General features: G+C 37.1%; 1 protein-coding gene and 3 long non-coding RNA genes across 8 annotated transcripts in view; 2 read left to right on the top strand and 2 right to left on the bottom strand.

Moving 5' to 3' along the window:
- The window catches only part of Dpyd (dihydropyrimidine dehydrogenase), an 831,933-nt gene extending 823,519 nt beyond the window's left edge, over positions 1 to 8,414 (bottom strand). For 2 of the 4 annotated variants that reach the window (XM_076933187.1, XM_076933189.1), the window contains exon 1: positions 8,256 to 8,392. Coding sequence is in view for 2 of the 4 variants with exons in the window: in XM_034501414.2 (XP_034357305.1) it covers positions 8,256 to 8,294 (39 nt within the window). In the remaining 2 variants the exon portion in view is untranslated. Of the gene's footprint in view, positions 1 to 8,255 lie in introns of all 4 variants that reach the window. The other 2 variants (XM_034501414.2, XM_076933188.1) reach the window with 2 other exon arrangements.
- Positions 8,415 to 29,046: 20,632 nt separating this feature from the next.
- LOC143442114 (uncharacterized) lies at positions 29,047 to 135,768 on the bottom strand. Its single transcript, XR_013110046.1, has 4 exons — positions 135,389 to 135,768; positions 56,327 to 56,406; positions 56,046 to 56,172; positions 29,047 to 39,038 (listed from the first exon to the last, which is right to left on the bottom strand). It is a non-coding gene; the product is annotated as an uncharacterized LOC143442114 (long non-coding RNA).
- On the top strand, positions 52,148 to 83,234 carry LOC143442115 (uncharacterized). Of its 2 annotated transcripts, none has more exons than XR_013110048.1 (3): positions 52,148 to 52,243; positions 81,173 to 81,309; positions 82,449 to 83,234. It is a non-coding gene; the product is annotated as an uncharacterized LOC143442115 (long non-coding RNA). The 2 variants fall into 2 exon arrangements; XR_013110047.1 differs by lacking the exon at positions 52,148 to 52,243 and adding an exon at positions 80,841 to 80,930.
- On the top strand, positions 83,537 to 89,619 carry LOC143442116 (uncharacterized). The gene is made up of 3 exons (XR_013110049.1): positions 83,537 to 85,143; positions 88,398 to 88,689; positions 89,386 to 89,619. It is a non-coding gene; the product is annotated as an uncharacterized LOC143442116 (long non-coding RNA).
- Positions 135,769 to 144,179: the final 8,411 nt, after the last annotated feature.

Genomic DNA, 144,179 nt, shown 5'->3' with positions numbered 1-144,179 from the left:
GAAGCTATTGATAATTATTAGCTACTGGAAGTGGGAGAATCAGATTTCTCTAAGAGTGTAACCCCTGATAAGTCAGACAGGCTAGGGGAGAAGGCCAATATTCAAAAATATATTGGCAGCACAGATTGGTCTTGATGGAGGGAAAAGTCACAAAGTTTGGGTACATAGAAAAGAGAGTAAAAGGTGAGAGAAGGTGTAGATGACCAACACAAGTTATAGAAAATTCTCAAAGAACTAACGAAACCTTTTTAAAGGTATAACTCATACATCTGATAAGAAAAGGAGGCAGAAAATCAGAACAGAGTTTAGAAAATAGTATAACATCAAATTCATTTATCTCTAATTGAGATGGTAGGGTTTAGCCTATCATACATAGGTAGGGTTTAGCCTATGTATACAAACAAAACAGAACATGACCACTTTCTTCTATGATCACTTAGCAGGTCACACTTTCAAACAACTTCCCTTGTTGTTTACTATTATTTAAGCTATGTGTGATTGTGTGTGTGTGTGTGTGTGTATGTATGTATGTATGTGTGTATGGAAATACATGTATGTTCTTGCCACTATGTGCATGTGGAGGTCAGAGAATAACTTTTAGGAGTTCGTGCTCCCCTACCATTGAGTGGGCCTAGGGATTGAATTCAGGTCCTCCAGCTTGGCTGCAGACTACGTAACTCACTGAGTCTCTGGCCCCTTTGTACACTGACCAAAAAGAGATTCACTGAAAACACAGCAAAACATTTATAATGATGGAATGAGCTCTACCAGGTCAGAAACAACCTTTACAGGGTCAGAAACACCCCATAAAGGATCACACTTGGAGAGCAAAACGAAGTCATGTCCTTAATTTTAATTGGGGTTGAGAGGGAAGGGGAAGGGGAAGAGGGAGAAAGACAGAGAGAGAGAAAGGAGAAAGAGAGAGAGAATGAGAATCATTTCTATTGTTTTGCTGAATAAATTCATATTACTCTTACTACTCTTTCATTAAACTTCTAAACTATAAAACAATTTTTAAATACAAAATTTAAAGATTTGAAGATTCAAGTACAAAATTTTCAAAGAATTTCACAGTGAGTAAAATACTCAAATGAGTTAACCTGGGCCTGAAGAACAAAAGTCAAAACTGGAGGATAATTTTTCCCATCTAAGTGTAAGAAGTGATGGGAGCGGGCTTAGAGTGGAGGGGAAAACCCATGGATGCAGTAGTGCACCCGGGGCTTCATCCGCGGCGGCCACTATCCTTATAAATCAGGCCCAGACCTGACATGCAATTTTCTGTGTGTCCCCTGAGAAGTGGCCCTCAGGGCTTAATTATTGATGAAGAGATATTTCTTCAAAGTGGCCCAGTCAAGACTGCCTCAAGGGGACATTCATAAGCACTCATAATATCAATTTCCAAGCACCTGGGAGATAGGGACTCACACAGGCTCCTTAATTATTATGATACAAGCAGAGGGAAAGAAGAATGCATTACACAACCAGGCTGAAATTCCCCAAGAAAATTATCAGGATGTACACAAAAAGGGAGGGTACCCAAGTGAATGTTCAGAAAGCTCACTCATATGATTTCCTGGAACAAATGAGTTTGGCCCCTCTAATCTACTGCATCCAAGGACTTTGCTACTATCAAAAACAAGTATCCTGTGATCACAGATACATGAAAACCCCAAAACAAATAAATTCCTTGAACAGTGTGTGCTTGCTTAGGGGAAATATATATCTATATATCTATATATCTATATATAGACATTCCATTTAGTTAGTACAAAAGATATCGCCTTATGTTTCCTTATATTCCTTAGGGAATGAATAACATCAAAGCATTAAATTGCTTCAAACAATTAATAAATGTTTATCCCCAAATAATATTTACCCATTCATCAGCTTTGGTCTAGTATCAAAATTGCTAAAGAATTTATCAATGTATAAGATATAGTTTTGGGAGGAAAATACAAGTAAAGAGAGAGCCCTGCATTTTAATTTTGTTCCACCATTTAGATGTCCTGCATCCATGAGGCCTCCCCAGTATAACTCCTTTGTATTTCAGAGGCCTACACTAGAGACCTGGCAATAAGACAGGATAAGATGCATACCTTGAATAGCAATGAAGACAAACAAGAGTCGTTAATTTGACCAGAATTCCATTAACTGTCCCATCCCATCAAAAACTGTCACTCAGCAACTTTCATAGCACATGCCTGCAGCATGCATGAGTCTGAGAGCTTTCAGTCACTCTGTGACTCTCACTACTTTTTGCCTCGCTTCTACAATCTAGACTATACTTTCACACATCTGCCTTAAAGGAAGATATGTCCCAAATGTGTCTAGGAAATCCTATGCAAATAACTTTCTAAAGTCTGTTTATGCAATCAACATGTACTACCATTTCATTTTTTACTAATTAATTGTGTGTGTGGTTTGTGTGTGTGTGTGTGTGTGTGTGGTGTGTGTGTGTGTGTGTGTGTGTGTGTGCGTGTGTGTGTGTGTAAGAAGGCATCCATGTGTCCCAGCACACATGCCACAGACAGAGGACAATTGGCAGGAATCAGTTCTCTCCATCCACTCTGTTGGTTCCAGAATTAACTCAGACCATCAAGCTGGGCAGCAAGGGCTTTAACTGGCACAACCCTCACAGCAGCCCGCGAACTACCATTTCAAAAGCATTCATTTTATGTGATGATATTTTATGTATCAATCCTCACGTATTCTGTGTGGGGGGAAAAATAAGATCAGTTTCAATTGACTAATGTGAAAAGGACAGGCCACAATTATCCAAAGAAATAACAAAATTCGTGTTTGAACCCAGGTGTTTTCTATATTAAAAATCATTTATTTATTTTAGTTCATTTTAAAAGTTTTGAAAAGAAAAGTAAACACTGCCTGCCAAAATTAACCAGTTCCAAAGATTATGCAACTTGATAAACTTACATACGGTTAGTATTGTATATATAATTGTATAAGTTTACATAAGTAAAGCAAACATTTTTAAAGTTCTAATTATGTCATAGACTGATGTTTTGGTTTAGGTGGCAGTTAAGTGCACAAAATATATCCAGTGCTAAAGGTGTAGAAAGAATCCAAGGTGAAGCTGCACGACTTCCATTCTGAGGACAAGTTCTAACATAATATTTTAATACAATGTTATTTTTCAAATAGTAACCATGATATAAAAATTGACATTTTAAAAAATAAATTCATACAAAATGTCTTAGTTCCAAACTCTGGCAGAAAACTATACTAAAGTGTGTAAACGAGAAGCTTTTCATTGTTTTAAATACGCGCACTTATTACCTGTAAACGTAGTATTGTAAGACTAACAAAAGCAATAGTGATCACAAATTACAGGAAGTACATGAAGCTGTTCAAAGTTATCCCAGCAGCAGAACTATCTCCAGGATAACTGTGAACACACGCATTCCTGATGGGTGAGGCCAGAAACCACCTTCTGCCTTGAGAAAGAAGATTAAAAGCAAATGACAGTCAAAAGCAAAACATGTCATATTTGAAAAATAAAACTGTTGGTTATAAATAAATTTACAAGCAACAAATGTTTCATTACACATTTTAATTAGTAGAGTAGAAATTAAAGAAATATTCTGTACAGATTGTGTGTATGAGTGCTTGCGTGTGTGTATGTGTGTGTGTATGTGTGTGTGTGTGTGTGTGTGTGTGTGTGTGTGTGTGTGTATTCATGTGGCCAGAGGTCAGTATTGGGTACTATTTTTTTCATTATTGACTTCCATGCTATATCTTGAGACAGAATCTCTCACTGTTACCCACTGAGCCTGGAGAATCTGTCTCCATCTCCTTAGTGCAGGATTTTTTTAAACTACATTCTGTGAATCAACACTGGGTAATTACTCTTGCTTACTCAGCAAACATAGGGCTATCTCCCCTCTCCATCCCCTCAGTTTTAAGGACTGGAATTCTGTGGTACACAATTGTCACTGTGTCCATACCACTAATAGAAAAGCAATACATTGGCCATTCCTACTTTTCAATGCCCTCTTTGGCTACAGTTATGCTCGGACCATGTCAAAGGTCTCCTCCTATTTTGTCATTGCACTCTAGGACAGCCTTTGTTTTCAATCTTGTTTGTGTTCCAACTTCAGGGTCTCGACCTTCTGCTTTCGAAATCTCCCGGAGTGACGCCACATCTGTACTCTATGGGGAGGTCTAGTTTTCAGCCTTGTTGTTACTGTGTGTTTACATAGACCTTGGTAGAATGTGTGGTAGCTGCTGTGTGTTTATTTAAAGACCATGTTACCTCTGCACTAGACCTAGATCTTATCATTTAGCTTTCCAAATAATGATTTTCCTCCAGGATGCATGAAAGGAAGCTGGTGAATTCTAGTATATTTTAGTTAACTATTCAGTTATTCCTATAGGCTACTATTGAGAGTAAATAGACATAATCTAAAATCTCCCCATGGACAGATTTATTATTAATCATTAATATTATAGTTTTTAATTAAACGAACTAAACTAGTACTCTTAATATGTGGGCAAGAAATTTTTTTTTTAATTTTTTTGTTTTACTTATTCACTTTATATCCCACTCACTGTTCCCCTCCTGGTCACCCTCAATCACAACGCTACCCTCATCCCACTCTACTTCTCCTCTGAGCTGGTAGGGGTCTGGGTATCCCCTACACTGGAACTTGAAGTCTAGGTGCTTCCTCTCCCACTGAGGCCAAACAAGGTAGCCCAGCTAGAAGAGCATATCCCACAGACAGGTAACAGATTTGGGGTTAGCTCCAGCTCCAGTTGTTCAGGACCCATATGAAAACCAAGGTGTACATACATCTGCTACTATCAAAATACATGTGAACACAGAAACGTGCAGCATGCTACAAACTAACATGAGTGGAACTAGTTATGCTTTGAGGCAGATAAGCATATATATGTGTTGGTACTACTGAAGTAAACTCCACACAAAAAGTAAAATCTTTAAAATTAAAAGTAGTCCACAGGACACTTTAAAATCTGGAAAGTATTACATGTTCCATAACTAAAATCTAATAATTATTTTTAAGTAAAAGGCTTTTAAAACCTTAGTCAATTGTATTTCCACAAGCTCTGTCATGCCCAGTGGATAAGGGAAGGACTTATTTCAGCTATGCTTGCAGAGGCCTGAGAAGAGGAAGAAGCAACTCAATCTGGCTTAAAATCAAATGACTAGTGTAAAAACGGCTAAAAGTGTAACTACACACTTGTATGGTCTCTACTCAATTATCTTTCATGGGGGGTGGAAATCAGAATATTGAACAAAAGTGAACTCTTGAATTGAATAATCATTCCCCCTTACTTTTAGATGTGGCGATATTGACATCATGTTGGCTGGTGATTCAGTCTAAATGAAAAAGTACCATTGAATCACTGCTGAGGTCAGAAAAGTGACCAGTGGCCAATACTCACCTACCCTGAAGCTTTCCCAGGAGAGCCTGGATTCAAAAGTCATACTTTTCAAAATTTAGAGTATCAAAAAGAGTAAAACAAAACGGTATCTTAAATTATGTGGCTACCATTAATGCACTTTTAAGTAGTAGCTATCAATTGGAAGTAATTTCTCTGCTAATAACATCCTTTGTTTGGGCTTTATTTGTTAGTGATTTTTTTTTCTTCGTAAGCTCTTTCTCCTGACAGGAAACTCTGTATTTATAGCAGATGCTAACCACCTACTATTTTCAATACTGCTTTCAACTCTGAGAACTGGGTAACAAGAGCAATATCACACAGCCAGCAAGGAGCCTTGCTAGCCCCCAATCCCAGCAGTTAGCACCAGAAGCCATTCTCTGATCCAAGCTAGGAAACAACGGAAGATGACCTGGCATCCTGTACCATTTCTGCACTTTCCACAAAGGCAACAAAGTTCGGTTCTATAGGTTAGGTCCTCCCCCATCATCTAGGCCATCATTTCTATATCTATCCTCAGTCCGGGGGATATTCTATGTGTGGTTGAGTGTGCTGACTCTACTATACATTTCCATCCCTTCCCATCCACATGTGATACAGAATTGAAGCTAAAAATGAGAAAGAAATGGACATAAAACATCTTTGAAGATGTCAGTAACCTGACAAAATATTTTTGTCTGATTGTGAAACCAGATTCCACAGGTAGCTCACTGGGAAAATGAAATCTCTACTACAGTGAGTGGCTATTGATACCTTCTCATCTTTTTCTCAAATATCAAATACCCTATCAATGTGCTCTTAGTTCCATCTATTTCGCACCACTTTTAAATTACCTCTGCCATTTAGTTGAGACCAAGACAATGATCACAATCAGATCAACTTTCCCACACTAGTTTTTAATGAACGTGTTCAGGAAAGCTTTCGAGTGTGACAGAAAACCAAGCCTTCATAATTTATTCTGACTCTTCAACACAAAGAGAATTTCAGTAGGTTAATAGGATTAACAAAGGCATCTCTGTGTGAATATGTTCCTCCGGGCTTAATGTACTTTTCTTCACTGTGTTGTATTTTAATGATTAATTTCACGCGCCTTCATGGTATTTTTAGTTCATGAATCATGGTTATTACTTTGAGGGGAAAGTAAAGTGTTGTGGGTGAAAAAAAAAAGTGCTACTGATTAAAGTGTGGAACACACATGTACCACACAGATGCTGAAGACGGTGAATGCCACCACTCCAGGTTGTAAGGTGCGCCAGACTGAGGAGCCACACACAGCAACGCCACACTCACTCGAATGAACTGGGAAGGCTCATAGTTATCAAATGTTCTTGGTTAAAACTTACACAATTAAACTGGACGCTTAGACTCCCCCTAGCTTCATCTTCTCCATAAGAGTATGGATAAGAACTGTTTTTTTTCCAAGACAAGGACACGAGAAACATAAAGAATGAAATCGGCTAAGATTGAAACACCCTTCTATTTAAACAAAAAGCCATCCGATCTGTGACACTCTTGATTCCTGAAATCTGTACATCCTGGATGCTGCCCAAGAACTGCTAACTGATTTACTTCAACAAAAACAAAAATGTCCCAGGGGTGTTAAATCCAAGATAGTACGCAGAGACTGTGACTTCAATTAGACATGGTATCCTGTGCCCTGCACACACACACATATAGTTCATTAAATCAGTCATATTGTTCAATATCCAAAAAAGAAATTGTTAAGAAAAGTCTAAGTAAACTACATGGAGAAAGAAGTCAACATGATATCCTTCGCTCTTACTACTAAAATGAATTTATCAAAGGCAAACATGAAGTCCCTTAGGACATTATCAGCTTCCATTTAAGAGCACATAAAGGTCCTTTATCACTGACAGGCAAACTGGAGAAAACCAGGTATCCTGCTGCAAACAGGTGTTTTTAAACTTGTATTTAAAAGAACCGAACAAAACGGGGGTGGGGAGGCCAAGGGGGGACTGTTATTTCTAAGCAAACACACAGAGGGTGGGAGGGGCCCGGGCAGGATGGGGGAAGGAAAAGGGAAAGGAAGAGAGCACAAATATTCTACAAAAGTTTTGTTTTGTTTTTATCTCGAAGAAAATTCCCTAAACAAAACGGAACGGAAACCGGAGAAACACGGGCTTTGATTGAGCGTGATTAAAATCTCGATCATAATTCAAATCTTTCTCCCAGTACACACACTAAAGTAAACAGAACTCAAGGGAAAGATTTTTGCTATTTCAGGTAGAGACTTATTTTCAGAAAGACGAGATTTTTCGAAAGAACAGAGTGAAAGAGAATCAAACACTGCTGAGAGGAGAGAGCAGAGCAGTCTGTGTATCTCTTTCCGGGGAGGACGCTCTTTCCAATGTCCAATGTACTTCGTTCCATTTTTCCAAATGTGAAGAAATTAAGTCGTAAACAATACCAGGGCCAGCGCAGCTCGAAACAGCGGCCTGGATCTTGAATTTATACGCTCCACTTTTGCATACTGCGGGACTATGTTATTATACGTGGGTCACTGAGTGGGTGTCCCCAAAAACCGCGGAGGGGACAGAGCAGGAGTTAGAGGGTCCCCTGAGCGGGAAGTGGAGCTCCGGTCCCCTGGAGTCCACACCTCTGAACCCTGAGCCTCTGGGTCATGACTTAGGGCAGAGAGAGGCGGCCACTTTTAAGTCTCTTGTAAGTGACCAGGTTCTGGTCCCAGGGTACGATGTCCAGCCTGGCCCGCAAGTCTCCCCCGGGGGAAACTTCGAGGATCTCCAGCTTTGTCCCGGACGCGCTCCCGGGCCTCTCGCCCCTCCGTGACCCTCCCACCCCAGGGTCGCGGTCGGTACCTCGATGTCCGGCGCGTCCCTGCTCAGCACACCCGCCATGACAGCGCTTTCTGGCCTCAGTCTCCCGCACAGAAACCCTCCCTCCGTGGCAGCAGCCTCCAGCCCCGCACCGAAGCCTCAGCCTGCCCCAGCTCTGGTGCACTGACTGCCCGAGCCAAGGCAGTAAGGAAGGGGCGGGGCTATACTGAAGACACGCCTCTAGGGCGGGACAACGCTCTAGGCACGCCTCACAGCCGCACTGTCCAAATGGTCTCTAGTTCCCAGGCTCTATTCCAGTGCATTTCTGGTTGTGCTGGCCTTTGCTCCCTAAGGTTGAGTTTGGTAGGCAGGTTCAGGTGTCAGAAATCCCCAGAATTAAAAGCAAACAATTGCGTCTTTGATGTTCTTCTGCGCTCTGAGCCTGTAAAGTACAGAAACAAAGTGTAAAGGAGAACAGGATCTCCCAGAATTCTCCAAGGACCAGGGAGTATCTGTGTTCCTCTGGCCACCAGCAAATAGGCTGGAAGGCTTTTGAAGCTACCCTGGAGAAGTAGTAGTCTGGGGGAGCCTAGGGTGCAAGAAGACAGTCAGTATCCACAGTCCAGAGCTCTGGAGCAGCCTATAGTGAGATGGTTCTCAACCTTCTTAATGCTGTGACCCTTTAATCTCGTCCTCATATGCGGTAATCCCCATTCATAAAATTATTTTTATTGATACTCCAAAACCGCAATTTTGCTTGTCGTAATGTAGATATTTGTGTTTTTCAGCGATCTTAGGTGACCCCAGTGAAAGGGTCTTCCAACCCCAAAAAGAATCCCAAAGGGGTCTCCGTGCACACGTTGAGAACCTCTACTTCAGTGAAAGGTATATCTATAGGATCAAGGCTTTCTTTCTTCATGGCAGTCCATGCCTATTTTTTAAAATATGTACTAATTTTCTAAAATGTGAAATTCATAAATATAAACAAGAGTTGTTTATTTTGTGGGTTTGCTCACACAGTTGCTAGGAAGAAGCAATGATGTCATCAAACTAGTCTCAGAATCATATCCTCTCCTCAATGTGGTGGCAGCCGAGGCGCCAGACCATTTTCTAAGTTGGACGTCTTCTCTCATGTCACTTTCTGCTTCTTTTAAGGCACACAGGGCACTTTGTCCTGTTGGCTAGATCATGATAGTTTTGGAGTCAAATATGTCCTTACTTCAACCATTTTTTTTTTTATTCAACAAGTACTTAATGTTTTACTTTGTTTTCAGTGTATTGCTGCCATGTTGGGTTTTCTAGATGTGGTCTCCAAGAAGGCCTATCACTGCTCCCACAACAAGACTGGCAAGACACAAACTGTGTCACCTGCTTAGTTGGCAGATAATAGAGGAACAGATCAGGGAAGGGATGGGTTCCTTGAATAGCTGGAGAGAGCTTATAGTGCAAACCACCTGGTTACCTTTAAGAACTTGAAACTTTTCTAGGGGTTGGATACATATTGCCCCTTGAATCAAATATTAGCAAACACACACACACACACTCATACACAAACAACAACAACAACAAAACCTAGAGCGTTAAATAGAACCCCCAGAAACACCCTTGGCTTCTGTATTCTCACTCATTCACTTTATCTTTCTCCAGCTGTGAGGATTTTACATTCTAACCTGAACTTGAGTCACTTGGGCACTGCTGTCTCAGCTTCTGCTGTTAAGTCTCCCTGAACTCTAGAGTGGGATTCTAAACATGAATTAACCCCCTTGCTCCCTACCCACAAAGCGTGAACATTTTCTGTGACCTGTTGCAAACCACATACAATTGTGGTTTGTTTGGTTGTTGTTGCTGTTGTTGTGTTGTTGTTGTTGACTTTCTTGTCTTCTTTTGAGTGACAAGCTCCTGCCTTCTTCTACCTCACTGGGGTCTCGTTTCTCTAACACCTGTTATACCCACCAAGTATTGTTCTGATCCTTCATCTTGTCCCCGATTCTGCTCATTTTCCTCCCCAAAAAACTGTTTCACTTCTCATGAACCCTCAAGTCTCTGAGTCATTCCCACCACCGAGAGAAATTAGACTTGCCCTACATACCTCGGACACTCTAGGTTACTACAACTTACGTTTTTCTTAATAGTCATGTCAAGTTTTGTTTGCTTGTTCATTCGCATGTGACTTACTTGATATAACTCTTCTGTTTCAGATGCAGGTTCCAAAATAAACAGGATCAGTGTCTGACGTCAATGTCTACTGAACATGTTGCTCCTTGTCTGGGCTTGAAACACAAGATTTACTGACTGAAGAAACAGTAGATGCTGCACTAAGCAATTTTTTGGAGAAAATTTCCCTTCACATCATTGTGGAGAATGAGTGATAATCAGGCAACAAATTCCTGATTAAAGTAGCTCATATTAACTACTTCTCTATTCAAGGAGTACATCCTAAGGTCCAATCTTCCTGTAGCTCTCAGGATCCAAGGTTATCTCCAAGTTACCACCATCCCTCTAAAGTCATCCGTGTCCTTGTGGAGATACATAGTTGTCATACGTAAAAATAAGTATACCCGCAAAGGTATACACATGTTCGTGTACTGAGAAATAATGTACAGCTCTATCACACACAGGTGTCCATGTAAAAATGTATGTGTCTTTAGAATAATATTCACAGTTATGTATATGTATTAATGGACAATTGCATATGGTTTATTCTTCAATTTAGCCTCTAAAGTTCAATGATCAGTTTGCTAACCCAGAGGTTCATAGACATTTGTGTTTTCTCAGGTGACACTGCAATGAAAATATTTTAGATAGCAATCAATATTTTGTCTGGCTTTATCATGCATTATGCAAAGTATTGGATTTCACTATGACATTTTTACAAATGTATATTTTACACTTTGATCTTATGTAGCCTGCCATCTTTTTCTCTTAGCAAATTCCTTTTTCCTCTCCATCTTCTTATTTCTAAATAGTTTCTCTTCTATATTGATGCCTTAGCTTTTAAAATTTTAGATTTTTGCATTTGAGCACAAGCTTACAAGTTACTTATGTAAAATACACAGTGTGTACCCATAATTGCTTTCTGTGATTAGTAATATTTATATAACTCTGTATGAAAGGAAAAGTCTGAAGCATGACCATATTGGTCAAATTTAAGAGTTTTATAAGTGACCATTAGTAAGCAAATACAGATTTCTAAAATAACTTCAGCATGCCCCGGCTTTGCCAAGAAGATGCATCCAGTTCTAAAGTACCTAAGACATCTAATCACATTGTTCACAGGCCACAATACTTTCTGTGATCAGTGATTACATCTAATAATATTTTAAAACCACTGAAGCGCCACATTAAACACAGTTGTGTCTGTAAATAATTCAAGCTGTAGAAAGACCCTGCAAATACATCGACACAATGCTTTTTAAAAGTTCTAAATTATAATGGCATTTGTCAAGCTGCCCCTCCATCTGGAGGCAGAGTCAAATATCAGGTGTTCCACATTAATTTTCTGTAGACTTTGGTGAGACAGCTCATCCCTCAACTTAATAGTTTCCAGCCTATGAATGAATATTATATTATTATCACCACAGTCATAAGTAAGGCTTATCTTTAATTTCATATCTGAAAAGTTATTCCCTATCACAGATTTAAAAACACAATAAAAATTCAGATTTCCATATGCTTTTATTTTCTCCGTAGTAGTCTAGCATTAGATGATTTTTAGACATGTTTTGGAATACTATTTTTCCAAAGACACAATCAAAGACTTTAGCTGATCATGGTCTTATTTTCAGTCCATCTGATTTCCTAGGATCAACGTCTTAATATCCAAACTGTCCAGAAGAGTATTGTCTTAGGCCAGTTGGGTCCAAATATTTCTAATATTTCTTTCTCAAAAAGACCATAAGATGCATACCAGCTAATGATACGAGATGAGTGAAGGGAGACTCTCCACCTGCATATAAGCATGTATCACATAATTTCATAAAATGAATACATCACAGGATTATAAACACCTTATTAGAAACTTATTAGACAACTATTTATTAGATGCCATTATTGTAGGCATTATGGGTCTTAGTGAGATCTGTGAACAATGAATAAGTTGTCTCTGTCTTTAAAATCATGTACCCACTGGTTTAAAAATATTCGTCAACTCAGTGACTCTGAGCTCAAGATCTAACCCAAGAGGTTGGTTGTGAGAGTCAGTAAGCAGTGGTGTTTTGTACATTGCAAAGTTCTGTGAAAGTGATAGATACTAGGTTTTAGAATCTAGTTCTCCTGAGCACACATTCTATGAATAAACCATTGATGCATTTTCTAGTTGATCTTAGTTGTCACATTGACTGGTTACAGAGGAATCTAGAAAATTAGTAAAGAAGTGTCTTTCAGATATGTCTGTGAGAATGTTTTCAGAAACCATTGACATGTGAGCCTGGAAACTGAGTGTCAAGACTTGAACTGGATATGAGCAGTGCCATTCCAAAGGCTGAGGGTCTGAATGGGGCATAAAAGGAAAGAAAGTAGAAGCTCTGTTCTTCCATGAACAAGTTCCGTTCTTTCTGACAAAGATCACTGGTTCCTGCTGCTAACATCACAACTGAGTTTCAGACTCCAGATTGCCCCACACATGGCAGCAATCCTCTAGGAAGCCTTCAGAACATTAGCCTGGGCCTGGGGCTGCACTGCTCCTTTCTTTTGTTCTACTTCATGCATCTAAAAGCAGTTAGAGAGCCACTGTGGGCCTATACAGCTTCTATTTGTGTCAGCCAATATAACACACACACACACACACACACACACACACACACACACACACACACTCCTCAAAAGGAAACCTAATACTCAGACTGGGAATGATTTTGGCCAATAGGAAGTATATGTAGGATCTGTGTAGCTTTGCCTAACTTGTTGAAAGGGGAGGAGGGGGAGAAATACCCTGAAGTGAGAGTCACTTTAAAGTCACTGTCTCCCTCTGTTTCTCTGTTTCTCTGTTTCTCTGTTTCTCTGTTTCTCTGTTTCTCTGTTTCTCTGTTTCTCTTTTTCTCTGTGTCTCTCTCTCTCTCTCTCTCTCTCTCTCTCTCTCTCTCTCTCTCTCTCTCTCTCTCTCTCTCTCCCTTTCTCCCTCTCTCCCTTTTCCTTTGGATTTTTAAGTCTGCCATTTCCATCTCCAGAAGGTTCCATAATTCCAGCAACTGGCATTTGGAAGAGTTTCTTTATCATCTTGACAAACTCTATTATTTCATACTCTCAAGTTCATGTGTATGTGAAACTGAGATAAAATCATGCTGTAATGATTCCGTGTTCCCTTTGACCACGGGTCACGGCTGCTATGATTATTGCTCACACATCTACAGCCTTCTTTTCACCTTGTTCAAGACTGAAGAATTCATTTGGCCAGCTACTAGATATGTTGAAAGTGGACAGCTCTCTGAGTCTCTCTTTAGAAATAATCCTTTGCTAGTGAAAGCCATCCTTGCTGAGGTTCATGCCCTTACCTGTGTTATCAAATAATAAATGACTGGTTGATCAGGCAGTAGAAAAACAGGAATCTCAATCAATGTAAGAGATCTTTTAGTAGCAACTGAAACTCCAGAGGTCCTTCAAAGAATAACTCAAAATATTTGTTACACCTTCAATGAAAGGCTGGGTATGTGGTTCAGTGGAAGAATTTTAGCCTAGCATGCGCAAGGTCCTAGATCCAGGGGGTTAGACCTCAATGGAGCTGAGAACTTCTTTTCTCTCTTCTGCATCATTCCCTGACCCTGCACCATTCTTTCCCACAAGTAAACTGCCATGAATCTTTCTTTCATTAAGCCTTTTTCCCAGAGAACTTCACCTTCCTTGACATGACTACATGTTATTCAATTAATCTAATATTGTTGCTATGTAATGTCATCATTGATTTCTTTTATTGTCACAAAGACCTTTCCATTGAACTTCCATATCCACTTCTATGAGATATGCCTATGTCTCCCTGATACTACTATTTGTGATAGACATTTCTGAGTAATACTTGGAGAGTATTCAACCCACCAACATATTAGCAATTCATCAATTCTATGATTGACTTTTTCTCTAAAAATATGTTCATTTTTATGCCCTGGTGCTTTACCTGCACACAAGTGTGTAGAATGTTCAAGAAGAAAAGAAGATGGCATTGTACTTCTTGGACAGCTGTTATAAATGGTGGGAGCCATCATGTGGGTTCTGTGAACCCAACTCAAATCCTCTGCAAAGAGCAACAGGTGTGTTAAAGTACTTTGCCAACTCTGGAGCTCTATAGTTGAGTTTTAATTTGTCCCCCATGGTTTCTCTAGTGGTTTTTCACTGTGCCTAGCATGTATTAGGAACACGATAATTTGCAATAAGAATGTGGAAGTATCTTTTACAGTTTTTATTAGGTAGAGGTAATTTTTTTTTCAAAAGGAAGAGTTTGTCAACCACTAACTCTTTAGTCAACAGAAGGAATGAATGACTGAAACTTTAACTCTTGAGGGATAGCTATGGAACTGGAAGGCATGTCATACCATTCATATTTTCCTAGTGTTCACTCATTGGGAAGTGAATGGTGATAATTTACAACAAGGGCCTGTCTCCATCTCAGATATACATGACTTAGTAGAAAGCCATGGTAGGAGTCATTCAGGGGAATAGTAAGTACAGTCCTTATCAAGAAATAAACATATTATGTCCTGTTGCAATCTTTGCTAAGAGATTTAAAGTTTATCTAATAAGAACATGAAAAGCCATTCTTAAAGCAAATGAATGACAGGATAAAAACTGCCCTGGATTAGCACACTCATGGCAACTTGTATATACATAAACTCAAATGGATGAATGGGTGAAGTCCAATAAAATGAATGAATTCTTTGCATAAATTCAGTCATTCTCTGCTCATCCAATCATGAATCATATTTTAATTTTCTTTAGAAACCAAACTAGTAAGTTTATAATGGATGCTGTGGGTGGCTACCCCTGTGAAGTGGTTTAACACTTAAAAAGCAAACATGTTTTTAGTCAGAATGGAAAAGAAACTTCATTTTTTGGGAAGAATTTCTGTTTCTCTATTTCTCTAACAATAGACATGTTATTTTTCTAATATCCAGCTTCTATCATCTTTAGTGTTCTAAATAGGTTGAAAATACTTGCTGGATTTCAGGGGCAGTTAATATTTTGATGGCCAACACCTTTAAAGTCTTCAGTGGTTTTTAATAGAGTCTTTTTTTTTTTAATTTTTTTTAAATGTGTGCCAAAAGTTTGTTCCAAAGTGGCATCCTGATTGCAATGTGTTTCTCACTGAATTTGAAGTTCACTGACAAAGCAATAGGCTCTAGACAGCCACCTGCCTCCACTATCTCTCCCTGCCTCCAGCCCTAGAGGTATAGACATGCATCAGGTTTGTATTTCATCACTTCTGAGATATCAACACAGGTCCTCACACTTTAACAGCAGGTACTACACTACTGAGCCAGCTCCTCAGCTAAAGTTGAATGAGGTCTTATCTTTTAATTCTCCATGCCTAACATGATGATAGATACTTCATAGTAGGTACATAAGTGTTCATGAATAATTATATTCTCCTATCAAAACTTCATTGCAAATAAATATTCATTATTACTCTCTTCAAACACTGCATGATGTGTAGAAAGCCTAAAGGGAAAAGATTTCTAGTAACCCACAAATTGATAAAGCAGCATAATAGACAATTCTCCAACCCAAAAATAAGGGGGGGGGGGAAGGAAAACAAGCAGTTGATAAAGTGGGACAATTGAATCAAGCAGACTAATAATCCAAGCAACGCCAAAAAAAAATATACTAACATGCTTCTCACATATCTGACTGGAAAAGATGCTTTAGTGAATGTTGAGGGTGAAGAAAATTAAGATGCTCGTATAGCTCCATAACAAACATGAACATAACAGGGATCCTTTGGTTCAGCTCTGGTATTAAACCTGTATGAAGATACACTTGACTCTTATTAATGAGTATTCTGGGAAATCAGTGCCTGTCCTGGTATATACCTGTCTTACCAACTGAGCCATCTCTGTAGCTTGAATGAGTCTTCTAAAATTATTTTGCTGTATGTTCTGGAGCAGATCTGAAAAGATTGTAAATGCTCAACAAATTTGTTTGAATAAATGCATGAAGCATATCATAGTATACATTCCCTTAACTCTCCATGTTCTTATACATTCTGTATGTAGGCATATAGAGTTTGTCCCTTTCTCTCTAGCCAGATGGGCACAAGGACCAAGACAATGTTATATCTTTGAATCATCAGCTTACAAAAATTCTGGTATCATGTAGATGTGCTCTTAATATATGTCAATTGAATGAAGAAATTGCTTTAAAATCAGTATTTTCAGTACTTTCTCAATATTATTCACTCTGGAGGACATGTTGATGTTTAAAATAGAAATTTATTATGTATGTCAACCAGAACACTTTTCAAACATATTCCCAATTCTTATTCTGGTCATAATGACTCATAGATATTTAACAAATGCAATCATTCACGAATGCACCCTTTGTATTTTTAATGAACTCAAAAGTTTCTTCCATTTCTATATTTCTTATTGCCAATGCATTCTAAGAAGATAATTTGCTTTGTTTCTCCAAACATCAAAGCAGTTCCTTTACTGAAAATGTCAGCAGATTCTTTTTCTAAATATTTGAATCCAATTCATGGAATTCCAAGAAAAGAATATTGGCTAATCAGTAGTCATAGTGTATTTTAAGTCTCCCTCTCCCTCTCCCTCTTCCCCTACCTCCTCTCCCTCTTCCCCTACCTCCTCTCCCTCTCGCTCTCCCTCTCTCCCTCTCTCCCTCTCTCCCTCTCTCCCTCTCTCCCTCTCTCCCTCTCTCCCTCTACCTGTCCCTTTCCCCCCTCTCTTCCACTTTTTCTGAGTCAGAGTCTCTCTTTGTATCCTTGACTCTCCTGAAATTCACAGAGCTCTGCCTGCCTCTGCCTCAGGCCACTATACTTGCTTTTAGGATTCCTTAGAAGGACTGCTATATTACAAGTCTTTGACCATGTGTCTGGGAGGAAAGTGTGTTCACACAAGCATACTCTTGTATTCATAGAGCTAAGCTCTCAGTGTGTATTTTCATCTATCACTCAAAGTGACTCATCACTGCCCTCATAAAATCTCCTCTCTTGTTTCAGGCTTTAGCTGAAAGAGCCTTATGGTGTTCTTGTTGCTGATCCATTTCTTTATTCGTGAGATGGGAGGTAAGGAGACTGTTGGTCACTATGACTGTTACAAGTAGCACAAACAAGTTTCACAATATGGATTTTGAAACTAAGTCAACTGAACTGCTTTTTGAGTCCCTTAATTTATTCCGGCCATCTGTGTGATACATGACAACAACAACAGCGCACACACACACACACACACACACACACACACACACATTTCTTGAGAGCAGTATGGCTTACCATTGCCCATCTCAAACTCCCAGTGCCTCAGGAATAGAACATTACATATTTCAAGTTTGTCTTTGACCCCTGGAATCATGTAAAAGCATTTAATACATCGTTCCATGGAAGGAATATTTTTAACATAACTTACAACTTGGAATTTGGAGATTAAAAACTGTGGAACCCAAAGCCTTCTTTTGGCACCATACTTTCTATTTAAAGGCCACCAAATGTTTCTTTCTGAGAGATTGTATTGAGCAGTTAGTAATTTGGCACGCATTATTGTTCTCAGTAAAGCTTATCCTGGCCCACATTTGTTGTCTCTGGATAATGAACGACTAGGGTATATGACAGAGCCATCTCCCCATCTGCACTAGCATTAACTACCATTGATCACTGGGTTGTGGTCCACTGTTGAACTATACATGTTTAATTATTAATTTTACTTGGTGTTAATAAAAATGGCTAACTCTATCGATCATGTACCATATGTCCAGGATATTACATATATCTCTCATTTGACTATTGTAATAATCTGAACATAAGAATAGAAAAATTGACTTTTGTGTGCCTTATTGGAATTACAAACACTTAAATTTCTATTTTTATACGAGTTGTTAAAGGTAGACATCCATAGAGTTTGTTTGCTCTAAATTTACCATAGCTTATAAAGAAGATTGTTAATGTATATGTTCATTGTGTCTGTGTGCTGTGTGTTTTAGAGGGGTGTAGTATATGTATTTCTGTGCATGTGTTCTGCATGTTATGTTTTGTGTGTTGCGTGTTACAGATGTGCTGTGTATGTTGTGTTAGAAGTGTGTTGTCTGTGGAATGTGTATATATTTGGTATGTGTGTATGGTATGTTTGTGGTGTGTATGTGTGTGTGTTTGTATGTATGGTATTTGTACATATGTGTATTTATTGTGTTTGTGGTGTGTATGCATGTGGTGTGTTCAATATAGTGTGTGTTCCTGCATGGGGGTATAGGTGTCAGTCTTCAGGTCCCCACCTCGTTTTAGGTAGCATCTCTCATTCTCTTTCACATATGCCAAGCTTCCTGCCCTTGTTCTTCCCGTGGTTTCCTTGTCTCTGCTCCCACTCTTTCCATAGGGATCACCTGTACTACTACATCCAGTGTTATGTGCATTCTTAATATCTAAACTCGGGGCTTCATGTTTAAACAACAAACACTATGCCCAAACAGCCATTTCCCAAACCTCACAAAGTTTATTTTTAAAGAACACAAATGGCACTAACATTTAGAGTTGCTGTTTTGGCTAAACAATGCACTTGACTGTTTATATTGATTATCACACAGTCAAAAACACTGAGGTGGAACTTGATAGCTGCATCTTCCAGACTAACAGGTAGACTATGCTAGATTCTTTTTTTCTCTCCTTAATTTTTTATGTATTCACTTTACATTTCTATCACACACACACACCCGGCTCTCCACTAAGTCCCCCCTTACAAATCTCTCTCACCATTACCCCTCCCATTCTCCATACATAAGAGAAGCCCTACCCTTGTATACCACCCAAGTCACATTAAGTCACAGCAGGACTAAGTGCATCCTCTCCCTCTGAGGTCCAACCAGGCAGTCCAATTGGGTGGGGGTTGCTGGGACTCAATTCCTTAGTATTCTTCTTAACATATCTTTTTTTTTACTGCTGCTATGAATAGAATGGTATTCTCTTCTGGTCTAGTCCATTCCATTCTGGACTAGACCATTCTAGTCATCGATAGTCTGTAATCTACAACAGTCCTGATGCTTGAAGCCTGGCAGTATGTTTGATAGAAACACATGTACACGTGTGTTGAACACATATTTTATCACTAGTACATATGGTAACCTCTGACTCTATAAGCTTTATCACAGAACTGTTTTTCAAAGTTTTTGGTGTTTTTGAAATGAGATTTCACACTGTAACTAGTGATGGCCTAGAACTCACTATATAGAATAATCTTTAATGTTACAATAAAGTTTAAAGTCAATGTTGCTTTGAGCTTAAAGTTGAGGCAAGCCTCCTGACTCAGCCTCTAAAGTGCTAGTATTAGTCATGTACCATGTCATGGATTTTGAAACATCCTGACATCTTACTCCTATCATTTGAATTAAACTACATTTGTAAAGAACAAACACAAATTTATAAAGAATCCATACTATGAATTATTAAACTAATAAAAACAATTTGTACTTGAAAAAGTAGGTTGTACTTAGAATAATAAAAACCTTCACCTAAGTGATAAGAATTGACATAAAAATTTAAGATCATTTAGTCCAGAGATCATAATGCTAGCTGCATTTAAACAAATTTTTAGGTTTCAATACAAATTTCAATAAAGGAACAATATATAATTATTTCTAGTTTAACATTAAGCCAAGAAATGGTTTAATTAAAATACAACCTTCCATAATTTAATATAAGGAAAAACACATTTCTCTGTGTTACAGACAAAATCTAAAAGGCTGGCTAGCAAGATGAAGGAAAAGCTAAGGATGATCTGGTTTCAGACTTCAAAACTCACAAAATGGAAGGAGGGAACTGAGACTTGTCCACCATTCACACTCACACTGTTGCGTGTGCACTGTTACACACACACACATGCACCATTACACACATACACAATAAATCAACAAATACCATTTTTACTTTATCTTATTTTATTATTTTTGAAACTGGATGTCAAATGTGTAGCCTGGCTGGCTTGAAACTTGTTATGTAGACCAGAACTCACAGAGTACTTGTTATGTAGCCTCGAACTCACAGAGTTCACCTGCCTCTTGTCTTCAGAGTGCTGGGATTAAAGGCTTGTACCATCACTCCTATGGGGTGCTGCTGCATATGCAGTCTTTACTCCTGAAATTTGCATAAATAATGCAAGCAATCATGTATCCACTTATTGCAGTAGCCTTACCAAGCTGCTGGACATCATGATATCTTGCTGCTTCTTTTAAAAATGTGTAGCTCTCTCTTCCCTTTTCTTTGCCATTCAAATTACGATACCATAAAGCAGTAGTAATTTGTGCTTTTACTTTAAAATATGATTGTAAAATTATTAACCCTAACTCTTCTTACATTCACTATTATATTCAGTGATGTAATGTATCAATCAGGTAACTCTTCAGGGAAATAATCAAGATTCCTAGATTGGCCATAGTGATCCCAACCTTCTTATATGCTGGTTTTGAAAGCATTTAAATTATAGCATACACATTTTGTTTTCAATGTTAAAGGCAACACCTCATTTGCTAGAATAGTTTGCAGTTACTGAGGTTGATGTGTTTTAGAAAAGAGTGGCATGACCTAAGGGGAGTCCCTGGGCAGGCTGGTATTTCCCTCTGAGAAATCAAGCCATGAAACAGACCTAATACAAAGAAGGTTTATTGGTGAGAAAGTCAGGAGGGAGAAAGGAGGGAGAAAAAAGAGGGAGGGGGAGGGAGAGAGAGAAAAGGGAAGAGCTGGGCTGGGGGCTGGGGATTTGTATGAGACAGAGAGAGAGAGAGAGAGAGAGAGAGAGAGAGAGAGAGAGAGAGAGAGAGAGAGAGAGAGACTGAATTCTGCTAATCTCAGCCCAGTTCCTCTGCCACTCATACTGCATCAGTCCAGAGTACCTGCATCTCAGTTCTCACTAGTCTTTATCTTTGGTTCACAGTCAAAATGATAGAGCATAGACAACCACTCCTTCTGTGATGTTAAATCAGGAGATTGAAGCCACAAGAATGAGTCAGCAGAAGAAAGGGCCTTTGCCTTTTCTCCATCATCGACTCCTGCAAATGCATCAGCTCAGACAAGCACCCGAGTCCATTTCTTTCCCCTGATCATTTTCTTCGTATATGTCTTCATTATCCATTATATATGTGTGCTTGCTTGTTGTCAATGTCTTTGTTCATTAGAACAGCACACTTTTTGGTATGCTGCTTACAGCTAGAATAGAGTCTGGAAGTGGTAGGTATTTAATAAATCAAGCTTTTAACTTCCATAGTTGTGATATAAGTGATAACATCTGTATGTCGGTTTATGGCACTCCACTTTCCACTGGTGTGGTTTGTCATCATAGAAAGAGAGCTGGAGTCAAACAGTTACACTTGATGCTTTCTGAAACTGAATCAATATGGTCTTCACAAATACTATATAGTAGACATAAGTAGGGGCCATATTTACACACACACACACACACACACACACACACACATTTGAAATAGAAATTCAAACAAAAAATTCTCCTGCCTCAACTTCTGGAATGCTAGAATACTACACACAACTGAAAGATACATCATTCAAGGCACTTACAAGGAACTATTTTTATCCGTATTTAAAAATCTGTTTAAAAACTGTAATTCTCATCCCATGGTGGTACACGCTTTTATCAGCATTTGGGTGGAAGAGGCAGCTGTATCTCTTTGAGTTCTAGCCTAGCCTTGTCTTGTCTATACAAGGAATTCCAGGCTAGCTAAAGTCTAGTAGTAAAACCCTGCCCCCCCCAAAAAAAGTGATTTTTTTTTATGTGAAGTGAATTTATTCTGTTCCTTATCTGAGAATTTCACTGCCATTTGCATGTTGCCTGGAATACAAATTGTACTTAGTAATCAATCAGTGTTTAATTGCTGCTCAAGTAAACCCTTGTAATCAGGCTCGCTGTAAAAATGTTAAGGTGTTGGAAAAGCATAAGGTGGCATTTCCCCCTCCTCCTTATTATGCTGTGTAACTTCCATTAATACTAATAGGAGTCGCAGCTGGTCGTCAACAGGAGATTACAGGTTGCTGCTTAAATCATATTTTATTTTTATACCTTGGCAAGGCTTATGTGTTGAAATCAGGTGGCCAGATTTCTGCTGCTGTTCGGAAATCTTTTACTTGGAAACAATGAGAGGAGGTGGAGTGAAAAAAAATGTCTCCTATTTTTTATTTTGGGAATAGAAAGACTCCAAATCCAAGCGGCAGCTTGTCCTTCTACTGCGAGTCTGTCTCATTCTCTAGCACCAGCTGGAGTTCTGTTTCTAATTTGCTGTGAAGAATTAAGTGATTTGAGACCCATACCCTGGAGTATTTGACCTCCAATGTCAACCAGCCAGCTTGCAATTCCCTTGACTGGAAAGTTTCTCCAGAATTGATTTGAACTAACATCAGTTAAAATACTCGGCAATCGAGCAGCAAATAGCATTGAAAACTTCGGTGTGCTTTTATAGCCATGAAAGTAAACATACCATGGAATATTAAGAAGAGAAAAAAAGTCAAGGCCCGTAGAGAGCGTGGGTGACCAGCAAGGCTGTGATAATAGAACCTTTCACCCCAAGGTCAGTTATCTGACTGTCGCCCAGTGGGTGGCTTTCCTAGCTGAAGGTAGTTGGTTTTGTTGCCTGGGAGCCATGTGAACACTCACAACTCATTTCTTCCCACTCAGGTCCATGTGTCACAGAACAACATCACTTTATGATATTTTGCCACATAGATGACAATCCTAGGAGACCACGGAATAACCAAGAATGATGGAATTAGCAAAGCATCCTCTTTATTAAACACAAGCTGGCCTCCCTTCTTCTCAGTCTCCACTTTCTCAAGCTGTTGTCTCTGTTATATCCTCTATAGCTAACGAAGGCCTTCAGATTACTCTGCATTCCTCCTTCCTGACTACCAACCTTTCCCCCATAGTTCCTAGAATCCATTGATTTTCTTCATGGCTGAATTCTCAGTACCAAGTCGCTGCCCTTGGACTCAAGGCTAACCTAAGTAAGTGGTGCTGGAAGAAACCGTGGGAAGCCAAGCAGTGCCTCTAAAAGAATAACAAATGTCTCATCCTATGATCCTCCTTAAACTCCTGTGTTTTCATTCTCTTTTTGAGCCTCCCTCAGAGGAAATTCAACTGTAGGCACTGTGTGGATTCGTATGCTGTTCATCATTCCATCATCTCCTCTGACTCTTGATCTTGAGAACACCATCTATTGACAGCCCATATTTGTGGCACATCTCTGTTGTCAGGGATTTTTATAACTTGATAGACCACCATTCAAGCTTCTAGTGGTACAATAAATGCACAAGCAAGAGTGTTCTTTCTCAGGACTAACTGGATAGAAGAGAATAAGTATGAAGGTAACTGGGGTGAGGAAAAGTCAATGGGTACAGTTGCATTCTCAGAATTATTAGCTTGAAAAAAACTAATAATAATGACCTTTTAATGGCATCAGAAAGAGAATCCATTTTCCCCAGAAAGGCTTTGTGCTAGGTTACACAATTCCAACTGATCCTTAAGCATATGTACACACAGGCAACACTAATGGACTCATTAGGTTATGTGCATGTATCAATTATGATTTTTAAAAGTGACTGTGGTTACATGGAAGAGTAGGAGATACACTAGAGGCATTTGAGGGAGTTAAAGGGAGAAAGAGAAATGATGTAGATACAGTATTCATGTATGACATTCTCAGATAAATTAAAATTGGTTTATATAATCTGTTTATATATATATATTTTAATGTCTGTTGGAGTACAGGGTATATTCAATACGACCTTTAAAGCACTTTGTGAGAGCCTTATGACAGTAAGCAATTAGCAATCCTTTACTTTCATGTTTTCCCAGGAGTAAAACTGGATAGGGTATTGGCTAGTAAAAATAGACAGCATTTTGAAGAGTTTATATTATGCCACACACTGTTTTAATTGTATTGCATACATTATCTCTTCCAGTGCTTAAATCAGTTTCAGAAGATAGTAGTGCACCTGGATTTATGAAGAAAATAGAGGAAATTGGACCTTCAGGACTTCATGTACCTTTATCTAAATTTCACTGCTTCCAAACCTTTCATAGGAAGGTTTTAAGCTCAACTGTCCAACCCTACAGTTTCTTTTCTTATCCAAGGTTAAAAGCAATCCCTTCATATTCTAATACTCTGTGATCTCTTCATACCATTTAATCACCTGGTGAGCTACACAGGATGCCAGCATGATACAGCCCTCACATTAATGTATTTTATACATAGGGTGAAATGGGGAACTATGTTTAGATGCTACTATAGAAAATATATTTTTATTACTAGGTTAGATTTTTAGTGTAATCTCCCAGTAATTGTGTATATATATCCTGACTTTATATTTCACATTCTGCATATAAAATAACTACTCAAAAGTATCTGTAGCTGAATTAATAGTCTGCCATTCTCTAATACAGGTACCCAATTAAGATGATTATAACAATATGATATTTAGTACATGTTTGTTTTGCTTAGCATGAAATATGATTTTAGTAGCCTTATATTATTCTTAATTGTCTGTTTTCTGTACTATCATTACATGTATGAGCTAGATTCTTCTGTAGTAAATTACTACACATATTTTAAAGACTTAATACCCAGGCACATTTATGTCTGTCTCATGTGACATATTCCACTGGAATTGGTAAAGCTCTAAAGTACTCTGAGACTTTAGAGTCTCTAGACTGCCCAAGGTCAGATTCTCGGTTTTTGAATGGCAGCATGTCATCTTCTCAGGTATTGAAGCAGGTTATCAAGATGCAGAACTTAATTGGCTGGGACATCTCTGGGACCAGCTGGAGACCTGAGATGGTGGAGGCTATGGGGGGTTTACGAGGGTGACTGTAGTTGATATTCCTACCAGTGGAAGTACAGAGACTGAAGTGCCACCTCCTGTAGCCAGACAGGGCTTCCAATTGAAGGAGAGGGACATCAACCCACCCATAAAACCTTCAACCCCAAATTTGTCCTGCCTCCTACAAGATACACAGGGATAAAGATGGAGCAGAGATTGAGGGAAGGGCCCACCAAAGACTGGCTCACCAATGACTGGTCCAACTTCAGACCCATTTCGTGGGAGAGTTCCAACCCCTGACACTATTAACGAAACTCTGCTGTGCTTGCAGACAGGAACATATCTTAACTGTCTCCTGGGAGGTTACATCCAAAAGCTGATGGAAACAGATGCAGAGACCCAAAGACAAACATCAGGCAGAGAACTTGAGAGCCTTATGGAAGAGTGGGAGACAGAATTGAGCAAGCTACTCAAGGATACCAAGAAGAATTATAGAATCAACTAACCTGGACCCATGGGGGCTCATAGAGATTGAACCACCAACCAGCAGAGCATGCAGGGTCTGGATCCAGCTTCCCAATTGTAGCAAATGTGCAACTTGATTCTTGTGTGGGCCCCCTAACAACTGGAACAGGGTTGGGGGCTATCTCTGAGTCTGTTGCCTGCCATTTGATTTCTTTCTGCTAACTGAACTGTCTGGTTGGGATCCAGTGGGAGAAGAGGTGCTTAGTCTTGCTGGAACTAGATGTCCCAGGGTGGGGTGGTACCCAAGGAGTTATAATAGAGATGAAATAGTAAGGCATTGGCAATTTCACACAGCTCATTCTTAGTGTCCTCTTTTAATATAATGCATTCATCTGTATATTTAATAGTTCTTTCAGTACTTGGAAGCTCAATAACAGCCTTTTATAGAAGTGTATATACTAATTACACTTATATGTGCTCTCTCTGTCTTTCTCTGTCTCCCTCTGTGTGTGTTTGTCTCTCTGTCTCTCTCTGTCTCTTTTGTCTCTCTGTCTTTATCTCTGTCTCTGTCTTTCTCATCCTCTCTATCTCTCTATATTTCTCTCTGTCTCTCTGTGTCTTTATGTCTCTGTCTCTCTCTGTATCTCTGTCTCTCTCTCTCAATCTCTCTGTGGGTATGTGTCTGTGTGTGTACATGAATATCCACATGTGAATGTGGGCTCTGAGTATCAAATTAAGATCAGATTTAGCAGCCAGTATCTTTACCCTCTGAGTAAATCACCAATTCTTAGCTTTACATTTTAGAGATAAGTCCATCAAAATGTAACTCTGTTTTACAATGGAAAATGTATCCTCATCAATTGAAAGAGAAGAGTTCGTTGGCTCTCTTCCTACTTTCTTTTTTCATGTAGAGTTCTTCTTGTGCTGGGCTGTTGAGAAAGGCCTAGTGTCTCAGGAAGGAGGGTACGGCCAGCAGACACTGCCATTTCAGGGGATGGCGATGAGCAACGAGAGGATTTACTGGTTCACGTTTGCCATCACTGTGAGCTTCTATTTCCAAAACAAGACTATCTCTTCCATTCTATTTCTTCTATTTCCAAGTCCCCTGCAATCTCTAAGATCCTTGTGGGCTAGACCAAAGGCATTATCCTGCTTCAACCCCTAGCCACACAGAGAATATGTCAGAGGAGATTAAGGGGAGAACACAAAACAAACCAGGCTCTAGTTCTTGGAGGAAATGATAGGGCATGTAAAAACCACCAGCATATGTTTTTTTCCAAAATTTACAATGTCATATAATGTCAGCTTTTGAAATGAAGAAGCTAAAATTTGAGTGATTTCTCTAACTAGTTGCTCACATTTTGATAGAGACTGTTCTTCAGAAGCCAGTGTATCCCTTAGAGACTTTGATCTGAGGATGTTAGACATGGTAGAAACTTGACCAGATGGAACTGACTGGGACTTCCTCATGGCACTACCCTTGAAAAGAGTGTCAGAACTGATCTCGTCTGCATTCTCTTGCTTGATGACCATGAGGTGAGCAGTTATACACAGTCTCATGAGTTCACTCAAAGCAATGAGGCCATTGTATCTTGGACTTTAACTTTATTGTGAACCAAAATAAGCCTTTTCTTTTATGAGGGGATTCTTTTAAGTATTTGTGATGGAAAGCCAGCAAACCAGTGTTGTCTTTTAATAAGCTTCCATGGAAGATGTAGTTCTACCCGTGCAGAGAAAGCAAATTAGTGAGGAAAGAGGGCAAAATTGCAGAAGCATTTGATAAAATACTATTTGATTTCAGATTTCCTCTTTGTGTTATTGTTGTATATTTATGTGTGTTTGCCTGTACTTTGTGGCTCACTTTGGAAGAAATAGTGTAGCCCAGCATACCTTGCTACTGAAGTCACTGTGCTGGTCACTAGGTAACCATCCAGTAAGGAGACCCTATTCTATCTAACATATATCTCTCTAACATATATCTGTCTAACAAAACCTGACCATCCAGTGTTTGCTCGGGATGCCAAACCCCAAATTCTCTTAAAAAATATAAATAAATGATTATTTTCAACCTTAAACAGTAGGGACTTAGGTATTCCCAGGATTTTTTGACAGGGTGCTGTTGGGGTTTTGTCATTTATTTAATCACGGGCTTAAGTGCTGCTTTTAAAAGCATTTTGTCTGTTATGGAAGAAGTTTATTCTGATTGTCAGTGTGACTCTAGTGATTAAGGTAGGTTAAGGACTGTGAAGGGAAAGACCACCAGGGTCATCTCCTCTTCTCGTGGCTTCACATCAAGAGGAAATGCCACGAACAGGACTCATTGTGGACTGGAACCTCGATTGCTTTGCTCACAGCATCAGCCAGCTTTCTCTACTGTGGAGCTTCTCGTTTCTCTTTCTTTTTCCCTTACTGTGCTTTTAGAATGAACTCACTTCGGAAACCCACATGCAATGTTTAGAGAGAGACAGATCAACGGTGATCAAGAGAGAGGTGAATAGGTGATAGAAGCCTATACAGAGTGGGGTTTGCCCTGAACTACGATACAAGGGAGGCTTCCAGAAACAGAAATGCCAGAGGATGAGGAAATATGCTCCCTGCTGAGGGACTGAGTACCTGCAAAAGGACTTGTAATTTTTCCACATTAAATCTTTGTCAACCCTCCTCCATTTGTCTTCTTTGTTCATTATTTAAATCAGTATGGATTGAATATAAGTATGTATTTTGTGTTTATAAAAACATATCATTTGATAGTTTTTCTCAAATTGTTTTAGCATTGAACTTGGAGAGCCCTTCTAATATTCTCCTGTGCCATTTTGTCCTGTTCACATACTGAATCATCTCTTTCTTTCTTTCACTTTCTCTCTCTCTCTCTCTCTCTCTCTCTCTCTCTCTCTCTCTCTCTCTCTCTCTCTCTCCTCATTCTCTTTGTCTCTATCTTTGCTCTCTGTCTCTTTATGTTTATCTCTGTCTCTTTGTCTCTGTCTCTCTATCTCTATTCTCTCTGTGTCTCTCTGTCTTTCTCCATTTCTGTGTGTTTGTGTGTTGAAACTTTACTTATTCAAATACATTGAGCTTCAAGATACTCTTGCATGTTCCCTTGTTCCCTATCTAAACAATCTACAAGGAGTTTTAGATCTTTTAACCAACATTAGTATTAAAAACTTCTCTCTGTACACCTGAGTGTACTTATTAGTAAGTGAATTCCATTCTTTCAGGCCTTCCAGACTTACAAAGCAAGGAATGTGGGTGTATCTTGATTCATAAATGTATATATTATGCATGCTTGTACATATATATGTATGTAATATATACACATATTATATATATTGCTTTTATTTTTACTTGATTTTATTTATTTTATTGTATGCCTATTTCTATATTTAAACATATCTGCCAAGTACATTAAATTAACTAATCTGTATGTTGAAATAAACAATGATACATTTTGATGCCTCCAACTCCAATCACATGATTATCTTAATCTTCATCTTGCTTTTCTATAACCATCCATCTCAATACTGATCACTGTCTCTACTTAATCACTTGATTCTATGCATACTAGAATCAGAATTGTTAACCTATGTGCTATGCAAAGCAACTTTCACAGCTACACTATAATCCTTACAGGCAGTGCCTTTCGCATTAGCTTTACATTCTGTTTCCCAAAGTTGCTTCAGCTAGCATTTTCCCCTCACTCTCTTTAATGAGGTTAATATGTCCTTTTGTAATACAGTTAACTTCTCTTGTCACAGTTTGCATTCCACCCTGGGGTTTCTGAATCTCTGGGATTGTTTTGGTTTTATTTGCATATATAAAAGCTTATTCTTTGTGTGTTGAAGTTTTACAGGTTTTGACAAATGCATAACCTATTAAACTTTATCAGGTTACAATCTTATAGGATAGTTTTCTCACCCTAAAATGTCTCCTGTGAATTATCATTAAAAGGGACTGAAGTATCACTTAGTTAAAAGTGCTTGCTGTTCTTGCAGAGGACCTGAATTTGGTTCTTAGCACATAGGTCAGGTAGTTCACAACCATCTAGATCTTCAGCTGCAAGGGATCTGACCACTTTGTCTGGCCTCTGAGGACATCCACACACAGATACATGTAAATAAGCATAAGATAAAATTTAAAATTATTTATTCAAATCTGGTTTCCCTTGAAACTCTTATCAATTATGTCCTATTTAGTAATTCTGTTGGCTTATGTCTCACATAATGTCATATGAATAAAATCATATATAGTGTGTAGCCTATCAGTCTGACTTCTTTCATTTATTAATATATATACATTTTACATATCTTAACTTATTTTTATCACTGCATAGTATCCCATTGCAAAGATATATGACAGTTTAATTAACCTTTCATTTCCTAGAGATATTCTGGTTACTTTTTGTTTGAGATAATTATACATTACACTTAGATGAACACTCATGCATATAATTGATTATGACTTTGTAATTTTAAAAGATTTTGTTAAGATGTGATTTATATTTCTGAATTCGCCCTTGTACATGTATATTTCAGTGTTTGGGCCACATTTATAATATTGCACAAGCATTATTAATAATTTCAGAATAATTTTTGCATCCCCAAATGAAGCCTTGTTTCTACCAGAAATTATTTCACATTTGCTTGTGTCTTTTACGATGAGATCAACTAATCTATGTTTTGTCTGTATATCTAAATATTGCATATAAAATGAACTATATACCATATCACCCTTTCATATTTGTTTTTTTTTTTAATCTTAACACAGTGTTTTCAAAGTGTATCCACATTGAAACATGCATCAATCAATACAAACATACTAATTGTTTTAATATCTGAGCACTATTCCATAATCTAACCTCAGGACCATTCATTGGTACATTCATTCTCACTTAGTACAAATTCAGACTATTCTCACCCTTTAACTATTAAGGATAATAGTGCTCTCAAAATTCAAGTGCACATCTTACAGGAACTTCTATTATGCTGTCTCTTGAGTATATTGCTAGATGTGGAATTACCGTGTCATGTTGTGTCTCCGAGTTTAACTTTTGAGAAAGTTCCAAACTGTTTTCCATAACAACTGTATGTTTTGTATTCCTTACAGCACTGTGTGTGTGTGTGTGTGTGTGTGTGTACTTGTTGATTTTCAAACTGTCCTTATTCTCATCAAGACTTGTAATTGTCTATCTTTTTAGACACAACTGGAAAATTTGTTAAAATGAGGATCTCTTTAATTTCATTAAGTTAAATAAGTACATATAGTATGAATTGTCACCGATATGTGATCCTCATCGCTGGTTAGTGGATTTTGCCACACTTGCAAGTAGAAGTTTATATTCCTTTGTGTAGTTACTCAGTAGGAAAAGCCACACATTAGAAAGCTTTAAGTTTTCAAAATGACTTTATAGGATCTGAGCATTTATGGTCTGAGGATCAATCAATGTCATGCACTGTGTGGAAAACTTGCACACAGTTAAGAAATGTCTCATTTCAAATGCCCCTGACTGACATAAAATTATATTCAGAAGTTTCTATAAATGGAGATTAGGAAGTATAAAATGGCAAAAGAGAGCATAAAATTTATATATAACTGACGAAAGTCAATGATGTTCATATCAGTTAAATAGCTGTTTCAAAGAGAGGACTGGTCCTCAATTCTCTTCCCCAACATTGTCCTAAATCTTTGATCTCTATGACATCTCTGTGCTATAGTCTCTTTATAACCAACCTTACTCTGAGAGTCTTTCATTGATGTTTGTCTGCATTTACCCTGTGTCCAACACTATTCAGGCTTTCAGAGTCAATGCCGGCTCTTCACCTCCAAGACATTCTAAGCAATACATTTTTGCTAGTACATGGGTAATGGTGGAAGAAATCTCTGGATGGGGGCAATTTGAATTTCATTTTACTTGTTAATAATTATAACTAATCTATTAAGACTAATATTTAAAATGTGGATAAAATATGACAAGTAATTATACTATCATTGCATGTTAACCTTTTTAGTTCATAATTTGTTATGCTTCAAGTGTGTGTGTGTGTGTGTGTGCGCGCTTCTATTTAGGGTTCATTAACAGCTATCTCAAGCCACAAAAATAGCTGAAACCAGTACTTTGTGCATTTATTCAAAGTGTATGGGCTATTACTTTATAAGGCAATACACTATTACACATCTGCAGTTGACACCAGTAAGAAGTGAAACTTCTCAGCTTAGCTCTTCTTGATAAGAATTGTAGATTAAAACCAATTTGAGTTAGGCATGGCATGGTAGTTCAGACTTCTATCCCCAACACTTAGGAAGGTGAGTGAGAAAGAAGAATTTTCAATTTGGGGCAAGATTGGATGACACAGTGGATTCCTGGGGAGAGCCTGGGCAACAATGCAGGACACTGTCTTCAAACAAAACAATAAACCAAAATAAAGACAGATAAACAAGTAAATGATCAAGTCATACTCCATACATACTCAGAGATATCCAAGTCACACTTTCATGGATTTTGCCTACTACCAAACTTCCAGCTTCATTTCCTAGCTCAGCAATTAAGAGATTAGCACCTATTCATCTGTGTTTCGGGCAGACAGCCAACTCACCCTGGGACAGAGTGCTCCACTGGTGGCCCAGACTGAACAAGTTTCCTGGTAACCACCCTTCAGATCCTGACTGAAGAACTGAGGTGGGTGTTAAAAGGATATGTCAGAGCAACAGGGTACCAGCCCTCCAACTCTGGGGGCTTACACATCTGCTCTCACAGGAGCCTGTAATCTCCAGACCAGAAATCTGGCTGCACCTTGAAAGATGCCATGTGAGAAACAGCAAAGAGAAAGGAACTCAGAGACTACATGGACGAGAAGGTTGACTTGGTCTCTCAACCTCTCTGCTGCCAGCTGCTGACATAACTGAATTTACCCATAAAAAGACCCACAAACAAAACAAGCAGAATCTGAGACTGAGTCCAGTCCAAACCACAAAATTTCAGTCAAATTAAGTAGATGCTATTTTAAACCAGCACGTTTATTGAGTGATGGTTTAGCTTTGAAAAATAAATAATGAGATAAAGCACCTACTATGTTGCCAACCCTGTATTATTTGCAAGGAAATGCAAAGGTTACATGGGAAAGAGGTAATGTATGTTTGGCTCCCAGGTTTGGAGCTACATTTTGATATGCATATTTCGACTGAAAATTTTCAGAATTTATTTCTTATACATCATTTTTGAGTGATATATTTGGTTACCAAAGATGACATGGCAAGTTAAATATATTAATCATTTTGTAGGCAAATGAATTTTGAACTTCTAACAAACAATTTCCACATAAAGTAGGAAAGCTTGCTAATGAACTGAGTGTTACCTAGGGAGAAATTCAGACCTACTTATGCAATTCAAGAAAAATCAAAACACGTTCCTGTCTGGACATGATAACATAAATTCTTTATTACCTTCATACTAGAATAATTGTTAATACTAAAATAAGATCCATGTGTCTAATAAATACTTATGGAGAAAATGAGTGGCACTAAAGTAATCCATATGGCTATGCAATATCCCCAGGAAGGAGCTGAATTAGAATTTATTCTTGGATCACAGAGATATTCTGTGTATCCAAGTTTGCAGAAATTGGAAAGAGTCTTTACAAACTGGGTAAAGCTTTATGGGAGTTGGTGTCTACTTATAATTCCTGCATTTTTAAGTGCAGGATTCCATGTTTGTTTTTTTCTATTGCCAGAATGGAGGTATTAGTTGCTCCTATGATTTATCACAGTATAAATGTTACTGAGTTGCAAGTGATGCATTACTGACTGAAATATGTAGCCACAAATTCTTACTCAACAAGAAAACCAAAACAATAACTATGGCGTTCCTAAGACGCAGAATGTCTACATGTTTTAGGTTTGTCTTTTTTTAGCATCTACAGTACAAAATATGGAAGTTCTTTTACAATGCAAAAGTGCTTCATGTTTTTTCAAAAGCATTACTCCAAATGGATACAATTTAGGCTTTAAGTATTGTTTGCAGTAAAATATTAAAGGTAGCTTTTGATTTAAAATATTTAAATTAGATATGTCTGTAGATTAATTTCAAAATTAAAACTCATAATCAGATGTTAATTCTAATTATTTTTACTTTCATATAAGTGTAAAATGGTATTTTTATCTCTAAGGTAACATAATGAAGCATGAATCTAAGATGTGAAAAACTGTATACTAATGAAGTTATAATTCCCTTGTGCATTTGATGGGGGGATTTTTTTTCAAAGCATATCTGAAAGTATAAAGAATCCTTTTTAAGTGTTTGATTAGCAGCAAAATTAGTGAGCTAGAAACATTCTTTCTAATACAATGGAGACATAGGAAAGTTGGAAAATCTCCAAGTGAGTATTTGGAAACAGGAACGACTTAATTGTTCTGAGGATGAAAGACAAATTATTGATTACATTTTTCCCAGGAAGGCATTTTCTTTAAAATTAAAAATGATTTTGTTGGTATCTTTGGTGAAGAAAAAGCTGATCTTCTCCCACATAATGCTCATCACACAGCACTTAGGAAATGTTTCAAAATTAATTCAGAGTGCAAATATGTCCTTTAATTATGAATCTCTTAGGCTTGTTGCTCATCTAAACTTAATAAAAACTATGGTTCTTATTTTCTTATATATTAACCATAGTTAGAAAATATAGAGATAAATTCATAATTCATTGTTTTCTGAAGAAAAAATCAACATTTTAAATCAACATCACTAGTTTTGTATATATTTTAAAAATCTGATTTTTAGGAGGTAATGGTGGTGATTTATTGTATTTGAAATAATTAGATCTTTGTGTTGTGTGTGCTTTACCAAAGATGTGAAAATGAATATTTCCCTTGAGTAACTAGAAATTTCAGTGTTCCTAGTTATGACTATATCAGATGAAAGAATATTTTAAAGCGTTCAAATCAGTTTTCTGGTTTTACACAACTAAGAAGGTCTTCTACCTTCCAGGAGAAACATAGCAACAGCCAGGCTGGATGTGGGAGGGGAGATGATCAGAAATGAAGAGATATGGGTAAGGAGGTGTTTGGAGTAGTCACGCTTAGCAGCAGTGTGAAAGACCAGGATTCTTTGTCCAACACTCACTGGAGAAAGAAACTGTAGAATGAAACATGTGAAAAGGTCACATTTCATTGTAATATTCAAGCTTAATTTCAGTTTTGAAGATGCTAATAGAAACAAGGAAAGAAGTTCGGGGACTGCCAAGCAAAGCTCACACATGGATGAATAGCAGACACATTTGGCTTTATTCTAATATATCAGTAAATCTACTTAACCACACTGTGACAAAACACTCATATACATAATATTAATAAATCTAAAACAAACTTCAACAGAACCACAGAGCACAGAAACTGAAGGAGAGGGAATAAAAATTAGGGTAGAAGCATAATGTTTGAATTTCAAGCAAATATATATGCATAATTATGTTTCTGGTGTTAGAATAAGATTATGGAAAATTTTTGGGCACAGAATATGTATAATATAGCTCTCTCTCTGCCTTTCTCTCTCTCTCTCTCTCTCTCTCTCTCTCTCTCTCTCTCTCTCTCTCTCTGTGTGTGTGTGTGTGTGTGTGTGTGTGTGTTGGAAATTTTTTAATTGGGTTTAAGAATTCCTAATTGTATTATAAGAAACTCACAAGATTACCAAAAGCCTCTCTCTAGTCAAACCCATAATAAAAATGGTGCCTTTGAGGAAGTAGACTTTGATGGAGGTCCATGGGCAATATGCAAGGAAAGTCTGAGGACAAGTGGTACAGTTGCTGTGATAATCTAGACAATGAGGCCAGTGAGAGTCTCAGAAGGTGGAGGTGCATGCAGGGCGTGCTGAGCCTGGCAAACTGATTCTAATCACTGGAGCTGAGTCTGATCACTGGAACTGACAGAAAGTTAGAAGGAGAGATCTCGTTTCAGAAAATTGTCCTTTGCAATGTGCACATGTACTTGGCATGCACACCTCACATACAAATCATGCACGGTCACATACACACATATAGTAATATTATACATTCACAAACACACACAAAGCGAGAGAGAAGATGTTAAGAGTCAGTAAGAGCAGAATAAATAGGAAAAAAAAGAACTAAAAGATGTGGCCAGAAATGAAATAAAATATTGTATAAGCAAAAACATTTTCAGACAGATAAAATAAGTGAAATCATTGGATCTACTACCATTTGTTTAGATATTTTACTCCTTTATTTATGACTACTATTGTCTGAAGTTTTTTTCTTTCCCTCCTTCTTTTCTGCCTTCTGCAGAAGAGGCTTTGCTCTGGTTCTCAGACTGGCATTGAACATTTGGGCTGAGGAGATCCTCATATCTCCTGGGTCCCTGAGACTGAAGGCATGTACCAGTGTTCTAGGCTGACCTAACTTCTGAAATTTTCTTTCACTTCATTTCATTGTTTGATGCAAGTAAGTCTAATAAACTGGGCTAAAACATTGGATGGAAATTGTTTCTTGCTTCTTCCATGTTCTGGAAGAGTTTATATAGAATTGGTATTTCTGCCTTGACTATTTCGAAGGCTTTACAAGTGGCATAAATTGAAGCCTTATATAGATACACAATTATGTGAGTCTATTTTTTGAATACTCTCTCATTTTACATGTTTGAAAAATTTGCATGATTCATTGAATTTATCAACCATTAGTTGAAGTTAGTTAGAATGTTCTCACATTGTTCCCTAATGTCTACAGTATTCACACTGATGTACTCTTTCAATTTCTAATACCAGCCACCATCTGTGTTTTTATTTATTTTTTCTCAATAGGCTTGACAACTTGACAATAGGCTTTTCCCAATTCTATTGATCTTACTAAAATGTCAATGTTGGGTGATCTTTTTTTGTTTTGTTTTGTTTTCATCTACTCATCTACAGTTTTCCTGTGCTGTATATTTTCTATGGCCATTTTTCAAATTTTCATTTCCTCTTCTTTCTTTTTAGTTAAATTGTAATTTTTAATTAAAGTAGAAACTTAGAACTTTGATTGAACCCTTTTCTTTTTTCTTTCTTTTTTCCATTAATTAAGTTTTTTTTTATTAAGTTATTTATTTACTTTACATCCTGCTTGCAGATTTCCCTCTCTCCTCTCCTCTAAGTCCCTCCCTCTCATTTTCCATGCACTTTCATTTATGCCTCCTCCCTTTCTCTTCAGAAAAGGGGAGGCCCTCCCATGGATATCAACCCCCTTTGGTATATCAAGCTGCAGTTAGACCAGGCTCATCTTCTATTGATGCTACACAAGGCAACCCAGTTTGGGGCAAGAGATCCAAAGGCAGGCAATGTAGTCAGAGACAGCCCCTGCTTCTGCTTTAGGAGTCCCACATGACAAACCAGCTTCACAACTGTGACATGTGTAGAGGACCTAGATCTGTCCCATGCATGCTTTCTGGATGACAGTTCGGTCTCTATGAGCCCCTGTGGGCCCAGATTAGTAGATTCTGCAGGTTTTCTTGTTGTTGATCTAGTTCTTTCAATTCTTCTTCTCTCTCTTCCACAGGATTCTTCTTCAAGCTCAGCCTGTTTGGCTGTGGGTGTCTGCATCAGTTTCCATCAATTGCTGGGTGAAGTTTCTATGATGACATTTATGCTAGGCTCCTGTCTGAAAGTATAACAGAATATCATTAATAGGGGTGGGCTCCCTCTCATGCCATGGGTCTCAAGCTGGGCCAGTCACTATGTCCTTCCCTCAAAATCTGCTCCCTATTTTACCCCTGCACATCTTGTAGGCAGGACAAATGTTGAGTATTTCCAGTTCTCTCTCTGAATAGTTGGGATGAGCTCTGGAAAATTTAGTATGATACTTCCATTGTGTACAACGTCAGAAGGTTTTATGTTACTAATTCACTCTCATAAAATTATTTTGTGGGGAGGAGATGGCTTCAGCTTCAACTTTCATTTGGAAGTGAAGAAATGAAGACAGACAAACTGAGTGTTCTGATTGGGATTTAAAACTAGAGTTTGCTTTTGAATATCTTGCTCTTGCCACTACACCATATGGGTCCTTGGACTACTTCACCGATCCTCAGATGTAGAAGAGTTGAAGAAACTCATAATCAGACATCGTGTTGGATATAGGGGAAAAAAGCTTTTACGAGAGGAGTGTTTTGGATTTCTTTAAGCATGGTAAATGGGAGTTCTAAGGTTTTTTTTTTTTTTTTTCACCTTAAAAATTTTCCCTCAGGGCTGTTGCATCTAGAGGAAACTCACTTTTCTGTTTCCCGGCCACTGTGGTGGAAATGGCCTAACTATGGCTCTGTTTACTTACCGCAGAGGCTTCTCCATATCCAAGTAGACAGATCTGACCTAAGAAAACAATGAAAAACCAGTGGAATTGGGGAGGTCCTAGAATATAGGTCTCAGAGAAACCAGCTCTGCAACTGCATCCTGATGGACAGCTGCGGAATCTAGAACATGTTTGGAAACTGGTTTATAATTAATCGTTGAATGCAAACAGGCATTTGTATGACTTGAGCGTATCAGAATGTTGTAATGGATATACAAAAGTACCTCAGCATCAAGTGGCAAAACTTGATAGAAATTGTTAAATATATTAGGAAATACATTGATGGACCCCATCATCAGTGTTACCTTGAAAAATTCATTAAGATTACTATTGTAAGATGTGCTGGAAAAAGAGTGTGCTTACTCTCTAACCTGGCACTGGGGGGTGTGGTTAGATAGTGTTCTGGAAAATAATGTAAAAATAAATAAGATGAACCCTGTTCTACTGGCATGTAGATGCTATACCACCTATCATGAAACTGAGAATGGAAAATAATGAGATCTGGGCTATCCTGGGCTATACAGTGAAACTCCTGTCTCAAAAGAAATAACAATCAAATTAACCAAATAAATGGCAAACACAAAAATCTTCTCAAAAAACTCTAATCTAATATTCTTTTAAAATGTAAAATAAAGGCCAATATTGAGTATATAAAATAACAACCTAGGTGGATTTAGCAGCTGACTGAGACAGCCAGGAATTGTGCTTCACAAAACAAGAGATTGTAGAAACTAGAAATAAATGCTAGAAAGCAATTGATATTCACGAAATTGTTCAAGGAAACACTTTTTCCTGTAAAAGAGAAGATAGAAACTATGTGGGAGAACACTTTTCAGATGCAAGAAGGGGGAAATGTCAGGAAACAAGTTATCTAAGAATGGTAAAATGCATGGATGCTAGAAAATGTTTGATGGTGACTTGCAGGAAAAACTTGAACCAACCAGGATCAGAGGAAAGCAACACATTGAAGAAGTTTCGTCACAACTTTTCGACTTAGCAAAGAAATAGATCCGGAAGCTGCGGTGAATGGTTCAGTAGGTAAAGGTGCTTATCACCAAATTGATGATCCAGTTGGAATGCTGATACCTACAAGGGAGTAAGACAAAACCAGAACACTGTATCCTCCAACATCCATATCAGTGTTGCTATGGCACATGTGTTCCTACACACATTAATTAATTAACTAATTAATTAAAATCTTACATGTGGAGAAACGTTAAAATCAGCTCCATTCTATGTATCTCTCCTCAGAAATACGTACACATGTGCACATAGAATGTGTATCCATGTCAAGAAATTCAAATGTCTCCTAAATTCCATTTATACATTCTCTGTTGAGGGGTATATAGCAGAACACAGTGATATATGCATGCTCTTTCAAATCAATATTGTACAGAACATTTTTTTCTCTCATTTGGCTGTAGCCATAGCATCTCCAGTAAAATAAACTTGGGCAAGTTCAGGTCAGTCAGCCGTAAGCAGATGCCAATATTTTATTACTTCTCACTGCCTCTCAATGTGCAATGCAAAATCATGTCCCTGATCAGCTAAGCATGATTAAGATTTTACAAGGCTATTAATCCTGAGGGATACGTACTATCATTTCCTCCTTTGCACTGCCATGGGACCTGAAAAACAGCTGGATGAAACAATGTGGTTTATTCATGTGGTTTTAGCCTATGAAGGAGAGATTGGATTCATTTCTGGTCCGTCTTCCTTGTCAATAAAAACAGGGAGCACATAATAAAGCAACCATGAAACATTTTCATTTTGCTGGAAACTCATCAGTGTTCTACGCAATGCTGTTATATAGAGTATGCTGTGGAAAGTAGTAAAATAACTAATGATTTGGATTGAACAACATATCTATCTATGTATCTATCTAGCTAGCTAGCTAGCTATCATTTATCTATCTATATGTGTGAATATATATGTATACATATATATACATGTATATTTGTGTGGTTATACAAGCTAAAACATTATACAGTTATGTAATAGAAAACTCATAAAAATAGAAAATACAAAAAGAACGTTTCTTAGGCAACTAAAATACCTTAGCATATTCTATATAGAACTACAATATACATTTTATATATTTTATATTCTTTGATAGCAGCACAACAGATTAGTAATTATTAACTGCTTCAATTATGTCATCACTGTGGCTGCTGAAGTAGGGTCTTGAAATAATGGCTCCTACAGAGAAAGACGTAATTTGTCTCTTACAACAATAATTTTATACATCTTCCGAGCAGATAGAGCAACTCCTTAGAAATCAGGATGTCTACTTGCTCATTTCAGAAGCTGCCATTTTTTATCTGGGGTCCAGGATGTTGGGGGAGAGTCCAGCTCCGTTTTTTCTTTAGATCTGCATTTTAAGAATCAGGAAGAAAACACACACTTCTTTTCAGTCAGAGTGCACATCCCTTCCCATTTGTTCCAACCTTGTCATTCAGTTCTCCTCTTGTAACTTATTGAGACAGCCATAGTCAGTAAAAGAGCAGCTGAGATGTGGCACTCAGTTAAAATATATGCCATCAAAAAGGTTGGAGAGACGGCTCAGAGGTTAAGAGCACTATAGGAAGAAGAACAATATCAACTAATAGGACCCCTCTGAGTTCCCAGAAAGTAAACCACCAACAAAAGAGTATATATGAGTTGGTCTATGTCTCCCGCTACATATGCAGTAGAGGACAGTCTTATCTGGCATCAGTGGGAGAGAAAGTGCTTGGTCCTGTGGAGGCTTGATGCCTCAGCAAAGGCGGGTGTTAGATGAATGAGAAGGGAGTGGGTGGAGGGGTTTGTGGGAGAGCACCCTATTAGAGGCAAAGGGTAGGAGGGTGGTGGTTTGCAGAGGGGAGTTTGGGAGCGGCACAACATTTGAAATGAAAATGAAATAAATAAAATAATAAAAAAAGAAAAATATATGTTGTCTATCAGAAGATGGTCACAATATTGGGATTGTGGGGTAAAAGTAGGAGTTTGGGTAGGAAAAAAAATGGGAAAAATTCCCCTAACTCATGTCATAGTTAAAATCAGAATTATATCCATAGAAGAAATTAGCCCAGTAGGATTCTGCCAGACCTGTGCTCAGAAGACAATTTAACGCTTTAATATTTTTCATGTTAAATAAGAAAGAATCAAAACAGATTAATTAATCATTCCAGTAAAAATAATTCTTTTAAAGGAGTATGAAAGAGCAGGGATGAATTAATAAAGATACAATTGGAGATCAATAATTTATAAATGAGAGTAGAACAGTTGAGTGATAAATTTAAGTGCTAGCTCTCTAAAAGATCATTAAAAGAGATAAACTGCAGAAAAGGCAAGTCAATAAAAAAGGAAGATGCTAATCCTTGGTATTATGTATGAAAGGGTGATATAACCACGAGAAAGAAAATGTAATCCTATGCTTACACAAGAAGCCCGCCAGAGATGTCAGTCAGAGCATCTCCCTTGGACCAGGACTCTCCTTGTTTAGTACTTAGAGACACCTGCTAATAAAGTAATTCATTTGTTAATCGGTTACAGTAACAAAATCAAAATCAACCTAAAACAATCTTGGCAACAGAGTGGAAAAGAGCTGGGCATGCCGGTGTATCTCACCATTCTGAAGGCTGAGACAAAAACAATCATGGTTTCAAGGCCGTCCTGGGCTACATAATGACTTTCAGATAATTTAGGAAAATAAATTTTCTTAAATAAATAAGAAACAAATCAACAAAGAATCTACAAAAGAAAGAAAGATGTTAATGTTTTCTAGTAAATTATAAACACCATTTGCTCTGCTAATGTACTTTTGCCTTTTTACATTCACTTGTTTAGTGTGTTTGTTTATGTGTGAGTGTGTTTCTGCATGAATGAGTGCACACATGTGTGAACATAAGAAAATATGAAAGAAAATTCCATATAAACATCTTGAAAAAGAAGTTAGTTATTAGATTGTTATGAAAAAATGGGGCTCTATAACTAGAAAACTTCTGTATGTAACAATATTTAACATTAATAGTAGATCAAAGTATATTTCACATTAATAAAAGACCAAGCCAATGATAGCATAAACAGTTAAAATATTGTGTTTATATAATAATGTCATATCTATGCTATAAGGATAGATGGTAGAGGTATAAATTAATAGCAAGTAGAATATAGATACATAATAAATAGGTAACAGATAAATAGATGAAAGATTAGAAATAATATATAGATAAATGATACAAATAAGTGTTAAAAAAAAGGTAACACCAAAAGATAAATAATTCCAACAGAATTCAATTATTTTTAGGAGTGTTAGAATAAAACAAAAAGACAAAACTGTAATGATATACAAGATCTAAACAACACCACTAATGATCCACTGGTATATCTTGTCATCTAATCAGGATTAAATACATAGTATCATTAGATATACAATTAACTCACGCCAAAAATTAAGCATTTTACAAATAATAATAGAGGCTAGGATATTAACTACTACTATTTTAAATTAAAGAATAATAGGACAAAAAACTAGAAATCTCCAATTTCTGAAAACTAGACAATTTACTTTTCAATAACAGAAGAAAAAGCCAGTGGATTTCACATGGCCTATGTATAAAGTGCCAATGAACAGACAAATACTTTGGGAATAAAAATAAAGTCATGTTCTTTAAAGAGTTTTAAATTCTCATATTAAAGAAGAAAGAGGTTGGTAAGGTCTAAGCTTTTATATCAAGAATTCTGATAGCAGAAAGAACAGCATACTAAATAAATACACACACAAATATATTGACCTAAAAAATAAACACCATTAATAAGTGAAATACAAAGCCCACATTATATATTCATTCAAAAATGCACAAAATTCTGTTTTGTTTTTGAATAATAAACTAGCTCCCCACAACATGATTAAATAAATGAAATAAAACATGTTTATAATATAAGAAACACAAAGAACATCACTATCATTCTCAATTATAAGCAAAACTAAAAGTATATTGAATGACTTTATATAAATGTCTTTAATAATTAAGGTAAAATGAACTACTTAAGATAATGCAAAAAGGTTTCAAAATACATAGATGTTTGAATAATAGCATATCTGCTTTAAGAATTAACTAATTTATTTTTCATAAAGAAACACTATTTCAACTGAATCCATCAAAGAAATTTGTCTAAGTACTTAAGAACAAATAATAGCAATTCTACACAAATCCCATCATAAAATGATGAGAATAATTAGAGGAAACAATTCTATTCAATGGCTGAAGTTTATGTAAAATCTGGCAAAAATTACAAAAAATTAAAATCACAAATGAACCACTTTCATGAATACAGATGGAAGTGTACTGACCAAAATATTAGCAAACTAAATAGAGCACTGCATTAAAATGGATTAGTTTTTGTCTGTGAATTCTAACAGGGTTTTAGCAATAAAAGAACACAAATAGCCAGCATTAACATAAAAAAGAATATAAAACTTGTCACATGAACAAATGAAAGAAAAAAGCTCAAAAACCACAAAACCTTTTATGTATGCAGAGACCAGATGAGATCTTCATTTGGAAATTGACCAGTTCACTAACATATTGTATGTAACTACAGAGATTTAAGAATAGTCAAAAGCATATGGTCAGCAGGATAGCTCAGTAGGTAGAGGTACATATTTCCATGGTTGTGAACATTGATTTGATTCCCAAGACCCATGTGGTTAAAAAGAGAATATTGACTGCCACAAGTCATCCTATGATCTCCTCTCATGTATTGTAGTACAAATGCTCTCTACCCACAGTAAATACATAAAGGTAATTTAAATGTTGTTAAAGAATAGGCAAGAGTCTTACAGAAGAATAAGGAAGAATGATTTCTTTAGTGGTTATTGTCATGATATGACCATTAAAACAGCATTGTTTGACAATATAATGTATCAATGGAACCAGTGCAAATCCAGAATCTTTTTACATTCATGTGGCTGTATGAGAGAGGTGTCATAGGCTATGGGAATGCAAGGAAGTGGTTTCATTACATAAACACACACATCAAATTAAAATTCCAGTAATGGAGAACAAGGCTGTAAAACAGTACAGATCAAGAAGAAAATTAAGTATTTTGGAAAGAGCCAATGATTTATTAATCAGTACATATCATTAACACTACATTAAGGAGAAAATGATAGCTGATCAGAATTACAGTTCTGTTAGTAAGATTTATGAAGAGTGTTTAGGTATGAAGATGGCTCAGTGGAATATTAGCACTTGCTGCAAAAGTCCAACAGCATAAATTCAATCACTGGGATGCACAGTCAAAGTAAACAATCTTCTCCTGAGTATTGTCCTCTGACCTGCACACGTGTAACCTGACTTGCACACGTGCACACACCCGGCACAGAAATATGCAGCATTAATGAATAACTTAAAGAACGTTTAGTGACTAAAAGCATCATAGATAGAATTCAAATCAAAACATGGAAGTACATGACATATACATATGCATAGATCAATTGTATCCAAATTCATCTAGGCTAGATGAAGAGCATTTTCAAATAGATCTGAAAGCAATCGAGTTTGGTAGAAAACTTGGGAAATGGCTTTAATAGACTGTGGATAACTGTTCATGTCCAAATGTTTGTGATTATCCCTCCAACTTCATTGTTCATCAACTTGATGTAAGTCAGAGACAGACTGAGGCCTCTATTCTAACAGAGTAGAGACAGCAGAGACAGTTCCAGCATTAGTAGGGCTATAGTACAGTTGAACCCAGCACAGTGGCAACAGGATACAAACTGGTGAGAGGATTTAGAGAATGGATGGACAGACTGATTAAAGTAATATATACACAGTTGCATTCAGTACATCCTTGGCAGAAATTAGTTCATGTGTACATGCATGCATGTATTATCTCAAAGACAGTATTCATGTTAACCAAAAGGAGTGGAGGGGATTGAGAGTGGGGAGAACAAATTTGTATGGATAGTAGAAGGAGCCAATCAATTACAGGAATATTTCAATGTTCTAAAGTCCTGAAAATAATTGAGCTATTGTTATCTCCACCAAGATGGACTATTGGTTGATGATAACCATAGGTGCATCAGTAAAAAGAGAAACTCACCAATGTGCTAAACTTTTATTTTCCCAAGAAGCAGAGGGGTTCAGCCTTCTTGGAAAAAAAGACTAACCCAGACTAGCTTGCTTCAGTACTTTTATTCAATCATTACACAAAATTAACTCTGAAAAAATTAGCTCTGAAAGGTTGCAACTACCAAAGCTATCTTGTTCTTGCTGCCAGAGAGAACAGACAATCCACACATATCTCAGCACCTTATGACTGTCACTAGCTATAATCAAACCTAAAAACTCCAAGTTTGCCAGGAGGGTCTTAGGACCAAGGTCTGTGCAGCTGCAAGTTCTCACAGAACACCAAAGGCAGATTTCCAGGGAGACAACATTTCTTCAAGGTTTATGCAATCTCAAAAAAAATTTTTTCAGCCTCTATTGATTGACCCAAGCATAGCAGGGGATTTGCTGAAACATTTCACTTAAAGCCAGACATAAAGGCCTTACTTTACATATCACTATAATGGATAATAACCAAAGATATAATATCTTATAAAAGAAGCCATACAAAACAATGAAAACTATAAGGAGTTAAACTAAGCAAACTTTCTTTTACTTCTAGGTGGGACACTACTTGTCAGCTACTACTTCCCAGGGCAGAAAATGAAGAGTTCTTCTCAGCTGCTTATCTCAGGGAGAAATACAGTGTTGAACAGCTCATATCCACATGTAACTCCAGCTCCATAGGATCTGACACCCTCTTTTGTCCTCCAAAAGAACCAGCATCATATGGCATGTACACACACACACACACACACACACACACATTTATTATAGTATAATATATATTATACTTTTATCAATATGATTATACTTACTATCAATATAATTTTATACTTTTTATCAACAAAAATATAATTCAATGTAATATTTATGTATAACATTATTTATCACATGATATTACAATATAATTATATATAATAATAATAAATGTATATACACATAAATTGGAAAAAAATCATTGTAGATGGGCAATTTGAGCATCTACAGTGACATCAGTATGGAGTTGTCTCAAAAACTATATTAGAACTAGTTTACCTATTTTCCCCAACCAAATAAAGTAGTTTTATGCATACTAGGAATTTTATTTTTAATAAGTTCTAATAAAATAACAAAACAAAATAACATTTTCTAGTAAAATAATTAAGAACTAATTATTTTAAATTGAATAAATGTGGATGCTAATAGTTTCTGGAAATTGTGTTCAGCAGTGCAGAGGTAATTTTCGGCTTCTGGTGCATATAGGGGTAGATGTTCTCAGTGCCTAGGAATGCCAGCATCACTAGACATCATTTGAATAGTTTTTCTTTGAATTACCTGGTAGCACCTATAAATAAGGTTACTCCCACCCCTGCAAACACTTTTTCAGTCTCTGACCAGAGATCTAATATAATTGGCAAATTTGGAGAACTTGAGAGTTTGTAACTTATTTAAATGCTACATCCAGCAGGATTCCGGACGCCATCTGGATTAAGAATGTATACATGCAGTTAGACAGAACAGAATCAGTATTAGCAGCTTCTGAGCGGACACTGACTTTCATTCTTCATGAATTAGTTTGGGGACCCTGACAGATTTGCTTATTATCTGACTGCCACATTTTATGAATTTCAGAAACAGATTGTAAAGGCAGAATTTGGAAAAAAGCTTCCAAGGAGTTATCTTGAGTCTCAAGGCAGGAGGCCCGAGCAGGTTCATTTGCATAAGAAAGAAAGGGAGGGAATGAGTTAGGGTGAATGCTGGTGATCTAAGGGGTGGGCAAGCAAGGATCCCTGAGAGGGCTTGAGAACATGAAGGGAGTGTAGGAAGGAAGGCCTTATCCATGCATGATTCCTTGCTGCATAACACCTCGTACAGACACATATTCTAGGAAGATTTGAAGAAATTCCAAAATATGAAGGTTGCAACCCAGTAGGTAGATAAATAAATGACACTTTATTAAAAAAAAAAAGAAAGAGGAGTAGGAGGAACATAGATCTAAGTAAAAAGGAGAAGAATGTATAGAATCATAAAACGATCTTATGGCATTTATAAGTGTTATCCTATCCACATCTTCCTTTATCTTTAATTATGCTCCGTTCCGGAGAAAACACAAGTCTCAATTTTCACTCTTAGTATATCATATGACACAGAAAGCATCTCTTCCTGTATGAATTTGGTTGTTACTGGATATTAATATTTTTAAAACAAACAGAGGGACTTCCAGAAAAGATAAAATGATCTACAGAACACCATTCGATAACAAGATAAACTTATCGTACACATGTTATACCTTGCACTCCTCATTCATATGTAGTATCTTGCTTAGATTCTTAGTGACCTTAACAAATGACATGCTTAAAAACACCCCCACAAAGAAGGACTAAAAAAGAACTAAAATTCATATTTTAGTTAAAGGCCACAGCATCAGCTGCAAAAGTCCTTTCTGAGCTGTTTATAATTTGAAAATACCAATGATTTATACATACTGTGTAATGAATCAAAATGGTCATCAAGAGAGTGGCCAGTAAATATTTAATGGCTTTGTGAACATCAGACCTATTATTTTAACTTGCTTCCATTACATGTAAAGAGAATATTGAAAAACGGTGGCCTTTTCTGCTGAAGACATCATGTTTTAAAACCGCGCCACTCATAAAAATTTTACCGTTAATAGCAACCTTATAAATTATTTCATCCTAATTTTACTAATGAGTTCCAGCTAGAGAGGGGTTAAGTGGCTTTTCCAATCGAGGGCTGGCTTTTACCCCTTTTATTTTCATTGAGATCAGGTTTTGCTCTACTGTTACTTCATAAAACAAAGTTTGTTTTCAGGCTGTGCCTTGACCCAAGAGTCTCTAATTTACAAACAGCTTTTTGCTCCATTTTAGAGGTGGGCTGCTATGGCCCCTGGGTGTTACCATAACCCACATTATACATTGGGCACCACTCATCGTATTTTTAACCAGCTCTGGTTAAAACAATGACCTAATCCTGGTAGTAGAAAGGGTGTCAAATTTTAAGATGATGTGGGTGAATTGAGACTTTGAAGGTACATAGGCATCTTAAAATCAAAGCAAGAAAACTAGACACAAGAACTCATATGGCTCATTAGTCCAAGGAAAGGCTGTACTTCCCTCACATGAACCCCATAAAATTATGGACACTTATCAGTGTGATGGCAGGCCCTTCCTTGCACCAGTCTGCACCCTTTGTTATATTGGCCTGAATTCTTAGTTATCATATCAATACAGACTCCATTAATATTACCCATCAGCCTACTTCTAGAACCTTTTGAATGATGCCACTTTAACTTATATTCAGTCTGTAAGCCACATACATGCCTATAGAAATACTCTCATGATGCACTGCTGTGAGATACATTATATGAAATTTAATGTTAATAATTAACGTTGAAATAAAAGAACCTTCATTTATGTGCATTAGCCAGATTACCGAGGTAGGGAAATTATCTAGCAAATTTCTATAGCTGAAACTATTGAACCTTGTGAGTTTGTTGGTATTCAGAAAAGTCTGACATTGCAGAATGACACAGGTATGTCCCTCTGTGACATAGAGTACATGTGACAGATTTCTCTCATGGTTCCTCCATTTCCCTCTGGTGTGCTGTGATCTAGCCTCTAGTATATTGTGGTCTAGCCTCTAGTGTGTTGTAGTCTAGCCCTTGCTTTATCTTTCTCCACTTATAGATTATACCAATCCCTCGATAACACATTTTACTTAAATTTTCAACATAATCATGAAGAACTAGGTTCTATTTTAAGTTGGTTGTTTTTATTTGTTCCATTGTGGGCTCTAGTCCAGGAAGATTACTGCCCAGATAACAAGGGCATCAAAAGACCTGTCCTATTTTTCGGACATACATATCTTTGAAAGCCGTTCAAAAGACTATTTAATACATATAAGAATTGCCATAGTGATTATATTATGGGATAGAAAATCAAAATGGGTTCAGATTTCCTTTCCCAAACCATATGTATGCCAATATAGGGGGATTCGTCTGAATTGGATTTACCTTGCTAGTCCTTGGCCCTGCATCAAAATCTACATCTTTCTCATGTAATGTCTGGCTCTAACATTCATAATGTCATGGCCCAACATATCTTCTGAAAGTGTTCTTTCACCTCCTGTTCTATGCTGCTTAACTCATTATCTGCTTTATACAAAATCATCTTGCAGGGGACTTATCACTGTTCATGCTCACATTTCCAATGCTGGCAAAATCTGATCAGTTGTTTTCCACTGAGAGATCCATGTCTTCAGCAAATACTTGTTAAGAAACTGGGCTGCTCCTACCATCTTAACAAGCTCTGGGAATATGTTGGTGAGCAAGAAAGGCAACGTTTTTCTTTCCTTACGCAGCACTGAGTCCAACAGGGAAAGCAGGTAGTTACATAACTGGGGTTATTGTGCTACTTGTTCTGATCCACAAAGTACAAAATTTGAGACAGTCCAAGCTCCAGTAGTAATTATTTTTTAAATGGGCACTGATGGATGAGTAGGCAGTTCCTAATACCACAAGCCAGCATCCACTTTTACAACTGTGTTTGGGAATTCTTCTTTACTTTCAATAAAATTACTCTGAGAAGAATATTTGCAAATCTATTTTATTTAGAAACTAAGTTTGTATTTGTTTGTTTGCTTATTTGTTGCTACAGAACGTATTTGCAACATTTAGATTTTCAGAATTCCTGTATGGAGTCTTAACACCTGGGATGTCAAGTCTGGTAAAGATGAAGTTTCCTAATCATAGGTCACTCTTAGAATTGCATAGATTAGTATTATCTATGAGTTGATGGGCTTCCCATCAGTCTTAGGGAAATGATCTCTGGAGAGGTAGAGATCACACTCAAGTGTACATACATAAAGGTCGCCCTCACTGACACATACTGGCTGCCATCAGTGTCTACGGATTCACAGTGCGACTAAATTCTCTTTCCTAATTCTCTGCTAATTGCCTGAAAAAAAAAAAAAAAAAAAAAACAGTGCATGTGCTTTTTAGCTGCCTATATGACAAAGTCTCATCTTCATTATGTCCCTATTGCATCACCTAAGGCTCTATATTGGTATACAAGCATTTCTGGGAACTAAAATGACACATGCCTAGGGCAACGGCCAGTTAGTGCAGCCCTCTGACTTGGGAGAAACAGGTTTAGAAAGGTCAGTGTTCAAAATTCCTGCTTCACTTATCTGGAGTTGTATATTTTTGTCTGGGAAGAGAAAAGCATGGTTCCTGTAAATGGTTTGCCGCTGGCCAACTAACAAAATTGGGGCAAAGTTTATCAAAATCCCTTAGAGTTTGGAGCCAACAATCCAATGTTTTATTAACTAAATCTTTTTTGTTGCCAAAACTTTCTGCATAAATCTGTTACCTTACTTAGGATATGGTCAGTCTGCTAGAACATGATATCCAATAATCATTTGGTACATTTGAGAAGATTCACCTTTACTTCTCTCTAATTTGGAGATCAATATGAGCATCTAAGTTGTAAGAACTCCTGTTCCATGGAGTTCTAGAAAGAGAAAAAGTTGGCTTAAATTATTTTGAGTAGCTTTTTTACCCTACTTCTCCAGCATATTTGACTACTCGGGATAGTGAATCAAGTGGCTATAGGTTTCAGTTGGAAGAGGGAGAAAGGTAGAAAGAAGACCCACGAAATGCCTGCATCTCGCCCCTTCTTACTTCAGAAAGTAAATGCAAACATGGGGTAACATCAAATGTAGGGACTCGGAAATACAGTTCTGAAAGAGTAGCCTTATGCTCAGCACCATGGCTACCATAAATAAGGTAAGGAACAAATACTGGCATAAAACTAGCCTTCTGCACAAACATACTTTAGAAATGCAAGCTGAACAAAAAGCTTTATCCACACAAAAGGTTATTGGCTCTGCAAATGCATATGTAGGTTTTTTTTTTTTTTTTTTTTTTTTTTGTTTTTTTTTTTTTTTTTGGTGAGCATAGGAATTTATTGGTTTAATAAGAAATGAGGCATGTTCCCTTTGGGCAAATGTCGGGGTAATTTATTGCTGTCCAACAAATTACCCTACATCTTAGACTCAAAGCAAGAGTTCACAAAGTTTCCCCCACAAGAAGAAAGCTGGTGTGTTTTTAGATTCTTCAGGCCATGAAGTCTTTCATTATTCAACTTTACCACTTTTGTGTAAAGTGAAATAGTTTACATAACATACAAATAAATACGTGATTCTGTGTTCCCAGATTCTGCATTGTTAAGCCAATTGATGTCTGGGATTTGTCCCATGAGCTGTAAATTGCCAATTTCTTAATGAAAACAATTGTATTATCTATTCTCATGACTTTTTGAGTAAGGTAGAGTTATCACTGGACAGGTCATCTTGTATATTTTAGCCACTGTCATGTGGCTAGCATTTGATGCAGTTCCCTTAGTTGACATGACAGGTCTCTCCTGTGCTGTCCCTTTTGCTTCTTAGAAAGTAATTCAAGCTTCTTTTAAATCAGGGCAGCAGATATGGCAGCTTTGACAAACATCTGCCTTCGTCATTCTTGTTAAAGTGATATTGGACAATGTGTGGTCATCGGCAAAGCTCAAATTGAAGGGACAATAGGAGGTTCAGGGTTGGGGTGTGGAATAGCATATGGCAAAAGTGCACCCAGGAAGAGGGACAGGGGAGTTCTAGTCACTTTTTATAAACAATCATACAATTTGTTAAGTACTAAACAATTTCACTTTAGTAGTCTCAACACTATACAATTTCATAAATAAGTTCTAAAAATAATTTTGACAGTAAAATTACTTTCACAGTTTGTAATCTATTGTGCAAAAATGTATATGCATAAGTTATTTTTGTATGTTGTAAAATTACATTGCTACAGCAGGCATGGGAAGAAAAATTGGAAGAACAAATAATCTCTGTGGAGGGCAGCCTAGATGAAAGAGCTTTTAGCTGAGCAAGTAAGCGGGGTGATTTACTGATGGTTTAATTTTTACTTAAATTCCTGATTTCCTTCAGAGCTTACCTGTAAAGGTTCACATTGTACATACTGCCTGTCATCATAATAGAAACAGTGGCCTCTGGCTTAGAATATTCTATTAGAGCTTCCTGGACAGCAGTGCAAACAACTGACACCAGAACTTAGACTAACTTACCAAGGAGTAAGAAGAACTGAAGCCGTGGATTTACTCCAATTCTGAAGACATACTAAGAAAATACCAAGAGGTTGGTGTGTGTGTGTGTGTGTGTGTGTGTGTGTGTGTGTGTGTGCGCGCTTGTGCATGTGTGTATTTCAATGGTTAGTTTCTGCCAACTTTCTACCAACTAGAGTTATATGGGAAGAGAGAACCTCAAGTGAAAAATTGCTTTGACCAAATCTTTTTTAGTAATGTCTGTGGAAGAGAGACATTTTCTTGATGAATGATTGACATAAGAGGGTTCATTCAGGTCGTGGTGGACAGTGCCACCCACAGCAAGTTGGTCTCGGATCTCATAAGAAAGCAAGCTGAGCAAGCCATGGAGACCATGGACTGACACAGCATAAATAAAGCTTGCTTTGCCTAATTTAGAATTGTCAGTTGTGATGGTCTAAATCATCTTGGCTGTGTGTGGTCCACTGCTGGGGTGTCATGGGGTGTGATCGTGGGGCATATCTCCACAGTCTCTGCTTCACTTTTTGCTTCCAGGTTTATATTTTAGTTCCTGTACTGAATTCTTTAAATGATGAACTACAGCATGGAAATAAAAAAAAAAAAATTCCTTTCCAAGTTGCTTTTGTTCAGTGTTTTATCACAACATCAGAAACCAAGCTGGAATATGTGTGTATGTATGTGTACACATCGAATATAAATGTATTCTAATTGAATGCATATATATATATATATATATATATATATATATATGAATTTAATAGACAATTTAGTAATTGCATGTTGCCTTTGGAACTTTCTAATAATACTTAGAGGAAAAAAATATCTCACCTGTAAAATCATCTGTAAAATGATTTTTACAAATCCCCTTCCCCTGGAATTGTGATGAACTAATTGAAATGCTTTCTAGTGCATTAGAATTGCAAAAGTATTCACAGTTCTGTAGAACATGCTGAATTAAATTACAAGAGTTATGAGATTGATGTTTGCCACATACAGGAAACATGAACTATACTATCTGCAGAATGTTATGGAGCGAGAACTGTAGTTCTATCTGTTTCTTTTCCAATAAAAAAGGAAGGCTGATAAAGGTTAGGAGTGTTGGCAGTCTACAGCAGTTTAATACTGAAGTAACACAGGAGGCTATAAAGCTCTGATTTGCCTAATTTGGAACTGTCAGTTTTGATGGTCTAAATCACCTTGGCTGTGTGTGGTCCACTGCTGGGGTGTCATGGGGCATGAGGTTAGGGCGATGATGCACACAGTCAGTTCTTGTTAAGTAGTAGGAAGAACCTCTGAGACTCCTGCCAAGATTCCATATAGAGCAGGGAGGAGGGAGCAGAGATTCAGGCTCTGGGTTGTCTACAAAGATCATCTCCCAAGCCACTGTAAAATAATGTTTTCTGCATATACTATATCATTGTCATGATGCTGTGTAAAAACTTGAAATGCATCTTCAGATAGAGGTGCCTCTTCATTCTATCTTAAAACTCAATTCTATAGCAGGAACATTATTTCAGAATTAATCAAATTATGATAAAGTCCCAGAAACCAATTTATGCAGTTTCTTCCTGACTCCCTTTCTCTCCTTTCCATGGTTACTGCAAAGCATTTGCAAGTTTGCTTAGTGTAAGCGTTCATATCAACCTGACAACAATCTTGAAATCACCTGGGAGATTGGCCTCTGGATGTACCTGGGGGGATTATCTTGATTAAGTTAACTAACCTGTAAATGCCCACTGTCTGTGGTGACCCCAGTCCTAGGCAGGAGACCTTGGGGAAAGTTGAGCTTAGTACCAGTCTGCAGGCACTTGTGGGTCCCTTGTTCTGGAGGGTGTCCCACGACGACGATCTCCCGACTAGGGACAGGGTGAGAGCAGGGAGGGCTTGCTACTATCTCCATGCTGCCTCTGTCCTGTGTCTCCGCTGTCTGTAGGTCTCTGGCCCAGCCTGATGCGGGAGGTCACTCATGCTCAACCAAACACCCAGCTGCTTCTCACAGACCACTGCCCTACACACACTCATTGTGCTCTTCTGAACATAAATGTGATGCATTCAGCTCCTTCAGGTTCCTGCTGCCTCACTCCCCATCATGTTGTTTTTTGCTTGTACTCTGATATGTAAGAAGACAAGTAAAGAAGCTTTGGACAAGATGTATCACAACAATAACAGGACACGACACTGAGCCACTTAGTGTGGCATCTTACCCTTATTATGCTGTGACACTTCATCTTCAAATTTGTTCTTCAACAAATCTCTTTGCTTTCCCCTTTTTCTCTGTTTCCGTATACTCTTTTTTTTTTTTTTTTTTTTTTTTTTTTTTTTAAGTTACCTGTCACACAGACTCTCAGACCTTCATGCTGGTTCATCGGCATTGGGCACTAAATAGAATCCCTGTTACTAAAATAAGACAGGTTCACATTTTGAGAATGACTCACCCCAAGGAAAGCAGAGTTTCAACAGCTGGAAATGGAGACAAAGTCTTACTTGCCAAATATTGGAAAAATGCTTGAGGAATTTAAAAAAAAAATCCCTAAAACCATAGACTACAGGAGAAGTAAATACAAAGGTCTGGCCAGAAAATTGATGCCTAAGACAGATATGATCTAGTTGCATTTGTAGCTAATGAAAAGAGAGAGGAAGGAAACTGGGTGGGAGAGGGGATGGGCAGGGCAATGGGAGGAGGTAAGAATTATTTGTCCAAAGAGACAGGACAGAGGGACAGAGGGATAGGAGAATGAATGGAAATCTGCAGCTTTCAGGGGTGTAGGTGGGAGGGATCTCTACAAAACCAAGAGACCTAGGATGGAGGAGGCTCCCGGGAGTCAATGCTGGTGACCATAGCCAAGATGACTAACAGTAGGGACATGAAACCAGAAGAAATCAACTGCTGGAACCCCAGTGAAAGGATAAGGACACCAAACCGCCCACACAACTGTCTATCCCAAATTTCTTCTGTCTAAATGAAATGCAGGAACACATATGGAGCAGAGAATGAAGAAATGGTCAACCAATTACTAACAGACCCAACTATAGATCCATCGCATAGGCAAGCAACAATTCCTGACAGTCTATTATATGTAAAGACACAACTCTGGCGTGACAGTCTTCTGGGAGCCTCTACCCAACAGCTGACTAAAACAGATGCAGATACACATAGTTAAACATTGGAGGGAGGTTGGGGACTTATATGGAAGAGTTGGGGGAAGGATTGAAGGTCCTGAAGGGGACATGAACTCTTCAGGACGACTAACAGAGTCAACTAACCTGGATCCTTCACAGTTCTCAGAGACTTAGCCTCCAACCAAACAGCATACACAGGCTGGACAGAGTCCCCCTAGGGCTGTCTTGTCTGACTGCAGTGGGAGAGGATGCCCCTAAGCTTCCAGAGACTTGATGCACCAGGGTGGGGGGATACCCTCTCAGAGGAGAAAGGGAAAAGGTTGGGGGAAGGATTCTGTGAAAGGAGGACTGGGAGGGGGGGACAGTCATCACTTGGGATGTAAACAAATAATGTTTTAAAAAACTTAATAATCTGGGGGAAAATGTGTATTTGATGAGGGTCAGGCGAATTCTAATAAACTGGAAATAGATTTTCTGAAAGAAATAACAGATTTTTTTTTCCTCAGAAGAAACAAAATTGGGTGTGGATACTTTCTTTACATAACGTAGGATAGGCTGAAAATTTTAATTTTTGTTAAAATAACAAAAATACTGAGAGGTACTATTCACCAGGACCATAGACTAAACAAACAGCCGATGAATAATTATTTTTTCTCAAGTAATCTTATATGTATTTAGGTTAAACAATATGAGAAGAAATTCTGTGGTTTTGTTTACCTAGGCGATCTGTTAGGGAAGAACTCATGAACACATACCTGTGGTGAACACAGAGGCAGGTTTGCATTGTCCCAGAGCAAGGGAGGGGTCGATAACCCCTCATAATGTCTTCAAATGGCTCAACTGAAATAGGTGGAGATCCAGCAAAATGACTTGCTCACACTTCTGTAGAAAGTGAAAGTAGAAATGAAATCATTTTAAAACAAAATGAACCTCACTGTTTATTTTCTTCCCATGTAAAGGAAAAAAAAAATGTGCTGTGAAATTCCTCATTTACAAAAGACAGTTCCGACTGTGAAGATGTTAAAAATTATCTTACCTTTTGTTTGATGTATCTTGTAATGGATCTGTGAAAAATGGGTGAGATCCCGACTTTCAGTTGAGATTATTACTTTTATTCTATGGTAAAGAGGAAGTAGCCAGTTAGCTTAGTTGGTTATAGCTTGGTAATGTTACATAGTGTATCTTAGAATTTTGAAGAGTCATACAGAATAGTGACTAAGAATTTTATTTTGCCCTATTTCATTTTCAACTACATCCAAACAAATAAAGATAAAAAGATAGGAAACAGAGCTAACTCAGAAAACTGAAATTCAAATAAAATTAGAGCAACAGTATAAACCTCTGCATCAGGAAACGAAGGCAGTAGAGAATTCAATTTTAAGTAGCAGTTCATTGTAGTTGGACAACAAACATAATTTGTAATTCATGCATTAGGCTACAGAAAAAAGCATCTAACAAAATCTGTGTCCCGAGTCCCCACATCCCTGTTGCTCTGTTGAAACCACAGAGTAATGGAAGAAAACAGTAAGTTTGCAACATGCTTTGAGCTGGGAAGTAGTCCTGGTGAGAAAAATCATTGACTTAAAAGTTTGACAAAATCCTTTTTTTAAAAAAATTAATTATTTTATTTATTTGCATTCCAAATGTTGTCTCCTGCACGTCCCCCCTCCCAGAGTTCTTCTCCTGTTTCCCCATCTCTTTGCCTCTTAACCTTTCTCATAGTTGGAAAGAAGTGATAATGGTGGTGAATCCTGCCTCAACGAAAAGAAAATAAATCTATTGTACGTGGGAGCTCTGTTTTTTAAATGCTTCCTTCTGTTGTCTCAGTGACTGCTAGCATCACTGTCAGAAATGCAGGTTGAGAATGAGACGGTCGTATCTGGCTTTGCCTGGGAAATTAAAGGATTTCACCCTTCTGATAGCACACCATGCTATTGACAAGCCAGTTTCTTTTCTTCAAAAATGTAATATTACTGTAAGTATAACATATTGAAACAACTGAGAGCATTTTTTACCCTCCCCAGTTAAAGTAATGAATCTGTTTTTCCCTAAAATTGGGGGCTGAAAAAAAAATCTGATTTTTTTTTCAGAATTCCAAGAAAGTTCTTTTATTTATTTATTTATTTATTTATTTATTTATTTACCAGTAAAATAACAGGGCATTTTAAAAGCATATAATGATTTGTCTTATCTGCATGAAATACATCACTGATGAAGATTAAATCTAAACATGTTCTTGTTTAAACAGATTGTAAAGCAGATGTCGTGAGAAAGCTAAATAAATAATAAATACAATGAGAGGAGTCAGTATTACTCAGAGTGAAAATGAAAGCCCTAATAATGACAGTGTTGTGAACAAAACATTTGAAGAAGATGCTGGATGAAAAAGATGCAGGATGCAGAAGATGCTTGTGGATAGAGATTCTCATTTTCTCATACATTGTGTAGAATGTATTTTATTGCAAAATTAAAATCTAGTATCATGAACATAAAGCATGGTGGGATGTTGAGGTGTTACGCCAATTATCTTGTAGCACAAACATCCACTTTGAATGTTCCTACTATATTATGAAGATTTTATAATTAATGGCTTAAGTTCTTGAGTACAGATGACTAGATTTCTCCCAGTTAACTTAATTTGGCTGTATGAACTAGCCATTTAACTGAAAAAACGCTTATTTTTATCTTGATCATTTTTTTTTTATGTACAGTCTAATTCCAGAAAGCAGTCGAGAGTGTGTAAAGTGATCATTTTTATGGAATGCATGGTGTGTCATGAGAAATGTAAACAAATACATTAATTGCCTTATCATAGTTTTATCTGACAGATGGGTCCCCAGGCACAGAGCCTAACCTTTTATTTTGACACCTGCCACATCTTGCCAGCACTGACCCTTTTTCTTTGCCAGTGTCGCTGTGTGGTTCACCATGGTTGCATTAATCTCCAGCTTTTAGAACGCATAATGTTGGAGTCCTTCTGAGAATCACAGCCATCAGTCAGCTAATACTACAACAGAAAGTATTTCACAGATCCATCCAACATCCGCTCTCTCGCACATTTTCTCTTTTTCCAGTGACCCACTGGCTCAATAAGATTACACTGAGCTCCTTTCAATCTCAGACCCCATATTGTTAACATGTGACAGGAACCATTTAATTTAGTCATTTAAAAGTCAGAATTTATTGGAGAAAAAAAATGTTTAAAGAAACTATGCTTTGACTTTTATGCTAAAAGATACTTTTTTTCCCACAAAGAAAAGGTGCTGTTTTACTGTATCTAGAGTTAAAAACAAAAGGATCACTTAACATTTCCAAAGCAAAAGAACCTTCAAGGCAATAATCGTGTGTTGTGAATCATAATACACACAATCTCCCATTTGCACCTTTGGTTTCTGGGGTGATTCCAGAAGCTGTTGTCACATGATATGTGTCCTGGTTAGCACAGCTAAAAGCACCTGTCTGGTCCATTAAAGAGGAAGGTTCGGTTCTAAAGAGTTTCACAAATCAGTGAACATACAGAGGGAAGGTGAATTATGAGAGCACATTCATTATTGGGGTAATTTGGTGTAGATTTCAAGGGATTGTCTCCGTGAGCGAAAGCAGACTATAATGAATTACAGAAAATGCTGTCATCAATCTTTGAGGGGAGGAAGTTCCGAACAAAGAAACAGAAAACTAGATATGTAGATAAGAGATAGGACTTTAGAAGCATATAGATTGTTCCACTAGCTCAGACCAGTTCAGTTTAAAATACCACTGTTGAAATGTGTAATTTGTCTTTCCCGGTGGCATCTGTTAGTTCTAGAATCAGCTTATTTGATAAAATGTAAAAAAGCCTGAGACTGAGACTTTGTTAAGCTAAGTTTCTTAATAATTTAGAGGCCCATTTATGCCAGCCAGGATATATATGTACACTGGAAGAAGGATGGGATCTATATCTTCCAACAGTGGGAGAAAATGCTGGTTCATGCCTGGGGCTAAGGGGTATTGGAGTCAAGGTAATTATAGAGCGGTGGCAGCTTCATGTATCTCTGCAACATCAGCAACTCTTTAATCTTTGCTGATCCCTTATTAATATGACTCAGCTCTGCTGCACATATTCTTTCTGCCCTGATCCAGTTTTCACAGGCTTCTCTGATGTTCTGATGACTCTGATTTCTTCAAATATTCAACCTAGATCCGGAGACAAAACCACAACAACAATGATATGCCCAGCTCAAGTTTTAAAGCCTGGTTGCAAATCTCATAGGTGACTATTCACATTGTAGCTGGGTAGAGGGCAAGAGACAGTATGTAAGTAAACATGACAACTTGGTTGCTATGAATTCTGAATGATGGTGAACCTATTAAAGAAGATATGTCACAGTGGATTTGAACTATACTCAGAACGGGAAGTGGCCAGGTGATGCTTGGTACCCACCCAGAACAGTAAACACACTGAAGATTGTAATTTAGGAAACCTTTCAGCTCTTTGCTGAGAACATTTGATAGCTACTGAGTCTAACAATCACGATTTGGTACTTTGTTTTGCCAAACTTGTTTCTTACATTTTTGTAATAAATAACTCAGTTACTTCTATAACTGATTTTTTTAAAAGAGGGGTGATGATTGCCAGCATATTAGTGGTAGGTAAGAAACTGGAATTTCCCACGATTAGAAGACCTAGACTATTTTCTGCTGCCTCTCTAGCAGATTACTATATAAACATCTCTATGGCCAAATTATAAGATCAAATAAAGACATATAAGGATCAAATCTCTATGACCATATTATAATTCTCTGAACACTGGGGTTCTTCTTCAGAAAGAAGACACTATAACAGCAACAACTGGACAGCTCATTTTATTATCAGTAATAAGGTAAAAACAGAATGAATTTTGAAAACTAGTAACAGGCTAATAAAATTAATTTATTATATTTTCTCTTTTGAAAGCCACTCTTGGGGATTTCAGAGACAACTTACAGGGTAAAGTGTGTGCTGTGCAAACTTAAGTACCTGAGCTTGGATTTGCAGATCCTGTGTGAAGACAGACTCAGTACTGTGGGTCTTTAATAACACTGCTGCAGTGTGAAAGGGCAGATAGACAACAGATTCCTTGGAATCTGGTGCTTCATCTAGTCTGGCATAGGCATAGAAAAAAACAACAAAGAGACCCCATGTCAAGGTAGAATTTGAAGATCAAGTCTGTCTTTGTCCTCTGATCTCTACACTTTTACCATGGTACTCACACACACATTTACACATGCACACACAAACACATACATAAATACATTATTACTAAGATTAAGATAGTCTATCTATCTATCTATCTATCTATCTATCTATCTATCTATCTATCTACCTATCTATCTAATCTATCGTCTCCCTACCATGGAAAAATCAATTGTATAAGCAACATTTTCCTGATAGTTATATGTATTTAAATATTATTGCCCATACTGGTATGGATTCCTCATGTGATTTGGCATTATACATCATATTGTTTTTTTTTTTTAAATTGCACTTCCTACTTTTTTTTTAAACAGCAATTAGACACTAAATTTACAAACATTGCCTCAGGGAACACTCTGTTCTTGAGGTTTTCAGCTAAGTTGACTGTGAATGCTAAATAAAAGTATTTAAGCCAAAGGATACTTTAAGAACTACCAAGAGGAAGTACATATTCAATAAATTAACGAAGACATGTTAAAGGCTAAAGATATCCAAAAGGAGCAGAGAGGGTTTCATGATGTGGTATTGAAAGAAGCTTCACATTGCAGGTGGAATTCATGCAGCATTTAGAGCAATAGATGATATTGGGGAAAGGTGGGAGGAGGAACTACCCTATTTCTGACAGAAGAAATCCTCCAATGAGAATCCTAGATAGGGTCAAGCCATTTGTGTATTCATGTGCATTGATGTACCTATAGAAATGTGAGAAATTAAAGGCAGCCAGAAACACAAATCAATAAGATTTAAAAGTCTAAAACTAAAACTGGCAACTATAGAAGATTTTTTGTAGTTTTTCAGCACCTATTGAATGACATTAGGTTATAAAAACATGGACATGTACAAATACAATTGCAGGACCAGCAGGCTGGTTCATCCGGTAAAGGCAGGTGCTTGTCACTCGGGGTAAGGATCTGAGTTTGATTCCGGAACCTATTAATCAAAGGAGAGAGCTGACTCCCAGTGTTTTCCTTTGACTTCCACATGTGTTCTATGATATTTACAGACCTATATACATATGCTTTCACACACACACACACACACACACACACACACACACACACACACACACACACAGGCAGCTACAAACTACATAAATGCAGAGTCTGAAATAGGACTGCTTTTATGGTATATTACTTTATGTCACCTTCACCAAAGGCACACTACAAAAGTAAAGTGCCCAAAACCTTGTTTCTTCTGAGTTCAATGCCATTCAACATGATAATTAACATTTCTTAAACCTCAGACACATTTCCAGGAATAAAAATCACTATTTAAATAATATTAACATGCTTTCCTGCGACCATCTGGCATCTCGGTTTAGTGTAGAGAACCAACAAACTGAATGGCAAGAGAATTGCTTCCTTAATAAACAACCTTATAACCACAACAATTTTATTCATCCGCAATACAAAGATACTAATTAAATTACAGAATTCTCACAGAGCATTAAGAAAATTTGGACTACTGTATATATAGTAACTTACATAAAAATATATTTGGTAACAACATCATCCATAACTTTATGAATTTTAAACTACACTCTTTTCAATAATGAAACGTAGTGATTCCAGTATAAGCTCATAGTCTTTTAGCATTCAAAATGAGTGACAGAGTAGAAGTGCAAAGTGGTGGTAAAATTTTTCCAAATGTGTGAAGTTGTTTTACAGATAAGATTGAAATCAATGATCTAATTATTCAAGAATCTGATGAAGCATGCAAGTCTAACGAGGTCACTGTGTGGCACTCTAAGCAAGCACAGTTTGGAGCCTCAGACACATAGCGGAGGAATAATCCCAGTCCTGTATTTCAGGATAGTACTAAAAGTCAAAGCAGCAACTCCACACAGCGATCTTCATGTACACAAAGTAAAACTGAAAATGAGAAATACGAAAGCTCTCAGTTATCTCCATAAAATCGGAATAGAAGCTATGTGTCAAATTTGCTTGAAAAGCAAAAAACAAAATTAAAAAAGAACAAAACAACAACAAACAAAACAACAAAAATCCCTCAGTTTCTGAAAGCAGGGAAGGGGCAATAGCACATATTAAAATTCCCAAACAAGACGGGATTCTACGGATCTGATTAAAATGCACAGAAGTGGCTTATGGTTTCCTCTGAAGTTTTTCTGAGTCCAGGGTGGATGAGGAAACGTTCTTTAAACACTTAGAAAAACTACAACACATATGACTTATTGCAGCTTTCTTCCCTGGGCTTTAAAGTTTTCAAACCAAAGGTTGTTATTTTCCTTTCATTGTGTTCTCTAGTTAACTGTCCTTCGTTTCCTCTGGTGCTTCAGTTATTAAGACTATAATTTTACTAATTGAATCTGTAAATATATTGGACTGGTGGTTGATGTTTGAACATGTTACATTTGCGTTTGTATGTTTCTTCTTGACATGTATGTAATTTTGTGTTTTCCTTTGATGACTTCTTTACAATAATCACATAAGGCATTAGCCTTGTCTTTTACTGTGAATGGCCTGTCAAATGAGGCCCCGATAGCCATTTTATGGTGAGGAAAGCCTTACTAGTTGGAGACATTTAAAGGTTCCTTAGGAAAAAGCTAGGAAGGTACCCAGCTAACTTCTCCTTTTCTAAAATAAAAAAATAGATTAATTAATCCAGTGCACCCCAAACCAAAGAAAAATCCAATTCATTTCTCCAGAATCTGCTGTGCCAGAGAAGAGGCAGTTCATTCATTTCCCCCATAAGAAAAGACATACTGGTTCAATTGATTTATCATCACTTCTAGGTATCCTTAACTTTTCTTTTTAATATTTGTTTATTTATATACTTAGGATGCCCTGCAGAGGTTAGAATATAACATTTAAGAGTTGGTTTTTTCTCCTTTGCTATGTGGGTTACAGGGATCTAACACAGGCCCATCGATCCTGAAGGCAAGCAACTTCGTCCAATGAGCCATCTTGTGTTCCCGGCACTGTTCATTATTTTTAAGGTTTGTGTTTGTTTAACTATTAGTCATCTCCTCTGTCTGTGTTCACTTCTCCTGCACGTTCAGTTTAGCTCCCTGACTCTCAATGTTTTTGTTAAAAGTTCTTTAGATATCAAACTCAGGATCTTTGCCCAGGATCATAAGAAACCTTCCTTTGAGCCTAGATGTTAACAACATCTTAAGCTCGATTGTCCTTATTATGTCTTCTGCTATGTCTTCTGTTTTGTTCGTGAACGTACGTTTCCTGAGGATCGGCTTGCTCCCTTTCCTTATTCCACAGAGGAAGGGCCTTTCCTGCAAAGCTCAGCTCTTCTCTTCGCCAGGCATTTCCTAAAGCACTGCCTTCATCCCATGCTGCCATCTCCTTGCTGCCTAGACCCCCACCCCCCCCCCCCCCCCCGCACTTCAAACTCCACGCATACAAATGCATACAAATGCTTCTCATTACACACTTTCCCAGTCCGTCCTTGCATTTGTGAAACAGGCTCCCCGTCTTGGTTTGGTTTAACTACATCTCCCCCAAAGGTTCTATGCTGGAAGCTTGCTCTCAGGGTTGGAGGTTTTAGGAAGTAGTGTGGACCTGTAAGAGGGGAGGAACCTGCAACAGGGAAGGAATAGTGGGAGGTTCTTGGGTAAACCAGACACACCCTTAGAAGAGAACGAATCATTTCTACTAATATTTTGATGAGTTTTTTAAAAGTAGGTGATTTTAATGGTTTCAAGTTGGCCAAATCCAGAGTTTCTGTTTTTCCCCCGAGTTTGGGTGAATTTTTCTTTCCACATGCAAACTCCACATTGTCATTTGCCATGATACAGCTGCGGGCAGAAGAACCCTCTCCTTCCCTTACAGCCTGCAACATGCTCTTCAACTAACGTATGCCAATCAACATCGCTCACAAAAGGAAAACCTCGTTGTGTTATTCGTTCCTAAGATTTCACTTCAGTTGTTAAAAATACAGTAAAGCAGCCCGTAGTCCCTGGACCTGTCACCATAGGGTTTGCATTTATACATTTTCCGGGGTTTGCTTCTGCTCTATTTTGGAGTCTGCTCCCTCGTCTGTATTCTCGCTTTTGCCATTAAGCTTTCATTTAATCTGAACTAAAATGTGAATTTTTTTCTGTAAGCCCATTTTCGTTCATGACTTTCAGTAAGAACTCTCAATAGCTTTTAGTATCTCAATCATTTAGCCACCTGTGCTTGCCAAGCCTTTCCTCAACTTCCATATTTTGTTTATTTTTAACACCTATTTGTTTCATTTGTCTGCTTGTTTACTTGCTTACTTATTGTTGTGTGCTGTGTGTGGTGTGTCACAGCGTATATGTGATGAGATAAAGACAAACCGGTGGGCCAGTTCTGTCTTCCCACCATGTGGGTTTGGCGATCATCATCTTCCCCCCTGCCCCCACACACACTCCAGAGACAAGGTTTCAGCCAGCCTTTCACCTTATACCACAGTCTCCGCATCTGGAGAAGGAGTCCTTTGCTCCGTATCTCCTGTAGTCTTTCATAATGCGGGGAAACAATGAATGAGGAGGCTTTGGTGACCATTCTACCACCTCTGGCACTGTCATCCCCCTACTTACACCTTTGCAGTCTGTGTTCCCTGGAATCACTGGGGAGATTCTGAGAAATACTCAGTCTCCACCTACAGAGATTCCAATTTAATTGCCTCGGTGGGATTCAGTAAACGGTATTTTTAAACGTTCCCCCAGACAATCTGAAGTATGCCCAAAGTTAACTTTTGAGCTGGAGAGTATAGTGTAGGCTGTGGAAACTTGAATTTTGAATTTAGTTTAAGATTAATTTTCATGTACTATATTTATCTCAACAATCAAATCCACCCAAACGAATCATTTCACCATTCCCCGTGCAAGAGAAGTTGATACTTAGCAGATCTACTGCTAATGGGAAATAGATGCAGGAAAAGAGAAAGTACCCGTTTTTACACAAAATTTTACTTTTTTGAGTCTATACATAGTTAGAACGGAATATTTTAAAAAGAACATATCATAGGACCAGAAAGAAAGCATTTAAGTTACATGCCTGGTCCTTTTCTTATCTATTCATTTAAACAACATTAATATTCAATCACATTTTGATTGTTTATAATTGCAATTTTAATTAGGGCTGAGTTCATTCCAAGTCAGGCTATTTTACATTTTAGAGGTTATTGATATTTCATATGTCTTGTATGATCATTCACCGTATTAATCATCTTTAGAGCCCCAACCCTGGTAAGACCTTCAAGCTCCATGCTGGGTTTGTGTGCTCCAAGCTTTAAATGCTGCCCGCAGTCCTTACCCAAGAAACTTTCCTAAGTTTAAGGCTTCTTTCAAGTTGTCACTGTCTTTATACGCACATACAACACTTACTTCAAAATTTCATATGGTTTAATTCTAACCAAACAACCAATTTGTATTGTCTAATCCTTGTTTTACAAAGCAACAGACTTTTGAAAACCATTTTTTGCAGATCCATCTATTAACTAGTTATAAAACTTAATTGGGTTTCATTTTTGTTTTAAAGAAATGTATTTTGGTAAATTCTTCCTTCACCATCCCTTCTGCTTTACTCAAAGTGTCAGAAATACATTCTTCACACTTGTCATCTCTTGAGAGACATGCATGTGAATGAGCAAAGCCTTAGTTCTTTTTAAGTGGAGTACAAAAAGCTGAGACAGGCTGTAGCTCAGTCGGTCCAGTGCATGTTTGTGGCTATGGCTGAGCTCTCCATTCTGCACAGTACCAGGCTTGGTAGAACACATCTGTAATCCCAGCATTAAGTGATGGAGATTAGAAGAGCTGACAGAATTCAACCTCAGCTTCATGCTGAGTCCAAGGCCAGCCAGAGATACATGAGGGGCTGCCTTATAAACAACAGTAATGGCAACAAAATCAAACCAGAAGACCTGGATCCTATGCAGAACTGAGTGTGTTCAACATTTAGAAAAACAGTTGAGAAGAATCCCTTCAGCTCTGCTCCAGCCCAGGCTCCCCAAGGGTGAAGAAAATTACATAGACAGGGTAACTCCCTATAGAACTATGCATAGATAGAGTATTCGGAGCCAGTAGAGATCATAATGATGAGATGGGGAGAAGCAATAGTTTTTTACATGGTAGAATGCTGCTCACCTCCTGTCTTGCAAAAGGTGTTTGGATTTGGCCAAAACTCCAGGTCTAAAAGCCTTACTTTTCTCTTTGGGAATGTTTGTATTAGGCTATAAATCTTCCCAGCTCCTTAAAAAGATCATGGACCTCCCTATTCTCTGTCTATTTTTCTTTTTCCATTTCATGTGTACATATAGCATGTGTGTATGTGTATTCATGCTTGAATGTGTGGTTGTACCTTCATGTGCAGGTATACATCATGTAGATGAACACACATGTGTAATTCGGAGTCCGTAATCACTCTTAATCTCTCCTTTCCATCATATGCAACAAGGCGATGTCACTCAACCAAAGCCCAAACTTGCTGATACGGCTAGTCTTGCTAGTCAGCCAGCTCTGTATATTTACAGTTTCTGCCTGCTCCCAGCATTTGTGTGACTTCTAAGGATATGACCTCTGCTCCTCACACCTATGCACAAGTAACAAGTTCCTTAAACTCAGAAGCATCTGCGCCACCCTTGTTTTACTTCCCCACATTATCCAAAAAAATCTTCCTTCATGGTTTAAGGAAAATAATGATTTTTCCTGTTACTCAACATCAAACACAATTTTGGGATCAGGGTCAATGATGTCGTCAATCATCTTCTCATTACACGAATAAGGAATTCGATGGCATAGAAGGGCTGACTTGCACAATCAAAGTCACAGAAACACCACTGACTGAGACTGATAGTCCAATCTTTTTACTGTGTTGACACTAAATATGAATTTACAACTGTGTTATCTAAGCTTGAATTCTACCAATCCTACTGTCTTCAGGAATCACATGACCTGGAGTAAACTACGGAAAGATCTGTGTCTTGGTCTCTAGTTTATAAGATAGGAACAATTACAGTCACTTCATACAAGTGGTATGTTATGAGGCATGCTAACATAGAGATGACTGTAGACCCAGCAGGTAGAAAGCGCTTTAGTGTGAATGATTACCTCTATGGCTGACCTCTCTCCATCTATTTCTTGGCTCCCAGCTTTCCTGGTCCATATTTGTTTGTCCAAGTCTGCTTGAAGTCTAGATGCTCCATTAACATCTTAATTAAACAATTTCTTCCTAGTCTATTATCCAGTATAGCTCAGCTGTACTAATATACTGGTGAATGTCTTCACCCCACAAAGTTTAGGATTTTCTCCTGGAACTAAATGACCCCAACAGTTTTTTCGCATTTTGCAGCTTTCTATTTTATTTCCTCTCCTTGCCTCCTGTACCAACTCAAGCAGACATGATATAGCTACAGATATGATGAACTAGTGATTTTCATTCGCACATCCTAAAGGGTGCTAAAGTTGACATTTTTGTGCAAGCAGGACTTTGTTGAATCTCTACCCACAGTGATCTCCCAGTCAAGTCAGAAAGAAAGCACATTAACAGGAAATTTAAACAATGCACGAAGCATTGCTAGATATGTATTTCGTGTTGTATTAATGAAAACAAAAGATGGATTATGGATGATATGGAAATACCAAAGCAGGAAATACCAAAGCTCAGCCTATTTGATCTAATATTAAGGGTACTGGGATAATCAGCTGGTGCTGGAGGCAGGGGGAGGCAGTGTTCTCACCCAATTAAATTGGCTACAGGAAAAATAAAAGTAAAATGTCTATCAAAATAAAGTAGCAAATAGTAAGATAGAAGGCAGTGTGGTGTATTTTTGAAGCACAAATAAGGTGTTGGTAGTTGAAGGATATCAAAATCAAAATCAGGAGTAACTCAGGAAATTAATTCACCATTCTTAGAAGTTTTTCTGTTCAGTTTGAATATTGCTTTCTTCGAAAAGCCCATTGCAAATGTTCTCTGCAGTCACTACCTTCAGGCTGGAGTTGACCATATTTGGCTTAGAGCTTCAGTGACCACACAATTCATCTTGCCTCCTGCTTTTTTTTTTTTTCTGTGAAATCAAATGTAACTTAACCCTTTTCAGCTTAATTATTTCCACATTTATATTACTTTTAATCTATTATCAGTTATGGTGGGCAGAATGTACCACAAAATAATCTTTATTGTCAAATATCAATATAAAAAGAAATTAAACTTTCTAACTGGTTAGTATGAAATGGTAATTGGTGACTTCAGAAACTAAGCATTAGAATTAAGGATAAAATTAATATTTAAATAAGGCAAAGCATGTATTTGTTTCCTAATGTTGTCTGTAAATGGGAAAAAAATCCTCCAAAGCTTTAATTTATTATTAAGGCATTTGAATTATAGTTGACTGAGATTTTTATTTCCATCCAATGGGTATATTTAGCCCCATAATTATTATTAACAATGAAGTATCTACTTATAATATATAATAATATACATAAAATGATTCAATAAGCTATAGAAGCTTTTAATAATCATTTGGTCTGTAAGTTTTCTTTATTGATTCCGTAAAAATATCCCCAGTGTTTCTATGAGCAAACAATTGAAATTAGAGTCATAAGGTTTGCCAACTACCAAATCCTGAGGCCTTTCTGTGACTGTATAAAGGCAGTTGTGTTACACAAAACAAAATATTGTGGTCTAGGTGACTCAAGAAACAGAATTAACCATTCCCAAATGCTAGAGGTTAGATATTCAAATTCAGAGACTGTTAATATGGTAGGGTTCTGGTGAAGGTTGCCTTCCTAGATTGTAGATGGCTGTTTTACAGGGAAGCCAGAGGGAGAGAAGAAGGAGGGTCTAGGAAGAAGGTGAAGCAATGATTTAAAAAATAGGAAAGGGGAAGGAGGAGGCAGAGGAGGAAGAGGAGGAGGAGGAGGGAGAACTCACTTGTGTTTCTTCTTGTAAACATGAGAGCACCTCCCTCCTGAACTCATCTAAACCTAAAATATCCTAAAAGACCTATTTCAGAATAGCATCTCATGGGAAGAAACAGACCGGGGACACAGTTCTTTGAAAGCATTCTCTGCAAGCCCCACCCCCATGCAGACTCAGCACTCTCCTGTTACCTCTGTAGTCTGGCCATCTGTGTCACAGCTGCAGGCTGTGGGGGAGGTCTTGTTTCAACAACAACCGGTGGAGATGATTCAGATAGTGACACTGAGGGTGTCTCCGAGAATCTTAGAAAGGCTGTTGGGAACACTTCCTTTCCTCTAGTATGGTGTGGATTTTCAGAGCCCAGCACCTTTGCCCTGTCAGTCCAAGGTGTCTGGTAGCCTTCATTCATTTTGTCCATTTCATTCTTTTGAGTTTACAATCAAAATGTCTTTTCACAAAGATCAAAAACTTGGATCCAATATTACTTTCATCAAAAAGTCTATCTAGTTTTCTTTTTTCTTTCACTTCCTCCCTCCTATTTTGTTCTGTTTTTCCTTCCTTCCTCCTTTCTTTCTTTTTCTCCCTTTCTATTTTCCTCTTCCTCTTCTTTTGTCTCTGTTTTTGTCTTCTCTTTAGTAACGTGAATAATTAGAGAATTTACCAAATCTTCATATTCTGCCTCCTTTTCTTTGATCCCCTTCATTTCATCTTTACCCCCTCACATTTTACAATAATTATCTAGAAAGCACCATACTGCTTTAACATGTTGCTTACAGATTTCTTCTGTGAAATAGTGGGCTGAATCCTCCACAGATCTGTCTCCCAATAGCAAAACACCGGAAACACCCAAACACTTTAGCATTCAGGAACAAGGTTACTTTTCCTTTGAAAAATGTGTCCATTCCTTTGAGATCTCTCTAAAATCATATGTAACATTTCTAGTGTACATGTCAAAATTCTTTTAGCCTGGTATTCACCACCACATTGCAAACCCTCTTTTTTATTTTGATGTGAATGTCACAGCATCATTGTAATCCTTACCAATGTCTATTTCATGTCATCAATCCAAAAAAAAAAAAAAAAAAAAAAAAAAAGTGAAGGAAAAGAAAAGTCTTTAGACCTGTGCCTTAAATAGCATAAATTTATTTGCTGTCAGATCTACAGGCTGGAGGCCAAAGATTAAGGTTCAAGCAAGGTGGTTTGTTATTCTGAGACCTTTTCCCTTCTTCATAATGCTGCTTTCCTCACCCATATAGGCACTTCTTTATATGAATGTGACTGAAAAGTATGCATGTCCTGCAGTGTCTCTGTTTTAAGATAATGAATCGCTATGAAAGTGAGGATGGGACAGGGAGTTGGTGGAGAGAGAACCAAGAAGAGGGATATCTTTGAAATGTAAATGAGTAAAATGATTTTAAAAATAAATCAAGCAAATAAAAAATGATAATGACTCTCATCATGATGTCCCCACCCTCCCCCACCCTCATAACAACAGCTAGGTCTAATGATCTCATAAGAACCCCATCTCCAAATATCACCACATTGGAGGTTCATGCTTTGATACATGAATTTTGCAAGGGCACAATTCAACTCACAGAACACATATATTTCTAGACACTTTCTGTTCATGGACAGACACATTTTCACTATAGAATATTTTTTGGAACAATTCGTGATGCTGAAAAAAATTGTAATAAATTCTTTTATCTTTAAGCTGCAATGTACATTTTGTGAATGTCCCTTAGGGTTGTTTAGTGAACACCCTGCATAACTACTCCTAGCAAAGGAGTATAGCATACCTTGTTCTCAGAATTTTTTACATATGAAAGCAGTAACTGCAAACAAACATTAAATCTGAAGTTAGATAAGTAAGAGAAAATTTTTGTTCTAAATTATTAAAAAGGACTGCCATCTCATTGAGTACACTATATAGTTTCAACTGATAAACTGCAATACTCACATCGAAACTACAAAATTGCCTACAAACATTGATATACTGTTGACCGTATATTATTAGTAAAAACCAAACAAGAAAATCCCATGATTTTAATTTAAAAAAATGTGAGAGCTTTTTAAATGCAGAATTTCGACTTGAAATAAACATAAATAGATCTGTATGTTCAAAATTCTAACTTTAATAAAGGACATACTTAAGCCAATCTGAACAAATAAGTATTTATGTTTTAAGACAGAACTTAGTGGGTATCGAGATAGCTCAGTGATTAAGAGCATTGGTTGCTCTTCCAAAGGATCAGTGTTTTAATTTTAAGCACAAACATAGCAATTTACAACTGTCTATAACTACAGTCACAGGGAATCCAAAGCCCTCTTCCGTCTTTCTTGGGCACCAAGCATGCACATGATACAAAGATGTATGTGCAAGAAAAACATCTATATACATAAAATAAAATTTTAAAAAAAGTTAAAAGAATTAATAATTAACTATTCATGTGATACACACACACACACACACACACACACACACATATGCTCTTCCTTAAATTTATTTTTAATCTATGGTGTTTAAATTTAAACTTTTATCTCTTGTTCATTCAGTGCAATAAAGTTTACACCAAATATAAAATGCCACTCTGTGGTAGGGTCTGATTGATGCTTAAAATAAATTTGCTCCTCTATAGACTGTCTTCCCAGTGGATTGTAGACTCTTTCCTGTTACATTTGAAGTATTCTGATTTCCTACGGTTGAGAAAGTGACACTCACAATTTCTAACTGATAATACTGTTGATTGACTATTGTTGACTCTCATAGCTAACATTTTCTTTTAAAATATGAATATACTAAGTCTTGCTTTAGGCTTTTGAAAATTCGAACTGCACAAATGTAAGGTGGAACAGGGAAATGACCACAAGGATTTTTTTTTTTTTTCAAATCTGAAGGAAATGGCTTCTGAAGACTTATTCAAAACTTTAACTTTTTAAAATTAAATTGTCAAGATTTTAGAAGTTAAAAAAATTAATTAACTAGTTAATTAATTCTTGTTTTATGTTTTAATTTTTCAGCACAAGGTTTCGCTCTGTAACATCCCAATCTGGCCTCCAAGTCACAGAGATCTGTCTGTTTCTGGGTTAAAGGCAAATGCCACCACACCTGGACATTTAATTATTTAATTTAAAATGAGCAAACAGATGAGCAGAACTATTATATCACTATAGGCCCCCTCACTCTATCAACTTTTTCTCAATCATTATGTATTTTTTTAACATGTTTCCAACATTTCTTCATATTTATCTCTTTTCAAAAGAAAAAGAAAAAATAAAAGGAGGAAATCACTAAGAGGTTGAGGATTTCATTATAAAGGAGAAAACAGGCAGAGGCCTAGACTTTTGGGAGAGTATAGAGAGAACAAGGCCAGACTGAGACATATCATGTGAAGAGAGCGACAGAGAGGGAGAGCAAAAGAGACCAAGGGACTGGTATAGCCAAGATGGTTGAGTTGTACAGGGGCCAGAGGAGCTGTGGGGAGGGAAGACCAGTCCAATATCTAGGCTGTAGAGTTCAGGATAGGAGGCAGGATATGTTAGCCTGGAGAATCCTATAACAGGTAGAGACTGCTGGGATGACCTAGTGGCCAGGTCTGCTTTGATATGTTAATAGGCACCATAGTTATCTGTTTGTTTTGGTTTCAGAACTAAAGTTTTTCTGTGGTGCTTTTTAAATTAAAATTGTTTAAATTTTTTCATATGCTACAACTGTATGCATATCATTTCCTCCACTCTCTATTCTCCTTTCAAATGTTCCGGTGTCTCTGTTTCCTTTAGTCTCTCGAAATTTCCGGACCTCTTCTTCTTTAGATACTATACACAACCCTTGCCCCTCCCCACCATGCACACGTGAATACAAGTTGTTCATTTAATGTTGCTCACATGTACATTCGTTTAGGGATGAGTACCTGGGATTGGATAACCTAGCAAGGACTCCACCCTTGAGATGACTAAATATTCCTCTCTCAGCAACCGTTATTTACCAATAGCACTTCATCTAGGGTGGAGTCTTGGGAGATTTCTTCAATCCGTGTTGCATGTCCATTGGTGGCCTTGATTTTTGAGATCATGATTAATCAACTATATTGTTGAGATTTCATGTGTATAGGTTCTCTGTTGTACATGGAAGACACTTATCTTTCTGGAGGTGTCCTAGTCCTCTGGCTCCTATAATCTCTTTTTGTTCCCTTTTATGTGATGGCCCCAAGCCTTAGTAATGTGCTGTAGATGTGTCAGTTGGGGTTAGGCACCACACAGTTCAATGTTCTCTACATTTTGATCAGTTGTGGCTTTTTGTAATGGCCTTGATACCTGCTACACAAAGAAGCTTCTTTAATAAGAGGTGAGACATACTCTTGTCGTTAGAAAGCTATGTTTTTAGAATGCTCTTAGAGATTTAAGCAAATCTATGACCTCTACAGAAACAGAGTTGCCTAGGTTTGCAGTACCAGACATGAATTTTCTCTTATTGAGCAGGACTGAAGTTCAAATAAATGGTTGTTTGCTACTCCCGAGATATAAGCATCCTTATTGCATTATCGGGGATGTCTTCACAAGTTCTTTTTCTAATCACCTACTGTCTACACTCATCTAGAGTGCATAAGAATTTCCTACAATGTTTTCCCATTCCTTCAGAGGCTTTTTGTTTGTTTGTTTGATTTTAGCATAGACCATCTTAGTTATATTAAAGTAGTCAGTAAGTCTAGATTAATGCAAAAATATTTGGATGTGATCTCAATTTTTTTTTATGCAGCCTGTTAAAATAAGAGCCTTAAACAATCATTATGATCAGTGCTTATGATTTGGACATAATTCATGGGATATTTGAGAATGTAGGCAAGAGAGCTCTGATGGAGTTAATGGATCCTGGAGCAAGCAAGAGGTCCTTCTTTTTTTGTTTGTTTGTTTTTGTTTTGTTTTGTGTTTTCCAGACACATGTATTTGTAAGTACATGTAATGACTAAATATTGAAGTTGGCAATTTCATCAGTACTCTTTCTTCTTTTTAAGACAGGCCATCTCAGTCAAACACAGAGCTCACTGATAATGCTGTCTCCTAGCCATCTTGTTCTAGTAATCTTGGGCTTCTGAATATGGTATTATAGGTAAGCCACCACATATTATTCACTTTTACATGCATTCTGGGGAGTCAGTTTCTGGTCTGCTTACTTTTACAGAAAGTGTTTTATCTTCTCACACCTTTTGTACCCCTACAAGCAATAATGTTTTATTTAAATACTTGATTGAGGGGTGAAGTGGAAAATTAAAGGTTCTTTGTTAAGTTGGTTGGATGGTGTTTTGCTGGGGCAAACATATGAAGGAAAGTTTAGCTGAAGTGGACACAGGTAAAAGGCTAAGGCAGACTCGTGAAGGAACACTTAGCTGAAGCAGACACAGGGGAAAGGATGTTCTGCGAAAACAAGCACATGAAAAAAACACACGATGACAGATTCTTCCCTAATCATATACATGTTTTGGTCCACTTTACATTGTGTAGTTGACCTGCATTTTTCAAAATTTCATAAAGAGAAATGCACCAAAATAAAAAAAGCCTTCTGGTGGTGTGCTACAGTTTCTTGCCACTTTATTGGACTAGGTCTGATTGGCAGAAGGATGTCAGCTGAGACAGATACACGTGCTGGGGGAAGACACATTCTGAAGTAAGACCTGTGGAGGACATGTGTTGTTTGGAAGGTATGAATAGGACTCAATAGACAGTGACAGAGGCTGAGCTAGGCTTGCTTATAGAGCTAGCTGTGCAATGCTTTTTGGTCTCACGCATCTTCGATGATCCTCGCTTCACCGAGAGAAGTACAGCCAGGAACTGTTGGTCCTGGCATTCCTGTTGGTGCTGGTCCCTCCTGGTGCCTTGTGCTGAGGGTGAGGCATGGCTATCTCTGCTACGTAGTGCCATTGTTGCTGATTCATGTTTGCTACCCTGACTCAACTGACCTGGACTGCTGGTGTAACTGTGAAATGTTTGGGAGTAGATCAAGCTGCCACTAACCTGTGAACTGAACTGCAGATTTCAAAACAACACAAACTGGAGTTGCTCCAAAAAAAAAAACATTTCTAAAAAGGTCCACTTTTCCCGTATCCTTTCTTTTCCACTAATTCTGATGCTAGGTAGGCTAGAAGGGAGGTTAAACTGTTTAAGAACCATCATTAAAAATAGGATTTGAAAACATTAAAGTTACAGAGATGCCTAGCAGTTCATGTCTTTTTGCTCATTCAGCCTGAAATTATTTCTGACTTGTTGGTGTTTCTGTGTTTCCAAATAGTCTTATAAAGTAGCCCGAACGTCTACCGAGAGGTAAAAACAATGAGTTCACCAGCATAATTCAGGGTCTGCTGTATTTCTCAAAAGTTTTTTTGTTTTCCTTCTAGAGGAAACCCAGTATTACTAAGCAGAAAAACAAAAATGGAAAAATCTATATGAAGTTGTAAAGTATAGCTGTATAGCTGCAATATAAATGGGAATTATTGATCTCTAGCTAACCAATCCAACCTCACAAAAAATCTCCTGATGTACATAATAAACAGGTTGCTTTGTTCTGCCACGTACAGCTACTTCTCCTTGGCAAGACTATTATAAAACATGTTAATATCCATTCCTTAGAAAATATCCATCTTTAGCAATGAAAGTTTTACAATAAGAACATTAATTCTTTTTGAAGACCTAATGATTTAGTAATTACATCTTCAAAAGCTGATACTGAAATTTGACTGGTGCTAAAACACACACACACGCACACACACACAAAAACAATCCTTATAAGAAAAACTACTAAATCTTTTTTGGGGGAAATACGGTATGTTTTGATAACAAGAGTATGTAAATTGCTATTAAATTGATGATATAGAGAAAAAACTGAACTGATTTTGATTACATCTTTAATTTTAATTCAAGTGCCTCTTGATAGCTTCCCAAATTAGTTTAAGCTGTAAAATAAAATTTCACATTGTCAATCTATTTTTATAATTCTCTTCAAGAAAGAAATTGCATAGTCTATAATTTATTTGTAGTTTTATGTCAATGTGTATGAGAGAGTGTAAGTTTGCTCATTTGGTGCATGCCCATGGATGTGTGTGCGTGTGCGTGTGCGCGCGTGTGTGCGTGTGTGTGCGTGTGTGCGTGTATGTGCGCGCGCGTGTGTGTGTGTGTGTGTGTGTGCGCGCGCGCGCGTGTGTGTATGTTTGTGTGTGTGTTTGTGTGTGTGTTTGTGTGTGTGTGCATGTGCTTGTACATAGGTATGTGTATGGGTATGGATACTTGCACTTGCAGAAGCCAAAGGAGATTATCTAGTATCCCACTCATTCACTTTAAGTCTTATGAACTCCTTGATTTTTTTTTGGATCTCTCACTGAACCTGGAGCTAGCCTGGTGTCTAGAAAACTCCAGAAAAATCTTCCTCTTTCCACTACCCACCATGCTGGGGTTAAAGGTGTTAGAAATAAGAGGAGACCAAGACTTAACTTTTCATTAAGAAAGTGTGCCAGAAGAATAAATAAACAAAACAGGAAGTGTATTTGGTTTTTATTTTAACTGGGCATAACCATATCTTTCCCTTCATTGGTTCCTGTCCCAGACAGAGCTCTAAGTCGTATTCATTTGGTTAGTCTGGAAAGAATTGGCTCACAAGGCAAAAGGGAAGAAGGGGAAAGGGGTCATTTTTCCCAAAAGAAAAGAGTCATTGCTCCTAGCCATCAAATTCTGGAAAGCAACAGGGACCTTTGTGCAAACAAAGATTTGCGGTGTGTGTGTGGGGGGGGGGGGGGGGAGGAGATTAAAACATTTGTGTAAAAGTCTTTACAAGATGAGAGCGATAAAAGATTTGAACTTCTCGTTCTAAACCCAAGTTTTATAGTATGGTAAAAAAGATTCATAATTGATATTTCTTACACAGGTACCTGTGGCCACTGAGGCCAGTCCTGGAATGTGAATTTAGCCTTCCAGTTTAATATTCAAGCAAACACACTTCCGATAAAGCCATCTTTTTGGTCTCCAGCTACATTTTTTATTTAAGTATAGTAAATTGCATTACTAGTGTGACTGTTAGTCTGACCAGAAATTTGGGACAGATTTAACCGTATAATGGTTGCTTTGCACCCCATTTCCTCTTTGAGCACACTCTTTTCTTCTCTGTTTTCTAAGCAAATATGTACCTTATTTCTCTGAAATGAAGATAGTAAGCCTACCACTATACACAGTTAAACTTTTGTTTCATTCTCTCTAAAACGTTTAACTTCACATGTGTATGTTTGCACATGTGGTGTATGGATATGGATATGGTACGATGTTACATGATGTGTACATCTGGTATACCACAGCCATTCTCTCTAAAATTTAACTGTGATTTGAACTTACCTTTCCCTCTCTTTTGAGCTTTTCTGATGGTGATGAAGTCTGCTATCAGCTTAATTGCTCCCTTTTAGGTAGGCTTTTATCTCTGTTTGACTCCAAAAGCTTCTCTTGGTCCTTGATAGTCTGCCTTTTCCACTACAAAATGACCAGCTAAATATAATTTGCTTTGTTTTATTTATGAAACGATCTAAATATAAGAACTCATTTTCAGTTGAATAAATTTTTCCATCGTTATTTCAAAGTGTTTCTCCTCTTTCAACAGCGTTATTTTCACAGTGTCAGAACTTCTAGGCTTATTTTCTCTATACCTTCAAAACTTTTAATATTCATGTTCTTTGGTTTCTTCCTCTCTGCTATGTCTTATATACTTCAACTTTCTAATTCACTTCTTTTCTCTTTACCTTTGTCTTCTGCACTCTATATGTGTTCTATTATGCTTCTGTTTCAATGACTAGATCCACTTATTTGACGATGAAATTTTTTCTTTGGAGGGCTTAAAGATGTAGCTCAATAATTAGTATTTAGGAAACCCAGTATTCCATTACAGTTACTGCATAAATTGATTTATTGCATAAATTAAGTATAATTAAGTTCATGTCTGTAATCCCAGGCTTCCAGAGGCAGGAGGATAAGAAGTCCAATGCCATTCTTCGGTAAATAGTGAGAGTCCAATTTAGTATGGACTACATGAGTTGATGTTTCAATAACAGTAATAAGGAAAAGATAATAAAAGTAGGGCTCTATTACTTTCCAGAAATAAAGCTATGTTATTGACTTAGTAATCCCAAAGATGACGCTCTCCTCACCAGACTTTCCTTCTCACAACCCTACTCCTTAGTCTCCAGTCTGTACATAGCATAGTCACAATGAATATTTACAATAATAGACTGAATGTAATCCAAACAAATGTTAAATTTAACAATCTATACATTATCACCAATAGATATCTTTACCAATTATCAACAACTCAAATATAGTGATTTTAAAACTGTTGTATATAAAAAAGAGAGAAAACAAAAACCTCTTCTGATGAACAACCAAATTCAGACTGATGTGTCTACTACTGCTCAACGTTCCTGACCCTGTATGTTTAGGGAACTATCTGCAAATCTGTATTTCACACATGAAATCATATAATGTGTGATTTTGATTTTGCAAGTCCAAAAAACACCTATTTGAAGAGAGAGATGAGTCAAAAATTTTCTCTGCTGTGTGGCATGGTCAGCAGCAGGTACATTAGAGACTGGCTAGAGTGCAGAGATTGGGGAGTAAAAGCTTGATAGTAGATAGAAAGTTCAAGAAAGGTCAATATTGACTTGGAGAGTATCCTTCTAAAGCTACATTGCTATTAACACTGTAAATAAAATATGCTTGGTCATTTGTTCTTATGAAAAGCTGCGTTGTATAGTATGTAATTTTCATTCTTCACACAATTTCCTTTATTATGATATTGCTCTGGTTTTTTGTTTTTCGGGCTTTGTGTTGAATTTAGTAGCCTGATAGAATGATAATGCAATGCAATTTAGCTTAATATCTATTTTGTGTTAGATGACAGTTTTATTAAGCAGAACCAATAATCATTGTCATTCAGACTCATAATGGCCCATTATAAATGGTCTCGTTTTCCCTAATTTTAATTTTACCTCTTAGAATATGCCTTTCTCGAATTGTTAAAATGGTTACACTTGGTTTCTTTTATAAATATAATTTTAACAATCACTATGGAAACATAAGTCATTTAGTACTTAAGTCCAACTTTCAGTGTATTTGATACAAAGCTATTTTAGTGTCTTGGTTCTTCTTAATTAAAATTTCAGACTAGTTACTTTTGCATCCTTTACATTTTGGATATTTAAGATTGAGTTAAGTATATTTTCTTCTTGGGATAACACTTCTCGATTCCTGAGGTCCCTTGGTGAGGGTTAACATTCAGGTGACATAACAAAAAGACTTATTCCAGAGAGCCTTCAGAGGAGCTGTGTTGTCAAATCCCTAATGTGATGGTTAATAATGATCGTCAATTGGGTAGGGTCTAGACTCATCTGAGAAACAAATCTCTGAGCAGGAAATGTTTGTGAAGGAATTTCTAGGTTAATTAATTTGGGAAGGTTCATCCTAACTGTTGCATAATAACATTCCAAGTACTGGGCTCCCAGACTGAATTAAAGTCTGAGTAAGGTGATTAGTAACATTTTTTAATGTTACTGAATTAATCTGCAATACAATTGGCTATCCCACACTCCTGCACCATGACTGCTCTCCTGGGATTGAAGCACCTTCAAACTGGGATCCCTAATAAACCATTTCTTCATTGAGTTGCTTTGTCCCAGCTAGGAAAAAAGTAACTAATACAGACAGTCTGCTGAAGAAGTGTGGTCATTGTTGTCAAAATTTGGACCCTGTGGCTCTTAGACCTTTAGAGCTGGTTTATGGGAGAAATGAAGAACACCTTGGAGGTGTGTGTGTTAGAAAAATCCAGAAATGCTGTTAGGCCAGGTAAATTTACTGCTCTGGTGTAAATTTGAAAGACTTAACTGGTAAGAGAAAGATAGACACCTTGTTACAAAGAAAAACAGTAAAGTTGTTTATACATATCCAAGGATTTTTATCTGAGAGTCACTACATTTTGATAATAGGTTGTGTTCAGTTCTGATAATTGTAAGATGAGATGGGGGATTGGATAAAGAAACCAAAGAGTCGGATATTTCTGGGCAAGGTGGGCTTCAGAGGGGCCCCAGTTTTAAGGCAATTTTGAGCAGTATCAATTATCTATTGAATGTTATATAGATTGCTGAGCATGCTTTCATGTAGCCTGTGTGACTTCCAACAGGAGAGTCACTATTATTCTAAATTTGCACCGAGGAGACTAAGTGCAAAGAAATTATCTCCTATCCACACAATTACAAGGTGCACGAAAGCTTATGAAACTTTTTTTCACATCAGAGAGTTGCTCTTTTTTTTTTTTTTTTTTTTTTTTTTTTCCTTACAGTCAGTGCACATTTCCAAAGCTCTGGCTGCCTGGAAGCAGAGTCATCAGGTCAGAAAAGTTAAAAAAAATTAGAGGTTGAAGGTCATCTTGAATACAAACTTTGCCAGCTTTGTATGATTGTCCAGGGACCAGCATGCAACAATTGCTTAGAATTCAAGGCAAGCCATCTCCTTTCAGCTGCTGTCATGGGCACTATAGGTGGCTCCTGTTGCTTGTGAGTAATAATTCTTTTTCATCTATACATGATTAAATGTAACTTTCCTCTACAAATTTGGGCCTAGAAGAAGCGAGGACTTAATTCCAAGCCTTCAGCCGTGTGCAGGAGGACATCAGGTCTACTCAGGGCTGCACAGATACTATGTCATCCAAGACTACATTATGGAATTAGATTATACCATTTGCTTATTTATTCATTACGTTAACAAAAATGATACTACGTATTCTTCTATTTTATAGGATTGAGTCCAGTACATTGTATGAAGAACTGATTCACATATTGTGCACCTTCTATGTCAGATTCCTTTCCACGCTTGGCTAAGCGTCCCATGTGCGACCATGACTGCGGTTTAGACACGGCTTATGACATTATACAAGTGTGTTTCTTTTCTTTTTCTTTTCTTTTTTCTTTTTCTTCTTTTTTTTTTTGAAGCAGTCTTATTTGTTTTAGTTTGAATGTGAAGCATCTCCATTGGTTTATGTGTTTGACCACATGTTCCCCAGAGAGTGGTGTGAGAAGGTTGTGAGATCTTTAGGAGGAATTTAGTGGAGTCTTGCCAGAGGAAATGGGTCACTGGGGGAGGCCTTGAGGTTTTACAGCCAGACCCCAGTTCCTGCTCATTCTTGGCTTCCTGACTGTAAAGAGACCGAGACCATTTGGGATCATCACCGCCTTCCCCACCTTTAGTATATAGTAGTATATCCTTTTTTGAACTGTAAGCCAAAAGAAACATTTCCTTTCTTATGTTAGTTATTTTCAGGTGTTTGTTCCCAGAAATAAGAAAAGTAACTACTGTGCATTCAGCATCTGTTTTGTCTCATGGGGAAATTAAACTCACTTCCCGGCCACCGTTAGGCTGATTCATATGAACTTACATGAATGTTGGTTCATTTTCTCACTGCTATGGCAAAAAGCCTCACATGTTAAGCACATTTTTCTACCAATAATGATTATACATAACAAACATTTTATTTTTCTCATAGACAGTTTTGAGTGATGTCTTACATTTTATAGATACACAAACTGAAAACAGTTCATAAAGCAGGAATTGGGGATCATTCCTGAAGTTTGTCAAGGTAGAATAGCACATTATATTAAAACTAAGACAACTGTATTATTGGGCCACAACATGTGTCAGTCAGCAGGTAAAGGTGATTGCTTCAAAGACCAGTTTCCTGAGTTAGTTCTCTGGGACTGGTTCCCACAAGTTATTTTCTGATCTACACACACACACACACATGCACACACATGTGCATGTATACACATGCACACACATACATTCACACACATGTGCATATATATATACAAGCACACACAGAGTAAACAAACGTAATTTTAAAATTAAAAACCCAGAACACTATCATTCAGTACTTGACTTGACCTGTTACCATAGCTCTGTTGGTCAGAACGTGCTAATCTGTCTCCTTTGTGTTTTGATTATTCAGTTTTCTCTGTGCACTAATTACAATCTGATTGATCTTTCATCCTCTGGATTTTGGTTTTGTTTTATTTTAGGCTCACCGACTGACTGCAGCTGTAAATTCAGCTTGCCAATGTACACTATTGCTCTCAAGAGGGCCAGCAGAGACAGTGGGGATGGACTTATTCCCATTCCAACAGCAAGGCAGCTTTGTGGATCTGTTACTGATGAGCCACAACAACTTATTCATCCAATGAGGACATCTCAGGAGAAGCTTGTCTCAGTCAAGTAACAGAGATTACAGGGAAACAGTGCAATTTATCTGGGGCTATTGTCTTATTTGTAGATTAAAGCCCAATTATGTTTTTCACTGTTTAAGTTCTAATAGCTAAGATGAGTTATGTGTTTCTTTTATACTTGCTCCCTCTTAGATCTGGTGTGACTTTTCTGTTCTTTAGGGTTCTTGCCCTTGTTAAATTATCAGCATTTTCTGAGCCGTGAAATACCTTTTTATTGTTATTTTGAGGTTATGGTTATGTTAGATATGTACCTAATTATCCCTTGGAGAACATCAGAAGACATTTTCCCATATACAGGAGTAGCAAGAAAGAATAATACACAATCATATCAATAGTGGAACTCCAGTGATAGATTTCCTTTATCTTTGCAATCAATTGTTTTTACTCTGGGTTATTGTTTGCTTTTCTATTACCAAATTTAAAGCCTAAGGTTACTACACCTTTCCATCTGTTTGAAAATACCATTTTATGTAACATGCATTATCCACTAAAAGAACTGATTAATTAGGAGTCTATTCATGTATTTGCTCATTTGTTAAAGAGAAAAAAAAACTAAAGCTGTACTAAATTTCCTAGTTTTGGCTTTTATTTAATGTATAACATTAAAACAGACTCTCAAATCAAATCTTATATTTGAAAAAAATGAGTAACAAACAGATTACAAAAGCATTGTCCCCAAACAAAATCTTGAGACAGTGAAGCATTCAGGTACTCAGGCATCTATCATACTCTTAACTATTGAGACTCTACTTATGCCACTGATTTCATAAGGTACAAGGGTGGGAAAACATAGGCTGTTTCTTCCACAACACAAATTCCAACAAAAGGAATGACAACATGTATGTGAAAGCAAATGCATTAAATGCAGAGTGAGTAGATCTTGAATAGTGGCACCTGCAGCCACCCTGAAACTATTCACCCAGTGGATAAGACAACCAGGTAGACAGTATGTGGTACTCTCTCTTTGGATTTGGAATACATTTTGATTGCTGTCAGGAAAACATGTTTTATGATTTTTGGTCAATTAGCTAATTTTTAAATTACCTCAAGTGCAGATGATTGTGTGTACATATAATCTAGAGTTGGAATGATGCACAGGATAAATGAATGGCAGAGTGCAGGCTCAAACAGGATCAACATTTATTAAAAAATTAACATGAAAGTAGAGTCCAATCAACTGCAACCTATAGAATAGGTTCCTGGAAACTCAGTAGCTTGAGTCATGGCTTTGACAATCTGATTTCGTTCTTGCATTCCTATCTAGTCACGTTGTTCCCTGAGGAGAATTTAACAATACTATCTTACCAGTGTGTTCGTCACTTTCCAAAATTCTTGCTAACAATTTAGCAAAGCAGAAAGAAGTTTTAGCATTGTTAGTGTTTCCTAATCTCATTAAGTAGGAGGTGTCAAAGGAACTTTTATTTGCCTGATGTAACTGTGTCTCTAAGGTTTACTGCCTCAGTCTGCTAAGCTAGGCCTTGTCCTGGACATTTCTAGCCTCTCCACAATCTTATCTAGGCTTAAAATGTTTTCGGCCTCCGAGGCTTGCTGCTAAGTAAGCTCACCCCTTCCTAGTTCTTTCTGATCTCTTGCTAGCTGGCTCAAGCCAGCTGCTCTGGCTCAAAGTCCTCTCCAATCTGACTGATTCAATCTGGCTTCTCTTAGCCTCTCCTGAATTGCTCTGCATGACTTCAAATTAACTCTGTCAATCTGTTCTAATCTGGCTCCTTCTGTCTTCACCTGCACTTAGTTTGTTCTCTCTCAGCAACTTGTCTCTGCTCAACTGTCCCAGTAAAGCTGCCTTCTTCTTCTCTTTGCACGACCCCTTAGGTAATTTCCCTTTCTTTTCTTCTCTTCTCAAGAGAGTTGGGCATATCATATTTTGTCAAATCCCTCTATGCCCACGATTTATTTTTTCAAATTACTTTATATCCAGATCACAGACCACTCCATCCTCCCCTCCCAGTTCCATCCCTACTAATCCCTCCCCAACTGCTCCCTTCCCCCAGAGAAGGGGAACCCCCTGGGTACCTCCCAACCCTGGGACATCTAGTCCAAGCAGGTCTAGGCGCACCCATTCCCACTGAGGCCCAAGTCTTTCTCTGATTCATCCTTTTGTCTGCCACTCAATCAGACATCACTTTCAAACATGGGTTCTTACTTCTACAAACTAACTTTACCTTCATTGTTTGGGATTAAAAGTGTATACTAAAGGCTGAGCCACATCACAATTACGAACAGTTGGTTTCAGTAAATAACACAATCTCAGACTTCACAGTGTGACCAAATATCTAGTAATAAAGAGGCTTCAATAGGGTAGTATGGGAAGGCAATTTGCATAAATGGTGGGTTAACAAGGTAAATAATGTTTTGGGAAATTCCTTTGTTTTCTACACATTTAATTTTCTTGTTGCAGTTAGAAGTTCTTGTCGGTTGTGACACACTTAATATAACCTGCCATTTCACTTCATGGACAAAGCTGGAAGTAAAGGTACAAAATCACTCCACAACTTACAAAAGACTATGCAAGAGATGATTGTCATTTCTGAGTTTCAAGTCTATTCATTATGATCCCATGTAAATATTACCAGTGCATTAAGTGCAGTGGTTTTGCTAATGTTATGGTGGTTTTTATATAGCAACTTTGTAGATTTTCTGTGGAATATTATAAAATTATAATAATCTCTAAATAGTTTTGGTTCTCTTGCTAAGGAGACCCCAGAAAGCAAGCAAGTTTGGTACCTTTTTCACTTTGTATATGTTTGTCTCACCAGCTCAGGAGTAAACATGTGTACATTTTTTTTTTTAACACTTTTTAGGAGAGAATGACATGAGTTAATGCTTGATTCTTATGGGCTCTTTTAATTATATTACCATATCTTGCAATTTGAGTATCTCAGTCTAATCTGATCAATTACTGAAGCTGAATGAAGGAAATGTACACTGTGTACTTTTCTCTTACGATCCTAATAAATTTCATGATGGCAAGTTTTCTTATTCTCTTTTGCTGGAGTTACAAAAACAGCCTTTTAACTAGTCTTGACTTGAAATTAGTGATGGGTGACTACCATGCCATGCCTGGCTTGGTGATCTCGGCAATACTGGGATCTGATTAGGCCGCATACCTGCTTGTAGTTTCTCAGTACCCCTAAACTATTGTCAATCTATATCTTGATGTTACTCAACCATTATAGCTCTTTCAGGTTTTTAGTTTAGCATTGGGTTGTTTAGTTCCCCCTGCCTCAACAATGTGTTAGTTAAGTATTATTGAGTAAATGCTACAGGCAACAATAAAGAAAATGGCCACCAGCACAACTAGGGCAAAGGTGGCACAAGAGTGTCTAGGAGAGCAGAGAGATACTTTGGAAAAGCATCTCTCACTTATCCCCCCCCCCCAAATCATTTGTAAGTTATGCTTATTTATTTTTTACATGAACAATTTTAGAACCTCAATTTTCATAAGAAGATGAAACTTTATTTTCTTAAACAGCTGTTTTCATGGAGCTTCATGTTAGAAAGCTTCCAGAAGATCTCTGAAATAGGAGTCAACATCAGGTGGTTATTTGACCTGGGAGACTAGATCATGAGACATTGTCTCCTTTCACTACATTGAGGGGATATGAGTATCAGAAGCCCCTATAAATGTGCAGAAACAGATGCATGACATGAGATTTAAGGGGACGAATACCAGAAGGGCCTGAAAGCAAAGGACTGGTTGCAAGAGTCACCAGCTAGAGGGAGTTATTAAATATCAGCAATACCAAAGGAAATTGTGCCTTACCCAATTTTTCAAGTTAGTTATTCCTATCTGATGATATACTGACTATCTCTTATGGAGCAGGCACTACTCTAGGTGTTAGGGGCACAGCAGTGGTTACACCCACACACTTTGCCTTTGTACTGCTGATTTGCTGCAGCTCACTGTGCTTGTCTCTTCAGTGGCTGAAGAATTATTTTTATAGCCATGAGGTGCTGGTGCAAAATGAGAACGATTATCCCTAAAGGGCTATCATCATCCTGGCTGAAAGTAAATGTCCAGATATTTCAGTCTGATGAAAAACTGAAAAAGCTCCCACATCCACTGAAGATGTAAAATGTGAGTTTAGATTCTAAGGCTTTCTTCTTCCCTCATGGAAGCAATCTGTGTGCTTAAGCAGAGAGGTCATGCTAGACCCAGCTATGAGTGCCTAGCAATGAAACACCCTATTGTTTCAAGTGGAAATGTAATATATTTCTTATCTTCTTAATCAGGGATTTATTTTGCTCACTTTGACATTTCTAATCTATATTTCAAACTGTAAAGGCACAGTGATCAAACCAAAAACCACATATGTTTGGATATTAGATGAACTGACTTTCAGATTCACTTATTAGCAATTAAACACATCACCTAACATATACAAGACTTGGTTTTCTCTGTAACAAAATTGCTATAGTAGTCTCTACTTCCTTAGGCATAAAATTACCTGATAGTTAAAATAAGGTTAGAGCACTTAACACTTACTATTTATATGTTATAATTATGGTGTAATGTATCTGTTCTTACTGGACACTAAGAAGCAGAGATCTGAAGTACACTTGATGACTTCTACAACACGTGCTTTTAGCAAAATGGAAGTGTTCAACATTTTACAATATCTAATAAGTCTGTAAAATGATGAACAAGAAGTAAGTGCCTTCTCCACTATTTTTTTAATACAGTGTAGTAGTTAAAATGTATTTTTTAGACATCTTTCCTAATTCTATTACTAGTCCCACTTTACAAAGCAAAGTATGATAACTATCCAAAATCAACTTGCTTGGCTTTTAAAGGGAATTTGATTTAAACAGAAACCTTCTTAAATTAAAACCAAAGGTAGTAAATTATTCTGAAATAAGTTGTATACATAAATAATACTCAAGGTACAAAATAGTAATGTTGTCAATGAATTATGCATCTTGTTTGCAATTACAGTAAAATAGTTTATGAGAAAAATAGTTTACGAGTATGCACTTTGGAAAACTGAACAATTTTTCATTAAAATTTAAAAATTAAAAATGTTTATAAGCCAAGAAGCCAATAGTAGTTTCTGTATTTCCAAAAGTCAGAAGAAATATATGTATCATTAAATGTGAATTAAGAGCCAAAATATACTTCCAGACATTTTCATAGTAAATTGACTTTTTTGGGGGGGATCCAAATTTCTATACAGATGTGTAGTTGGAAAAAAACAAAAATAGAAAAAAATATTTTTATTATTAGTGTTTTAAATATCCATGAGTTGCCCAATTGGTCTTTAAAAGATCAAAGCCAAGATATCAAAATAAACATTTTCTTCCTTATTTATCAGATTGGTGAAGAGTTTGCTAAACACCAGGCTTGGTGTGTAAGAGATATAAAGCATGTAACAGTTTCTTTGATGTGATGGTATACACCTTTAAGCTCAGCATCCTGAAGGCAGAGATATGTGTATCTCTGTGAGTTCAAGGCCAACCTGGTCTCCATAACAACTTCTTGGCCATCTAGGACTACATAGTAAAACTTCATCTCAAAAACAAACAAACACTCCAAACAAAAAAAAAAATGTGTTTCTTGTCATATTTCTGGGATCTTCAGAAAATAACTGTATCATGAAAATATACTTATGATTGGTGAATTGAAAGGTGAAGTAAGATAATTCCAACTTTACACACTGCCCAGCCAAAGTTCGGATGATTTTAGACATTACAGACTGCATTGAAAATAGTGTCTTACTTGTTTTCAAGACAGGGACTCATGTGATGAAAACCAGCCTCAAAGTCACTATGCAGTTCGATTGACCTTGTACTTCTGACCCTCGTGACTCTGCTTCCTAAGAGTAGAATTGCAATCATATACCATCATACCTTGTCTTACATGATGCGAGGGACAAAACATTGGAAATAAGCAGCTATCAACTGAGCAACATCCTCAGCCCTGCAAATATGCAGATCTGTATGACATATTCTTTCAATCAGCCATGAAAAATGGAAAAAAATCTAGGGCCCAGGTATGGCCCCCAAGCTCAGAGAGACACAGGTAAGCTGGCATAGCAACTATGTAACCCTGTGCTTTATATGACATATGTGCAATGAATACTATTCATTTCTAAAGAAAAATGAAACACTCGTGGGGAAATAAATTTACACTGTAAATGTCACAAACTCAGAAAGAAAATTTAAAAATGTGTTCTGTCTTCTCTACAGATATTATCCTATAATAAATATATTCCAAATACTTAAGCAAATGTGTATTTGGGCACAGTATAAAATGTAGGAAGGAGAACAAGAAAGAGTTAAACATCAGGTGAAGAGGAAGAAAAGAATGAGGTTATGAACGTATGAATCATGAAAGAGGCTATAAAGATAATTGTCCTTCTAGTTCTAACTTTGCCATGGATTTTTCATTTTTGGGCGATAAAAATGCTCGTATAAATACATTTAATAATGAAAGAGTAAAATCAAATGTGTAGTTTCATAGCTTTAGAACAGATGTTCTCACTGTACTGAAATCTATTGACATGATAGATTTTGGGTCTGATTATATCATCATATAATGACTTTTATATATGTTATTTTTTTAATTTTAGTAAATTTAAAGAAAGAAAAAAGATTCATTCTTTTTAAGTTTATTTTTATAAAAATTATTCACTTTACATTCTGCTCACTGGTCCCATCCTGATCACGTCCTCTCATAATCCTTTCTTTAACTCCCCTCCCCCTCTCCTTTGAGCAGATGGGATCCCCCTGAGTATCTCCCAACCGTGGCACAAGTCTGTGTGAGGCTAGGTGCATCCTCTCCTACTGAAGCCAGACATGGCAGCCCAACTTCAAGAACATCTATTGACAAGCAACAGCTTTGAGGATAGCCCCCACTCCAGTTACTCAATACCCACATGAAGACCACGCTGAACATCTGCTACATATGTGTGGAGAGGCCTATGTCCAACCCAAGTAGGTTAAAGAGAAATAATTCTAAAAGCAAGTAAGTTTATTTATTCTGTTTTGTCTTATTTCCTTGTGTGTCAATTTTACAGAAGATATTTCCATCTTGTATATTTTAGTCTTTGACTAAAATAGATTGTCCCCAGTGTCTCTGATGCTGTGACACAAATATTTGAGCTTTAAGGCACAAATAAAGGCAATTGATTTGTGACATTGGCCTCATGGGCTTCGATTTCCTCACTGAAAACTAGAGTTCAAAGTAGTTGATTGAATTTCTCTCTTGTTGTTATTTTTAAGAATTTTGTTGGTTTGTTTTGAAACAGGGTTTCACGTAGCCCAAGCTGGATTTAAACTCACTAAAAATTCCTCTAATGGACTGGACTCTTGATCTTCCTGCCTCTATGTCCCAAGTGCTAGGATAGCAGAATGCACAGCTACTTCAGCATGTTGAATTTTTAGGAATTTTTACCTAAGTATGGTTAATATGGACTCGGGAAAGAAAGTAACGGTATTCCTATGTCTCTTTGCTATTTCCCCTTCATATGCGATATTTATTATTTTAAGACAAGTCTTAGGGTTTTCTTCAAATCTAAGTATTGTAATGACAATCTCGGACACAAAATTGCTGATTCAACCCTGAGATTCAAGTCTTTAAAGTAATTAGAGTGCAATGAATAGAGGTAGAAAGATGCAGAGAGTGAAGGCAGGGACGACCGAGTATCAGACTCCTTTTCTATACTTTAACTTACACAGTTCTTCCTCTCTAGAAGTTGTTATATGTAGCTTCAGTGTCTTCAATTATGAAGCCACTCTGTTCTGTTTCTGTCTACCTTCTGTTCATAGAGACTCAGAGTAACCAGCTCTACAGCCACTATTGGGTGGCATGGTCCTCACTATAAAATGTTAACTATCCGACTTGTGCTATTGCTCTGAAGATTAGAACCGTTTTCCAGTTGTGAACAATTAAAAGAAACAAGAACAACAGCAAGAACAAATCAACTCTGCCTTATTGAAAATAGACAAATAAACAAATAAAGGTATTTTTCTCTTCATGAGAGAGTTAGGCCATTTTATTTCTTTCAAAAGCTTTGTTAAACAATCAAAGTCCAGAAGTTTGGAGCCATTTCTGCAAAGTCAGCTGCCCATGCATGACCTGCAGCTGAACCCATGTTCTTTTGCGTCATTCATAATCTTTGTATGTTTTGGGAGGACATTATCTTGTGAATACTTACATAATAATCTCCTTAGTTTGACAGATTGTCTCATTGCTTCTCCACTGATATAGGCCCTTTCATCTGTTGGTGACTGAGATCCAACTCGGAACTGTGAAAACCCAGTGAGCTTTTGGGACCTTAACAATAGTGTGAAATTGGATCACAATTAGTGTGGAAATAAACCCTAGCTGTAATCATTTGTCTCAGACTTTTTTTTTTTTTTTTTGGTTTTTTGAGACAGGGTTTTTCTGTGTAGCCCTGGCTGTCCTGGAACTCACTCTGTAGACCAGGCTGGCCTTGAACTCAGAAATCTGCCTGCCTCTGCCTCCCAAGTGCTGGGATTAAAGGCGTGTGCCACCACCGCCCGGTTGTCTCAGACTTCTTAATAGAAAATATTTCCTTGAAATGATTTATGGGTAACTATTTACCACCAAATCTTTTCTGAGGAACTTACTGAGGTACATTAGAAGTTTATCATTCCTTGAAAAAAAAACATGGCAAGTTTTGGGGAAACTTTTTGTTTCAGGGTATGTGTCTCTTAATTCTACCTTATGTTTGGTGTTTTAGAAAAATACCTAATAGAGATTTATCATCCTTAGAAAGCAAAGGAGGCTCATATATTCACTATTTTTTTAAACTCAGGACACACAAACTTATTTACTAATGGTCTTACATAGTGAACATTTTTCTTGATAACAATTATGACATTAACTCATTATATTGGTTATTGTGTGTTTAATATTCATAAGGCTTTCAGTGAAAACTTCAAATTGATATGAACATAATAAAGGCCTAGAAATTATTAAGCATAGGATATATACACTCACTGTTATTCTATTGTATGCAAAAGAAAAAGAAATGCATGGCAAGGTAGGGCTTTGTCATATAGCATCTGAGAAGTATCTCTTAAATGCTTTCATAAGTAAATAAATTGTGAATACAAATAGATTTGGGGAAATAGTCATTCTGTTAGTGTGAGTACTAAATGTTTATTCAGTAAATAGATTTACAAGTAACATACACATGAACATTTCACTCAGAATAAAACTATATGGTCAAGTTTATGTTAAGAATGCTTTCAAACATTTTCTCTCAAGCAGTTTTAAAATTTTAGCTTAGTATGAATTACATGATGAGTTATGATCCTTCCATAATCATTGATTACAAGGTGCTAATCGAACACATTTTCTAAGTAATGTGTCATATAACTTTCTTTTCCTGAAGTCTTCATCAGCTAATGACACTATTAACTATTAATACTCCTGTTCAAGGTAGTCAGTGGATACCAGTTTTTTCTATTTTAACAATCTAAATTAGCTTCTTTTAGCATCAGGTTAATTTAGTCTAGATGATCTTTCACTGAGGTGAAATTAATAAATATCACCAAATTTCATTCCAGGAGTATACCTCCACTCATCTGCTTAATTCATACACATTAGTAGCCATATTTATAGGCAATATATGAGTTGACTAAAAGGTAAAAACTCATTACTAATAATTTGCAGTCCGATCATTTATAATGTTATCTATTCAAAATGAGTACTCTTTATAAACTTAGGCGAAATGAATTTAAGATGCATGTTTTTAAATACAATCATCATTGTGTGAAGTTCTTTTCAAGTCAGTCAGGTGTTTCTGAGAAAATTGGCTTCGCCTTGAATATGGTTACACAAAGATAATCATCACTGTCACATCTGAAATTGTTTCTATAATGTGAAAGAATAAAAGTTTGTCATCCTTAGTCGCCTAGTAGGGGAATTGCTTCATATATAAACTTAGAAGACTGTTTTTATATAAATCCCATATTTTAAAGGTACTAAATAAAACTTTCTGTTCTGGGCTATGATTTGGGTAATTTGTTTTTCTTTCTACTTCAAAAGATATAAGGTGTTTTGGAAGTGAAGTCCAAGGATGCTCTATATAGAATCCCCAGGTTTCTCTGTCACTGAAATTCCTGGAAGTCTAATTATTCATTTATTAGTGAGAAACTATAGCTTGCCAAATCATCTGCAGCCTCCTACCATATGTTGATAGCCCTTATGTCTAGTGCGTATTTGCTTTTTTCTTTACATCTGATGAGTGTTACATATTTAAAGAACACATGGTGTGATTCTTGACTTCTCCTTTGGCAATGTTTTGTTGAAATTAGAATCTACAACTAACAGGAGTTCAGTGAGATCCACTCTCTAGAATTCAGAGTGGAAATCAACTAGTAAACCCTCAGAACGACCAAGTTAGCAAAAAGACCAAGGGCCTAAAAGTATTTGTGTGGTTTCAGGCAACACAACTTAATTGTAGACATCTACCAAAAGGGAGTGCTGGAATGCTGGAGAGAGATTATATTGACAGATGATATTAAAATATCAAGTAAGCAACATGATTAAAATTCAAAAATAAATTATATTATCCCAAATGAAAACAGTAATATAACAAGGAATTTAAATTATTGTTGTTACTATCAGGTGTTATTTCTAAAGGAATAATAAAAAAACAATTGAAAATAATCTTTAAAAATAGATTGCATGATTTTGAGGAATCATTAATATGTATGTAGTTGTGCACAAGTATTTGCATGCATTTCCATTTAGTTACATTGAAAATGTACAAAATCTTCCAGATCGAAGTTGGGTTAGTTTGTTCTTTTGAATTTCTTTAGATTTTTTTTACACATGTTCATATATATGTATATATATACACATATATATAGTATATACATACATACACATATATATGTGTACACACAAACACACACACATACACACACACACACACACATAAAATCAAAGGCACAGAGATAGAGTTGTTTCCTGGTAGTGAAAAAGAATGTCATTCTTTAGGTCATGTGTTCCTGTCTGACATGACAAAACACTAAGAGATTGTCCCTGTTCCAGAACATCTTATCTTTCACTCCAGGATGACAAGTTGGGTTGTATTTGATAATCTGATGATAATTACAACTAATAATTGAAGTATATGACTTCATGTCCAGCAAAATTTGTAGTATGTCATCTTTGTAAGTTAGCTAGAAACTTAAGAAATAAATCTCTAAAATGTGAACATACTAAGAAATAACTATATGTACATTTATATTCCATCAAATTTGGTATAAACTTAAGATTTTCCGTGAAAATATTTTCAACACATCTTTTAAATGCACCTTCACAAACACTGCCTTTGGAGAACTTGTGTTTGTATGTTTGGAAACCTTCGGGAGTGAATGTTTCATGGAGGCTATTTCAAAGCTGAGCCTTAGAGCTGTTAAAGGCCTTTGGCCTTCATACTAACAGGGATTGAGCTCTGCTGGGCTGCAGCGAACCAGTGATTACAGAAATGGATAGATCATCATAGAACAGGATTAACTTGGAAGCAGGCATAACTGCTCAACCTTGGCCAGACAGCAAAGGCATGTGAAAGGAAAAGAAATGTATAGGATGGTATTGCTCATGATAAATACCTTATCTAAGGATTTCATCACCATTAAGTTGAATAGATACAGCTCTGACAATTGTTTAGGAATAAATTGCTTTGAGTTAACAGGTATAAAGTTTGCTTGGCTCCAGAAACACTCAGGAAGAGTGTTTCAAGCACTGTGGGAAGTTCGGGAATAATGCTAAATGAATAAATACAGGAAATGTTTTTGGGAAATGGCTCAGTGGATAAAGCGACTGGCACAAAGCTGCGAGTGATGGCATTGATCTGAAATCCCAGTTGTCGTAGTTGGAGATGGGAGGCAAAGGCAGGAGAACCCACAGAAGCCTGAGGATCAGCTAGACAAGATACATGCTAATTCTGCAAGCTGTGTCTAAAAAAGTGGAAACTGAGATAACACCCCAATCATCATTTGACCCCCACAACTGCACAGCCACACACACACAGACACACACACAGACACACATACACATACTCACACATGCATACATACACATCATATGCAATATACAGCTTTTATACATAGAGATAACAATAACAAAGCATAATTGATAGGATGAATGCCCATGAATGCTAATATATTATATATCCTTATATATTCTATATGCAAATATATAATGTATTTCAATATATACTTATGTATTATATATGTAAATATACTCACACAAATATAGTATAATATATATGTGTGTATATGTATACACACACACACGCACACACACACACACACACACACACATATATATATATATATATATATGTATGTATTAGGGATAACAGAAGCTGAATAATGTATTTATTGGCTGATAGAATTTTTATAAGTAGCCTAAGAAATAAAACCAATATCTTTGCATGGGCTGCTAAAATGGATGTACTGTTACTCTAAAAGTAGCCCTTAGAGGGTATTGACCTACCCAGTAATACTTAGTTTTATTAAAAACTACAAACATAGAACTATTGAGAAACTGATCATTAAAATATCAAAAAGGAAATGAGAAATGGTTTTATTTCTCAGTCAATCTGTTACTGTTGAATATATATATATATATATATATATATACATATATATGACTTCTTTGTATGCTAGAAAGAATGATGTCGAAGTGTTTGTTTTGTAGTCAGCTAGCTGTAGATACTACAACAGAGCACTGCTCTATAAACACAACACATTAAAACAGTCATTTTTCAGCGATATGTAAATCGTTTGGACATTTTGAATTTGTGGATCAGCAGAATCAGCAGATAGCAACAGTTTTAAATTTGCTAAAAATCAATAGAAGATCAGTAAAATCCAATTTTCCTAAACCAGGCTGTGACTTCAATTGAGCTAATCCATTTTTGATGCAACTGATAGATCTTTATTTTCTTTCCTTTCTTCTTTTTTTTTTTCTAAAAAGACTTTAAATGAATTTAAAATTGCTTCACTTTATTAGTAGCTGCACAATGTGGGTGTTTTGGGTTGAAGTGATCTGCTTTTTTTTAAATCAGCCTCAGTGCATCTGTATACACATTTTATTCTATTTTCAGAAGCTTAAGTTATATTACCCCTTAATTATTTGCAAATGATTTTTTTTTCATTATGGACAATTCCCCCTGAAAGCAGAATCAATTTCTGTTGAGTAGCAGTTACTCGGTATGTATTCTGCATTTGCAGTCTCAGAATGGAAGTTTTAAATAATGTATAGCTGGTCCCTTCCTAACAAGACAGTCTTTATGTTTTGTTGTGATTTTGTCATGTTATACAAAATGTCCTTTGTCAAAGCGCTGCAAATCATATCAAGAATTTTATCAGCTGCTTCAAATTCATCTCTATGCCTTCTAATAATTGGGTGGATGCCATTCAAAGCTTGTGGGCATTTGATTCAAATATTACATTTAAGAGCTAGGACCACATTGATAAGTTAGAAATACAATTGCATTCGTAAATCAAGATTAGTGTAAACATATTTTTATCCTCATTAAAGAGAGATCTAAAGGTTATTTTGGGTGGGGGTGTAGGGACTTAAATGGTAACCAGCCATTGGCACTGATTTAGTTCCCAGACTGATGATGAAGAACATGCTCCATACAATAAAATACCCTTCTCATCTTGTTCCTGGAACTCCCTTGGTCTTCTAATGCAGCAGTTTTCTTGAAACTGCTTTCAAATTTGATGACAATGGGGAGAGAAAAGGTTAATTTCTGGAGAGCTTATAGCATTGCAAGCAAGGAATTGCAATCTCACTTCCAAGTGTGATTTCTAAAATAGACCATCATGTAAAAAGATAAAACATCTAAGAAAATTTTGTTATGATGAACATATCTCCCCCTTATGATGCCCTTCACTCTCCTAGCATCCTTCGACCGACTGGCCTTTCTGCATGTGAAATCGCCTGTGTCCCCTGGCACACTCGACTTGCTCAGAGATTGATATTTATTTTCTGCTCTCCTTTTTATTGCCCACACATTTTGCTATTATGCCGTGTCAGGCCCTTTGTCAGTCAACAGCATGTGTAGCCTTGTAGTTGGAAGGCACATGTCTGGGAGGCATAATATGTAACAGCAATGCATAAAACACACATCCGCAGCCTCATTGGCTGGAGGAAACGATTTACCAAAGTTCTGTGATATTCTCTCGAAGTTAAAACACAAGATGTTAATTCTTCCTGTTTTCCAAAGAGCTTGCCATTATTATTGACGTGCCTCTGGCTTTATGGTTCCAGGATGCATGAATTATTAGTGTAGCTTGACATTTTTAAATCCCTAACTCTGTAGCCTAGCACCTCACTTCCCGTTAGCTGTTATGGGCTTTAAGAGGCCATGCCAGTTGCTGATCAATGACTGCTCAGTAATTCAGAGGTGTCAACTTCTTTTGTGGGTTGAAAAAAAAAGAATCGGTTATGCACTTTATAATACATTATCCAAATAATAATGTAACATGCTACTATGGATCTGAGGCTTAAAAGATGTGCATTTTTTATTTTTTTTTATGAAGAGATCACACTCTGTTGCTTCAACTTAACAATAAAACAATGTGATTTAAATGAAATTCAATTCCTTATTAGATCTTAATGTCTAACAAACCAGTAGGATGAGATAGTGGAGCAGTGATGGATTATGCATTATTGAAGACACCTGAATATTTAATCTTCAAAAAGTTCAACCAATTAGGAAAAAGATAACAAAAGATATTTGAGTTATAGAAGTGCATAGCACACTCAGGATACTTGAATTTTCTAGGAAGAATGTAGTGATTCTTATTACACTGAGGGGTTTTTGGGTGTGGCTTTTTGCCTGTCAGAGAAGGATGTAAACACTTAAAGCAATGATAGATGTAAAACATCACAGACCAACAACATCTGAATTTTGTTAAAAGGATTGTTAGCCTTTAATCATATTTATATTTTCAGTGTATATTTTTAAGCACAAGCGAATGTTAACTGATAAATTTGAAATATTTAAGTGGGTCAATGCATTCCCCGATATGTCTATATTTGGAGTTTTTAATTGTTAAAAAAACGTCAGGGTTGAAATATCTCATTTCATTTTTATCCTTTAATGTATACCAAGCTTGCCCTCTCAGCAGGAAACACTTTCAATTAGGAAACCTGTAATGAAACGCAGCACAATTAATTGCCCGTTAGTCTCTGAGACTAGATCTATGTTACCAGTTATGTTGCTAAATTGTGGGTTTGGAAACTTGCCTTGCACAGATTGACTTACAACTCATCAAAGGATATTTTCTGAAGTCCCAGTGATTAGTTCCAGTGATTAATTTAAAACACGAGCCACATTTTCTAGCCTTCTTCTGTTGTCAACCCCAAGGGCTGACTTTAAGCTCCTGTCTCCAAAGAATGCGCTGGCACATTTCAGCGGGTAGGACCATTCTCTCTGAAAGCACTCTTCTCATTTGATTTCCACACTTTTGCTCTTCTCTGTTCCTGTCCGTTCAGTAATCTTCATTTACTTTCTTGCAGGATCCCTTCTTCTATTTCTGCCTTACCTTCTATACAGGGTGGCATCCTTAGGACTCCAACTAAGAAACGTTTAAAAGTACTTGCTATATACATGCCACAGTGAGAAAATGCTGAGAGAGACAAAGTGTGTAAAACAAGGATCTTGTCCTAAGGACCATCTCCATATTTGGTATGAAGAAAGCCTGTCAGCATAGCCTTTTAAGAGGAAAAATTGCATGCTTTTCTTCTCTGTAAGGTTCTATCAAGTTAAACTCACTGACCCAGCCGAATTTGTTCACAGCACATACTATCTCTGATACCTCACGCTCACGCGTGCGCGCGTGTGTATGGTGTGTGTGTACGCATGCCTGCAAATGTGCATGCATGTGCCCACATGTGTGTATTCGTGTATTTATGAAGATGCATGTGCACATGTGTGCATGAATGTGTGTGCTTGTGGAGGCCAAAAGACAACCCTGAATATTGTTCTTTAGGAAGTATCTACCTTTTGCCCTGGAGGACACCATGTAGCTTTCGCTAAGTGGCTAGAAAGTCTCAGAGCTCCATTTGTCCCTGCTTCCCCAGTACTGAGAGAACACATAGGTTGGATTGTTTTACATGCATGCTAGAGATCTATCCTCATGCGTGTTTGACAAGCATTTTACTGACAGAGCCAACTCCCAAGATGTTTTTTTCTGACAGCTCCATCTGACCCTGTATTTCCAAGTCCTCAATGGATTGCTCTTGGTCTTCTTGAAACTTAGAATTCAATGTGTCCCACGTTAAACTTCCCAGTATTATGTTTTCACTTCCTTCCCAAATCCCTTGTTCACTGTTGAATTCCCAGTCTTATGTATTGTTACTTGCGTTCTCATTTCCCATTTCCAATGTGTCACTTACCCATGCTCTATATTTGCTTCTTGACCTAGTCTGTTGTGAGTTCTTGCCAATTTTCCTCAGTAGAGACTTGTGACTACATATCTACCTGCTGCTTTGTAATCTCACATACAACTACTGATTTTTTTTTTTTTTTTTTTTTTTTTTTTTGGTCTTTGGTTTTTCAAGAAAGGGTTTCTCTGTGTAGCCCTGGCTGTCCTGGAACTCACTCTGTAGACCAGGCTGGCCTTGAACTCAGAAATCTGCCTGCCTCTGCCTCCAAAGTACTAGGATTAAAGGCGTGTGCCACCACTGCCAGGCTACCGATTTTATATCACAGATAATAGTGTATTAAACTTGGAGAACATGATAGAAATCTAAGAAATAGGTTCTTTCAAATGTCTTTATTTTATCACATTTGTATTTATTTTGTGTTTGTGTGCATATGTATGTGGTCATGTGTGTTCCATGGGCATGCATGTAGACGTCAGAGAACAACTTGTAGTAGTACATTCTTTCCTTCCATCGTGTGTGTTCATGTGGGTTTCAGGTTCAAACTCAGCTTGTCAGGCTTGGCCCCAGTGTTTTCACTCACTGATCTATCTTCTCTATCCTTAAATGTCTTACTACTAAGTAGAACCCATGTTTTAATGACAAACTTCACTTATACCATGGTATGTCTTCTGAGAGACTTCAGATTTCAAATCCACTGATTTATGATAGTGGAGTGTCTAGTGCCTCTGAGGTTTCTGTTCATGTTGGTGAGCAAACATCATAAGAGCCATGATGACTGAGTTATCATTACATTCAGTATCTGTTTTGTACAGTATCTTCTATGCTATCAAATCTAATCTGAATGTTTAACTAAAGTTGGGTTTTAAAAGAATATGGAAGATAGCTCATCACAAAAGAGGTGAGTATGGTCAATTACTTTATTAACAAAAAAGCATTGAACAGCCAAATAGAATACACAAATGAGGATGTGCTGATCTAGGTGTGTGCATCTGTGCACATGAGTCTGAGCATGTGCATGTGTATCTGTGTGTGTCTCTGTCTCTCTGTGTCTCTATGTCTCTGTGTCTCTGTCTCTCTCTCTGTCTCTGTCTCTTTCCTTCTATCATGTGTATTCATGTGGGTTTCTTTCTTTTCATGTGTGTGTGGTGTGTGGTATGTGGTGTGTGGTGTGTGTGTGGTGTGTGTGTGTGTGTGAGTGTGTGTGTGTGTGTGTGATCTATCCTTTAAAAACAGTTCCTTTTAAAACATGGTATCTCATTGATGCTAGAGCTAGACTTGTAATCAGTGAGCATCAGCATCCTCCTACCTTTGTCAGATTCTTAGGATCTTAAAGATCTTTTTGTTTTTTCCTGGGGGCTGGGATTAGAACACTGATCCTCATACTTTCTAAGTAAGCACTTTTACCCCTTGGACCATCTCTCCAGACTGATCTAAGTTATTTCTATCTGTACTCTTGCTCAAACATGAGCTATAAGTTAATGGTGAACACAGTGGGCAGAGATAAGATGACAGTAGCTAGCAGATATAATGAATTGGCTATAGGCAAGCTCTATTTAGTTCCCAAACACAATATTGGCTGGCATAATATATTTTTTTAATATAAGACAGTATTTAAGCATCAGGATTATATATATATATATATATATATATATATATATATATATATATATATATATATCCCATTTTCCAGGCTTCTCTTTGGAATTTGGAAGATCTTATGATACTGGGCATACATTCACACGTATCAGCAACAATTGGCCAGAAATGTAACGAGCTGTTCCTCTGCACAGTGCATATATTCCTGGTTCCTCACCGCTCCCAGAAGACCTACTCCAGACATTTACTGTACCTTCCTACATCCTAATGTCAGTTGAAACCCTTACAGACTGGCCTGAAAATCTGAAAAGTTTAGAGAAAAATGTTATTTTGAACGACATGTCCTCTGTGACAATGTAAGAGGGGGGAAAATCTCTTCTAGAGCAGCGGTGAGGAACAAACACTCCTGACACAGCTCCCAGAAAATGATGGAAATAGTGTTCCCATATCTGCTCATTCAGATCTGCATCAGTTTATCTTAGAAAAAAATAAAAGACTTAAATTTTACCCCACCAACCAAGGAAAATGAGCTCTTTGTGTGATAAGGAGACAGACAGGAGCTCTGCAGTATCAAGTTCAAAGGATAGAACTCTTTCAGGTAAAAATCCACCCACTTGCAATTTTTAATATCTATTATACCCCTCCCCACCCACACACATGAAAAAGAGGAGAATGCCATTTGGGGTGGTGTTTTATTTCCTTCTTATTTTTCCTGTATCAACACTCATTAAATTTCTGTAGCATTTTGTGAGTATAAATTTCAACGCAAACAGCAAACATCCATGCATCATCTTAAACTTTGTCTTCTGGCATTTTCTACCTGGACATAATATTGTTAATATTATTAAAAATATTCAGTTGGGTTTTTTAGTTATTCTAAATCCTTACAACTCTATAGGGACATGAGATGTTTCCTCTTGAAAAAAAATTAACTCCATTACGGTCTAATTGTTCATGTCTGCTAATAAATAACACTGAATGTCTGTCCCTAATGCTTTGTTGGGACTCAGAACAGAGTGCTTATTAGAACATGGTTCTGTTTCAGAGGACGCTGGGTCCCTTAAATTATCATGGACAAAACAGCTCTGATTTCTTTGATGTGTCACCAGTCTTTCAGTAGCCCTGCTAACATTAGAGCACTCTGTCTTTTTCTCCTTTCCATGGCACTTTCACAGATTGCAAGCTTGCCTTTAGGTATGGCAATTAAGTCAATTTTAGGATATTTAGCTTAATGGAAGTGGGGACAAGGGTTGCTTAAAAATAAGGACAACCAATTGATGGCTTTTCCTTTGGTAGTGACACTTCTCAAGGCTGTGAGATTTAATAACCCTGGCATGTGGGTTACAGGAGAAATTATCTAGGAATTTGCCAATGGTAGGATAGCTGTCCTTCATATTAGATGTGTATCCATAGATTGGAAATCTGACTTCTTACAGTCTGCCTCCCACCCCAAATTCTGATGTTTAAAAACTTTGATGCCTCTTTTGAAACTCTTACTTTGAGTTATTTTTATTTTTGGTAATCTGGGGAGAGTTGCTTTGCTAGCCAGTGGTGTCTAGATGGTCACCAAGCATACTGTTCATTGTCACTGTTTGTAACCATATCTGTATACCTACATATCTCTCAGAATGGCTTAAAACCTGTTTGTATTTTGTCAGGCTTGTTTGTTGTGTGGAAAGAGAACCAAAACTCAAAGTGGCTGACTCTGGTGAATGGATTTCTCTGAACTAGGTCACTACTGTACCAGTGTTTCTCTGTACACTTGAAAATTACTTTCTCAAACATGAAATTTACAAGGGTTCACTTGTTTTTGGATGCACTTCATAGAAATGAGTATTGCATATGTTCATATGTGTGTATGTATGTGGGAACCAGATTAGGAAGATAGACATCTTCCTCAGGTACTTTCCGTGTGTGTGTGTGTGTGTGTGTGTGTGTGTGTGTGTGTGTGAATGATATTACATTAAACCTGGAGCTGAGTAACTCAAGTAGGCTGGCTGACCCACAAACCCCAGGTATTCTTATCTCTGCTGCCTCCCAGCACTGATATTATAGGTGCACACATCTCACCTGTTTCGTTTTTAATGTGGTTGCTGGGAATCCATGTATTCTCATGTTATGCTTATGCAACAAGCTCTTTACTTTGGCTCTATCTCCCAGCTTCTTTGCGTAATTTTAAAGTTTGAATTCATTTATATTTCTAATATGGATAATACTGAGGTTTGTTAGAAACATGGCTTTCATCTTTATTTTATCAAAAGATTAAAAAAAACCATGGTGTCATTATGTGTTCATAGCACAGGAACAATAAAGACTCAAAGGTTGTGCCATCCCAGATAGGGTTTCTTACAAAGGCACTCCACTCTCGAAAGTTAGAGTCCTCTGAGCGGAATCACAGATCCAGTCATATGGAGATCCACTTTCTTGTTCACACTGTGATGTCATCACATGTGCCCTTTCTCTGCTCTTAAATGACCTTCTGTGTCTGAGTTATTCATGATCTAGATTCAGCTGATGTGGTCCTGTCCCCAGGGAGGTGTCCAGCACAGATGAGTATCTGTCCTCAAAGATGCTGTCTGTGAACAATTCTTAGGATGTTCTCTACTGTGGTTACTTCTGAGCCAGACTTCATTTTTCTAATTTCTAGTTATGGAATATTCAGGCCATACTTACTTTCTCACTTATGAGTAACCTTAATGAATGAAAAAGTGCCTGGAAGAGTAAACATTCATTACACTTCTGACTATACTTTAGGGAAGGAAATGGAAGGGTATGCAAGGGGTACATTGTCTTAAGAAGAGAGAGCAGAGCAGCAGCAATCATCAGCATAGACAGAACATCAGCGCTCAGTTGAGAACTGGCATCACGCTGGCGAGTTACAAGGGCAATTACATTGAAGAATAAACTTGCACAGAACCCAAGAGACACACAGGCAGCATCCTCAGTGACCCAGTGATTGGGGTTGATTGTGTGGCTTTCAAGCATAGTTTTGACTCATTGATACAATGAGATGCACTCTGTATCCAGAAAAAAAAATATGAAAACACTTATGATAATCCACAAGTACTTCCATATTTAAAAACCATACAGTATATTTGCAAGTCATATATAAATTACAATAGTCAACCACACATGTGGTCTGGGTTGTTTTTATGCAACCAAGAATAAGGCTGTGGGACTAAGAAGGTGAGGGCATTGAGGCAAGTGTTAGAGCTTGAAAACTAATGCTGGAGATGATAGCTCATATTAAGTATGAGGGAAAAGAAATGAAGGAAGGAAGGGAATTAGGACCACAGAGAAGGCAGACTGTAAGAAATAACATTGAAAAACAATGTGTCTTGTAAGTAAAATTCTTGAGCTTACAAAATTCATTCTTATCAAGGAGTCTTCAGAGTTAGGATTTTTTGCTTCTGGAAGGTGTGTTTTCTAGAAAGTCAAATGTGTACTTTTCATTTCTCTGGACTTTCTGTTCAAATGTCATGTTGTACTTCTCTGCCACCTTCTGTGGCTTTATTTGTAAGAGAAATAATTATTATGTCCCTATTACTATCAGAGCCCAGAGCAAGGCCTGAGCTAAGTTTGAGCTCAAAGATTTGTATGGTAGGCATTTAGGGAATAGACTTGCAAGTTCTGATAGCTAGTGAGCCCATTTGAGATGCACTTTTACCTCTGTGACTTCTTGAAAGACCAAATAATTCACAGCAGGAAACCTACCAATTAAGCTGAAATTTGAGAAAGGGCCTAGATCACAGGGCTCCACTTCCTGGTCTTAACACGGTTCTATTAGTTTTTTTACAGTGTTTGTTTGTTTGTTTGTTTTTAAGTAAGTCAGATCTTTCTTGCCATTCAGGGTGAAGAGTTAATCTAACATGCTAAATTTTACACTTAGCTGAGTACAGCATGTACAGTTCAAACCAGGTAATAAAGACAGCAGAATTCCTGGAGGCTTAGAGGTTAAACAATAATTTGGAATACCTACTCAGATACTGCATCAACAAAAAATAATTCTTAAAGCTGAAAATGATGTCACAGCATTTAAATTAAAAACTTATTTCTTTCGAGGCACTTCTATTGTAAAGTTTTAGTAAGATATATTTGTGGCCATTTTCTTAGTATTTTTTTTTTCTGGGTTGGATGTCTTATTCCCATAAGAAAAAAAACTTTACATATTTGCCAAAAATTCTCAATTCTGTAATACATGAAAATGAAAGTATCACTGTAAGCCAACACATTTATAATTATTTTAGAGATTAATAATCAAAGTTAAAAGGTATATATAAAAGAAAAGGTATAAGTAACTAGAAATACAAATGTGATTTTGTGAACTTCCACTTGGAATTCTCAAGACATGTACACCCCTGCATACCATGTTATGATGCTGAATAACTTATTTATATCCATGCCCACAGGTTGGGGTCTTGACGAATTCAGATTTAGGAAAATATTTGAGCTGTAGTAGTAGGAGACATGACGTGGGTGCTACAGACAAGGCACTAATGATCTACATTGTTGAGCCTGTACTAGGGTGGATGATGACACTTAAGGAAGAAGAAATGAGGGTGGAACCATGAGAAGAACAATTTCAGACCAGGCAGAAGGTCCAAAGTCAGAGAAGAAGCTATTTTATTTTATTATAGGATTAGTCCTTTGTTTTAATTGAGAGTACTCCTATGTATAAAGCTTGATGTTTGGTCTATAAATACTGCTTTCCTAACTTTGTTTTCAGATGATACTCTCTATATAAATGCAACTGATCTTCGTATGTTGATTCTGTGTCCTGTGTGTGTGGGGAGCATGTATGTACAGTCTTTAGAGATTAATAATCAAAATTAAAAGGTATATATAAAAGAAAAGGTATATGTAACTAGAAATACATATCTGATAAGGAACTAGTCAAAACAATAGAGATAGATAGATAGATAGATAGATAGATAGATAGATAGATAGATAGAAGAAAACAACATCTAAAACTCTAGTTTTAAAATGTGTTATTGGCATGACTTAGTATTTTTTGACAAATACATACAAATGGCAATGGGCATATAAAAAATAATAATCACTGTTATTAAACATCAGAGAAAAGGAATTAAGTAAATTATCCCCTCCCCTCACTTAGGCTAGCTTTCCTTAAAACAACATAAACACTGGGGAGAACATGAAGAAACTGGAACCTTTTTACATTCTGGTATAATGGAATATGTCGTATCCACCATGTGAAACAATATGGTGGGCTCTCAAAAACAATTGAACAACAGAGTTGTTCTTTATTCAGCCATTTCACTTCTAGATATTTATCTAAAAGAGCTGAAATAGAGCTCATGAAGAGATGTTAGAGCACTTCCAACTTCATTGCAGCATGGTTTCCACATCTGAAGATGTCGAAGCAAGCCACAAGTCCATCCACAGATGAATAGATAAATACAGTATAATTGTTCACTAGACTATCGTTTAACCTGAAAAAGAAAACTCTAGAATACATGTTTGGCATTGAAGATTGCCTTGCAGACATTGAGATAAATTAAAGAAGCCTGCCATTTGTCAAGTCATGCATGATTTCATTTCTAGATAGTTGAGAGTGATCTTAAATGTCTCAGCATTTTTGCTGCACTTCCCAAGTGCTAAGGCTACAGGTTTGAGCCACCAACACGTTTCTTGACGATTCTGGGGATTGAACCTAAGAATGATTGCTTTCCTATGGAATGTCTACATTTGTCAATTTCACAGACACAGAGAGCAGACTGGCAGCCACCAGAGTCTAGGGGACTGTAAAATGAGGCCTTGCTCTATAGATAAGTTACAGTTGTGCAGTGCCATTTACCTAAGCTGACTAAGTTCTAGAGATCTGCCGTACATCACAGTACTGCATGTACTTGATAGTGTATTAGAAAATGTATCTCATGTTTAGAAATTTTTAAAAGAACACGCACACACGCATGCACAACTATATACATTTTGTGTCATTAAAAACAGATAAATGTTGTTTTCTTTTTTATTTGAAAAATAGTAATTGGTCATTTAATAAAAGCACCAATATAGAATAAGGTTGAAAATATTTTTTTTTTAAATTGGAAATTTGAGATAGTTTTTGAACTTGAATTACTCTTGGCAAATACGCAATTACAGTTATTTGAGGAATCTTCTAAAATGTGAATCTATATTTTATATCTTTTCAAAGTATATTTACATCAAACTGCCAGATGTTAGACATGTGTGAATGCTCATATGCCTTACAATCAGTATGAATTGCAAATGCTTAGCATTTACATATCACCTTACAGAGGAATCAAGCATCATAAAGTTAATCATATTTGTTAATCATTGTAGGAAACAGGTTTATTATTTATTGCCTTGGTAGGTTGGAGAAGTATGACAATTTGATAGTCAAAGAACATATAAGGACATTTCTTGATGAATAAAAGAGAGGAGAAAGGAGAATATGAGAAGAGGTGAAGACATACCTCTGCACGTGTGCACGTGCTTTCTCTCTCACACACACACAAACAGAAAGGAGAGAGAGAGAGAAAGAGAGAGAGAGAGAGAATGCCTACTATTCTACATCATTTTTATGCTGATCACAGACAAACTGTGGCTTTGTTCATGAATGACAACTGCCACTGTGTACATAATCAAAAAGCCAAGAGGTAGAGTAGAGCAATGTTTAGATGACTCCATATAAAATTAGCTATGATACAAAGGCAGTTCCCTGTTTTTATTACTTCTGAGGGGGTGGGTTTCATAAGGGACAAGACACACTCTTTCACAGTTGGAGTTGGCAAGTTGATTTCTTCGTTCATCTCTGTAACACGACTTAACATGATGTTAAGTAATTTCGCTCGGTCCATCTTACATCCATTGTTTTTCATAACTTGGTTTTGGCTCTCAAGATGAAATAGAATAGTTAATATTTGAATAATTTATTTCACATATTGAAATTAAAAGCAACCAATTCCTAGTTTTTACACATTCATGATTCCCAAAATTTTTTACTAATTTTTATGAGTTGATCTGCCTGGTGCTTAAGTTGGTATAGATATTTATTAGAAGTTATTCACATTAACCTAGGAGTTACCATATTTCTCCCACTAAGAAGACTACAAATGAGGAGAAAATATCTGGAGAACGTATCACTTAGTAAAGTGATGCTTGAATCAATATATATATTGAGAAAGAGTTTCTTTGTGTAACAGCAGCCCTGGTTGTCCTGGACTCACTTTGTAGACCAGGCTGCCCTTGAATTCATAGACAGCTCCTGCTTCTGCATCCCTAATGCTGTGGTTAAAAATGTGTACCACCACACTAGTCTCTAAAGTGAATTTTTGTTCTATTTACTCATTGACTTATCTACACACCAATAATTTTTGGCACATAGTATGTTACTCTTTACCAAACCTTTAGGAAAATAATCTGTACTACAAAATTCATCTGGTAAATAGGAATGTTGTCAAAAATGAAAGAAAGCTTCTTTTAACTGTGTTTTCATTTTTTGAAATACTAAGTACCTTAAACAGATTGTTTAAAACACAGCGTATAGCATGCTGATAAACATCAAATCAAGCTCATCAATCAAATTACATTTAAAAAAATCCCAAGATCACAATGTTTATGTATCTCTTATGGTTGTTTGTTTCCTACCTGTCAAGATGAAAAGAAAAACAGTAGTGTCTTAGTGATGGGGTGATTGTAAAAACAGAGCAACTCATTTAAACTAAATTATATACTGGAAAGCTGAGAGTGTTCCACATATGTCAGTGTTAGAGAAACCCTATTAAACAGAAATAATCTTGGCTTAGAATTAAGTTAGCCAGGACATTTTAAGATCGTGTGATGGTGCTTTTGTGAAACAGCAAGAATATGGTTGCAAGGAACATGTATTTCTACTTTCTTTCTTCCCTGTACATTTAAACATGCAACTTCAATTGTTTGCAGAGCATTAGAACCCCCATCAGTATGTGCTATCTCTGAAAAATCAACTCCCAAAACCGTCTATGTGCCTCCTGCAGCTTGTATTCTACAACAGCATAGATGAGATAAGGGCAGAGATGTGTGCTAAAATATTCTGCAACCATCAGCATGAATGTAAAACATTTCATCGGTTCAATTATCACTGTAGTTATCTGCACATATCATCTAGAGCAAGCGAGCCAAGCAACTTCATAACAAAATATATAGGAGGAAAATGTAGGTAACACAGATAAGGAGAGACCAAGGCTTCGTTTATCTTTTCCTTATGTGCACATTTTTTTTTTGCTTGCACTTTAGAATTCTGTTGTTTGATTAAGCTTTCCAATAACTGAGTTAAATCCACAATTAAAGAGAGTGCTGCTGGTATTTCAGAGACAAAAACCATGAATGAACACACCTATACAGAGTCCCTTGCTTTATTTAAGGGCATTCAGGATACCTGGTGATTAGTAGCAAATAAGTAGTTATATTTTACAGTGAAACACACACATACCTACCCCATAGGCCTTTGACAAATTATAATTTTCCTCTGTAACAAGAATTGTGTGTGTTGGCTTAATATTATAACCAAAACTAAAATATGAAGCCTTTTAATATTTTTGGGTTTAGTTGCTTTATTTGATTAATGTTACCAAGCGAACATACTCTCAAATAGTATAGTTGTTAGATTTATAACCAAAAGAAATAGTAGGTAACACCTCAAATTTAGATGATTCTTGCCTTTTATTTCCTTTTAATTAAAAAGTACTAAAATTAACTCATGGTGCTTCAATATATTATATAGACTTTTTAACCCTGATGGAAATCCTCAAGTAAATTATTATTGATCCTGTGTAAATGCTTTAACATTAGAATGAATTTAGCCAAACTGGTCTATGATTTCCTGTGAATTAACAGTAGCTGATAGTCCTCACTCAGCCCCTTTGTGGTTGCCTCCTATGAGGAAAAAAAGGTGTCTCTCAAATGTCTGCATCTCTCTGTGTACACATGGTCTTGAGCAAGTGGTGAAAGTAGCCACTCTTTGCTGTGTACCCACACTTGTCTGGATCAGCTGGACCGCCATCTGCTGTGGTCCTCTTCCCGTTCTCTTTTGGATTGCTTTCTCAAATTCGAAAATGGTAGCCTGATTGCCCACACTTTCCCAGATGGCTGTTGGAGCCTTTCATGTGGCATCCATCAACAACATTTGATGGCTTATTGAAAGTTCATTTAAGGTGTTTGCAAGTCAATTACTTGATCATAAATTACATCATATCAGAAATTGTATTTGGAGGAAAAGATAATCTCTGATTTTAAGAAGGGAATTATTTGGCTTAGTTTGAGGAAAGAAACAAAACACATTTGTATCTTTCCAAGAGCAGATGACTACTCCTAAAGTGTTAGCTAGTCAAAATTGTATCTATTTTTACTCCTTTTTATTGACTAAGATGACATTTTAGGAGAAATAGCATTCTTACATATAAACTTATCTTTGTTTCTTGAAAGGCAAGAGTTAGAATTGTGTGTGTGTGTGTGTGTTTAAGTAATCATATATGTAACTAAATTTCTCTGAATAATGAGGCAGCATAACTTGGCTCTAAGGATAAATTCATTAAAATATTGGAATCTGTAAAGGCAAAGACTATAGAATCTTTTGTGACTACAAAGATTATATGCCCTTATGTGACTTTATAATAAGGAGAGATCTTTTATCAGCATTTATTTTGCTTCTTTACTAAAGAATACCAACAGTTTGATATATTGGGTAGCACAAAGATTATGATTAATTTATTTATTGGTGAACATGAGGAGAAGTCTGATGTTTTGTTCTCTCTCCCCAACTTGTGCTTTATCTAATATGACTTCCCTTTCATCTTAGTTATATCTCCTTCTCTTTTTTTATTCATACATTTATTGTTTCACTTCCTATTTACTGAGCACATGCCATAAGTTTGAAAGAGATGATAGGTACTCAGAGAACTTTTAGTGAGAAGGAAGGCTTATGAATCAATAATTACAATAGAATGTGATGGGTACCATAAGAGAGTCATCATAAGGAGTACAGTACCACAGAAAGACCACAAATCAGTCCTGTGGTATCTAATGTTAATGATATCTTCATATTGTTTGATGAATCACTACTTTCACAGAACAATCTACTTAATATTTAACTAAGATTCATGATAACTGTTCTGTGACGTCATTTGTCTTCTGAGCAGTGCATCTAACTTGGTCAAAACCTTAAGAAGCAAGTCTTAACTGAAGCAGGAAAATAATTGTCAGCTACTCTCATTAATGCTAAGCTTGTATGAAATGTTTATGAATAATTTTTCTTTCTTTCTAATGTGAAAAATGGAAAATTGGTTTATAATTCTTTTCTGTTTTCTACTCATCATTGAGGTAAAGCTTTATTTCCATAGTGGGACCAGATTTAACCTTAGCCTTAAGTGATTATTTTATGTCAACTTATTTATGTGCATGTGTTCCGTGAATGTTCACAGGTGTGTATGTGGTGGCCAGAGTATGGGGATGATGACCTTGGATGCCCTTCCATTTTAGCTCGTACCTGCATTCTTAGTTTTTACATTTCTTATTAATTTTGTTTTTTAAAGATGGGGTTTCTTGGTGGACTGGAAATCCCTAACTGCAGTTGGACTGTCTGGCCAAGGAACCCAGGAAACCACAAATCTTATTTCCTTGGCACTGGGATTATAAAATCCAGCATACTGTGTGCTTGTTTGTTCATTTTTGTTGTTTTGCTGTTTGTTTATAATGTGGGTTCAGGAGATCAATCTCAGGTCTAACTTATTAGCTGTCTGTGCAACTTTTTATGTATATATTTTTCAAAATGTTCTATAACTTTACTGCCTTAAAAGTAGCCATGAATTCGGTTACAGTTGTCACAGTTGTCATATATTCATTCTCAATTAAACTCTATACATATATTAGATGAGATTGAAATGATATTAGTTGATATCTCTGTAGACAGAATGACAGCTATGTGATGATCTGGATTATCATAATAAAACTGTGGGCCAAGCATGGCTATTTTTACTCACAGGGCATCATTCTCATAGCCTACTATTTAAGTTTAAATAAAGCAGGTGTTGTTACCATTTGGTAGAAAAAAATGAAATCCTAGGATAGTAATTAATGAACAGATAAATTAAGCTAATTTTGTACTGAGTTATACTCCATGTTTCAATCTATTAAGAACATTTGGACCAAAGAAAACTTAGAAGAGCCATTTAAAACTGGACAAAGCCTTGCATTAGTTATATAAAAGCTATATAAAAACCAATTTTAATTGATTTTTCCCTATTAGTTTTCATTACTACTGAGAAACTGTCAAAACATGTGTCATTGTTACGTTAAAATTTTATGTCAGTCTCACATTTATAAACAACAAAGGTACATATGATTTTAGAACTATGTTACGATTTGTTTGGGCCATGTCAATATTTCAAAACAATATAGTATCTTTTAGCTCCCATGTGTACTGAGACAAAATAGTAGGAGACTAGCACATGGAGCCTAGTGCGAGGGCATGTGATCCTCTAAACAAGATGACCTCAAGTGAAAATGCTTTTAGATGTTTTGAAGGAAATAATTCTTAATTCTTTCTGTCTTTTCCAAAGAGCGTATATTTGGGGGAATTCAATGCAGTCATTGCGATAAGAAGACATCTGAAACAGTATTCTGAGAACAGAACATCATAAGCGTACATTTGATGTTCTAAAAGACACCTGATCTTATAGCATATGACCTACACAGTGTGTCTACTGAGAGATCACTGCTATCTAAGAGATGGTAGTTTCTTAGCAATATAATAACATCTGAAGAACTTTCTAAATATTAAAAATTTTATCTGACTTCACACCGTAAAGCCATTGCTAGGAGGTAACTTCTTTACTTTTACAATTTACCCTATTTTTAAAGTAAAAATGCTTCATATCTCTTCAACAAATTTTTAATCAAAGAAGAACAGGATCTTTGAGTGCAAGGCTAACTACAGAATATCCATTATTTTTCCCTTTGAAGAAAGAAAACCAAAGGAGGAAGAAGCGAATATAGCTTAAAATATTTTGATACATACTAGCTTCTTTTAATCTGGTTGCCACTTAAGCATCAGTTTTTTTTTTTTAAATCTTTGAAAGTGTTGAATAGACACCCCCATGTCACCTTCACCAAACTGCTCTTATCAGTTTCTGCCTGCCTCTTTGAAGTATTACTCTATGAAAGATTTTACAATTTGCAAATTGTTTTCTCTTTATTCGTTTTTAAAAAATCATTTTAATATACCACAAACTTAAAGTAGGCATCACTTTTTAGATTTTTTTAGATTTTTTTTGGTCTTTGTTGAAATAGAGGGTTATGCCTGGTACAGTGTTTGGCATGCTGAGAAGTAAATGAATGAGAGAAATCAAACTTAATGACCCTTTTTTTGTGCCTGTTACAGTTCTTTATGCGACATGTTTTCATGAATGTGAAAAATTGTATTTTAAGAATGTTTACTAGATGCTCAAAACTAAGATGAAAATGATTATTCACTATTATTTCTGATGGAAACAGTCGGAACTATGTCACGGCTTCTCAACATCAATATGAAAGGGCCAGGTTAGGACTGCACTTTACTTTCTCCTTTAGGAACATTTACATTTTTATCAATTTCAGGAAAGGAGAAATTTGTGAGAAAATGTGCCAAGAGTTGACACACAAAGGGATATTTCAATAAGGAAAAAATGTATAAGTTTACCATACAGAGATTGGTCTTTTAAAAATATCATGAAATTGACATGAGGAATAGTAATGTTTAAAGTTCTTTTTTAAAAAAAAAAGTATAGTGAAATGGGTTTATCTCCATGGGAGCTACAAAAAGAAATGTTAACACTATAAAAGCACCACCTTTCAAATGCACATATATCTAAAACGGCTGGTGTCTTATAATTAACTGTAATTCTATTCAGAAGGCCACATGCTTATCTTTGTAAAACCAATTTTAAAGTATATCATGCATTCCTGGAACTTCCCTGATTAAGTTGAAACATTCACTCGAATAATGGGAAAACATTTAACATATTTAAATCTAGTTTCTTTGATATTGCCTGGGGGGTTTTATAACACTGCCTCCCGTATTCTTTTTGAAGGAGGAAACTGCACTTTATGTTTCATCACACACTCGGTAATGTCCTGGATGCACTGCCCACCTTGCTTTACGTCATCCAGATTTTCATCTGTGTAACATAATGAACATGTGCAGGTACATTCAAATTTCATACCAATCTGAACCACAGTAACTGAAGCTCATGTCTTCCTCTGTGCTTCCCTGATCTGGTCAGTGTAGACCTTCCTTTTTGTATCAATAAGAATTGTGTTGTGTGACTGAAGCTGTGAGATGAGAGGAGGCCGTGCAAACACAACAGAAACTCATCAGTAGTTAGTAATGATATTTCACCTGTGGCAGAGGCTTTACAGTATTTTCTTTGCAAAAAAAAAAATATATATATATATATATATATAACTATTCTGGTGTTACTTCTAATTGTTGAAAGTTAAAGTAAGATTTACCGATTAATTCTTCAGCTATAGATAGAAGTAAGAATAGAATATCCTTTGGCTAATTCCCAAAGAGACATTTGTAAACTTCACGTATCTTTGCTGTCTGCTTTAAGGAGGCACAGAAGCGGCAAGATGGAGAGAAGGAGTAAACAGAGGCTTTTGTTAAAGAATAACCTTACATTCTGCCCATTCTGCACTGCGTGCATTGGTACAGGTGACAGTATCTGTAAACAAGATTTTATTTATTTAGACAATGGGATAAAGAACAAATAAGGGATATAAAATCCTTCTAAGTGAAATGAAATAATGACCAATGAACTATAGAGCATAGTGCATCAAACATAGTAAGAACTCGGTACATTATAGCTATCAGCGTGATGATGATTATTTGCAACTAACATTATTTTATTATTTTATAGTTAATCGGTCCCAGAGAGTAAATAATCTGCAGCACTCCAGTGTGAGATAATCACATGGTGAGTAGAGCTCATCTGAGCCTGGGAGAATGCCACATTGCATGGGCAGGACCATTCTGGACCCGGCTTAGAAGTAGTTAACCCTACTCATGCAAGAGAATCCTGAGCTTGGTAATTGGGTGATATTCTCAATTCTGTGTGGCGAGAGATTGTCAGTCATAGTTTGCATGTTCGAGGTTCAACTGATGTTCTTGTGAAGACAAGATTGTTTTTTGAGATAAGCTGGAAGTTTTCTTGCAGGATGACAACAAGAACAGTCTTGTAATCAAATTTAAACAGAAAAAGAAACTACCATGCCCTTGTGCAAATGAAAAGGCACGTGAACGTGGAACAGGAAAAGCAGCTATTTTAATGATAATGCAAGCACTAGTGTTAATAACTAGACATAAAGTTGTGCTCCAAGTTTCTACTTCGGAAGGGAGAAAAATAATTGTATATCTTCTTGTGTTATGCGGAAACATTGCTTCTATGCCAAATAAAGCCTTAATGTAGCTAATAAATTAACTCTTCTAAGACTAGCCAGCAATTGATTGAGGAATACTAATGCTGTAAGTAAACTTTATGTGGACAAGAAATACTTTCCTAGTGATCACTTTTGTCACTATAATTATGACCGTAATGACAAATTCATGAGTAAGAACCACATACATGCTGACCTTCTCCCCAGCTTCAGAGAGATTACTGCCTGCAGGGCTTCTGAAGGAGAAAAAAAAAAAAACCTGTCATACTGAAGACTGAAGGATTCTTACAGCTCCATGCCTCAGTATTATTTGCATTTTTATTTTTTGTTTACCTACGGCTTTCTGAGACAGAGTTTTAACAGTGCAGTGGAAGCTGGCTTTGAAGTCCCTCAAGGTACTTGGATCGTCAGTGTGTGTCACTGTAACCAGTACAATGTGCTGAGGTGCTTTAAAGAGAAACTGCCTCAAACGACCACTTGTATCTCTTACAGCATTAAATTTTGAATTCAATTCTATCGTCAACTTAAAAAAGACAATTTTAGTGTAGTCTTTTCTTACACAGGGGCCCAGGATCCACCAAGACTTAGGACCAAGGGTGAGGGCAGGGTGGGTAGGAGTGGGAGTGAGGATGAGGGAGGTGGAGGTAGTATCCCCCCTGTGAGTCTATTATTAATCAAATCAGTATCAGAAAGCAGTGGAGGGTTTCAGTGAGCACGGAGATGTATTTCACAATGCCAGCCTTCTTCCCAACCTTTCAGGACAGCATAAATTTAGTTTTGATATCAACAAGATATCTCAAATTCAGAACCAGAATCTCACTATTTTACAGAAATGAGGTATTAAAAGTACTTTCTGTGAGGTGATATAAATAACATCCCGAATGAGCTGGGTTTGGGTTTTGTTTAAGGACACTTTTGGTTCATAACACTTATCCTTAGCATTTTTATTCATCCACGTGTTATTTGAAGATAGGCAAATATATATATTTAGCAAACTTTATGACCCAGGATCTCAATTTTACAAACATTTAAAGGCCATGCATTCCAAATTTCTTTTGAATACTGAAGTTCCTGGAAAAGATGGGAGCATCTTTTCCAGTGAGCGTCGCTGCTACACAGTGAAGCTTGGAATGCACCACTGTACACTGAGAGTGGACACTCTGAAGGCGCTCAGCTGTCTCCTGTTAGACCACGACAGAGTGGCCACTGGAAGCAAGAAATGAAAGGGGTAAGGGCACAAGAACTTACTAAAGTCAAGACCATATTGAACACCAGGTGCATTTCCATTACATAAATTTATAACAGAAATTTTAAATTTTCTCTACTGAGAAACTCACATAGATGCTCCGTTGATTCAAATTAGATGCCTTGGGGAAAATTTAATAACCTTAGCAAAAACTGATTAATAATGTAAGAATCACCATCATCATAAATCACTTGTACAGATATGGATGTGTTCAATACATACATTTACTAATATATAAATAATTCTGCAAAATCTACTACTCAAGGAACTTAAAACTTAATGCATTGTTTAAGAAAAAAAAGTAGCCGTATAGCCCTGCTGGAGAAAGTGATTTATTCTGCAAAAAATAGCAAAAGAAAATGTCTTTTCTTAGCACGAATTTTAATACTTAAATTTAATATAGTTTTCTATTACAATAAGCATTGAAGAAATTTTATATGAATATCTTCCTATCCAACAACAACAACAAAGAAGCAAACAAAAGGTAGGCAGAAGTTAATTCTTTAAAAGAAAAAAAACAAAAAACCCTATATTGAAAATTATACAGGTTTCTGTTTTTTCTTTGTTTTGTACAAAAGTAATCCTAATTTTTGTACTAATAAAAAAGTAACATCAAAAAGACAAAACAAAACAAAACAGAACAAAACAAAAACCCTGTCACCTCAAAGTTCCAAATATGATTTTGGTAAGTAGTTTGTAATTAACTTAGATCAAATTTTTGATTGCAAGTAAGTAATCCTATGATTTATACAATGGACATTGGTTTTCCAAATATATATATATGTGTATATATATATATATATATATATATATATATATGTATATATTTCACAATTGAGAATTATCAAAATCATTCATTTATGATTTTAAATGCATCTAAATATACTTAACTAGCATACAAAGCATCCTTCTAAGATGCCTGAGAATCTAGGGTAAAAATTAGGAATTCAGGATAAACTACAATTAAAGGTATAAGTCAAAAAATATTATCAATTTGTTTTAAAGTTTCTCTTAAGAAAAGCAGAGCATAATCCATAAAAGGTTATAGATGATAGCTCTGTGCTTTAATATTATTTCTACATCAAGCTAAGATGACTGAGTCACAGTAGAGATCAGATATGTTCTAAGTGGTGATTTTTCTCTGAGTTATCCTATTGTGATGCTTTGATATAGTCGATCTTTGATTTGCAAATTTAATTCTTATTCATTTGTTTATGAAGATAATTTGGAGGAACGGGGATGCAACTCCATTATCTCAGTTAAGAGTGCCTGCCTAGCATGCAAGAAGCCCTGGGGCCAATGTCCAGAGCATTGCACATCCTGGCATGGTGATGCACACTTGTAATTCTAGTACTCTGGAAGTAGAGGTGTAAGGGTCAGAAATGTAAGACCATTCTTAGCTACATAATGAGTTCCCAAAGACAGAGTAGAATATATAAGACAGTGTCTCAAAAAATGGGATTTTATTTAATGATCTTTAAATTTTACAAATACCATGAATAATAGAAAAGGGTTAGAATTATTTAAATATTGTTTAAATTAGCAACTAGAAATGCTATTTTTTTTGTGTTTTATTAGCTTTTGTGGAGTTATTTACACCAGCATGTCAGCCTCATGGCTTCATACATCACTGAGTTAGCTTTAGAAAGTATCTCTTACAATGTACATACCTCATTGGATCTAGAAAAACAGATCTTGTAGCAGTGTACCATTTTGGTATGCTGCTTTCATGTAATTTGAGGTCAGTGCTAAAAGTATAATTTTGCCTTAAATTCACCAGTGACCCAATTGTACCATTACAGTTGAGATGGATCAAAGAGAAAGAACTGGAGTAACAGAAACAGAAACATTTCAGGCTATGTAAGTGCTATATAACAAAACCATCCTATGTTATATGCAAATCATAATAGGCATGCATTGGGAGTGGCCACTGTGTACTTTCACCTTTACTCAGATCTACTTCCCTAGATTCCCTTCAATTATCTTCGCTGCACAACCTAATATTTCACATACACTCTTTTCTTTTGAAAAGTGCAATATAGGCCTACAGGAGTGGCCTAGTTGTTAACAGCACTTGCTGCTCTTCCGGAGGATTGGGATTAGGATCCCAGCATCTGCTTGGCAGCTCACACACTTCAGTAACTCCAGTCCCCGTGGACCTATAGCCCTCTTCTGACCTTTATGGCCATCAATCATGCACATGGTACACATATAAACATGGCACACGCAAAAGACTCACATAGAGAAGATAAAGAAGTAAATAAATCTTTTAGAGATGCGATTTAAATATTATTTTTGAATTTAGGAAGAATGAAATAAAACAATTCAGGAAGATGGTCAACTCTTGCTAGAATTTGTATATTAAAATCAAAATTATTTTAAAATTCAGTCTTATTATATAATGCATCTATTTATCATATATATATGGAATATATATATAATTGCAATTACAACAGTTTCCATCCTAGAATTGAAAATCCTAGCAATAATTCCTAATGCCACTCACTGTATATTATAAATAGTAAATGTTGAAAGAGAGATTATGCTTTATTATATGAACTCACAAAACTGAAAACATGAACTATTTAAAACTCAAACTTTTAATTAGTATAAAATAGCATATTTAGTGGTTTCATTGTTTGTCATTCCCTTTTAGCAGTCATCTGTGTTCATATAAGACTTTCAAAATAGCATAATCCAAGAATACCTAATTAAATATTTGATCAAATTGTACAACACTTTGAGAAATCAGAGGAGAGATGTTAAGCTATTGTTTTATTGTTGATAAGAATCGTATACTTAATAACTTCCAGTTTTCAAGACAATAATTTACAATAAATTCAACTCATGTTTATAAGGTTATTGGCAGTACAGGACTATCACGTGCCAATTCGTAGGTTAAAACAACTGTAAATTTCTTGAGAAGATCACAATGTAATTTACGAATTAATGAAGTTTACAATCCGACTTTCCTTTCATAGAATGCTTCAAATAACAGTCTTCACATGAAAAGCATATATGAATCATCATAACAGAATGGTAAGTGAACGTCTAGAAGCACACCATCCAACAAAAATAAACTGAAACCATCACTAAAACTACAAGGCAACAGTAGGATGATTTTGACATTTCTGCATCTTAAGTATCTTCTCTGAGTAAACAGAAGCTGCTTGCTGCTTAATTTGAATCATTCTTACAGCTAATATTCCCCTTGTTTAAAGGACTAACACAGTAACCATTAAATTAGTGTCTATTTAAATTTAAAACAGAATCTATTAAGTTATAGGCCTACTAAAATGGTTTTATTATCATTTCTGGTTAATCTTATGTGCTTAATCTTCAAATGTTAACTGTCAAAAGAGGGGAGCTCTTTTTCTGTCTATAAGAATACCTTGAGTTTCTTTTTTTTTATCTTCTTTTTTTTTTATTGGATATTTTATTTATTTACATTTCAAATGTTTTCTCCTTTCCAAGTTTCACCTGTGGAAATCCCCTCTCCCATCCTCCCTTGCCGGCTTCTATGAGGGCGCTCACTCACCCACCCACTCCTGTCTAGGAACTCAGCTACCTTGGGTTTCTTACATGACTCTTGACAATTGCGCTATCAAAATCGAGTGTGTATGTGTGCACAGAATGTTCGAGTACTGTGGCTCGAACCTTAGTGCTCAAGTTTGAACAGTGATGCTCGTATCTACTGTGAAAAGGGACATATTGCTATTTTTAAAAGTAGATTTTTGCTCCCACACTTAGGTTGGGATTATATTTCAGAGCAAAGATAAATTATACGTTAGTGGCACGACTAGCTCACTACTAATGAGTAAGTGTAAAAACATAACGTTTGAGAGATACATTCTTAGAGATTATATCAGTATATCAAAGTTGGACATGAAAAAGCTATGTAAATTAGTATTTAGTATTTTATACCATTCTTCGAGCTTTCTGCTTTCAGATCATTGGCTTCATGTTTTTACATATCAGTAAAGACTGATTTTTTTTAATTAAGAAATATGATCATCAAATCTCTGTCAAAGATTCTGGCATTAGGGGCTGGAGAGATGGCTCAGCAGTTGAGAACACCAGAGGCTCTTCTAAAGAACCCATGATCAGTTCACTGCACCCAGATGGCAGCTCAGACTTGTGTATAGATCTAGTACTAGGATATCTGACACACACACACACACACACACACACACACACACACACACACACACACAAGCAGAACACTAATGTATGTAAAATAAAAATAAATCATTGAAAAAAATAGCTTGGTTTTCAAAAAAGATTCTGGCATTTTGTCATGCCTGTGACTCAGTTGATATTATGACATGTACAAGAAGACTGCTTAAGGGGAAAAGATACAATTTAGATAGAAAAAATCCAGCTACATTTGTCAATCAGTCACTTCCACATTAATTCCAAGACAACTTAACTTTCTTATTCCAGTTAAACACAAAAGCCAACACTTAAGAAGTCTAAGGCAGACTCATCATCTTAAAATAGAGAGTGATGTATTCACCATTCCATCATTCTTTCGGATTTTAAGTTACATTATAAACAAGAAACAAGTCGTTGAAATATTAATTCTTGTTTGTTTGTCTGTCTGTTTGTGGTGCAGGGGATTGAACCTGAGATCTCATCCATGCTTGGCAGGTAGACTACTGCCTGAACTTTGTCATCACCCTTCTTCCTTGCATATGGAAACTATGTTTTAAGAAGTCTAGGCTTTTCACATCTAGTATTTACATGAAAATTTAAATCACATGGTCTTCATCTGAAGAACACACCACAGGACTTCAGTTCAATAACTCCCGTAATAAAGACCTGATATAATGACTTAACCAATAACATCCCTTTCGCCATTGAGCATCTTTTTTACTACATTGTTATTAAATGAACTTCTAATACACATACTAAGGAAGTGTAGTTTATGCTACTTTATTAGGTGAGAATTTTGTTAACATGCAAAGAATTCCATCCCAGCTATTCTCTTATATTAAGATTTTAAAATTCTGTTAGATAAATAAGAGAGTTTTTAATCCTCCATACTTAGCATAATCTTTCTCTTTCACTCTCCCCTCTCCCTCTGCCCTCTCCCTCTTCCTTTATCACCCTCCACATCCTTCTCCTTCTACTCAATATTATATACCTTGTACTAGGACAAGCTGATTATCCAACCTGTTAACATGTGATAGAGTGAAACACCAGAATAAAATGTGGGCAACTATTCCAACCAAAATAATTATAAATTAAATCAAAAATAAGTTTGTATCCTGGAAAATACTCAACTCCACTCATATTATCATAAATCCAAAGATATCAGTAACAATGTACTCTATAAATAATATGAGCATTATGTAAGTTGAGTGTGAATAAACTCCAAAACAAAGGGAACTGTGTGGTGATTTACTTCCCAAATAGAGGTGTTTTCAAGTCAGTCAAGTCATGATTTTTTTTATTGAAAAGTATCTATTATTATAGCTAATACTAAGTTCTAATTGTTCCGATTGTGAATCTACACAGAGAATAAAATATTTGGGTCAGTGTTGCATAAAATATGACTTTAGTTTTGATTTAAAAATAAAATCAATAGAAGCAGTGATTCTATAATTATTAAGATTGTGATCATAACAAAATTGCTAATATAAAAATAAAGCTTTTATGTGAGAGAAAAAATGCTATACTTTCTCTTTGTCCTATTTAGCGTTGTCTTGGTTTCCTTTCTGAAAGACTGCATGAATGCTAGAAGGGAAAAAGGAAAGACAAATCTGTTCCTAGAAAAGACTTTTGTTTTTTTGTTGTATCTATGATGTGTAAGTGTCTGTTGGTGACTAGCGACCCCAGCAACAATCACCCCGTACCATTTAATATTTGCCACTAGCTGAACATAGTAAGTTCCTCGAAAGGGAGCTATGGCTTTGCGTTCTTTTGAACCCCACACAGAGCCTGTAACAGCTTGGTTCTGAGAAGTCTTATAAGCCATGAATGCTTTAAGGACAAAGTCTGTTCATTATTCCATGGTAATCCTGGAAGTTAAAAAAAAAATGCCAGGTATATGTTAGGTACTTAATAAATGTTGGTAGATCTGAATGCATGCCTCTGAATAGACAATGTGGGACAGATACTTATTGATGTATTCTGAAAGGCATTCTAACTCTTGGTTACACACGTTGCTTTATCTCAGCATTATAGTGAATTGTTGAAAAATGTAAAGGTTATTGAGGCCAAATGTTGCATTGGGACAGATAAACTCAATTGGCATCATATTGGCTACAGTTTAATTATTTTGCCTGTGTCTTTACTATTGCAGCAAAAATCTGCTTCTGCATGAAAGAGTGTTTTCTTGTGTAGTCTTTAATGATGTAGAAAACTTTGCACACATTATTTTTCTGTGAGATGGGGTATTATTGTGTGGCTCTGGTTTGCCTGGTAGTCAATATGTAGACCAATCAGACCCCAAACTCACAGATATATGCCTGTCTCTATTCTGCTTGTCCTGGGATTAAGGGTGAGCACCACTGTGATCAACACACTGGTGTTCTTTCAAATAGACATAGCATTTGTTACTGGTAATATATTTAATATGTAATGAGTCTAGAAATGGTTAAGGTTGTATTTTGTTCTTCTTAGAACCCTCCATAAAACTAGGAGTTTTATGGCCTAGGATAAAATCTTTGGGGGTGTAGGCACTTTGCTGTTTTTTTTTTTTTTTCTTTCTCTTTAGTTCAGATATTTGTCTTAAAACACCTAGGGGTGATGAACTCTATATATTCATTGGTAGAAGCTCCATTTAAGAGGAAGGACAAGTATGCAGTGACAAAATTATTTTGTATTACTTTCACTTCCCAATGACTGCTTAGCTGCATGCCCAGGAGAGATGACCCAACACGTAGAATGATGGGACAGGGCAGTGTGTGCAATAGCAGTGTCCTCTCAAATGTCTAAAGCTCAAGTGTTCTCCCTGGTAGATCACGGAAACATCCCTACTGACAGTTCCCTCTATTAACATAAGTCACTTAGAGCTTCTTAATTTCAGAAACAAAAGGCAAACACAAAAAGGAAAGTTTTGCTATTTGTATTTTGAAAATATTGACACAGTAACCACCACACTGCCTGTAAGACACAAATGAGATTTTGGTGCTTGCAACAACCTGTCTGATCTGCTCTGCCCACCAGAGCATCCTAGCGTTCCTGCTTCCAAGTCCTTAACAGCAGACAGAAGGGGAAACTGGAGGCAGGAAAGGCTTCAGTTTTGCTCTCTTCTCCACTCTCTCCTGCACAGACTGAACTGCTGTTATGAGACAACATACTGCTAAGTTAATGTAACTTAAAATTTTACAGCAGGTTGTATGCCTGAAGGCACATTATGGGACCACCTGTAAGCATCTAATTTTGCTGAAAATAATAAATAATTGTGAAGCATTCCTCAGAGTGGATACGAATCATGTTGCTCATTCCCTCCGATGTGAATTTGACTGGGGAGAAGTATTGGAAACTGTACTCTTTCCAACAAATATGAGTAATCGTTCAGCCCACAAAGGAGTCTGCTAAATGCTGTGCCAGACACCTGGGTGCCAGATATACCAAGCCGTGTGTGTGTGTGTGTGTGTGTGTGTGTGTGTGTGTGTGTGTGTGTGGTGTGGTGTGGTGTGTTCATAGTTTATAATCCACCTGGAGAAAGTAGCACATAGCAATTGCTTAACATAGCACATTGGTTCATTTAGGAACGTTTTATTTATTTTTTAAAATCATTTTACAGTAGAGAATGCTATTTTGCTTGTCTCTATCCAACTTGTTTTCTCTATGAAGATTCCTTCACATATTTTAATGAAAACAGAATGTCTACAAGATCTTTAGATCCTAAGGATTCTAAGCATTTGGGTGTGTGTGTGTGTGTGTGTGCACATGCCTATACATGAAGAAACTGCATATTAACTTTGGGTGTCGTTCCTTAGGAACCATTCATCTTATTTTGTGTGACAGTGTTTGGCCTGGAACTAATGAAGTAGACTAGGCTGATGGTCCAGGCATCCCTAAAAATCGACCTACCCCAGCCTTCCCAGAACTGGGATTATTAAATTTCTCTACTACACACTGTCCCCAGGATGAAGCAAGAACTTCTCAAATAGTTATTCCTGGGACATGGGGATTACTATGTGAATTTTTAGTACTATTAAACAACCTTGAGCTTTTATGGACTGAAAGGTAAAGTTGACTTACTAAGTAAATGTATTTCTTCCTGTACTTTCACAAGGTAGAAAGAGACTTGATCTGTGGCTAGCCAGAGGTTACATATTCTTTGCTGCCATAAGGCTGTTGAAATTTCAGACACACACACACACACACACACACACACACACGAGATAAAGAGGGGGAGTATGTACATTTTATAAATTGCTCTAATTGTTTGTTTGGGCTGAAACTGTATGTAAACTTTCTTTTAATTGGGGAGTTTGTTTTCTGCTGTTTTTAATTTTTGACATTTTTATTGTTGAGTTTATAAACTAATATTGTATCTTTCTTTCCTTTTCTGCTTCCAAACCCTTCCTATAATATTATATATAAGCTCTATGAATATACTTTTAGTCTTAGAAAGTGCCTAAATGCTGCTTGAATTTTAAGTCTGATTACCCTTCTCCACAATGATCACATGACATTAAATTAAGAATACTACACAGAAATTATCATTTAAGTCCTGAAGATTGGATTCTCGGTGGTATTAAAGTTGACATTTCCTTTTTATTTGTACTTCACAAAGGGTTAATAAGGTTTGCATAACCTTAGTCTTTGATGGCTTTTCGGCAGGCGAGTTCAGGATTGCTGCCAAAACAGATTTTAACCCTTTTAACCAGACTGTTAATAGCCATAGTGCACACAGCATAGAGGATTGTACACACAAAGCGATATAGCTCCAAATGCAGTTTGACCCGAAATCCATCCAATCAAGAGAATGTTCCTAGAGACGCTTGCCATTTTGGTTGCTATGGTGAGTTTTCATATTTTGTGGAAACCACTGCTAGATGTCTTAAAATAGACCTTTGCCAAGAACAACATTGGTCCAGTGGCATATGCTGGCAGAGCATGACAAGGTTGCTCAAATTCCCTTCCTTTGTTTTTCCCTCTCCCCCATGGGGCAACTGCTCTAGGCACCAGCCCACTAGTCTGGCAGGCTGAGAATCCAGGAACTTGCTGCTAATTACAATGTTGACAATTCCCAACCTGTTTACTGGCGCCAGCAATCAAACTGCATCCTCTCAAGTGAACCAAAAAGCACTCGCTGGCTTTAGCTTCCCAAGGTTCCAAGCTGGCTGTATTAATTACTGTTAACTTAAAACTGTACGCTGTTCAGAGGCACCTTAATTAGCTGGTTTGAGGATTGAAAGCTATCTTCTCCACATTTTAACATATTCTAGTTTTGAGCAAATTTATGTGACTCTCTAAAACATCTTTTTGTGGACAGAAATGTGATTGTTTTAGGTGTGATCTCTCACAGACACTGTGGCCATTGTAGGACTTTAAATCCTGCATCAATGTAAATAGGAAAAAAACCCCATTAATCTCTTTTTCTTTGCCTTCACATTTTCAATTTTTAAATTTTTGTTTGTTTTAAAATTAGAAAATTAAGGGGTATAATCATTTGCAGTTATCACGTAACAAACAATAACCTTTTCTAGCAATCTTTAGTCTTGGCAAAAAATACCTACTTACTCCATACATTTTCCTAGTGAATATCCACTTGTGACATGTTATCTGACCACAGACAATAGTCTTTCATATATAATAACAAAACAATTTGTTTTTTTAAGTTGGGCGACCACATAGAGATGAATCACCCTCAGAGCCCTCAAAATGCTAAACACTTACAGGTAGTCTGTATATATGCCTGCTGTGGCAGAGCCCCATGCAACTGTCATAAATGGCACAGCAGAAGTAAGCAAGTGCTTTGTAAAATTGGGAATTTTATTTTGACTCTGATCTATTCCAAGAGTCAATCTGTCTTACTTTATTCAGCAAGAAAGCTTTGAATACCTACAAATTTTAACATAAGGAGAGTAATTTTAATTATACATTGTACGTTAAAAGTGGATTTTAAGTTAGGTGAGTGGTTCATGCCTATACTCTCAGAATCTGGAAATGATGAGGCAGGAGAATCTTGAATTTGAGGCCAGTTGGAACCACATCAGCAAAATCCTATCTCAGCACACACACACACACACACACACACACACACACACACGCACGCACACACGCGCACATATGGCCACATGATTTTATTTATATTCTTTTGTATACAAACATCATTGTATTGATACTAATAACCTTATTTTAAATTCTCTCCATGTACAAAATATTTACCAGTCCATTCTCCTGACCAGGACTTTCATTCTAAAGTTTGATAAGTTGACTTCATCATGGTTAAATATTGTTGATTTAGTAAAAACACTTGCTATTAGAGTAAGAGATTTAAATCAATTCATTAAAAAGTGTGTCTCTACTTTTTAAAATTTAGCCTATAAAATTTTCTTAGACTTTGGAAATTCTTAAGTCTAAGCACACTACAGATCTTTTCAAATATTTGGTGTATTTACACCTGTATAGGTGATCTAGGAGCTTAAAATGTTTAGAGTTGTATGTATGACGTATATAAAAACATAGAGGAACTTATATCAAACACTAAGAAGGGCAATGTTGTCAGGAACAATTTGCATTGAAATTTCGTCTGTTATCTTGGAAGCATGGCTTCAACAAGGAACTTATACAAATTCAGTATATTATGCAGGCTGCCATGAAGATGTTCTTTTAGTTTTATAGCATGAGAGCTTCATAAGTAAAATCTGGGAACTATATTATATGGTAGAGGTATTATCATGGAAATAAATTGTGAGGTTATTTCATGCCTATCCTAAACTCATGAAATTTTGAATTCTGTGTGGATAAGAGACTGAGAAATGGTGATATCTGAAGAAAATAAGCAACCAAGAACACATTCTGTCTCTCAGCAAATAAAGGTTACACTGTAGTAAGAAGAGTATCAACCTTCTGTATCTTTACATATGTTAATTAGTAAATAGTCTTCCTCCCTAAAAGCTAAACCAAATGCACTGGGTAGAAAAACTAAAATCATAAAACACAAGTACCTGCACATTATATCAGGAAACATTGCTATGACAGTCTTAGAAGTCTTCCTAGTTTACCTGCTATCAAAAGTGTGATTTAAATGTAACACATGTTTTCCAGTAGAATAAAATGATTAAAATAAAAAGTCTTTGTTTGAATGTACACCCTCCCTTAGCTAAGTTTGCCTTTTCAGAGAGATGATGTTTCCTGTGATTTGAGAAACATTGAGTTATTCTGCCAGAAGGAATTTTTATAATATGCAAGCTAGTCCCATTGTACATACAGATGATTCAGATTTTACTGGATGTGAAGTTTTATCTACGACGATGTGAATTTCTGCTTAAATAAAAACAGCAAGAACATTCAAATATCACTTACATTCATATTATGAAGTAATTCTTTCTACACCAATAAATTATATAAACTGAAGATTAGCCATTGCCCATTACCGCCAGAAAAAGAGACATTGGATTAAAATAATGTCAAACATTGATTTCTAAAGTTTCCTGGAATTCGTGTTTTTTCTAAGGTGTATTGATGCCAATTATTAACCTTATCAATAAAAGATTCTGCAGCAATTCCTTATTGTCTTGTTAAATATGTCACCACAACCTTCAGATTCTTTTATGCAGTCCACTTCCTGAATATTGTTATCATGATCTGTGTCCCTCAACTCTTGTCAAATTCAGTTGTTGTCTACACAAATTTCCATATCCAAATGTGAAATTGTCTTCAAAGAATAACACTGGATACTACTTTTTAATAAATATAACATCCACAGATAACAAAGTCCTGTTTGTGGTAAACATTCTTATTCTTTTTTCTATGCTTTCATTTGCCCATCAGCTGGCGTTTGGATAACTATATTCACCATGAGAAAGGACCAGGATACATTCTAATACAAGGACAAATAAAAGCTTTTAAAGCCTTATGTTTCTGCTCCCAGGCAGCTCAGTGAAATCAGTTGTTACTGAAAGCTCTGTGCAAACTTTTAAAACTATCCTCCATGTTTTAAGTGGACATGCTTTATAATATTATTGACCTACATTGGACAGTTTTAAAATGATGCAACTGAAACAATAGTTGACAACGTATATTGTCTTCATTTTTAGAGAATGGGTATATTCTTTGAGATTAGCAGTAAACTTATAATTATTGTGCTTGGGATACTCAGAAATGTCACTGCTATCAAAAGAAGTGATAATTTAGTCTGCTTTCCTAATAAGTGGAAAAAAACATTTTAATAATTGTGCAGAGCCCTAAGCTATGGAAATGTAATTATTATACTATGTAATGTATACCTCTATTGATTGACAGTTAAAGTTTATGAATATTGCAGGTAGTTATGGTTTTAATTTTAAATAAAGTACAGTAGGTGATGAGCACATGAAATGATTTTCCATTATAGTAGATTAAAGTGTTATTTGGAATTTATCAAATAAGTCAAGTTTGAATAAAATGTCTTTATAGATTTTAAATTACATGAGGTTTGTGTATGACAGAGAAAAATGAGTATTTGCTTGTGCAAATTTGTAAGCAAATTTGTGGATTAGAGTTATATTAACATTTAACTTAAATGCATTCCATACCACAGCCAATTTTATAAAATAGCTACTTTTACAATGTTATCACATAAGGAAAACATATGACACTGATATCAACATATATCCTAAAAACAATGCTTTCAGTAAATTAATTTATATTTTTGAATACCTACTATGTGTCAGATGGTGTAGTAGTTACCATAAAAATTTGTCTCATAATATTTGAGGTAAATTTTCCACACAAATATTGATATATAAACAAAATATTTAATATAATTAAATTTAACAGCATATACTTTTAAAATATAATTAAATTTAAAAGTATAAACTTTTTACAAAGCTGAGTGCTTACTCTATATATCTATATATGTATGTATGTATATGTATATATATCACAAAGTATATACACATATGTGTATGTGTGTGTTTGTGTGTATGTATATTTGTTATTTTGAACAAAGTTGCTTACAATTTGTTCTCATTAGGCAGAAATACTACTGAGACTATTATTGTTTAGGGAGTGTCTAGCATATCATTATGTACACAGAGATAAGTGAACTTACAAGATAACACACTAGAATAAACTTTAAAATTTTTTTAACATCGTTTTTTCTTACATAAACAAATAACAAGCCCAGGGTAAAAATGTTTTGAGAATTTACCATTTGCTTCATGTTTTAATAATTAAGTGAAAACAATCAAGTAAAAATATAGATGATCAACTTTTGTCTGCAATAAATGTTTCTCAGTAGCTCTTAAACATCTCAGTTATAGCATTCATCTGCAGCTCATCTATATGTGAAAGTAAAAGTAAGATTCAGACAAAAGTTTTAAAAGGCTGGTTTTACCTTTTTATATTGGATTCTGAAAGCCTTAGAAATTGAAGGCCTTGAGGGAGTGTAAACAGACATCTGCTACTGAAGAGGCCAGTCAGGATCAAGGAGCCATAGTGACCAGATTCTTGTTCATTACAAAGTCTGAGTTCAGAGGAAGATTTTCTAGTTTTTATTCTAAAGTCATTTCCAGCATAGAACATACTGTTTTCCTATGATAAATATGATAAAAATTAAAAAAAATAAGTCTGAAGGTTTTCCATAGGACTTAACTTTGAGCTTAATTCTTTGATTTACCTTGCTTTGTAAACACAATCAAAGCCTGTTAAAGTAATAGCTATGAAAACAAATTATGTGTAAACCTCAGTTCAGAATCATACTGTAACATTAATGCTTTGACAGCTATATGAAAACCTACCCACATAATTTAAAATATTCTCCTAATACATTTCTATTTTGTAGGAAATAATTCTTCTAATGGTACTTTCTGATAAATTATTAATTAATTAATTAGAAACTTTAAATTTGTGACTTGTTTGAGCTAGCCTTCAAGTTGATCATACATGCTCAATAAGAAAAAAGGGCATCATTAATTTTTATTAATATGTAGGATAACAATGATAAGAACAAAAGTTCAGAAATTATTAATTTTCTAATGACATACAACTGTGACAAAAATTGTATCATCTATACTTCATTCAAGCTGTAAATATGATAGGTACTACTTTTGAATTATGTAACTGTTGCCTTCATTATATACTCTGCCATAACTTTGGAGTGTACCATGATGCAAACTGTATATGAATCAAGAATACAGAGTTAGTAATTAGATTATGATTCTGTCCTTTTAGTCTGAAGTTAAGAGGGGGGAGACTCAGGACTACTTTCAAGGCAACAAAACAAATGTAAAAAGGCTTGTTTTACATTCTTAGAATTGAATATTGACTTAATGGAAGAGTGGATTTTTAGATTTGAAAAAACTTTCGATTTCAGCTATCCTGATATATGTGAATATGCTACGATACTGTAGAGTTGTATGATACCTTAAAAATATATTTTCACAAATCCTTGTACAGATATCATTATATATTTTAAATGTCTTTGAAGATCAGGTTCTCTTACTTAACTTACATCATAATTAATCAGGATATAACAGAATTCTGATTTATGAAGTTTAGTCACAGATTTGACACCTGGACAGCAATGAAAATATCATAGTGTGTTTCTTTTATTGCTACTCTTCACTCAATAACCAGCTGCTTAATCAATTCAAAACACTTTTCAGAAAAATGTAAAACTTTTCAATTTTTCTTTTTGTCTTATACTTTTGTGTATTGATTACCATGCTTTTAGTGGCAAGGTTTATTTTACACCTTCCTTCAAAATGTTATGAAGTGTTTTTCAATTCAATTCAAGGCTTCTAAGTAATGACTTAACATACACGTACCCTAGGAGAAAACAAACAATTCTCTCTCTCTCTCTCTCTCTCTCTCTCTCTCTCTCTCTCTCTCTCTCTCTCTCTCTCTCTTTCTCTCTCTCTCTCTCTTGTGTGTCTGACACACACACAAAGAAATTTTACTATAAAATGTGTTACTTAAAACTTACTTATCATTTATATTTATAATTGTATAAGTAGCTACAACTAAGAAAGGCTTCAAGTATTCTGAGGTCATTAGTAATGTTTTTAAAGCAAATTTACTCTGTAGAATGCATGGCTATCTAACATTCTGAAAATAGCATTTTATCATTTCTGATACAAATGATGTCTACATCTGTTTAGTATCAACAAGATGGCGAATAAATGTGGTCCTCACTTTCCTGTTGTCTCTTCTATGGCCTTATCGTTCTCCTCTGTTCTGTACAAAGTACAAAATATTTCCTGCCTTTTCCATCACATTCACATACATTTTCTATTTTTTCTGTTGAAAATTTACCATCACCAAAATGAAATATAATAAGAGAAAAAAATAACACAACTTATGGAATTTTCCACTCCTACCATGCTACTTTCTTGATGCTTTTGTTTGTCTAGACTGTAGTCAGGAGCTTCGGTTCTAGATTCACACTAGTGTGATACCAGGAATTTGTTCTAGGTTAAAAATGGCTTCAGAAAATATCTTGGTCCTGGAATGTGACTAGTTTCTGAATAGTTCATTTTGTGAAAGTCACTCATACAACAGGATTTTTCTCTTGGTGTGTTAACATAGGAATCATAATGAACGTCTATGCATCTATAGTTCTGAGTTCAAGTTCCCTGAAATTTTGTGTAAATAGCAACACCAGAACACAATTCACAACCACAGAGAAGAAAATAAACAAGTTCTTTGTAAAATTCAGTTTCTGTCAGACTCCTTACCTGAGATTCAGTAGCAAATAATTAAGCAAGATGATCTTTCTTACACCTGCTTATGAATGTTATGTATTACAAAGCGAAATGAGTGTTCACAGATATAATACACACTCGGATGGTATATTCCAATGCTCTCATCAACAAACCATGCATTGCGGCTACAGTATTTTGAGCATTTAGTCAGTCTTGTTTAAAGAAAAACTAATGATGAAAGAAGCATTCGTAAGTTTTTTTTTCCATTTCCTTTCATTATACCAGAAGTGATGTTATCCAGCAAACAAAGAATCTAAGCATTACCTACAATCTCTTAAGAAAATAGAAGTTCTCTTCATTTCTTAAGGCAAAGCAAATATTAAAAGATGATGCTTATTCTTCTCGAACATGGACCTTAATGGAAAAAATGATTATGACTACTTAGTATGTCTGTGTTCTAATATGAAACCTATGAACAAGCACTCTACACTTCTTTTCTGCTGGCTAGAAATACAGATAGTGTAAAAGTACTGAGTGGCTAATTGTGAGGTAATTTTAAAAACTGTGCCTTCTGATCAGAAAACAATAGGCTGTCTGGTTACAAAAACAATTGATCACAGTCATGTCCAGTTAATAAAGTTTGGGTTGATTTGTCCTTTCTTTTAAAATGCCTGGATTGGGGAAATGCCCCCACCCCCAATAATCTAAAACAGCAACCAGTTCAGTCAGACTGACACCTAATGGAAACTTTTATAAGTAAATAATTCTTCAAGAGAAAATTTAAACCACACCATCAGAAGAAAATCAAAACACTTCATTTGTCATAACATGAGAAAAGGCTCCTTTCTCTTTCAATTCCTATTATCCCACTCTAAAACTTATTATTCATTTATGAAGCGATTTCAATCATGAGCTGAAGCGCCAGTGCCAAAGAACTGAATGAAATAGCTTATTTTCCAAAAAAGATCTTGCTTATTCCCACAACACATGATGGAATATGACATCTTCCATTTCTCCTTCCAATACCAGGCCCTTAGCTCTGTCTGCCCTTCAACCTTCCACACTTAGTCAACCAGGATGAGACTAACTTTCCAAGCATAGCTAGCAGCTAGCGCACAGCACCTCTCTCTACTTTTCTCATTTCCAGGGAAACAACGGCACCCATAGACACACTGAATGTTGTTAGATACTTAACAAGCACAATATTTAAAAGTCCTTAATCACCAACTGTGGATCCCTAAGAAAGGCAGTTCTTGGAACAATGAAAGAAAGATCCTTAGTTACATATTTTTTTTCTTGATAGTGACAGAATGTTGCCTGCAAAGACAGCTTCTGTTTGTTTCTTCATCCCATTGTGATAACAGGCTCATTCCCAGGAGTCTGAACAGGACCACACCCGTTTCCTCTCTTATCAACATAGCTACATACAAACACAAGTGCTATCAGTCTAGATAGCTTGGGACTCATCTAGGGGCCATAAGGGTAGGAAGAGAAAAAGAGAGGTCTGGCATGGGGGGACCTTTCATTTCACATCTAGTGCTGGAAGGAAAGATCTTAAACGGGAAAAGCTGGTTTTCAAGGGCTCCTGCAGTTTTTCCGGGAGGGGTGAGGGTGGGGGTCAGCTTGCTCTTGTGGGCAAGGACCCAGTAGAGAGAATACAAGTCCTGCAAGGGGAATGGTAAATACTTCAGAGGAAGAACGTGGCTGGGTGCAGCTGAGGTTAGAATGGGTCCCGGGAACCCCACAAGGAAGAGCTGCTTTCATTTCTCCAGCAGCTTCGACTTCTCTGGAATTCAGTCTTCTTAGCAGCCAGTCCCTCAAGCCAAATCAACCCGCAAGAGTCGCGCAAGGGAGGAGAACTGGTCTTAAGTCTAGCCGCGCTTGGTGGAACCTTCTGGGAACCTGAATCGCTCTTGTCTCGCATTTCTCCTCCCACCTTTGAAGCGCCACCACCCAAGAAACCCGCAGCCTCCAAAGAGTAATAAAAGCGAACTGCACAGCCGAGAGGTCCTCTGACAGCCAGGGCTGAGTTCTCAAGCCTCTGCCCTTGCCTTCCACCACGGTGGACCATATTTTCTGGCTCCAAGAAACACCTTAAACTCCTGCTAGATCCGCTTGACCCGGGAGTGCCTGGGTATGATGGAAGGGGTCGCGCCAGCGATTGCTTGCTCCTTGCTAGGATGGGGACGCATCCACATTGCTTTATGGTCCATTAACATTATAAACAGACAAGAATAGTGGAGGATTTTCTCTTCCTCTCATCCCTCTGCTGCAGACCCCGAGTCTGAGAACATGTCTTGATTTTGTTGATGTTCGAGACTCATCCCAAAGGCAGAGGTAGGGAAGGCAGCGCTGGAGAAGTGTCCCAAAGAAACTGGACATCTGAACAGTCACTGCCTGCCCCAGCCTCTTTCAGAAAGGTTCCAGCTCTGTGCCACAGTGCAACCAATCCGATTACCAGCCTGCTTCTCCACCTCTTCGCGGAGAATCCAAAAAGAAAATAGGGGTTCCTCAGAGACCCACAACACTTGTAATCAGAAAGTTCCACCGGGACCCGGCCCCCTGTCCCCCGCCCCTTCCCTAGCTTGATTGCCACGTCTGCTTGCTGAGCAGCTCTGCCGGTCGCGGGTGGGGCTCCGGCTCCGCCCCAGGCCGGAGATACGCGAAGTCACGAGCTTGGGCAAGCTTGCCGGGGGCACCTTCGCCCACGGACACGCCCTTTTTGCCGAAGCTTGCCCCAGGCGACCCTCTCCCTTGCTCTAGGTCAGTGCTCAGAGGTGCAGCTAAACTGGTCCAGGCCTTCTAATCCTCTGCAACTTTAGAGAATCTTTCAGATCGGCACTTTGTCACCTTGCCCTTTAGGAGATAGGAGATAGGAGATAGGAGATAGGAGATAGGAGATAGGAGATAGGAGATAGGAGAGGGGAGAGAGGGAGAGGGGGAGGAAAAGAGAGAGAGAGAGAGAGAGAGAGAGAGAGAGAGAGAGAGAGAGAGAGAGAGAGAGAGAGAGAGACAATACTCAAATGGCAAATGGCCCCACAGCCCGGGCTTCAGAGACCCTCTTCCTTTCTCCGCCTCTCTCCTCCCTTCTCCTCCGCCTTGCCCCCCCGCCCCCAACCCCGGCGCGCAACCCCCCCCCCCCTTTTCTTCTAAAAGCGGTCTGGGTCACCAAAGGTGCCAAGAAGATCCAGAACGAAACCACCCGAGGAAAAGAAAACATAAAAAGTGCTACCTTGGCAACCGGGAGCTTTTAGTGGCCAGCTGGTGGGCTGGGAGGGGCGGCTGCTGCCCGCCTGCCGCTGGTACTCTCCTCGACTACGCGTATTCTTAAGCAATAACAACGTAATCCGTATTATCCACCCAAGAATACCCGTCACCGAAGAGAGTCAGAGGGCCAAGCTGCCGCTGCCTCTGCCTCTGCTACCGCTGTCACTGCTGCCGCTGCCGCCGCCGCCGCCACCACCAGAAAGAACTCTTGCTGCGGAGCCCGCCCCTGGCTAGGGCTGGGCTGAGCTTGACCGGGACCATAAATCCATAACTCGATTTCCCTAAAGAAGGCTCCAAAGCTGTGCTCTGTAGCTTCCTGCCCAGATCTTCCAAATGGCTGTTCTATTTCCAATTCTGAAAGACAAATCACAGAACCAGCCACTTAACACACAACAGACAAGTGCTTTCTTTCCGCGCAGAGCAGAGAGTAGGTGCCAAGGATCTTTGGAGAGTGATAAGTAACCTTCAGTTTACCTGGTGATCACCCAGCGCTCTCCTTGGTACTTGCTCTGCTTCATGCGGACTCTGGTCATGGCCCTCCCACTCTAGGTGCTTTGATTGAGTGTCATGGCAGCGAGTGAACCCTGTAGAAGACATGCATAGTTAAGCACACAAATATTACAAATGTATTTGCCTGGGTGGCTTTAGGAAGAAGTGGGTCTCAGATCAAGAGAGGGTCATACCTTGATGGAATTTTCAACCGTGTGTTTTGGAAATGCATGTTCTCAAGCTTAAGATCACAGAATATAAACAGTCATTCAATTTACTGCTTGAAATCAAATGCTTATAGATCTGCAAAAATAGGCATCTCCCCTTTGGAGGCCTTGGAGCTATATACAACATAATGGTCTTTAAAGGGAGGGAAAGAGCTTCGAGGCACAAAATAATTAAACCCATTTCCATACTATCTGAACGCACTAAGTTGACAAGCTAGAAGAGTCTAGGGTTTAAGCATGACTTAGAACTGCCAGGGTGTTTAATTTCTCAGCCCACCCTTTCAGTACTCACTATGAGTACATCACTGTGCAGTGTTGAGAACACCTTGACAGAGATCCCTTTGAAGCTCTGTCCTCTCAAGTAAATATTTTTAAGAAGGATCCCAATAAAAACTCATCCTCAAAGTGACTAATTTTGACATTAAAGAGAAAAATCCTCCAATTCTTGGATGATCTACATGGCTCTTACTGGAGCAGCTTTGTCTTAAGACCCTACAGTGGATATACCAATAAATGAGGGTTTATTGTTCACTAAATCAAACAGACCAGTGGAACACTACCACCCACAACATGCTGAGGCTCCATTAGAAAGTTCTCAATTTGTTTCTGGCTTTACTTTCAAATACGTGGAAGTACATCTGTGTGAGTGGAGGGGACGGACATGGAAAGATGGCAACAGACATGATATCTGAAATTATGTAAGTGCAAATAGCTCTTCATCAAGGAGTAATTATGTAACAGTCTCTCCCACCACCACAACTCATCTCTGACTGACCTGGTTGTAATTTAAGGTACTTAGGTTGTGCCTGCTCTCATTATTATTTTTTGATATAATACTTCTCCAGGCAGATCAACTCATCATTTTCCTGACACATTACTTACAAGTAGAAACACCAACATGAATTCTAGATTTTTATGATTTAATGTTTGCCTGAAATAACTCAAAAGAAAAATAGTACTTCCCACCGACTACAGCCTATTTCTGCAGTATCTTTTTTTCGGTAAATCTGAGTACATCATTTACCAAAAGATTCAAGCCAGTGAAACAATTAGTAAATACTATCTGCTGCCATTACCCAACATAGATATAAAATGGAGCTTTTCTCTGGTACTACAACCAGTAGAAAAAAAATTCAAGAAAGCTGACAGGTTCCCTTTAGCCTGAACTCCTAGAAACAAAAGCCCTTAGGGAAAGTAATGCAATAGTCTATGAGCAAAGTGTGCATTTCCTCCCGAACTCTTTTATTTAAAATCTCAACTACCTCTGAAAGGAAAACAAAACACATTGTACGGATAGGATTTGATTTACTAAATAGAATGGTTTTCAAGTCAGAAGCATGGTCAAGGCACACATAGACATACACATACACATACACACACCCTGCATACACAGATCCTCCTCACACTGTAGAATCACGGCATAAATGCCCACACAGCTTTTCAGTGCTTTCCAAGTACTTTCCCTTAGTTTATCATGATTCCAAGAAAATCACACACACACACACACACACACACACACACACACACACACACACACACACGAGAACACACACAGAGACCCACAGACTAGCATGCTTAAAAAAAAAAAAAAACTAGAACAAGGCAGGCGATAGGTTTTCTTCCTAACCAAGCAACAGAGTCAGCCCTTTCCCTACATACCAAATGCTCCACACTTCAGCACCTGGACCAGTGGACAGCTCAGCCCAAGCGGACAGCCCGCAGCACTCCCCACAGAACTGACGCTCCGAGCTCTAACCACAGCTCTTGTGCTTCAGCGGGGCAGCCTGACTTACGAGAACACCATTTCCTACGAGACCACTGCCGCTGGGTGCATATTCAATTCAAACCTCCTTAAGCTGTCGGATTTCCCCCACCCATCCACCCTCCCCAACCCCCCTCCACCCTCCACACAAAAAACGGAAAAGGGAAAAAGCCCAACACTACCAGGGCGTTTGTTGATCAACTTACACTTTCCTCTCGAATATTTAGGTACCGCTATCGGAGCAATAGCAGCGGAGGCTTAGGTCCGCATTAAGTACCTTTGTTCGTCGACTCCTGCAAGCCATGTTTATTAGAATCTACAATTCCCTTGCGCCCTAATAACTGAAGGTGTGTTTTTTCGGGCAAGGGGTGCTTTCAGCACCTTTTGATCTCTCAAGGCCACTGCGACTATGGCAGTGTTCCTCTGTACTTCCCCACCCTGTCCCCCACTCCCCAGCACCCATCCTGGTTAAACGCTTGGTAATTAAAACCAAACATACAGAAAGCGAGCTACAAAACAATCGGTTTAGGAAATAAGGCAATTAAGCTAAAGCAGAAATATTCTCATTCTCTCTCTCTCTCTCTCTTTCTCTCTCTCTCTCCTCTCCCCCTCCCTCCTTCACTCCTCCCTCCTCCCTCCTTCTATCTCTCCTTCCCTCTCAAGTAGAAAGGGGAAAACACGAAGGAGAGGGAAAAATCGGGAGGAGGATGGTAGTGGACTCCTACAATCAATGGCAAAACACTATACACATCGTCACTGAGTAACACTCTCGGTCTCAGACAAAAAGAAACCCATTTACCGATGTAAACATAGTCGCCCTCTCCCACACATTCTACATCTTTTGCGTTTGTTGAGATTTGTCTGCGGTACCGCAGGTATAGCAAAGTAACTGTCACAAATCCGTCTAGAATAAAGTGCTTACCCTCTAAATCCAGGTTGCAGGCTGAACTCCAACTGTGTGCAGAAGCCAGGAGTCATCCGATGGGCGGCGAGGCAGGCTTGGGCAGTGAGAGCCGCTGCTCTCTGAGCGCCCGGTTACAGTGTTAACAAGCCCTGGGAAGGGACCTCGTCGCCTCTCGCTGGCTGTGCCCCAGTGCCTTCGCGTGGTGGCGGCTTGCTTATGCTACGGAGGAGTCCCAGGCGAGAGCCTTCAGCTGATGCGAGCTTCCAGAAAGGCGTGGGGAAGGGGGGAAAATCATCTAATGCAATCAAATCGATCTGATCCACACCATCTGTCGCCTGCCACTATACACAAACGTTAAAATAGGAAAACGGAAAACACTGACAGCCCGAGAGGCATGGTCTGCAAAGAGTTCATTTTTAGCAAAGCATAATTGGGTATGGTCGGCATACAGTTACAAAAGCCGCTGTTAACCATCCAGTAGTGGACCCCGAACATGCTAATGGTGGATTAATTGAGGAAGATCTGACGTGTGAGCTTCATAGTCTCTTATTCATGACTTCCCAATGGGAAAGGACCAATGCCTTGTGGGACTATGGTAACATACAGTCAAAAAGCTGCTAAGAAAATGGCTGTGTGTTCACAGCACCTCTCTCTGATAACAAACATATGTCGACTAAAACGGTTTAGTAGAATGGGAGGGGGTGTTGGAGAATAGAATTTTCGTTCCCCCGTAAGCAACCCCCATATTCTTTCCTTAAAGCAAAGCAAAAATATATACAACATCTTTAGCACACTGGAGAGAAAAAAAAATGATGCTTTTAAAGCCTTTAATTTTTTTTTTTTAATTTTTAAAATCAAGACCAAACTGTCACATAAAGGAAAAGGAGCACTTACACAGCAGTCCCTTTTTTTTTTTTTTTTAAATAATCTATCATTCTTTTTCTTACAGTGATCAAAATACATACATAGTATATGCTGGTGTATATACATACATAGTATATGCTGGTGTATATACATACATAGTATATGCTGGTGTATATACATACATAGTATATGCTGGTGTATATAGAAACAACCTAGTAAATACCACTAGCAGTAACTCGAGGTTATTTGTTCTACATACCCTCTTTGACTTATTGAAATCAGGATGCCTTTTAAGGAAACATTTTGTATCATTTAAAATTGATGTAGGAAACATTGGATGCAATTGCAGGGAGGAGATGGGAAAGAGTTTTTAAAAATTAAGTTTTACAGTTGCTCCTCCCACCCGTATACCTTTTGGTGGGTCTCTGATCTGTACTAAACATTGGATGGGGGAGATATGGGAATGTGGGAAAGGGTAGAGATGTCAGGAAGAGGAAAAGGGTATATATTACTAATAACCGATAAATTCTATTCTATTTGTAACAGACAAAAATAGGGAAATAAAATATATCATATCCTGTCAATTATGATATTTAAATGCATACCAGTATTCAAAATAAATGTTTTATATATGGAAGGAAACATATTTCAAAGTGTGTGACTGCCCCTCACCTATTTGCAATTTTCAGATATTTTTAAAGGAATATTATCAGCGAGTTTATTCTATATGCATGTGGAATTATTTTATTACCTGTTATAAATATGCTGCACTTCTCTGATTTTCACACCCATTTGAAAACAGATAATCATATTCAGTTTATTCTGCTTTTCAAAAATTACATCAATTCTTTAGTAAACAATTAGTATTTGAGATCATTCTTGAGGTAGCTGAACGTGTCTACTGAAAAACTCTGATAATCTCTTTAAGAAAAAAACCTGAATTCGATTAGTCTAAAAATATAGCTTGAAGACAAATCAAACAATTTACCTGATCTTTTGTTTCAATATACATTAATTAAGCACTCTTTCCAACCTACACAACATTGCAGGGTCAAAGTCAGAATTTCAAGTCTAATAGCTCAGCAGCCTTAGCTGTCATTCGCGTCAAGCTATTGCCCCCTGCAGGTCAGGTTGAAACCGCAGGCAGATTTTGGCCAGGTCTTCAAAAATTTTATGATAGTCAAGTTATTATCCAGGCTCAACCAATATGCAAGTAGAGTCAAAATTTCACCTTTGTTTTGCTTTTATTTAAAGTATTGATTTAGAAATAGCTAGGCATTCATAAAATGAGCATTAAAGAAAATAGAAATTCTAGGTTTTTCTAATAAGAACTTAGCTGGGGTAAGCAAACCATCTCCTTTATTCATGACATGATAGAAACACCGATGCACTCAAAACGGTCTGTCCTTCCTTTTCCCCCCCAGGGGAATCACTGCAACTCAAAGGAGTGTTAAATGTAAAGTAATTATTTTCCAATAATAAATATGTAGTGCTAGGCAATCTGCTACATCACCTCATTGTGCTCTTGGTAGACTCTGTGGAGGGCATTCAAATCAAACCCTTTGGGTTATCTCATCTGTTCACAGAATAGAAACAATGATATCGCCTTTTGTTGATTATAAGATGAAACAGTGTTTCAACTTTCACACTTGTGTATTACTATTCTTTCTCAAAGTCAACTCTTATGAATGAAGCACCTACTGAGCAGGGAGAAAATTTGGAATTGACAAAAAAAAATAACCACACATATCAAAATACATCAAGTTTCTGCAGTATGATACATCAGAATTACATCAGGCTTGTGAGGAGAATTCAGAAGGCTTATGGGAAAATTCACATTTAGGGAGGCAATAGTGTGATACTTCACACTATGTTGTAAAGAACCTGCAATGGTATTTCCTTACTTTGCAGATTCAGATTTCATTGGCAAATAGAATATCTCATTCAACATGCCACATAGTCTAATGACTAATTATCACTAAGAATTTTACTCAGTCACATGTTGGATGCATAATTTTCCACATTGTGTGGAAGTGGCTAGAAACAAATTTTTTTTTTTTTTGCTATCTTAAAGATATTCTTAAAATGCTTGCCAAAGCCTTAGTGACAATACTCAGAAGTTTTTTTTTTTTTTTTTTAAAGGATTTCCCCCCTCCAAATCTTCTAGAATGTTCATAGGAGACAGGAACTATAGACACTGCTTCTCTCTTTTAAATCATGCAAAAAAAAAAAAAATCAAAAAAGGTTGCATACTTTTCTTTGTTCAATTTCATCTTTGGAATATATTGAAATTTTAGAAGGACACAGTATCTTTATATAAAAGTTCTTTACCTCCATAATTCATAAGCTCCACTCCATATAAAGAGGGGCCCTTAACAAGGTTATTGGGCTACAGATTGTGGAAACACCAGAACCACAACCAGTTACTGATGCTGACACATTTCTAGTTGTCTTTAAATTGTGTTTAAAGACATGAAAACCTATTTTTCTTTTGAAAACTATTATATCACATATATGATATCTTTATCACACATGATTGGTTTGTACAAAAACACATTGCTATGAAGTCTCAAATGTTGACTACCATGATTTAAATGCTTAGCCAGAGTCTTCTGTTAGAACCTGTAAGAGAGGTGGTGTCCCCGGACAAGAGAGTGGGGATTCTCAGTTCTCCCTGTACTAGACAAAGCATGTTGCCTACAAGTGCTATGGAAAACATAAACCCACTAAGTTTTAACAGCACTGTCCCATGTTCAAAGGAACAAAATAGAGTTCTAGAAGCTAGAACAGTGATATTACTCCGGGAATGGTGGGCTATTAAATGTAAATTTTCAGTTGCTAAAGCCCATCCAATCCTATTCATATATATGTTCAATGACTTAACTCAGGTTTTTCCTAGAGGACTAAGAGAAAAAGGAAGGGAGGGAGGGAGATAGAGAGGGTGGGGACTGGTATTCAAAAGACATGTGCCTGAGTGGTGCAGGTTGTAATAATAGAAGCCAGTGTGTACCTGTATGGGGTGTTTAGGGAGATGATATTGGAAACAGTTAATTTATGCAAATTTTAGGCCTTGGCTACCATCAGGACAACAACAAAAACCTTTCCCCTGGAAAGTTACAAACTTTAAATCTAACTCATCTAAACTGAGGCCAATTAAAAACTGATCTCAAAGCAGTTTTAAGTGAGGCGAAAGCCAGTGGGAGTTTAGTTCTCCCCGTTGGCATAGAGCATTCCAAAGGGCCGGACTCTCAGCCCCACTCCTAGGCAGAAGCACCAGTTTTGTTTGCCACATGGCCGCTCCTTTGAGCCACTACAGCTGGTTAACTCTGACTGGGATGGATGAATCCTTCAGGAGAGTAAGGGAGTGAAGTGAACCCCATGCCATCTCACATCAAGGTAAGCAAGCAAAGGTGTGGTTCATAGAGAACATCAAAAAAAACCCAGCCCTACCACTTCCTGGCTGATTAATCTGCTCTTTGCAATGCAGAAGCGCAAGGTGGGTGCCTAGAGAAACCTGTTCCTGTGCCCGACCTCGTGGTCGCTTGGCTCCTTCACTGGTGGGCGACTTCTCCTTGCTTCCTAAAGTTAGGGATTAAGGATGACCATCGCAACCCGAAATGACCCGGAGCTCGAGATCGAAGCGAAACAGCACCGGGGGACTTCATAGAGGGGTAAGGAGAGGAACGCACTCTTGTGCCCAGCCCCACCCCTCCAGGATGCGTCCTGCAAGAAGCAACACATGCATTGCACCGGCTGAAGGTTTTCAGTCCTTGTCCTGCTCCGGGGCTTTCCCCTTTCAGAATCCTTATCTTTGCATAAGTCCCCGGTCGCCCCCGCTGTGCCCACCGACTCAGAAGAAGAGCTCCGGGTCCCCCTGCTGGTCAGATAAGGCCGGCGCGGCGACCGACCCACTTCAGACTTCCACTGTCTGGCCCCACCCAGACCCAACTGGACCCTCCGCGCCCCCAGCGTAGGATACCATTTCAAACAAACAGAAAACCAATACCACCAAACAAAGCTCTTTGAAAAAGAAAATTCAAAACTAAAAATTGCTTGCTCACCTTTTACTGCTCAAAGTAAGTGCGAGTTCAGCTTCTCCCTAGGTTCTCAGGGACCCTTTCCTAGACCCTAGCTGAGGTATAGGGGTTGGGTGTTCAAGAATCCACTCTGACTCTTCCCCTCAATAAAAATAAGAGAAAAAAGTCACAGCTGTTATTGAAAACACGTTTGAGAGCATCAAGATCACACACACACACACACACACACACACACACACACACACACACAAACACACACACACACACACTCCACTCAAGGAAACCCACATTTATCAGTTCGAAAGAGCTCTGATGACACGTTTCTGGAAGCTTTTCATCAATGGTTGGAGGACATGTCTGTTTATAGTTCAGAATGTGGATTGCAGGCAATAAGTGACCTGTGAGTCACAAGAGGAGGGAAGGGGAGGACTCCCTATCCTCTCCTCTTCTGCTACCTGTGCTGTAGTTTTCTT

The sequence above is a fragment of the Arvicanthis niloticus genome, chromosome 4, assembly GCF_011762505.2.
Source record: "Arvicanthis niloticus isolate mArvNil1 chromosome 4, mArvNil1.pat.X, whole genome shotgun sequence".
Taxonomy (NCBI): domain Eukaryota; kingdom Metazoa; phylum Chordata; class Mammalia; order Rodentia; family Muridae; genus Arvicanthis; species Arvicanthis niloticus.
This window is presented reverse-complemented; position numbering and strand designations above follow the sequence as displayed.